We start from the raw sequence: 124,104 nt of genomic DNA, 5'->3' as shown, positions 1-124,104 counted from the left end.
GCATGTTCCTCCTTCACTGCCAAAGTGCAAATACACAGGAAGTTCACTTCACACTTCACTGACTTCAGTTAGAGGGCCTAAAGAACGACATTAAAGCTCTTTATCAGCATCTTGATCTTAACACTGTATTTGAACACCGCAGCAGCTGTACAGCAAAGTTTGTACCTTGGTTGCTGTTGTGCAGATAAACATAATTTCAGTAAGCTCTCTTCCTAAAAACGAATTAGATGCGTACCAACTGCTATTCATACCACATAGCTGCTGACGACATATAAACCTCAGAGATGTTTTGTTTGAGGTATTCAAACCATTCAAATTAGGGGAACTGAAATTGCAGGAGGATCAAATGTTTTCGATCAAACGAAGTGATTATAACGAGAGGAGAACCTTTTAAGATCTTTGCCACAGGAGTCAGGTCATTTCCGCTAAGCAAGTAAATGCCTGCCAACTCATGTTTTTCTCATACGTAAATTTCCCCACCTAAACTCTTATCATCCTTAAAGATCAGAGATGTGCTGTCGAGTGCTTGTGGGTTATGTGAGTTGAAAGATTCTGCGGGTTACTCTTACAGCTTTGATGGGGATCCGTCAGTGTTTTTATGCTTTGTTTTAAGGTTGAATTAATGCAAACAAGTGTTCATCACTTTTTCCTCTGTGTTTACTAAAAAAATGCAGTAAATTTGTATTAACCTGGAAAAGTTGTTCAAAGCATTTGTGAAAGATTTAATAAAATGTATATGAGGAATTAAGATTTTTTTTAAAGTTCAATTAAACTACCACGTTCACCTCTTTTATATGAGGTTTTTGTTGAATGCTTTATAGATTTTTTTTGGTTGGATGTTGTGAAACAAGTCAGCCACACAAATTATTATGACTTACATCAATTTTTTTTGACACATGGTGTAATCAAAAATGAAATTGTAATCTCAAATGTTCCTGTTTTTGGAGCAGAACTAGTAGTCCTCACTGAACCTTTACAAATTGAAAGCATGTCATTTAAAAGCACAAAACCTTCTGATTATATGACTATTTTCACATCCCAGTATCGCCGTGGCAACAGTAGTAGGACACAAAACAAAACAGTAAAACTGAAAAAAAAGAAATGAAAATGGTAAAGAAATGTTTTTTAAAAAAAAGAATTTTTACCATGTTTGTGCCTCTGTTTATTTGTTTTTGTATCATTTTTTCATGGTAAACTTTCCCATTCATGACAGATCAGGATCAGTAATCAGAAGAATATAAAAGAATATTTTGGGGATGTCAATTTTGGGCTAAAAATGGGGCGCTTGTTTTTATCAAAATTATAACATCATTAGCTGATGAGAGTATGGAGGAAACATTATGAGTAGCTCACGAGGTCATTTGCTGCAAACAGCGCCCTCCTGTGGACAGTCTGTGTGTGAACTCATTTCTGTGAATACAATGAGAAGTGAGAGAGGAGCTGTGAAGGTCAACAGTTGCAGCAAAGTTTTTTTGTATTCATATTTTAAGATTATCATTAATATGCAAAAAATAGTGTGAGACTCTTGACACCAAAGCAGCTTAAACAATCAGTCATACGTGGTGATTGTAGAACACAGTGCACAGTTCAGATCTGAAATTCACCGGTATTTCACTTTCGTACAGTGTTTCTTCTTTTTAAAAATATACCTGTGACTAATAGAGTCAGAATAAAAAATAAAAAAAGCTGTTAATTAATGCACAGTACATGAAGCAGGAAGCAGAAAACTGAAGAACAGTGTGGTGAAATAAAAGTTTGTCTGGGGATATTTTTACCAACATCACAGTCTGAGTTGAACACACTATTGAGTCACCGTTTCAACTGTCATTTGAAACCAAAAACTATTGAAATGTTTGTTTATAACGACAAACATCGGTGTAGAGAAATGGAAACAGATTCTTTACATAATTCAATGTATCAAAATCATGATTAAAAAAATACTCCATTACAAGTAAAAGACATTCAAAATGTTACTTGTGTAAAAGTATTTAAAAACAAAATTGATGGTAATTTGAGGTATCAAAAGTAAAATTGTTTGATTGATGAACAAGGCACATTTTCAGAGTATTTTATATTATATTACTGTATTATTATAATTAATACATTACTGTGTAAGCAGTTTTTACAGTTTTTAATTGTTATACTCTTTGTATTTGTTCTGTTGTTATAAGTTTGTCATCTGTAGAGCACTAACCTATGAAAGGTGCTATACAACAAATACAAGTTACATGTGATTGATGATTGATATGTTACACTAAGAGGTGTTTCTAATATTTAGTCTCATTAATATAAATGGGGATGGGTGGGGATGAAATATTAGAAACATCTCTCAGATTTATCTTCAGCAAAGATATCTGCACCAAATATCACTGTAGTTCAGTCTGGCCTGAAGCCATTAGGGCAACAACTACTGATTATTTTCATCATCATTTAGTCTAGTGATTACTTTCTCCATTGATTGATTGATTGGTCCTTTAGTTTTAAATTCCCACAGCTAAAGTAGATTAACATGTCTTGTTTTGTCCGAACAACAGAGCAAAACCAAACAAATTCAGTAGATTTTCATATATTACCAAAGAAAAAAGCAGCAAATCTGACAGCTGAGAAACTGGAGCCAGTCAATTTTTGGCTTTTACAAAAGCTAGAAAAAATAATAATTTTTATCAAAAGACTTCCAGATTGAGTGTCTGTCAGCCGTCAAATTGATTGATTACTATCCTTAGAGCCACCTTGGTGTGGTTAAAATACCTGAACAAGTTAGATTAGAGTATGGGAGATTACCATCTCAGATAATCAAGGACCTTAAAAGTCTTCTTGTAAATGTGTTCAGAAACGGAGCTGTTTGGCCATGTGTGTTGTCAAAGTTTGGAAACAGCTGCAGGATCGAGGCTGAGGAATTGAAAAGATGAGCAGTGACGAAGGCGAGCAATTTACACCGGATCCATCCGAATGTCAACACTTTCCCAAGGCGTTGACGCGTCAGATAGTCAACACTACATCCGAAACTGACTGGGTGTAATGGTGCAGCAGTCGGTTGTCCTCTTTTTTTCTCTATAGAGCTCAGTGTACCATGACATTAAGTGTTAGATGAGGATTATAGAAGGAGGATGTGGTGCATGTGGTGGTTAAGTGTAACAGTGAGGCTAGAGGACAGTTTGTGCTGGTGAAACTTCATCCGAACAAATATGGTTTGGTTTGGTTTGTTGAATCAATTTAAGCATTGTGTGTGTGTGTGTGTGTTTGTGTGTGTGTGTGTGTGTGTGTGTGTGTGTGTGTGTGTGTGTGTGTGTGTGTGTGTGTGTGTGTGTGTGTGTGTGTGTGTGTGTGTGTGTGTGTGTGTGTGTGTGTGTGTGTGTGTGTATCTGTATGTTTAAGAGCACTGCTCTATCAACTTCATGACATGATTAATGTGGCGTGAAATACTAAAGCAAACACTGGTAAAAAAAAAGATGTTAAAAGATGTTCTCAGGGTGTGGTGACTGATATCATACATTAACAAGAGATTGTTATACTGTACAAAGAGAAGTGAGTAATAGCACATTTATTTGGGTGTGATCCTCCGTGACTAAACTCCGCTTTGGTTAAAAGAGGTCATTGTAAATGGATGAAAGCTGCAGTTAATATATTTTTTCCTTTGAATGTCAGTTTAACGCCTCAGAAACCTAAAATGAATCTTTCTTGCATCTTTTACTGTGGCTACAAAGATCAATAATAAAGGAGTGGCTCGATATGGGAATCAATTTTTAAAGAAATTGGTTTCATTATTATCTATAGGCTACATTTTAAATGTGGACACTCAATTCAAATCAGCCAACACACAAAGCTAATGTGACAAATGTGACCATGTGGTTTAAAAATGATGAGAAATTGAATTCACTAGATATATAAAATGTGATGCAGTGGTTGCTTATTATTCATCACAGTGATATACTGTATATATTATATTATGTAAATGCAAATTGTTTTTCTCTCCTTTCTTTATCATTATTATTATTATTATTATTATTCTCAGTTTATTTATTTCACTGTTATCTTTTATGCATACATCATATTTTTTACTTTTTGTTGTTAGTGTTTAAGAAAATTAAACAAATTATTGTCTTAAACAAGATGAATACATTAAAAAAGGAAATTAATTAATTTTCTGTCATCTTTCTTCTATCAACTCTCCAATAAATGCCCCAAAATATTGATACAATCTGATAATTAATTAATTAATCATGAAGTTAAAAAATAATTCCCTCTGTTTTCATGGGCTATTTCTACAGCTATACGACTGTTCAGGTCCTGCAGGAGGTGTTTATGTTTGAAAACAATACTTTTAGGGATTTGCAGTAAATGACAGATATTACAGATATTTGTCTGAGTAAGTACGCCCTCTAGTGGACACTCTACAGGGTGAGCATGAACTCTGCTCCTGAACTGCTGCTGCTGCTGCTGCTGCTGCCAGATGTGGGACGGTAACGCTACCAGGTACACAGCATGCACATGGACAAATACCAAGACAAATCCTCCATGACGGATTTCTTTGAAGGTAAAAAACTGTGTAATCTGGGAAGATTCAATTGTTGCAAGTTGCAATTTTCAGGACCAGAGGAAGGAAAAACATCAAGCTGCTATCCAGTGTAGCATACTTACATGAACAGATGTTGTCCATTAAGATAAGATAAACAAATCATCCCAGACAAACAGCAGCACTCATTTTGAAGTTTGCCAAAGTTCAGAAAATGACAACATCTAAACAAAAGTTGTCATGTGTCTGATGGCAGTAAACAGGACATAGAGTGTTATGTGACCTATCGGACATTTCATCTGACAGTTTTCTGCCTTGGGTCTATATTCATTCATCCCATGAAGTTGCCCAATAAAACCACAGCATTGTATTGTAATGTAGCTTCCTACGAGCTGGAAGAGGTTTAATATCTTGCTCAAGGGAACCGTAAAAAAAAAAAAAAACAGGCCATATCTTTGTATAATTTTCTGCTAATTTGACAGTTTATTAAAAGAATAAATATTAATAGCTATCTCTTCAGTTCTTTGAAGTCGGCTTTCTGTCACGGTTATGTGGACACTGTTGTAATTTATGTCATATGTTTGTGTAAAAGCATTTCTTCCATGATGGGAACAGGATTAAAACATTTACTGCAAAGGTTAGAGATTTTACTCCTGACTCATTAGGAACAATGTTGAACGTCATTTGTGTCCACAGAGTCTGTGGGTACGTCCACCACTGTGACCCAGACTGAAATATCTAAAAAAACTGGATGCACAAACATCCGCAATACCCAGAGAATGACTAACTTTGGTGATTCATGACCGTTCCTTCAGCACCACCACCAAGTCACAATTCTCAGTTATTGTGTGAAATGAATGATTTGACATAAAACAGCCATGGTCTCCTTCAGGATGAACCACACCAACTTAGATTATCTTCAGCTGCAGTTTATCAGTTAAATATGGAGACATGTATGAAATAAAACTGTAGAATAAAATCTAAGAGGTATTTTCACAGATTGTTTTTTTTCATAGACTGTCATATCTCTGTCTCCCTCAAATGTATCATTTTTACTAGTACATGGAGTTTGGTGACCTCACATGAATGCCAGCGTAACTTTGTACGACTCCAGCCTGAGCAGGTCTTAATCGGCCCAAATAACTTGTGGATGTCTGGGTTTAAATGGGGCTTTCACATCCCGATGGGAACAAATTGAGACTGCTGAAGGTCATTTCAACATGTGGGGATCGATGCTGTCGCCCCTGTAATTAGTGGACGATGACCTGCTCTACTTGCTGAGTCACAGTGGCCACAATGTTCCTCTTTTGTTGGAAAGCATGCCTTTAATCTTGATGAATGCGTCACAAGTGGATTGAAAGTCATGCATGTGAAATCAGAAGGGCAGTGGTGGACTAAGGGTTAAAGAAGCAGGGTTGAGAGCAGAGGGGTGCTAGTTCAATTCCCCAGGAAGAAGCAAGCCTTATCCCTCCCTCAATACCTTCACTACCGAGGTTCCCTGGAGCAAGGCCCTTAACCCGAACTGCTCCAGTGGAGCTGTTCAGTGGCTGGCGGATCAGTCTGTGGTTGAACGGTGCAGCTCAGGTATGAATGTGTAAAAAAAGCGTTACTCTCAGAGAAACTCCCTTGAATAAATAAAGGTTAAAAACAGTCCTTACAAGTACAGCAATGTAAAAATACTCCATTACATGTTACTTCTTACGTAAAAAGTATTATGAGCGATGTAGTATGCAGTATTACAGTAAAAGTACTGCAGTATTATGAGTGATGTAGTATGCAGTATTACAGTAAAAGTACTGCAGTATTATGAGTGATGTAGTATGCAGTATTACAGTAAAAGTACTGCAGTATTATGAGTGATGTAGTATGCAGTATTACAGTAAAAGTACTGCAGTATTATGAGTGATGTACTATGCAGTATTACAGTAAAAGTGGTGGTTTGGTCCCTCTGACTGATATATTATTATATATGACATCATTAGATTATTAATACATCAGTGTTAGAGCAGCATGTTACTGTTGTAGCTGCTGGAGGTGGAGCTAGTTTACACTACTTTATATACAGTTAGCTAGTTTACACTACTTTATATACAGTTAGCTAGTTTACACTACTTTATATACAGTTAGCTAGTTTAGTCCAGTGGTTCCCAACCTATGGGTCTGGGCCCCTCCAAAGGGTCAGCAGATAAATGTGAGGGGTGGCGAGATAATGCACAAATGTGTTTTCAGTTTTTTGACTTTTTCTCTAATCTTTGATTTTTACTGAAATATTGGATCTTTTGAACATTTATTGGAATGAAACCATGTGAGAAGTTTAGAGGGAAAAATCACTATTTGGTGGAGCTGTTAACAACTCATAGACATCTGAAATGTGAGCCTTCAGACAAAAGGTTGGAAACCACTGGTTTCATCCTTAACAATGTGTTGTATTTTAAAAGGTTGTTATATTATTCATGTTGTCAAATCTTCATCTGAAAAGTAATTCAAGCTGTCAAATAAATGTAGTGGAGTAAAAAGTATAATATTTACCTCTGAGATGTAGTGGAGTGGAAGTATAGAGTAGTATGAAATATACATTCTCAAGTAAAGCACAAGAAGAAGAAGAAGAAGAAGAAGAAGAAGAAGAAGAAGAAGAAGAAGAAGAAGAAGAAGAAGAAGAAGAAGAAGAAGAAGAAGAAGAAGAAGAAGAAGAAGAAAATGTATATAGTGCTTTTCACAGACATGAGTCACAAAGTGCTTTACAGGAGGAAGGAGAAGATGTAGTGACCAACACAGTCCTCAAATTAGTACCTCAAATTATACTTAAGTACAGTACTTGAGTAGATGCACTTAGTTACTTTCCACTGCTGTTAAATCACACAGTAACTATTGAATGAATGTAGTGGAGTAAAAAAAAGCACAATATTTCCCTGTGGAGTGGAGGGAAAGAAGCCAAACTAATACTGTAAACAACTCAAGTAAAGTACAAGTACCTCAAATTAAACTTAAGTACAGTACTTGAGTATATGTACTTTCTACTGCTGTTAAAACACACAGAAACTATTGCTGTTAACCCTTTACATACTGTTCATATTCTGACTCAATTAGTCTCTACATCAAGTCACATTCATAAATTCCCCCATCAGTCATTAATAAAAGTTTGATTAATCCTTCTGTTTGATTAAAAATACATTCCCAATCACTGTTTTATGGTTCAGGTGAACATTTTTTATAGAATATGATAAATATAACATGTTTGAATGCTGATTTTTGAACTTTTTTAATGAACACAAGTCAAATTTGTACATTTGCATATATAAAAATGTGTATTAGATGCATTGAATTTCCATTTTTGTATACTGTGGTTCGCATTTAAGTCCAGTTTTTACCGCTGTCAAATTGTAAAAATGGGTAAAATTTGACCCCCGAACTGTATGTTAGGGTTAAATGAATATAGTGGAGTTAAAAAAAAAAGCACAATATTTCCATATGGAGTGGAGCAGAGGAAGCCACACTAACTCTGTAAACAACTCAAGTAATGTACAAGTACCTTTAAAAAGTAAAAGTAGACTTATTTGAACACCACAGTTTAATAGGGAAGACTTCAAGCATATCTAAAGATGGTTAAAAACTGTCCGTGTTTGGTTTGACAGGAGGACTGATCTGATTGGTCCACCTTCGCACGTTGTGGGAGGGGTTTTATTTTGGGGCAGCAGCAGCAGCAGCAGCAGCAGCACAGACTTAACTTGTGCAGTATGTAGACGGTGACAGCATGGACTCACACTGCCTGCAAACTAACGAGAGACAAACTCCTCACACAGGCAACTAAAACCGAGAGTGGAGAGACCTCAGCCTGACTCTAACCTCGATTTTTAAACAGGGGTCGATCAATAGTTTTAATCGATATCACCGACTTTTGGACAACGTCGTGACTTTGTTTTTACTTGGTGCTTTAATTATCCCTTTTTTTTAAAGAGGGACTCGCGCGACTCATAATGACAATTCAGTGCACAGGTGCGCGTGGGCAGGTTAATTAGCAGCTATGTTTTTGACTGCGCTTTGGTGATATTTATTAGTTGACGTAATGGAGCAAGGGCACTTTCAGGCATCTGGAAGCGGAGACAGCTTGTCGTCTTCAGGTTCACACACCTTGTCCGAAGGGGAAGAAATGAAGGCTGTCCTGGACATCAAGGTGTCTATAGATGAAGATGATGAACCCAACTCCGAGTCTGAAAGTGTGAACGCAACGGAGGATGACAAGGAGACATTGGAGGATGAAGAATGTGAGGAAGACGAAAAGGTAAACACAGATTAATGCACATGTGAAGCAGTTTTAGTCACACAGATTTAAGTTGAAATGTGTCAGTAATCCCTTTTTAAAATCTGTTAAAAAAAAAAAACCCCACTTTACTTGGACTCATTAATTGTGATATGGCTGTCAAAATATTTGTAAACAAACACCTGCATGAGCTTCTTAGCTGAGCTCCTGTTTGCAGTCATTAAGTCAGTGAGTAAGTAGCTCAGAGTCTAATTATAATTCATGCAATGTGCTGCTTTGACTTCTTCCACGCTATTTACAAGTCATATACTCACCATCTCACCGTCTGAGAGCTATTTAATGCAGTATATAAACTGATGCACTACTTTTGTTTCATTCATACACATCTGACGTTGTCGTCGTCCCCCCCCCCCCCCCCCCCCCCCCCCACGCTGCTTACTGTAGCCTAATTCTAGTGCAAGGTGACTCTGAAGTGCAAAACACATTCAGAAAAAAAACATTACATGATAAGATAATGCCAGACCAAAAGAGAAAAACACATGTCGACCACAAAAGTGAGGACAGCGTTTCACAACATTGCACATTGTGTGTTTCCTGAAATGGTGTGTTTTCTGATTTGTCAACACGTTTCCTGAAACTATGTTGTGTTTTAACCCTCCGCCACTCAATTGTTTCTCTCATGATTGAATCTATTTAGACAGTCTAATAATAGTTTAAGTCATTTTTTCAAAACCTAAAAAAGAAAAAAAAACATTTCTTGGTTCCAGCTCCACAGATTTGATGCTTTTCTTTGTCACATATAATAGTGAATTGAGCATCTTTTAATGAAAGTTGAACACATCACTGTGGCCTCTTTTCACAATTTTTAGATAGAAAAAAAACTTTCCCAAGTTGAGTGAGTCACTTTCCTAATCCAAACTAATCTAAACAAAGATGGTAGCCAGGAAATTACATATCTCCTTGCACAATTTGTACAATGTAAACCAAACATTTTAAAAGTACTCTCACTAATATTGGTATATATTGATGTTTCTTGCTGATATTTTATATTTACATGCATAAATAATAATTAAGAAAGTTGCAGTTTGAGAAATGGGTTTAAAACATGTTTTTATCGAGCAACAGATGGAATAGAAGAGTCCAGATGGATAGAAGAGTCATTACAGACTCTTGAAATACTTCACTTTACAGCATCACTAAAGGACCTTCTGGGTTTTTCAAAGATCAATTGGTATGTACGGTATGTTTTCTAAAAGAAAAACCTGGATGTTTACCTCTGTGACTTGACTGAAATGATAATACATGAGAGGCTCAAGCTGACCTAACTCTTGAGGAGGAGAGGGAGCTGTTACGCTGGTGTTTATTCAGGAAACAGATGGGGAAAATGAGGAACACAAAATCCATGTCTCAGCCTTTTAATTTTTTATAACGCTTTAGATAGGTGCTTCTGCAGACTGGTTAGACTGGCTCATATGAGTATAATGCAGCCTTGTGGTTGTGTGTATATGTGTTTGTGTATGTGTGTGTATGTGTCTGTGTGTGTGTGTGTGTGTGTGTGTGTGTGTGTGTGTGTGTGTGTGTGTGTGTGTGTGCAAGGGTGTGTTTGAGATAGCCTGACCTATAAACCTTTCCTAAAGCATAATAATCATGCAGCATGACTTCAGGGTGTAGGTGTGGCTGACTGTCATCCTTTATCATGTCCAATATAAGCAATGGGAGAAATACAGAACATTGTGTAACATTATCCATTTATTACCCCACTCTTACCGCTTTGAGCGTCCTTGGATGCAGTATCCCAAAGCAGTGCAGCATTAGGAAGACGATTGGTACGTTTTGGCATGACACATACCTCCAGTCATAAATCAAAAAATTGAATCATTGCTTCATCATAGAGGCTGGAGATGCACAGACTTGCATACAGGGCTAAAACTGTGCTTACTGTGAAGATGAAGATTTCATTAATACTCATTCCTCTATTTATGCAGGCTCCAACTGTTAAATCAGTAACCATAACAGACTTTCCGACATGCACCAACATCCTCTTGGAAAAAATACCCCCGGGTGGTGTCATGTTTGCTACCAGCGCTATTCAACTAATTTGGTTTGGCTCAATAACAGTTTGACAGTCCATTAGTCTAATAGAGCGGAGATATCACAGACTAGGATCAAATCTGGTTTCTCATTTCATTCTCTCCCAAAGCGAACTATTCTACACAGTTGAAATTTATGCTTTTAATTAAAGGGGACATATAATGGTTTATACTGTTATGATGTCGGATATTAACTATGGTGAAGTTTCAAAGTTTTAGATGAATTTATGTAGGGATGCTCTTTTTAAGTCAAAAGTCAGGGCTTTTACCTGCTCTGAATGCTTTGTTTGCTAAGTTACCACACAACTTCCTCCTCACGATGATGTCAGCTTATCTCACATGCCCACAAATGGCGGCCAGTTCTGTACCATTTGTTGCTATGGTTAGTAAGGCTGTTTTTAATAGGTTGTTCGTTTGCGTATTTCAGATTAGAATATGGGCTTGAACATGTTCGGACGTGTTTGAAAAGTTTCCATTTCGAGTTAACAACAAGTTTAAGAAGCTGAATTTGAGATGAACATATGTAAAAAATACTTCTTGAAAATCAAAAGCCAGAGCTTCAGCCTGCTCTGAACTGTTTGCAATGTTAACTTTACTTCCTGATTGTAAAAACATCAGATTAACACATCGTAAAAGAAGTGAAATCTGACCACTAATGTTAGTTTACATAGTAGTAAGAAGTTGGCCGAGACACAGCTTCTCGAAACTAGCTAATCAGAAGAGAGTGGGCTCATCTGGAAATGGGCCCTTAAAGAGACAGGTGCTAAAATGGCCCGTTTTAGACAGAGGCTAAACTGAGCGGCTGCATAAAGGGCCAGTATGAGATAAATAAATTAAATCGATATATTTTTAAAATTGTAAATCATGCAAAAATAGTCTAGTAGAGCCCCAGAATAAAAACATAGACCTAGAAATCTGCATGATATGTCTCCTCTTTTAAAAAGAACAGTAGTTTAACTTACTACAACTAGCATGCCCCAAGTTTGAACTAGAGCATGTGTTGTATGAACCCTGCGCCCTTTTTCCGCTGAGCTCCCTCGTTCATTTAAAACCAGTGACCTCCCTTGTACTGGCTGCAGAATAGCAGGTGTAATTTGACCTGCTATACTGAACTAAATAAGACACCTCACGGGTCCAAACAGCCACAACAGGTCAGATGATCTGCCGGTGTAGCGCAGCCTTTGCAGTGGCATTACTGTAGGGTTAATTAGGAAACTCTGACCTTTTGACTTTTGTCTTGCTGCTGTTGAGTTATAGATGGAAAGTCTTCTGAGAACTCAGCACCGACCGACTCAGTTACCACTCCGTTTCCAGACTTAGCACCAGTGTTTAGAGGGTTTTTCCCCCTGCAATGTTTACATGGTTGCATATCTTCACAAAATCTCAGGGTTGTCACATCTTAGTTCATCCCAGACATCTAAATCAGTCCAGTGTTGTGGGCAGTGACAGAGAACATTATCTACAGTCAGGATGAGATTATCCCACACATAATCCTTTCTTTCATGCACAAGATAAGATAACAGAAAAAAGATTAAACTAGGGAGCATACAGTTCAGATTCATAAACAGGTTTTGGCTCACGTACATTTGATAGGAGCTTTCACTGTAGTTTATTGGTGCATTACAAGTTTGAGATCAGAAGTTTTCAGCTGTTGTTGCACCTGCTTTTCACCGTGCCAATACATAAATAATGACATATTATATTTAAGTGTCATTGAATGTGTTATAAAATAGCTCCAGTATACAGCAAAGTGTTATATTTCTATCTGTATATATATAGAATGTTATTGTAAAAATGATCCTTTCAAATTTCCCATCAGCCTGATAACTTTTCTAAACTTAATCTAAGACAATAGGATTGTATCTAAGTGCATATATCTGCATATCTATGCTTTAACTGCTCGAAGGGTTGACACACTGCTTGCCAAAATACACAATCTGTCTGTGTGTTAATCATTATATATATATTTATACTTGTCTTTCTTTGTCTGCTTTTATATCCCCCCTCATAATCATAAATCCTTTGTCTGTACTTTCTCACTACCTCTCATGTTGTGGTGGCAACATGGCTGGAATTGCCAGTTGTGTTACACTTAATCCCACCATTTCCTATTTCATTTTCCTGCATATCTTTTTGATGCTACAGCTGCATTTCTGTTTGCATTTCAGTGTGTCGTATCCCAATGGATTTAAGCCTTAAATGTCACACTTTCTGCAATGTAAGATATTTGAAATGGATGTTACCACTATGGTATGATAAATGATTATAAAAACTTGAAGAAGGCAGGTTGTTGTGGCATAGGTCTAGGGCTGCACAGGATTATTTTCGTTATCAGTTAATGTGTCAGTTATTGTCTGCATAGTTTTGTTTATAAAATGTCAGAAAATAGTAAAAATGTCTGTTATGTGTCAATGGTTACATTTTTAGATTATTTTGTCCAAACAGCAGTCCAAAACTCAGAGATATTCCATTTACCATATATATTTCATTGTTTCGGCATATTAACTTCAAAATTACAATTATTCAACTATCAAAATAGTTGCAGATTCATCTATTTATTGACTAATTATTGCAGCTCCATATAGATCAGGGAATATGTTTCAGCAAAAATGGCAGATTATTCTCAAGAGAAGACCTTTCTCTATTCTTCTAGGTTTAATCTTTCCGTTTTTGTAATGACTACAGATGTTTGTACAGTAGCCAGTTGACAATCAGGTGGATGAGCCTGAGTACACAGAGTGAGCACCAACATAAACCGGGTGGCTTCCTCAGTGGTGGACTAAGGTGCAAAAAACATTGTTTCATGCCCTGCTGATGCCAGCCTCCGTTAAAACAAAACTAAGTCATAGTTTGTGGTCAAGAAAAGCAATCTAAAAAAACGATAAACGAGGTATTGTATTATTTATTTAGCTTAAAAGAAGGTTTATGTGCTTCTAACCCTTTTTTCCTTCTGCTTTATTTCCTTTTATTTCATTTCCTTTCCGTGAGATTTAATTTATTACACAGACTTTATATCCATTCATCTTTATCCGTCCCCCAGCTGGCAGCAGCTGTCAACTGATAGATTCGGCGCCATGTTTGCCCATGTTTGTATTACACTTTGAATGATGCATTGTATGGAACATTTAAATCATTTAACGACATGATTGCTCTGACCAAATAACAAATGACTTCCCTAAAGGCAAATCAATAATGTTAGAGTGCTACAACAACCCACATACAGATCCAGTGAAAAAGGAAATAAAATTGGCTCTATACTAAAATGAAATATCTTTATCACCATTTCCCAGTGGAGCAGTATGGTTTGAACAAGCCTGCGCGCTCCTCTGCTATGAGTAATGAGTTTGTTCAAATGGGGACTAACCATGTGTGACACTTGGCTCGTAGCAAACTGCATTAACTTGTGGATTAAAACAACTAGAAAGCTTTGTTGAATTGACTCTGTTTAGTTTAGCAGGACACTCATTTATCTCTTGGTGTAGATATGTTTAGCATACAAGCACTTGCTTCTGGAGAGAGATTTGTTCATTAAAAAAAAAAAAATGTCACCAGTATAATGAAGCAAAATTGATTGAATTCAGGAAATAAATGGAGCAGACATGGAAGTTATTTTATAGTCACATGTTCCACATATTTTACAACCATGTGGTAAAGTGTGGCATGTAAACACACATGGTAATCACTGTTTCTGCATGAAATATGGGGCTGCAGCTAAGGACTATCTTCATTATCAGAGCTCATTATTTTGTCGATTAATGACTTTGTTTATGAACTGTTAGAAATTAGTGACAAGTGTTGTTGAATGAATGAATGAATTGTAAGTAAGTGCTAAAATGACAAATCAATTGCCAGAAAATGAACGGCCAACTATTAATTTGACTCTTATCAACTTTTAACAAAAAAAGCAAAACATTTTCTGATTTTAGCTTCTAAAATGTGAGAATGTGATGCTTTTCAGCTGTTTGTATAATTGTAAATTAAACATCTTTGAATTTTGAGCTGTTGGTTGTATGAAACGAGCAATTTGAACATGTCACCTCGTTCTCTGTGAATTTATGATGGTCATCCACAATGTTTGGACATTGTAGAGACTTAACAATTAATCCATTCATCAGAGTAATAATTCACACTGTAGACAATAATAAAAATAAGTGTTATTTTACATCCCAAACACCTTTTGTCTACACATTAAACTACAGTACATCCACCTTTCCAGTCTCCCCCCTGCATGAGCATTATAGGCTGATGTGAGGTCAACACAGATATGTTTCGGGGTAGGAGTCGGAGCCAAACCGCCAAACTCTAATATGTGTTATTGTTGGAATGAACAAGGCAGCTATAAGGGAAGTGATTCTGTGTAGAGCTGGTTTCAATGTGGCAGCGGGCCAACAGCTCAATGGTTATTATTGAAATATCAAACTCCCAACTTTGTAGGACTCAGGGTATTTGTGGTTGAATGATATAAGAGGCTGAAAGCTGCTGCGATTTGAACTCTTCTTTAATAAAAATCTGTTTGTCAAAAGCTACTCAACCACATGGAAGTGCAATACTAAATCACTTGAGTACCCCTTTAAGATGTGGCCACTTGTCTACTGTCCCACAGCGCCTCACTGAACACTGTAAACAGTTTTGGGGTCAACTGTGGCCACTGATCTTGGTTGTGTTTATTCATTATACGGCTGTGTTTACTTATTATCTGCAATGGATTGACTAATAAAACTGTTTTGTTTTTTCAGTATGTCGATAGAGCATTTTTCCAACTATGCAGTTATTGAAATGAATGGAAACAAATGGAGTTTGCCTTGGAAACGTGTGAGATGCGTGTTTAGGATGCTTTGGGTGAATTGAAACGTGATTTTTTTTTGAGAATTGTATTGGGCTTTTTGGATTAAGGATACATCGTAGGCTGTATATAAAGATGGACGTAGCAAGGTGTGAAGTGACCCACCTATTGGTTTACATTGGAGTCAGTTAGAAGCCCAGAATTGCTGCTTATAGTCTTTTTCCATTTAGAGCCAAGAGCGTCCCGCTACCTCAGACTTAAGCAAAGTGCTCAGCTTACCAGGACACCTAATGCTGCACACTTGTGATAACTTTAGCTACTTAGTCAAAGTATTGTTAACAGGGCAGCTGTCATAGTCAGGTAACATTACATTTTCCAAAATATTGTGACAGTGATCCACCTCAGTGCAAGTCCCAGAGTCAGGTTGAGCAACAGGTGAGCCAGCTGTCAATAAACACCCACACAGCACACATCAAAGCTAGTATAAACAATGATAAGGAACAGTAATTTCCAAAATAACCACCAGCACACTTGTTTGAGGGCCAGAATTTAGCTGTTGACTTGTTGACTAGTACTATACTTAGTATTTCTAGAGGGAAGTTTTATGAATGGGAGTCAATTAGAAGCTGTAGGTGGCATTGTACTTTAAGGTACTTCTGCTTCAGCCTCAATGTGTGGTAGGTGAAGCTTGGAAATAGATGAATAAAATGTAATAGCCTGAAGCCGACTACTTATGAATTGTGCTTGCTGCTGGGTGGGTGGTACTTTGTTCTCTATCATAGAATAATAACACAGCTGGCATATAGTGATGCTTGTTCAGTGTTTGTCATCTCAAGCTTTTATCTCGCATTGTTTTGTTGATAGTAATGTAGAGGCAACGGAAAAAAACAAACAGGAACGAGATGATTTAACAAATAGATTGATTATTCAACTGGAAATGATCACATTTTGATAGGTATTCTTAATTTAATTCCTAATCTTAAATCAAATCGATGTTGCTCTCTGTCTCCTTCTAACCATTAGTATTAATTGGGTATAGTACTTGATTGGCTTATTGGTTTAGTCCATAAAGCCTGCTATTTGAAGTCAGAGGGCAGCTGCCAAACATTGCATCAGTGCTTGCTTGCTTGTGTATCAGTGTTTGCTTCTGTTTGATAATGTTTAACTCACCTTCCCGCTGTGCCCTGCAGTGCACCCCTAAATAAGCAGCCATTTATTTAAGCAGGCAGCCAGTCAGGGTGATTATAGGGACATCCAGTGTCAGTGCATGCTTTGTGGCTAAGAGGATTAACACAATCTGGTTAAGACTCTTTTTCACTCAGGACCGAGTCTTTCCAGGTTCCATCTTTGATTTTTGACTCCGCTGTCTCGCTGTGCTTTGCATGTCTGCACGGCTGTTCAACACGGATGATAGAGCACTTTGAAACGATATGGGTGGTTAAGTTTGTTGGTACTCAAACAGTATGTCTTTAGGTCGGAATTTAAACGTGGGTCATTGTACATCATCGCAGGGAAACAAGGTAAGAGACTCCAACAGAAATTGTTTATAAGATTAGAAAATTAGGCTGAATTTGAAGTTCTTTTGATGTATTCTGTAATGTATTTTTTGAAGTCAAAGTCCTTCTGAATGAACATACGTACCAATAATTTTATTAGGAACACCTGTGCAATGCAATGCGTATACTAAACCTTCTAAAGTGTTCCTAATATTTTGTCCACACCATTACAAAAAACATGGGAGCACTTTTCAATGTAATGCACTCCAGTACACCACCACCCACTACAACCTCCATAATAAACATACAGTAGTCTGACAGTGTCAACAAGAACTGAAAACATATAAGCTTCATAACAGTAGAGTTTATGGCAGAGCTGTTGTGTTGGATTGCATTAGTTTGAACAGGTGTTCCTAATAAAGTGTTTGGTGCACTTAGTGGCAATCTTCTCTCTATCTTGTCATCCAAATTACCACCACTGTGTACAGGCTTCATGCTAAATGAATCTTAAAGAGGCAGCAACTCCATTTAAAAGGTTTATTTAGAACAAATAAAACCTTCTTCTTCTGCTCAACTTGGCTCAGCAGTCAAACCCTAGTGTCTGTTTGTGTGTGTGTGTGTGTGTGTGTGTGCATATACACAAAGGTTTGACCTAGTCTTGCTTTAAATATGGTTGTGCTGTGAGAAGAAGCGTATGTTTTATGCACCCATTGGGAGTTTGTAAAGGATCCTGTTTGAGAAATCCTTGTTTCTAAAAAAAAAAATCTGAAAACAACTTATTGAAATAAAATAACTTTTTCTGTTTGCACTATCACTCGACCTCTTGTATTTTCATGGCAGAAAAATCCCAGATGCCCATCATGACCAAAATGTAATCAGCAGTTCCTTGGCCTTGGGCCTAACAGTCCACCAGATTGTATGTAATACATACAGTAAGTCTCTAAGGCAATGTGCTTAAACACAGGAAAACATGACATGCGTGGTGGAAAAAATAATGCATGGTGTAATTCTTTACATGCTGAAGATAATGAATCTTTATATGGATAGTCTTGAAACCGCCAAAAGAAAGAACCCCTCTATTTTCCAACTTTAGATCATGTCAACACAGGAAACTGAATTCCCATGTGAGACCACACAAAGTTCAGAAACACAAATCCTTAAGATTTTTCTTTAGCTAATGAAGGGAAAGTGTCAGTGTGAGGCGAGTGACAAAGTGTTTTGGTGACGGGGTGATTGCAATGTGGTGTGCCCTGTGAAGTTATTTGGATTTGAACCACAAGACTTTCAAGTGTGCTGTTTTCCTCATGGGTAAACACAGAGATCCTCAGTGCAGAGAGCGAGGGAAGAGAGATTCAGGCCAGCTTGGAATTTGGGGAGTTTGAACAAGACAGATGTTGGGTGACAAGGTCGGCCAGAACATAGTTTGCTCTGCTGCAGTTGACCCTGAGAAAAAGAGTGATGAACATGCTCTCAATCTCAAGAGTTCACTCACTACAGTTTACAAGATTCGAGCACTGCATGAAATGATAGTTGAATTATATAATCACACTGTGTGGTTGTTTCAGGAGTTATGTAGACTAATAGAGAGGAGAGAGGGAAAAATGCTGTGGTTTTTCACTGTTTAGAGAGACAGAAACAACAATCCTTCTCTTATATATCTCTTCTCCCAAACAGCTATTGGCCAACCATAGCTTAGCAACTGTAACTAGGCACAGCAGGCCTGTCAAGCTTCTCTCCACATGCTGAAGCATGTGCGTGGCGCTGTAGTAAGAGTGATACTCTGGATCTGGAGTTTTACCTTATTATACCTTTTACTATTTATTCTAGTTCTTGACTACCATACAAGAATAATGTTGTTTCTTTAATCTCATGGGTTAGGACATGCAGAAGAAATATTTAAGCGTTGACGTTTCTCTGAAGAATCACAGACGACGAAGTGATCAATCTTTGTCTTTACTCTTTACATGCCAGCATGGAGAATGACACACAGTTGTTCTCCCGAACAACAAACAGTTTCAGCTTTCATACTGTAATCATAGTGGAAGTTTGAAGAAGGGAAGTCATATAAATAAAGTAATAAAGCACATAAACCAAGCATTGAACACTGCTGACTTCCTAACAGATTAGACACAGTCAATTCTACTACCATGTGTCTTTCCTGAGTTAACAGAAATCATTGTACAGATGTCCATGGGCATTTCACAGACGTTAAGGCACACACATGAGACCATAAATCCCTCACAACCCTTTCTACAAGATTCTCGTTTTTAAAACAAGTCGGTTGGAAACATTAAAAAGTTTACATTATATCAAAAAATCTGTTAGTGACAAGTTTCATTTCAGCCTGGTTTTGTCTACCTCTGTCTGAAATTAAGGGTCTATGTTTTTTCAACAATGTAAAGAACTTTGAGCAGTAATTCAGTTACATTTATCACCTACAGCGAGAGAACAGACGGCTCGACAGGCATAGCAACAGCATTTATTGGGTGAGGCTTAGCAAACAGTCAACTGGCATTGGTGTGCGTTGTTATTAACTCTGTCCAAACTGATTTTGACAATCTTAAATCCTTCATTCTGTGAGATAGAGCTCAGATTGTTTCTCATATTCAGTGCTCAGACAGGCTTATTAGAGAAAGATGAGGAGTCTCTCTCTTGAATTGTGAAGCATCAATAACAACAGGCCATTTTTAATCTTGTGCAAACTTAAAATGATTGCGGCATATACATTTGAACCAGTATGTTTGCACGACTATGCATGAATCACTGCTTAATAACTAAGTAAACAAGACTTCTTCTGATGAAGACTTTGCTCCATCATAAAATATTTATTGCAGACATTAATTTATATTCATTGTTTGACTCATTGCTCAGATGGAGAATTACTTGGAACACATTAGAGTGAAATCAAAACAGTGAAGTTGAATTACCGGTTTGAAATGTCTCACTCTGTTTGATGGCAAAATACCAAGCGTGATTAAGTAAGATGATGGTACAAGCATCACTCTGTTGTTGTTTCCGGTGTAGTTCAAATACAACATGTGAAGCTAAAGATTTGGGTTTTAAAGCTGCATTTTGTACACCAGAGAGTGTCTCTAGACTTCTGTTTGTTTTTATTTTGCAAAAAACAAACTTAAATGAAAGAGTACAGAATTCTTGTTGGTCCTCTTAGTTGAGTTTATGATGGTGTGTGTGTGTTTGTGTGTGTGTCTGTCTGTCTGTCTGTGTGTCTCTGTGTGTGTGTGTGTGTGTGTGTGTCTCTGTGTATGTGTGTGTGTCTCTGTGTATGTGTGTGTGTCTCTGTGTATGTGTGTGTGTCTCTGTGTATGTGTGTGTGTCTCTGTGTATGTGTGTGTGTCTCTGTGTATGTATGTCTCCAGCATGTAAGTGAAGAGTATGATTTGACCGTTACTGATCCATGTTGTTTTCAGTTGTCGGTTACAAAAGGATGTGATGAAGAAACAATGGCAGGGAGGGAGATGAGTGAAACAAAGCACAGCGATGACTGGAAAGCGGTACGATGTAATGCCTCTTGATGTATGGGGTCTCTTTTCCTGTTTTACCACAAATGTGTACTCATTGTGTCTTAGCAACCAATGAAAAGACACTAATAACAATTTGCTCTCACTTGTAAAAGGTCCCTTTCATCCATCTCAGTGAAATGATTAACAACACTTCCCCACAAATCCCTCAAAGGGAATTAATATCCTGGGGTGTGAATACATTTGCTAATTCTCCCTTTGTACAACTGCTCTAGATTTGTGTTTTTTTAAAAAGTGGAAATCATGCGTCAGTCCTCTTTACCTTTTATAATGCAGAACCTTGCTTGCAAATGAAGTATACCATACAATGTTTAATATGTTCTTTCTACAAGTTCCAGGAAAAACATTGAAATGAGTGTTTTACAGGCTTTTATCTTCAGGAGATAAGAGTCGTTAACAGCCTGCAGGACACAGAAGCTGGTAGCCAGTAATCCACTTTGCTTTCAGTTCTATTTATCCAGGTCTGTTTACAATAAGTCAGTTTTTTAAAAGTACTGTTTCCATTTATACTTGTTTATAGTGTATACTGTATGTGTGTCACTGTGTGTGACAGCGTAACTGTTGATTGGAAAGCAGCCACGTCATATGTTTTGGCATTTTAATATGACCATAAACTCCTTGAATGTGAACTTATGTGCTTGCACTTAAATGCCAAGGCTCATGCGCTAGTTGGCCACATAAATGTGTGTGAAAACCACAAAGTTTTCCTTGGCTTACAAAGTTAGGGTATTTATTACTTGACCTTGGTGACAATGTCCCAGTGTGCAGCCTAGATTTTTTTTTTTTTTTTTAAAAACTCTTTTATCATTGCATTTGCCTGTGTAGGATACACAACTCTTCCTGCTGCTCTGTCCTTTTGTTTGTCAGTTTATTTGGGTAGCTGTGCATGCTTTTGTGTATGTACGTGTATAAAAAGTTTCTCTCCTCTCGTCTGTGTGGCTCGAGTGTGTCTCCCCCCCCCCTCCAGTGCACGTGGTCTTTGTAGTCTCGGCTGGTAAAGGTCAACAGCAACAGTAAAAGGTCCAGTGAGTGTTTGCTCTGCCTTCTGCATCATCGGCCTTATCCAATGTTTTGGAACCATTCCCACTCCTCTGTGGACGAAGTTCAACACTGATGCTCTGTTGATTCTGAAAGCACATAAAACAACACGTATAAATTCACCTTTTTTTGTGGTTCTTGCTCTTGTCTGGCTTTATCCCCTTTTTTCCTCACCTTTTTAGACCTTTTCCAATATCCACTGATCCTTGGATACCAGCTTTTTCCTGCAGAGGTCTTGCAGACAAAATTTGGTGGGTGATTGTCCGCCTAAGGTTATCTAAATCAGCAGTTAATAGAATATGTCAGTCATGTCATTATTCAAGCATCAAGCATTATTGTTGTGGATTTGAAGTGACAGGAAATATTAATTGAAGGGGGTTATTTACTCACAAAAAGGTTCCTGTTCATTTGAACGGATATTGAGGTTAACACGGTAAACCACACAAGCTTCAGAGCCAGAGTGCCTAATCTGATGTACAATCAAAGTAAAAGAGTTGTTATCTAATTATTAGACTCAATATTCATAACCGAAAGTATGCAGGTGTAACAGCATAACAAAATGAAAGCATACTGTACTAATATAGATTTCTTTTTGTCACGCATTTCATACTAGTTAAGGTGGCCAGTTGGGTAAACACGACTGACTTTGCTTGTTGTGCAGCTCACCTTTGTTTTATTTGTTTGCTGTCTGTTTTCTGCTTTGACAACAAAAGGATTGTTGGTACTGTCCACTGTGTGTGTGAAGCTGAGGGTGGAAAAGAAGATGAAGGAAGGAGGGGCAGGTCAGGTTTGATCTTGCTTTCAGGAGCTCTTCTGGGCGGCTCTCAGCTGCAGGAGAGAGAGCGAGAGGAATGGTAGGTGAAAGGGCACCGGCAGCTGCCAAAACTGCAACGTGTGTGCTTCATGCTGTGTACACAGAAAGGGAACTGCTATTGGCTTACTGCAGTGTTTTCTATGTAATCAAATAGGCATTTAAAGGGCTGACACCCACCCTTTAAAATCAATGCAGATGTTTTTTGACCAGCAGACATACATACTTACAATATCCTTTAATAATAGAGATGTATTATGAGTCAGTGAAATGTATGGGTTTACTGATCAAACTATCCATCATTCATAATTGGCTGATGTTAATGGCCAAGCTCTGTTGAGAGAAAAATCTGATGAAACTCTGGCCAGCTTGGCAGGCCTCTATAGTTTTCACAAATTTCTGTTGTGGTGCACCGAGTCAGGAATCAAGAAGGTAAAAGGTTGCAAGGATTACAAGGCTAATACATTTGAGTTTGTTTGTTGTGTTTTGGGTTTAAAATGGTCAGATTGTATTGTTTGCTGCCCAATAAGTAACGATAAGTAGTCAATAAGAATTTGTCTAATGGTTTCTGTCAGTATCCTGTGTAAAAATGACTTTTCCTTAATCCTCCTCTCCTTGCATCCTCAAGTGGCTCCAATTTTAGTTTTTTGTTAGAAATATCAATTGATTAATAATTCATGTTTGCTCAGCCAAAGCAGGCATCAGACCAAAAGATATAGCACACCTCTAAACTTCAGACTTTGACCTAGCGTACAAGCAATCGAGATAAAATAGCTGATTATCTTCCTTTTTATGAGTTGAAAGTCATAATCCATTGATGATTCATATGGTCTGATTTGCCTGTAGAAATAACAACAACAAAACAACTGCTGTAACACAACCAACCTCAGCAGAATATTTCTCTTTTTAAAGGAAAGATGATGGTGAAAGGCAACGGAAGCTGAACTATATTGAGTAATACAATAATATGAAACATATAATATGAAATGAGTAACTTCCTTTTGTGATGTAGAAACCTTAAACATGTTCTGACAGTGACTTCGTAGAGTTTTGACCTCCACATGGTTATATGCACAATGTATCATAGTCCACGGTGCTGGAGTGTTGAGGTCATAATAACCTATCCTGACAAAGTTTATTTGGGGTTATATGAGAGTTCACCACTGATTGTGTCACAGCATAACTGTAAGCTACTTATAGAGGCATTTCTTATATATTATGTGTGTTTTTAAATGACATAATTGCCCCATCCGTCCCTTATTTTATCGTGAATAAGCTGAATATATTTACGTTTAAACACCTGGAAACGGTTACATCACATGTTTTGTAAGTTCAGACTGTGTTTGGTTATGATGTGGGTGAACTGCCAGGTGTAAGCTAACTGAACCAACTGTCAAAACTAGTGTCCGTTTGCTTATATACGGCCTGTTTGCACTGAAGAGTAAGAGAAGTAATGGCACCTGGCACTCGATCAAATTACTGTTAAATATGGGGTAAGTAGGGGTTTTATTTCACTGTCCAAACTGCAGCAGCTATGCAAAAGCAATAAAGGATATACAACGATACATCAAGAGTAGATATATTTACAGTATAGTACAGTTATATTTAATATGATAACAGTTCAGGTAGGGACTGGACAATGTAACACAGTTAATGGGCCTGTGGGTCTAAAACTACAATACAGCTTTAAAGGGGACACGTGCTTGTTGTGACTTTGTTTAAAAAAAAAAAAAAGATTTTAGATGTCTTAAGATGGGTGTATGTAAAAATGCTCCTTGAAAATCAAAATCCAGGGCCTTCATTTGCTCTGAACTCATCATTTGCAATGTTAACTCTACTTCCTGATCCTGATATCAGCAGATTGTTCACACATGTCTACAAATGGCCGTCCATTAAGTAGTCTTTGCTGTTAAGGTTATTCTACGGGTTGTTTACATCATCCACTCGCATATTTCCATTTTCAAAGTAAAAGAAGTGAACGCCAAAAGTCAGTTGAGATGCAGCTTCCTGAAGCTAACTGCTCAAAAAAACAGCAGGCTCATCGCTAACCCTAACCCTTAAAGAGACAGGAACTCAAACAACCTAATTCAGGCAGAGGCTGAACTGAGGGTCTGCACAAAGTCAGTCATTATAAGATGAATCAGGAAATAAATAAGAAGGAAAATGCTAATAAATTGATTAAAAAAAAAAAAAAAAAAGTAAATCATGCAAAGATAATCCAATAGAGTCACAGAATATAAATATAGACCCTGAACATGGAAATGTGCATGATACATCCCCTTTAACAAACTCACCTGCAAGAGAATCTCTCAATATTGCCTACATTTACATAATATTAAAAAATACTAGTGCCCAGGAAACTACTCATTTTTAAAGGCTCCAGGTCATTCTTCATTATTGTTTAATATTTTTCCAGTTTATAAATAAACACGGATAGATGTCAAGATTTTCTTCAGTTTCCTTTTTCTTCCCCCCCCCCCCCCCCCCTTTTTTTTTTGGTGCACTCTCACCACGACAAAATGTCCTCTGTTATAACACAGTAGAGTTCATCCATCCGTTCAACACTTAATGTGACCATGTACTATAAATACAGTTGGTGCCTGTGTTTAGATGTAGCTGAGAGATAATGCATGTTCCATCCTGCTAATGGCTCTGTTTCTTATCCCTTCTTCTTCTTTTTCATGCATGTGTCTGAGTAACACTACTACAGTTTAGAAAGAGGAACACTCATGGTCGTCATGCACAGTAATATCTATCTCAAAGCAAAGACAAGGGTCATGAGATCTTGGTGTTACCATATGTGTTTTTGCTTAAGGCAGAGCTGCAAATTATCAATTGCCTCTTAACTAGTTATTGCTTGTAGTACTGATGAATAAAGAGGAACTTTGTTGTATAAAATCCTGTATTCTCATGGTTAGAACCACGATATTGATTTAAGGGGAAATCTTTACAAACAGCATTACTTTCATTTGTTTGTACTTAAATGTTCTGAGTCTTAATTGAATGTGTTTTTTCTTGTATTTTCCAGTAATCACATCACTCTTGCGCTGGATATCTACATCCATTTAGAGGCAAAAGCACCTTAAAAAGCATTGTCCTTAATAGTATTTGGGATCATGAATCATCCCTTTGAGAGCAGGGGGTATTTCCTTCCACACAATGCTGTTGAGCCATGTATATCTTTGTATTCTCAGGGAGGGCCTCTTCCTCACCGCTTGGCATTGTTATGTGGTGTGAGCATTATGCAAGGTCATTATCTCCTGAGAATACAACAGGCTGGCGTAATGCGACACGCCGTGTTATTTAGTATATTTGTTATGGATTTATAATGTGTCGTATTGTTAATGTAGGTTTCTGCTATTTAGACAACATGTTTCTCTGTGATTAAAATCAGCAGAGACATGGGTGTGGAAGCCTTACAAATCTTTGACTGAGCAACTGATCCATAAACTACATGTTGTGCCAAACTATGAGCTGCACTTTTATTACTTTGAGAACAGCTCGGGAATCCCCCCTCTTATTTGAGAAGTTGAGTCTTGCCTTTAGGGCTGCCTGAGGTTTATAGATTTGCAGCTTTTTTGAAGTTGTAATCTGTACATCGTGTCCCCTTCTAGGGAATTTACTCCAATTTTAATAATTTATGATAACTAAATAGGCTAAATGCTCTGTTATAGTGATGAATGATGAAGGCCAAAAATATATGAACAAGATGATTACATTAACATTAAAGGTGCAATATGTAAGTAATCAGAAATTCCCTCTCATTTATGACACTGGTGGCCATTAAATGAGCATTGAGCCAGCTAAAACCACAATATCACAATATATTTCACATGCTTTGCAGTAATGTTAAAGCCCCAAATCTGGGTTGTGGTGGGTCACTGTTGTTAGCAGAATCCATTTCTCTTAAATGTCTTTCTCTTATAATGCAGCTTACCATTGGAACAATCTGCAAAAGGTCTTAAAATGAGATTTTTTTTTTTTTTTACCATCAATACAGCTGTTCAAAAGCCTTTACAAAGACCTTGTTTAATTTGATTGTCAGTGTTTTTAACTTCATTGTATCTTAACTGTGTAACTGTATTTATTCATGTTTTATTTAATAATATTAAATTTTTCCTACTTTTTTTCTCCTTTACTTATCTTCTTTTACCTAATATTGTTTTGTGTGTTGTGTTGCTGTTAATGTTTCTTGACACCATTGTAATACCTCAATAGTCTTTCAAGGTAAAATAAAGGTTAATAATTATATCTCAACTAACGTTAGCTAGTAATGCTAGTATAGCACATATAAACATCACAACCTTTGGACTTTGTGGAAAATTTGTCCAGAGTCCCTTACATAGAAATAAGTCCACAGGCTGCCGAGTAGTTGAAATTAATGATATTTGCATACCTCAGATTCTCAATAATGCAGTGGATGTGATTTTTATCTAGGTAATCTAAGCTTTTTTGCTAAAAAACAAAAACAAAACCAAAAACAACACAAAACAAATAATTATTCAAAGAACGGTATTTTTATTCCTTAGGAAAAAAGGATCTCACAAGTCTATAAACTTAGCAAACGTAGGTAAATTGGTTAGCGACAGACAAAATCTCCCACAGTTTGTAAGACACATAAGTTCCTTACAAGCTGAAAATGCTGCTTTGAGTGTCTTTTTTTTTTCTTTTAACAAAACAAAGAAATAACAAAAACTATTTATATTTAGGTTTCATTTTCATATTGTATGGCTCTAACCACAAAAATAACCTTAAACTTATTTCTCTAATGATACCTCTTTTTTCTCTCCCTCTCTCTCTCTCTTTTATGTATCCAGTTGGACAACATCCTCTATCCTCCCTCCACATGCCTCAGGAAGTCCAGTAACCCAGAGGTGACCTACGTATTAAGTCCTGCTCTCAAATTCAAGCGACATCTCAGCGAAGATGGAAAACACGTCAGAAGACGGAGCCTAGGGGGAGGTCTCACAGGTAATAGTTTATTATAGTTCTTTATATATAAGAGTCGCGTATGCATTTGAGCTGCTTTAGACTACTAGATAGGCGTTAGTTAAAAGAACTGATGCCTCACCACATCACTGTGCTGTTTTGAAGGTTTCTGCCCTGACAGCTGCCTGTTTCATTGATACATGTTTTTTTTATTACCCATGCAGGGATAAATAATAGTTTTAAAACATGCTTATAATATTACCATTGGCCACAATTCATCATTTTTCTGCCTTTTAATAACTTATTACTCTAATTACTTTATTTGATTAAACTTTTATTATGACCCATGTGTTCGTCTACTAATTAAAGGGGGAGGGTCCATAAGGCTAATTTGTCTTTATTGTTACTCATCTTACTATATGTAATCAATATTCAACCCCCCCCTCCCCCCTCAAACTCTCTCTCACCTTCACACATTGTCCTCCAGGGTTTCCCACACACAGGTAGAAGATTTATTTATAGCGGCAGCCTAGAGGGAGAAAAACGATTTATGTTAATCCTTTTAAAGGCGAGCTATCACATTAATCGCCATAAACCAATGACCATCTATCATGGATGCTCTTTAATGTGCTATTAACATCCCTTAATGTGTCTGAAGGGTAAGGGCCTCTTACTTTAGTGATATTCAGGCGTGGAGATACTTTTGCTTTACTTTCCCCTAGTTTTAAGATCTTGCAGATACTTTTGCCACCTTTCAAGTACAAGTGAGGTGAGTTCAAAGCGTTCAAAAATGACTTGGAAAAATGTATTTTCAGAAGCTTGGGATAATCCATAGAGCCTGCTGTGAGCATTTTTTAGTATTTCTTACCTTTTGTGGGGGAAATAATTACAAGGATATACTTTGAAGTAAAAACCCATGTCAAATGACTGCAGCAAGTAGTGATAAACAGTGACCGTCTTTCCACTTAAAACCTGTTTCTGAAAAGAGGACTGCTCAAGGACTGCTGCAATGACAGTGTCACACTTGGTAGGACACCGTTCAAAATTGCATCAGGGACCAATTTAATGAATCCAAAAGGATTATATCATCATCTGCTAACAGCAGATATGTGACCCAGTATCTTCAAACTCGGTGCCCTCTAGACCTGCAATGCATCAAAGTATCATTTCAAGATTATAGATGTCCTTTTTTCCTTTTCAGTCATTGTTTGCAATCTATTTTAAGGCCCTGAAAACATATTGCAAACATGAAACAGTTTTGATTATTTCACATGAGAGCTTTCTCATTGTTTCATACAGTTTTATCTTTGCTCCTCTCACTGGTTTCAAGGGGGCAGGACACAGTTGGATAAAGGCGAATGAGATATCAGAATGTATGTGTGTATTTCAATGAGAATTGGGGAGAATGAGCACAGACGTTGCAGTGTTGTTTGCTTATATACCAGGTCTCTTGGTGCCAAATCACAACAGAAATGATCTCAGGGTACTTTTCACATACAGCAGGTCTGGACTCTCCCAACATCCCCCCATGAGAAAGCATTTGGCGACAGCAGCCAGGAAAAACCTCCCTTTTTAACAGGAAGAAACCTCAAGTAGAACTGGGCTCTAGGTGGGCGCCCATCTGCCTCGACTGGCTGGGTTGAGAGAGGAAGAAGGAGGAAAGGGGGAGACAGGAGACAGAGAAGCAGAATAACAACGATATTAATAATAGAAATATGACTAATAATAGTAAATATTGATCTTTCAGTCAACCTTGATCAAACCACAACGCCACGCCGAAAAAAGTAGTTTAATACCAAGTTTACTGGGGCTTTAGGCAAAAATTGCAAAATCTGTTGCGGGTAATTCCCTCAGCAACTCTTGGCATTGTTGACCTATATCTGTGTTGGCCCTTGCCCCATTTATGCTCATTTATAGTCTCCTCAGTTATTCACTGTGGGCCATACACAAATGGCTTAAGTGTAAAGTATGGCTGAAATGTGGTTGAAAATGCTCATTAGGGTTTGACTTTCTACAGCCGTACTTAGTCTCTGGAACACAGGAGGAATGCATGAGCTAACACGCTAATTACTGACTTGGTTTACTGTCAGTAAGGCTGCATTTTGTTTGCACTTTCCCACTTAAAAAAAAATACTTTATTCATGTTATGGAGAATGTGTAAAGCCTGCAGAGCGTTACTGTATCTCCTTGAAATTGTCAACATCACTGTGCAAGGATTTTTGTAATTTAAGTTTTTAGGTGGGTAGAAAAATCCTTCAGCCTAGACTGAGGGAATAGAAACCACCCGAGCAGATTTAGCATCTCGAGTTTACATTACTTTGTGTTTTCCAAAGGACTCAAAAACACACTGGGCATCCAATTTATATGCAGTTTCCACTAACAAGGGATCTCTAACAGTTGGATAAATTGGGGGAAGCGAAGAGCCGTGTTGACATGAAAATATATATATTTTTTAAATGGTTAAGCTATACAGCAGTTTCAATTTGCCTCTGGATAGAGGAGTGGGGCTCTGGCTCATATGAGCATATACACAACACATTCCTCCCCTGCACAATTACGGCTCTTCTACTGTGACTGCGGATTTGTTTGCTTCCATTGAGAAGATTGTAAGACCTCAGGCTGATTTGTCTGTCAGTTTTTAGGGCTTAGAACTGTTTATTTTTTCTTGTGAGGTGGATACACAGTGTACGGAGAGAGGGAGGACTTACACCTGACTGATTTAAAATGTTGACCTTTTCACATACAATGAAAGTTGCAGCTTTGAATGAATGCATTACCCTTTAATAATTGGCCTACATGAAAATAAGAGGAATAAATAAACATTAACCTAAAGCAGGTTGACTTCCATAGACTCCATTGTGCTATTAAAGTAAGTAATTTGAGGTTGGATGTGATAAAAAGTACTGATTTTAACATAGCTTTATATGTTGTCATAGTGCTGGTTTGTTCTCACAGCTCACTATACCCGAGGGCACACAATATTTTTTTAAAGGCCATTCAGGAGATCAAACATAAAAGTTAAACAGTCAGCTATTTCTTATTAATTGTGGCAAACGAAAATTATAGGGGTAATAAAATCCAATCTTTGTGTTAGAATGAAAAGTAGGATGAAAGACAGTTTCTTTCCTCAGGCGGTCGGAATCATGAACAAACTGTGACAAACACATCCAGTCAACCGATTCCCCTCCAACGCCCAAAACACTGATCACTTTAATACTGAACTCTGCTGGGCAATTTAGGAGGGACAATTAAAAATGCAGCTTTGGCACTTTATTCAATTACTTATTTATACATTTTTATTACTTCCTTTATTACTTCATTTTATTATTACTGTGAGACAGGACTATTTGACACTGGATATTTTTATTAGATATTATTATAGTTTAATTGCAGCTGACTGTTCTTTCCACTGTGTACCTTTCTAGTCTGTTTTTTGTCTTTTGTGAGGGACAAAATGTCATTTTTATGTATGCAAGTACACAAAAATGGCAAATACAGAAATCTTGAAAACTGTTAATGATATTAAAACATGAACTGTGTGTTTTAAGTCACCCTTAGTAATGAAGCGTTTCTCTCTATGAAGCAAAGAATAGAGCCTAGTTCACCCTTTCCCCCGCATTAACATAACGTAGATGACATTGGCCTGGATACAATTATGTAAAATATCCAAGTGTATGAAACCCAATAGAGCAATAACAGTATGTGTAGAGATTTTTGATTCGTTCGTTCATTATTTCACATCGTAATTCCCGAAACAGCACTGCAGCTTGAAACAGGGGCAACAGGACAAGGTTGGGAACGGAGCGGCCTGACCTTGCAAATACCTGTGCTGAATATAAAAAAACCAAAAAAAAAACATTATTACCTCTTGACTCTCTTCATCTGAAAGTGTTGACTTGTGCCTGATGAGAGATTTCCTTTATGCTGGGATGTGATGGGCTCTAGTGATGAAAACATTTGCCAGTAAGGAAGGAAGGAGCACAGTTTTCCCTCCTCATCCTGTTTGGTCTCCCTCAAATTCTCTTGGTCTTACTGCATTGATCACAGTGGAAAAAATGAGGACTACTGTAACTCAGCTGGCAGGAATGTGCATACAGGTTATTTTTAATCAATTACTGCATGTGTACTGCCTGCACTGTACTTTTTATGTACAGGTGTTCTTGCCTGAGGTCCCAAATTGAGCCTTTATAATCTTGTCTGCACTTGTGATAAAGAAAACTGCAAGAAAAGACAGTGTCTGTGTTTTGGTGTTTAGATTTAATTTAGTCAGATTTCATTGCATTTTTTTGTATTGTCTAGTAAATGGACTAAAATTGCAGATTTTACTTAATAAATGAATATTTATTATGGATAATAGAAACACTTGTAATGCAAGTCACAGCTCATACTTCACAAACATGTTTTCAGCCACATTAACAACAGATTAGAGCCAAAATAATTAGAGGTAATGTCTGTTGCTAGATTCAGGTTGCAGACCTTTGTTACATGTCATTGCCCTCTCTTAAAATAAAGCCCCAAAAAATGCCCAAAACAACATTTAAAAAAGAACATATTTGCAGTGTGAGACTACAAAACAGTGTATTAGAGATTATGGTTTAATTTAGGAGAAACATAAAGCATCTAACATCTGTCTTCCTTCAGGATGTTTTTCAAATACTAAGGCTTAAAGGATTTCAGCTACTGCAGTTTCAAACAATAATTTATGGAAACCGAGAGAGACAGGGAATCACATCCAATAAGGGTCCCATGTTGGACTCAACCCTGGGATGGTGCTGTTCACAGTCAGCACTTTAAACCTCTACACCAGCAGGGTGCTCATTAACTAGTGTCTAGTTTCTACTAAATCTTCATGCTATACAGTATGAACTGAACATATTCTCTTTGTGTTATGAGCATAGTCTACTTACGTTTCTTTCCTCTCTGTGCCAAGATTGTTAATCCTCCTCTCTGTCTCAAGTGTTTACTTGAACAGGAAATGGAAATATACACATGTGGATAAAGGATAGCAACACTTCTATGAAAGATTTCAAGTCGTGGAGTTTCAGTAATACAATAAGATCTGCTAATTCAGATGCTTATGTTATGTTTTAATCTTTATCTGGTCTTTGTCTACAGAGGTTTTAGGATAAAAGAGGGATGATTAAACTAGATAGATGATAGAGGGAGCATTTGGTGCCATCTAGCTGACAGAGGAGGGAGCTGAATGTGGACTTTTTTTCAGTTTTGCAAAGAATATTGTGTGTACTAAAACTTGGTGCAATGATACTGTACGCTCACTTTTGTAAGAGTTGGAAGTGTGCTGGTGCTGTGGTTATGTAATGTTGGGATTGCCAGTGATCTCTTAATGGGATCTTCCCCTTCTGGCCCCAATTTAACCCTTTGACATCATGCCTGCCTGCATTGGATCATGGACTTAAGCTTTACACAGCTAACATGAGAACACAGCTAGGATTCTCATGTTACTGCTTACTGTCATGTGGTCTGTACTGCTCCCTGTCATTGTGGGTTAGGGGTGTTGGCTTGTGACATACAGCAGTCCAAATTTACTTGTTTTTGCTCTGCAGGAAAGTACCTTCTACTACCCACACATCCCCAGCAGACACAGACAGCATGCCAGCCGTCATCTGAGATTTCTAACCTGCTTCGTATGTGCTCCCGGAACCTTGGAAAGTCGGACCCCTCCCTCACCTCCAGCCTGGTGAGTACTTCCTGAATCATGACCCCGGCGCAGTGTCCTGCATCCTGATCCAGCGAGAATGATCCCATTACCTCATGTTTTGCACCTGCAGATTAAAGGGTGGGACAGCGTTTGTTCAAAACAAAAGCTGCTCTGCGTGTGAATTTTACTGAACCACTTATGTTAAGTAGTAGGGGCTTTCATTAAAAGAACATTTGTATACAATAACACTCAAAGATTTGGACACACCCTTATATTAAATTGAATGAGAATGTGAGTCCAAACTTTTATTGACTTAACAATCACAAAACAATTATATAAAACTAGGCCAAACAGTGCTCCATATATAGGCTGATACAACATAGATAAAATAAGGAGACGATATGGTAATGTTCCAACATTTTCAGGCTAAGACTCTTTTTTTGTGCCTGTAAACAGTGAGCTAAGATCAAACACATATCAGATTTGTGTACTCTGACTGAATCCTATTGTATTTATATTAGGCAATTTGCAGCATTGATTTTTATATTTTTTTATTTTTTTTTATTTCTGTGGATGCAAAACATGAAAAGCTGCACAATATCAGTGTTTGTTAAAGGTAATATCTTTAGAAAAGGATCATGTTTGAGTCAAAGGAATGCTTGCACTAAATGCTTATGACACAAAAGCCCATGACTGAGATTAAATTAAAGTCTAAACATGGCACACACACACAAAAACAAACCCAAACACATTTAAAAAATACCTAAATGAATTGCTAACGGAATGATGTCATGAAGACAGAGGTGACCTTCAGCGTGCTCCCGCTCTGCTCTTTCAGATGACACTGATAGAAACTCTGATGGGCTATATCGTCATCTCGTCTCTGTGTGAGATGCAATCAAAAGCAGAGGCTAATCCAATACCGATGGGCTATGACTCATTCCCAGCGTGTGCTCGCTATCTGTTAGAGAAAAGGTTAATCTAATATAAAGCATGTGGCGCTTGTTTGTATGTGCACGTCAAAGTGTTTGTGTGAGTATATTTCCGTAACTGACACTTACACTATTAGCGATCTGAGCGGGTTGACCCAGAAAAAGGTGCTGTAAGCTGAACTGGAAGGGTCTTAACTATTTCTCAGATGGCTCATGACATCATGCTGACCCTGTTTTACACAATAACATAATGCTGCTATTACAGTAAGTGATCCTGATGGCTGGTTTTTGAGACGCTGATGCCATCATTTACTCATGAACTTGGATAACACAACTTTTAATGACATGAGTTATAATTGGAGGCGCCCCAGATGATTGCAGTGCTTCTCTGCCGCTGTGTGGATGTAATGAAGTTAAGTCGAGGTGTAATGTTGTGCAAAATAGCTCAATTAATTCCCTACACTGGAGGGCGCTAGTGCATTGTCAGTACGTGCAACTAAAACACATGTATCCTTGTAAAAGCCACAAATTAATCCCTTTGGTTATTGCATAGTGAATGAATACATGATCCTCTGTAAAAATGGATGTCCTCCAGTGTGTTGATTCAATTTTAAAAAAGGGTTTAAATTGAATCAACTTAGGATAACAATTTAGAATATTTATGTGTTTATTTTATCTGATCCTAATAGACATTTTACTTAACAACCGTCACAGGAAGGGTTAGAGCATGAGATCAGCTTCACAGCAGCTCTCAATTCACTGCGAGAGATCCTCAAGGACGCTTTCAGCAGGGGAGTTTGCTTGCGGGTATGGAAAGTCTCTAGCTGCATGCAATTCCTCCACCCACCCAGGGATGAGTAAACTGTGAGAGGAGAGAGAAACAACTCGGCTCTATCCGTCTAGACAGATTTGTATGGATCGATAACACATGTATTGGGTCACATTGAGCACAAGGGGTGTTTGATATGAAAGTGCACCTGTGGCTCTCTGATCCTTCAGTCAATTAAAAGTTAGAGAGAGAGAGAGAGAGAGAGAGAGAGAGAGAGAGAGAGAGAGAGAGAGAGAGAGAGAGAGAGAGAGAGAGAGAGAGAGAGAGAGAGAGAGAGAGAGAGAGAGAGAGAGAGAGAGAGAGAGAGAGAGAGAGAGAGAGAGAGAGAGAGAGAGAGAGAGAGAGAGAGAGAGAGAGAGAGAGAGAGAGAGAGCTCATTTTCACTTTCCAGGTGAGACTGTGAGGTTCTTGGCTCTGACATTGCCACTGGTATATTTTAAGGGGATTTTAAGCCTTCACTATAGCAACAGTAGAGACAGGAAACAATGGGGGACATGATGAGAGAGAGATGAGGAACAATATGCAATAAAAGGTCTGCTGCTGGAAACTAACCATGGTTATTTGGCACAAATCTTCACCAGTAAGCTACCAGAGCACGCCTTCACTTCATTTTTAACAGACTGCACATAGGAGAATAGAAAGATGATTAAAATCAGGGCTATCGCTGAGGCTCTTTGCTTACTTCCAACAAGCCACACACGTGTCACCTGCCCACCTTTCACTGATGTTTGATGCAACATGCACATAAGGCACAGCTGGTCCTGAGGAGATGTTGCCTTAACCTCTTCTTAAAGAGCGAGTCCAGAGTCCAGTGGTTTATCTGCTACAGGTTTTCACACAAAGCTTTTGTGATGGTATTGTGGAAATCTTTTGTGCAAAACTGTAACCAAGACTTACTGTGATGCTGTTTTTACTGAAAAAAATTATGAATGCACTGCATGCATAGATTGGTTTAGCGAGAAAATTACATTAAAAGAATATTGATGCAACAGGTGCAGCAGCCCTCGCATAATTTAAATGAAATAATTAATCAGTTTCTGCCTGAATTCTGGCCAAGAATGATATTAAAATAGACATTTTCTTTTTAATGATTAATGAATGCTTTGAAATAATTAAAATGACCAACTATAAATGTTACATTTTTAGATTTTAACTGAATATGTTCATTCTACAAGTCTTTTAACATCTTCCCACACTTTGAATAATTTTAATGTTTGTGTAGTCTGCAGCTCAAATGTTATCATATGCCTATTCTTATTCCTAACACTGTGTCCATGCCCCTGGTGACTCTGTGGTTAGCAGCATGAGAAAATTAAATGCTGGTGACGGGCTGAATGGTTGATGTGTTGCTACATCTTAACAGTATCATTTGGAGTCGGCTGCACTGACACCTCAGGGGTGCATCTACAGCTACTGTATTATCCTGCCTTCAGTACAGGCTTAGAAAATATGGTGAATTGGTTGACCTTGAGAGAGGATTGAAAGAGACAAACACTTCAGCCTGTAACCGCTGAATGCAATGCACTGTTTCACTCTTTTCGATTTTTTATTCTCAATTTGAAAAGTGTGTTAAATTTTGAATTCCCAGTTTTCTCTGTTTTTTGGGAGATTCTTTTATAAAGCAAAGATGATGCCAGTCAGATTAGCATTTGTCAGAATGATGGTAATATATTGCTTGGTTGAAGCACACCGGTCCCTGGCCTTTTCTGACATTGAGTGAATGGAGATCTGCCAGCACGCTGAGTGTGTTGCGAGATTGTTGTCAGTTTTAACCACAGTCAAGTTTGCCAGATATCTGCATGTCTGAGGAGATTTAATTGGCTGTTGGATTTGGTTAGGGTTCATTTAGTTTGAAATGAAGCTGGTTTAAAATTCAGGCAATATTACTGTTTTCCAACTAGAAACACTAGAAAAGTGCCAGTATTTGTCAAAGACTGATTACAAGGGCTTCCAGGAAAATACAGAGCATAATCAGTATTCATTCTGACTTCAGTTCTGTTTCTCAGAGCTGTTTGCAGTCAAATATTTTTTTTATCGCAACTGAGCGTTAGACAATAGCTGTAGTAGCTTCAGTGACCATAAGTGTATGTGTAGGTGTCCGCACAGCTGCTTTGTGAGGTGATTAAATGCTGTTTTCCCCCATCTGGACTCTCGCTTCTCTACAGTAAGCCACTGATGTGACAGTTAATGATGGTTTTGTGTTGAAGAAAATCCTCTCTGGTAGTCCGCACCACTTTGTTAGTCATCTTAAATCTTTTTGTTGGCTGAAAACACCAAAGTCAGTCAACACTCCTGCACAAAATAATGACTCCCTGTTTATTTTACTTACTGTTGTTGATGATAAAATAATAAAGAAAAATGCTCAGTTTACAGTTTAACAGCTGCAATGAACATTATTTTATATTATAGATTAATCTGAAGATTATTTTCTCACTTATTTAGCACAAAAAAAATCTCAGAAAGTAGTAGAATATGCCCCTCACAACTTCCCAGAGGCTTAGCCCGATGACTTCAAAGTGCTTTCTTTTTTTTTCAAAGCAATAGTCCAAGATCCAAAAATGTGTAATTATAAATGCAAATTTGAAAAAGCATGAAACACTGAAAGTTTGACATTTTTGCTTGGTTTCCCATTAACCATCTGCTGATTTTTTAATAATGAGTGTTTCAGTAAACAGTTTAAAACCTTCACAAATGCTCAACAATGTAAAACACAGACAATAAGAATGTGACCCCTCAGTCTCCTTCATGTGTGCACCTTCATCAAGACTCCATTGGTTCTGGCAGCCATGCTTTGCTCCCTTTCCTTCGCCTCACAGGAATCCTGTTATTGCTTTTTGCCCCCCCCCCCCCACCCCCCCCTCCTTCCTCTATGCTCTTCCATCATGCCCCTGGGTGTGCATGGCTCTTTGACTAACGTGGCATATCTCTCTTGACTGTGATGCTCTTTGACAGAAAATCAATACTCCACTTCTGGTGTGATATGGAGATAAGACTGTCATAATCCTGATGTTGTGCCTTTGTGGACTCTCATTCTCCCTGATAATTGTAGTCAGCGATGTCCTTCACTGATATCATTGTCGTCGAAGCAGTCAGTTGTTGTGTAGGAAGGAACCGTAGTATAGAAAGGTGTAGTGATGCGGTCAGAAAAACCATAAAGTTTGGAGCAAATGCTATGGATTTTTCAGTCAACTGTGAGCAACATGTGTTATTCTTTGTATTAGCTGAACTCTAATGTAAAAATTACATTATCCAGCCTGAGTAGCCACCTGCCCACAAAAACAAGAGAGTGGAAAATAAGTAATCCAGATGCACCTTATTGATCTGTTTGTCTGTGGCCTCTGACTTTGTTCTGCAGTTCCTGGATACATGATTTCACCTCCAGTTTGATTGTGTTTTGTAATGTTATTTAAATAGGTAATTTATTTATATAATATATTGTTGTGTGTATTAATACAATATATTTTATACTGTGGTGGTGTGTGTGTGCCTTTTTTGCACATAACAATTAATCTTACCTGCCTTCGTTCGTGTGTGTGTGTGTGTGTGTGTGTGTGTGTGTGTGTGTGTGTGTGTGTGTGTGTGTGTGTGTGTGTGTGTGTGTGTGTGTGTGTGTGTGTGTGTGTGTGTGTGTGTGTGTGTGTGTGTGTGTGTGTGTGTGTGTGTGTGTGTGTGTGTGTGTGTGTGTGTGTGTGTGTTGCTATGACTTTAAACCAAATAAACACACACACTGAGACAATGCACAAATCTACATATTATGAAGATGAAAAATTAAAGATGAAGCAGCCCACCAAATGAATTTATAACCTACCTGCATGCACTGAGGAAACCACTGAGGAAAAGAAATACCATATTGGACCAAATATAAAACGATTGTAACATTTTCCAGCAAACTCCAAAAAACCAACACATACTTCCACATTAGTATCATTGGGGAAGTTTCTCTGAAATACTATTAATCCTTAAAGCTTTTTGTCTTGTGAAACAGAAATGGTACGATTGAAGCAAATGTTAATCCCACATTCATATACCTTGTCTACATACTCACACAATATCCTGTCAGACACTTGTTTTAGGACAGTTTTTGTTTTTTTTCCTTTTGATCTCCTCATCATCTGTGAGAGCAGTAATTCTCAGCTGCTTGACAGATGGTTCAATCCAAGATCTGTTTCTGCAGTGAAAACGTCTGTAGACACTTGTGACTTGTTTTCATTTGTTGTTAATTTATTTCCTCTGCAGCAGAAAAAGACATTACATAAGGCATCAGAAACCTCTGTCGGGCTAATAAATACTTTTCGGGGTGACTGACTCTAAAATACACTCTATAAACTGACTTGCAGACACTCGCTAGCCTAGCAACAGTAATGCTACAAACAACTCATGATGTAACGCTCTCTGTAAGAGCTGAGTATATTTTTGTGTTATGCTTTTATCTCCATTTATGTGTCCATCTAAACCGTTATGTTCCACAGAGTAGCTCTGAGTGGGCGCAGGGTTTTGGAGGTGATACAGACTGAGCACGGTTATTTCTTCACCTCAGAGTTGGTTAACGTTTTTAAAGGTTACCTCGGAAGATCACAGCTTCATGAAATCACTCAAGCATCCACCTTGTCAAGCCTCAAGTCATGCTCTTTAGTTAGAATTACCGGTGATTCGGATCAATCGGCATCACGAATCCAGCAACCTCGCAAGCTAAAATGGTTCATAATGTTGCAATCTCCAACCTCACCACTAGATGCCACTAAATCTTACATACTGGTCCTTTTAATGCTAAAATGTGTGTTGGTCAACCGGTCTTACTGGTTACTGCCTGCTATGAAGATGACTGCTGCCCCGCTCCGCTAACATTACACTCTGAGTGACGGCATAGAAAGTTCACTGTATACTTCACATTTGTATTGCAAAATTAATTATTTAGTCATTAATTGAAAACATTCTTGCAACCGCCGCCTTTTTTGAAGATTAATTAGAAGATAACACTAGCGCGTGTCGACTGTCCAATATAGAAAATCAATTTTTGACATTTGTAAATCAATGCTGAATTATCCATGTCTGCATTGCGATGCATCTGAGAATCGACTTTCTTCTCCCCCTCCTACCCCTACCGAGAAGCTTGTTTCTCTACACATATGGATGTCATATAAGTGAAACTGTCACTCAAAATAAAGTTGTTGCAATTTAGACGTTCAACCCCTGTCATCCGCTCCGCTTTAGATACAAATTTCTCAGTTTTTACATTCAAATGCAGTGGTGTTATCTACAGTGTGACTTAGTGTCTTTTTAGAAGTGAAAAAAATGAATTGAGAAGAAAGCCTGTAGGCTTCTCATAGAGGACTCAAGCTGACACCATTTTCATCTTATGAATACATACATTTACATGATTGTTCCAATTTTATTTAAGACTGGAAAAACCAGAGAGGAATTGAGAGTGATGCATTGCAGCTATCTGCTCTACTTGGTTACTATCTTTGCTCTTGTTGTAAAGGTTAAAGACTGGCCTCATCCATTGGGAGACTGCCTCTACACTGTTTAACCATGACCAGATATTCTCTCTATTTCTCACTCCTTTGGCTTTGTACAGATTGATTCTCTGCACTGCTTTGTATGGATGGAATTGACAGAGCTGAGAAAAACCTCACTCTTTCTTTCCTCAGTGCTCTCTTCACAGGGCATGTCTCTTCTCTGCCTGCCTTACATCTGCAGGTTGCCTCTTGGTCTGATAAGCTCAGGCAGAGCAAAGGCTGTAGGTCACTCAATCAGTGCTCTCTGCATGCTTTCAGTGCTAGCTCTCCCTTTTTTCTCCAAAGGCAGAGGAAACAACCTCGGCTGCCCACCTGCTAGGAGGAAATGAGTCACAGACAACCCCTGGACTTTTCCCAGAGGCTATTCTGTGGCTCTGCCCCAAGGCCACTGACACACAGGCTCTGCCTTCATGGCTGCCCCTGAAACCCACCTCAAAGCAGTTTACTTAGTGTGAATTCTTTCTCTGAAAACAGGAAATAGTGAAAACAGTTGTCACAATTTCTCATAGCCCAAGATATTTTTGTCACATTGATTGTTTTTGTGCAACCACTGATCCAAAAACCCAAAGATATAAGCAGCTATTATTTGCTATATTTCCCTTGATAAATTACTTATAGTACATTAATATTAACGCCTGATTCTCTGTCGATCAGCTAAATTGGTTAATTGTTTTAGCACTACTAAACTAGTGTCTGCAGTGCTTGTTACAGCCACTGTATAGAGAAATGTCCCCTCCCGTCTTACTACTACTTCTCATCTTCATTCCTCGTCCAATTTTGCATTTTTCTTAATTGTTCCTCTAAGCAGCCACAGACTGAGCAGTGACTCGAGACTAGTCAGTTGAACATAACAGGATTCTTTAATTCCCTCAGGTAATCGGGAGGGCATTGTTCAAGCTGAAAAAGTTGACTACTGTAATCCTCGTCCTCTGAGGTTTAAAGGGTTTATACAAAAAAAAAAAAAAAAAATCCTAGCCTGATTACCCGAGTGCAGACCTGGTCTTTCTACTCTTGGCTTTCTTATCAGCACAGCAGCACAAATGTCTGTCGCCCTAGTCCGTGTTACAGTCCATCAGCTTCCTGTTAAACAGGTTTTCAAAAATGGGAGAAGTTGATGTTGTAGTTACCTGTCTGACAATCCCGTGAACCTCCTCCATCAGCCGTACTGGGTAGCTGTCATTCGAGGCCATACTCTCTAAGAGAAATCATTTGAGCTTGGCTGGAGATGAGGAGAATGGAACAGGCCCACTTAATATTCACAGAGCAGTACCACAGTGAATGGAAATGAGTGAGTGAGAGAGAGAGAGAGAGAGAGAGAGAGAGAGAGAGAGAGAGAGAGAGAGAGAGGGTGAAAGAAGAGAAGAGGAGGGAGGAGTAGGAGGAGGGGGGCAAAGAAAAACAGACTGAAACAGAATGCAAAATTGTAGAATAGAATTGGCAGCATGGCATTGGAAACAACTTATTCTCCAAATGCTAATAATTCAGGAGGGCTCGGGACTGCGAGTTAGTGAGTGTGAAGATCTGTGGCCACTCGCTGACTGCCTCAAAACTCATCTCATGTGTGGAGCTTGCAAAATTCAGAAGTGGCGCGTGAAATCATTGGAAACTGTCACAGGATATGCAGCTGCCTACATAACATGTTGAGCGGGGATGTGCAGTTGATTTCAGCGTGGTAATGATTCCATATTGGGTTGTTTTTGAACTGAAGGAAGCTGTCCTGTGTGCAAATTGGCCCGCAGCAGTTTGTATGATATTCTCGCAGCAGGTTTGAAAGGTCTTGGGCAGCAAATTTACTAACTTAAGCAGCCTGAGTGGCTATTATATATATTCCCTCCACACTTCTCTGGAGTCTCCTCTCACCAGTCTAACCTTCAAGTACACACTTTGTAGTCTTCACGCGACTCATTGACTGCAATAAGACCGGTGACATCGGTTAGGCTGCTTGCTGCAGACAGGATGCCAGATGCATTGTTGAGGTTGAGGCAGAACAATGCTGGGAAGGATATCCTCTCATTTTCATGGTCACCTAGGGTGCCCAAAAAGCGTGGCCGCTCAGAGAAATGAGTCTTGGGGCTCCCACTTGTTCCCGGCACACACACACCACCACCCCCCTTCCCTCCATAACCCCACCCGTTGCTACGCTAAATTAGAACTGCCTATCTTCTCCCCTCTCCCTGGTTCTCCCTCCCTTTCGCTCCCTCTCTCTCTCTCCCTCCCTCTCTCTCTCTCTTTCTCTCTCTCTCGCTCCATCTCTCTCCTTCACTCCTGAAGTTACAGAGGAGAGAGGAACAAGAGGAGGTATCAGCTGACTGCCCCCCTCCAATCAGATAAGTTCTGATGGAAGTGTTTAGCAGCTGCTAAGATCAGATTTAGCCTGAGGGAGGGAGGGAGGGAGCAGGAGGCTGGAGCTAGGCAGTGCAGCATGGCAGTGCACCGGTGAGGAGGCATGATAAGTGAGGCTCTGTACCATGGACGAGTCCAGCATTCTGAGGAGACGAGGGTTACAGGTAGGCAAGCAAATGTAGCAGTGCCTGCCTGTGCAGCTGTATCTGTTTGTGTGTGTGTGTGTGTTTGTGTGTGTTTGAGCTGCAGGGTGACTTTGTACTGTATGTATGCGCGGTTTGTGAGGCTCCTGCATCGGTTGCTCTCCTTAGAAGAACACAGTTAGGACTTTGAGACATTTTTGTGTTAACACTTGGCAGCACAGAGTAAGCGTGTGTGCAGAAGTGTGTAGACAGGTTTCAGTGAATACTGAAGGGAATGATTTGGATATCTACAAACGAACAGTTGACTGGAAACAGGCTCCAAATGTTTTCATCTTCACTACTTTGCTTCTCTGTGCTGTTATGGAAATGATAGTTAAGGTGGTTATGAATTTGCATCTGAACAGTGTTACTTTTAAACAGGCTTGAATATTTTTTTGTCACCTTTCATTAGTGCTACGAGCTGGAAGAGGGAATGAAAGCTGTGTATTCATGAAGCTGAATTGATTATGTTGTGTGAAAGGCTTTCTTATACTTTATTGACTTTTTATGATAATGGAGCGCACGGTGTGTTTCCATCAAAAACAGATTGAAGTGTAAGCTGAGTTCAAGACAACGGTCGAAACAAATGATGTACTTATTTAAATGATTACTTCTACCACTGAAGTGGGAAGGTAGGAGAGAGTGTTCTGAAACATGAAATTGGATGTATTCTACACCTCACGTCATTTTTAATTCAAGACCTTTCAGCCATTAATCATTTCCTCCAACCGAGCCGACAAACTCTGCAGTAGGTGTAACAGTCAGCGTAAATTGGACTTGATTCATAATTTCGCTTGCTACAAATTTGGCCACTTTACACAGTGACTGATAAACATGTTGGAGAGAAAATCTTTTTACTATTCAGCTCAAACTGCTGCATGTGTTTTGAATAACAAAGCTCCTGTGATCCATTTTATGTGTCATTTGTTTTAATAAGGCTGCTTTTTGCTGAATGAATTAAACCAATGAAACGGCATCTAGGTGCTCACATTCATTTCATGATTAACAAATGCATGTTTGAGAAATTATTTTCCCTTTTTTTTCAACATTTTAATATAGCTGTTGAACCAACATTTGACTTTCTTGCTCACAAATACAGTGTCAATGTGTTCCTCTGTGATTATAAATCTTGAATTGAAAATGAATGAAAATTAGCAGAAATCCTCTTTGAATATATTTGATGTTCTTAATGGGTTTCTCTACAGAAAGCAATGCCTTTTTTTTGTAATTGCATTTATCAAAAGCTTCCAAAAGAGTAATTTTGTGCACAGTTGCCCTAATCTCTCTGTTCCTTTTGTTGGACACCAATACCTCCTCTCCTTGCTCTTTCTTTCCACACAAGACATTGTAACAGACTTCTTTATGTGCCCTAAACCAAACATAACGGCCGCTCCTGTGGTCGGGCTGCCGTAGCGCTCCAGCTTTCACATTCAAAAGGAAACACGGAAGTTAGTTTGTCAGGCAAATGAATGTAGCTGTTTCAGCTCCACAATTTCCCATTCATTCTGAGGCCAGGAAAGGGATGACATCATTCGAGTCTGACATTGTTTATGTTGAGTGGAGGGTTAGAAATGGACTTCTTACACAGGGCGTGGGTGGGTTGGCCTCAAGGGAAATGTTGACGGATTTTGACATTACATTAGTCTGATGGTTCTTTGCTGTTTTTGTTATCATGATAAACAACAAAACTTAATTTAATTTGGGCAGGAGGAGATCCTGACAGTTATGTAACAACTTATTCTCAGTCATTTACATGTACGTGGTGCAACTTCCTATTCACCGAGTGCTATTTCTGCCTCTCATCTAAAATGCCAAAATTACACCAGAAGCAAGTTTGGTATTCAAATCCCAATGTTGGTGACACCTTACTGCTTTTTAAAAATAATACCACATTTCAACAACATCCTGAATCTTTTTCTGCATTCTTGATGAATGAGAATCAGCACAGAAAAGCAGACAAAGATACTGAGAATAATTCACACTGTAGGATTTGATAATTGATATGTGCCACTGGAAAAAATAAAGTTAAGTGTGGCATTCAATGACGTTAAAGAATTTGAAAACAATGTCAGATTTTTGACTTGATCTTTAATCATGAAGAACAAGAAGAGAAAGCTTTCAAGTGCATTTTGATGCCTAATGAACGTGACAGCGTGCAGAATTTATTTTTAGACTAGTCGAAAACAACCGCAGACTAACAAACAATACGCGGGGGAGAATTATTGTTTCCTGGTATCAGACCCATTAATGAGTTCTCTAAATCATTGTTGTCTGTATCTTCTGTTTGCTCGTCTAGCAGACAAATAATGAAAGGTAATGACTCAGACTGAGGACAATGAGGTAAGGTTATCTGTATGTGAAGTGTTGTGTTGAGTGACCTTTCTGAATTTGTTTATTTTTTTATATGTATTTCGGCCTACTAAAACACCCACACATGGTCTTCATTTGCTTAATACAGATACTTTAATATATAAAACATTTCTGTCAAAGAGCTTTTTCAGGTATATGCTGACAAATGGAAATACACATCTTATATATACAAAGGGCAGGGAGCACAGCGACCACTTATCACAGACATTTCATTAGAAGCAATAATGGCTCAGAGTGAACTCCTACAATTGGTCGCTCCAACAGGGCCTCAATCAGATACAAATCAATATGCTACAACTTGAAAATAACATAATTAACTAATAGTAACATTAAAATCAAATGTATCAGCTCGTTATTCATCTAAGTAAGTTAATCATATTAACATACATATAAGGATAAAAATAGAAAAGAGTGTATGTGTGTGTATGTACATGTATTTCTGCTAAATACGAATGAGTGGAGCATTAGCAGGGTGATGCACTACTGTAATTGCTTTACCTATAAAAGCAATTAATTTCATTCCTACAAGAGAAAGCTTGCAGTTTTAATTTTGCAAAATGTCAATAGACTTCTTTCAGACATATTGCCAGTCGCTTAGTTGTATATCTTATTCTTTGCATGTGTGGTTAACCTCAATGTTACGTCAGTGTTCAATAATTCATATATGCTTGTTGGTGATTTTGAAGACAACTCAGATCCTTAGTATATATATTGGTGTGTGTAATGATATGGAAGTGTCTGAAGATACTTGTTTTTCAAGTGTTATAAGCACTTTGATACACCACACATCGTCTCTCCGCATTTGCAGTCTGGTTTTGATGGCACATAGCCACTATTTTCCCTCATTATATAGAATTTGTTGGATTTGTATAGATTTTAATGGTCCCTATAGCAGTTATACATCTCCTTCATCTTAATTAGGAGCAGCCTGTCACAAGCTGCTGCATTGCATTTTGAGCTTTACTGTACTTCTGACATCTGAGACACTGCCTCATAATAAAAGGTAGCTATCCAGACAAGTGCAGTGACACTCTGTGTCTCCAAAGAGCTGTTTGTGTGAAGTGTTGTGAGCCAGCTGGTGAGATACAGCCTGGCTGACAAAACATGATGGTGTAGCACCAGAAAAGCCATCTAGTTGCACAGTTTAAAGCACTTTATTCGGCCTGACCCATGAATCATGTTTATATTCATGTAACAGAAAGTAAGAAATCATATTCCTGTGAGAGAATCATCAAAATATTGTTTTTTTGGTGCTAATTTGACAGCAATGACTGCTGCTTTAATGAAGCACCAACTGAAAGCTCTCATCTGGGAGGGACAAGTGAATAATACAACCTTTCTTTAGCTAGAAGAGGCGAGTAGCCTCTCTGCTGAAGTGTCCTTCTGCAAGAGGGTGAGTTTCTCTCAGCTCCAGCAGTCCTTTATTGTTGCTATGAATGAGGTCAGATCTAAAGATGAAGTTCTCCTTGAGGATTGATAATGACAAAGGATAACATGTGTCATCACCGGGAAATCAAATTGGAAAGAGTGTAAATGTCAGATGCTTGCAGGAGCCAAAGGAAAGGACTTTGTGTTTTTGAGGGTGTTTGAAGAACAGTTGCCAAAGAACATTGCTGAGAAGTTTAAATTTGATGTTTTGCAGTAATAACAGCTACAGAATACAGTTCTGCAATATGAAAATATATCTCATATCATGTCATAGGTCATTTATTGTCTTTTATAACAATACATATCACAATATAGCACACTTTCTGTAAATTCAATGAATAAATATTTTCTGGTCTGTGCAGCATAAAACCTCACACTGAGCTGTAATGAAATGAGTGCACATAAATTAGGTAAATAACATAAATATTGTATTGTGTGTTGCTGTCAATTAGAGTCTACAGTGCTAGTTTCTCTCCTCTGCTCTTAGCCCTCCGTGTGTCTGTGTGTGCTGCTCAAAGCAGAGCAGAGGAGAGACAGTGAATCAGGTGAAGTACTCGAGTTGATGAGAACTGCTCTCCTTATGTTACTGTAAATGCAATAAAAGCTTTGAGTAAAAAGCCAAGAAGAGAAATGTATTAATGTAATCCGAGCAAAGATGGACAGACTCCAAATGACCAAAAATACTGCCGTAAATAGTGAGACTTGCAGCACAAATAAATGATAGTTTATAGAGTATAGAGTATAAAATGAAACGATAAACGTTTTTTATTGTAACACCATATATATCAAATAGCCTTACTACAGAAGAGATGTCAATGTGACCAAAATTGTTTATATACTCCTGTTGATAGTGTGCAAAATGTTGTACAACCACAGCCAAAAACCTGTTGGTCATGTGATTGGCGGTAGTTTCCATATAATTTATTCTCACATCTCGGCATCAGGAGGAATACTGTAATCTACCACAGAACATTTTCTTCCTGGTAAATGACTGAAATAAATCATCTTTCTACTAATGGACCAATACAACTAATACGTTATACTTTAGTGACATTTTTTTTAGGCAAAAGTTGTGCAAAAAAAGTATAATATTTTTGCATGTGTGACAACAGAGACACCCAACTGAAGTATTGGGTGTAAAATAATGTTGCTCTGTGCTGTTTATGTTCATTTTTTCTTCCACATTCCTCACCATTATTTGTCTTGTGGCACCAGTTGGTAAAGACTACACTTCATTAGTGACTATCACTCGGAGTCTGCATCTTTCTGATGTCCTTACAGCACCCGCTGTTTAAAACTGGACTGACGTCGTCTGTCGTTTCCGTTTGCCAGTCCTCTGTCATGTCCAGCTGTTCGTCCCCTCTGTTGTTCTAGTTTGTACATCACTTCTGTCATTTGCATTTGCTCCTGTGAAACATCACCAGACACCAGTCCACATTTAACAGCCAGTGAAGACATCAGTTAGATGCAAATGCTTGTGACTAACATGTTGTAACAATACCAGTATTCATTTTGACAAACGCAGCCTCATCAAACAAAAAGATGATGAGCAATAGCAATGAGATGTGTAAATACAGTACACCAAACAGTAATTTATAGTATCATATTCAGCATTATTAAACACATTTTGGCAAGAATAGAGCCTTATAAAGTTGGGTAAGATCCATGTCAGTTAGTTAGTTAATGATGAAATCTTTTAAATGCTGCAGACTTTTTAAAAATTGGCTATAGGCCATTGAGCACCAATTTGCCATTTTGTAGTTTTTTGGTTTTTAAGCATCAATTACTAAATTATTATTTTTTTTAAAACATAGGAAGATTAAATTGATAATGATAATAGCTTGTTAATACATTGATAATAAAACACAGCAGATTTAGTAGCACCCTAATTAATGTTCACAAAACTAATAGGTGTTGCCTGTTGACTGCCTACACACTACTGTATGTTTCCAAAATACCAACAGGATTTGCATTGGTTTGCATCATGACTCTGTCGGTCTTGTTGAACTACTTTTCCTCACGGACACCGACTGCACAGAGCAATTTCAACCAGACAGCAGTTTCATTTTAGCCTTTACTGAGTTAATTTTAATTAGCTACAGGTGATATAATCTACCAGTGGTGACATTTGTCATGTTAAGCGTTGAAAGCGACAATCGGGGACGACTTAAAAAGAAGAGCCTGCTACAGTTCGTCTTGATTTTTACCAATCGTAAAATGACGTGCTAGCTAATGTATGATGTGATCCCTAATTCAGTGTCATCTGCTAAGCTAAATAAGACTGACGCATCTCATCTCGTAATCATACATGATGGTCTCAACAGTCAGCTCATTCATTAAATGCATGGCATGTTCTGTGTGAGTTAATGCCTCTGCTTGCTTTCCCTGAAGCTAATGTATTTCATAAAAGTGTAATAATTTCTCCTGACGTTACCGGAGGCACTCTTCATTTCAGGCGGGCGCCTCCACTATAATACACTGCGGAAAACGGAAAAGCAATTCATAGCTTCTGTGTTATAATGTTCTTCTTCAGATCAATATGGAGCCATATAAAGGTAAAAATGTCAGGCAATAATTGTACAAGTGTGAATATCTTTATTCATGTTTGCTTTATAATTTGAATTGTCATGACATTAAAAGGAGTTTAAAAAAAAGAGGCATTATTAAATTAAAAGTGTATTTTGCACAGTGCCAGTGATGAAATGATTTGTTTCCCTGTTACAACACTTGGTGAGTCAGTGGATTAAGCATTTATGACACCTAACATCCTGCTACAAGGAGAAGTGTGAGGATGCCAACAGATTTAATCAGGAAAGCTTTCTAACCGTGTGCTGTCGAATCTCCCTCTGCTGGAGCTGGAATCAATATGTTTCAGATGGTGCTGGGCATAATAGTGGAAAATATTACTTCAGACAGTAGGTTTGGATTTACTGATGTACTTGTCATGGTTAATATGAATCATATGCTTACTCTATAGAAACTGCATTTCCATATAATCAAGGTTATTGACTATTTATGAATATCCAGGCTGTTTGTCTCCCACTTTAGGTGAGTGGAGGTCAATGTATGCATGATATTCAGTCCATGCTTTAATGTATACTCTGTCTACTTCCTGTACTACATGTGTTGGGAGCAGATAACCGGTTTTATTCATCTATTTGACCTCTCCTATTCTCCAGATGCACTTGAGGTCTCTGACTTTAAAGCAGATTGAATTTCCAGTGAAGTCTTGAATTACCTTTTGTAATTCTCACGGTCATTCTAAAGACCATTTGGCTTCTTTCTCCACTTAAAGCATAAAGCCAATGAACAGCCTTCACCCAATGAATTTATAAATGAACAGTCCCATACGCACACAGGTAATGGCAACAGACTTAGGCCTCGCTTCGTGGTAATTATTGATCTTTAAAGTTAAGAGCATCTTCTGAGAGCGTTTCCACAAGCTTTCTTAAAAATCTCCATGTTTTCCCAAAGCAATAGTGAAGAGCCAGTGCATACACATGCCTTTAAGTAGAGGATGTTGAATACACTTTAAAGTAACACAGCGTACTATTACTAACAATAAAATTGCTTATAATGCTTTAAGTATTAAATGGACGCTTAATGTTCCGGCAACAGTCAATATGTTCCTATAAGTTTTTTGAATATGCACGTCATCTATCTTGAATGTCATTCTGTCATCATTTCTTTATTAGACCTTAACATGTGGCACACAGCATATGCACTTAGAAAAAAAAGAAAGGGAAACTGAAAACAGAACATCAGGAAAGTGGCATCTCAGCCAGAAGAGATTTATGATAGGCGATAAGAGGACGATAAAGATAGCAACAGATGGATGAATTGTGCAAATCTATAGTTAAATACATTTTGCATGACTGTGTGATAATTTAGCTTTATGTTCTTATTATGTAATTTAAAGAGACAGGAGCTAAAACAGCCTGTTTCAGACAGAGGCTGAACTGAGGGGCTGCATAAAAAGCCAGTATAAGATAATAAAGGAGTTTTTTTGGACTGTAAGTCATACAAGGACATTGCAGTAGAGCCCTAGAATAAATATATAGACTTGTAATGTGCACAATACATCGTCTTTCAAGTACTTTATGAAAAAAAGGCGTTGATCAAGTCTAGTTTTGTGTCATATATAGTTGTATACTTTTACCTGTGTAGTAAGTTCACAATCATTTGAGGTTATCATGTCTGTATTTTGCCTTTTAATTTGCCTTTTTGTGTTCATAAATAAGGAAAGTGCATCTTGCATCCCAACCAGCCTTCAGACTAGTCATTAAAAACATGACTGTTTAATGGTCCATGAGAAGTTATTAGGGGTCTCCTAATAGCATTCTTATTACGATTATAGAGACAAAACACTAAACATTTTCCTCTTTTTTTGTCTCCATTTGTTTAATCTACAATCTTTCTCCCCATCAAAAGTACGTGTTGCTCAAAAGTGCGATTTGCTGAGTGACCCCAATGATGATTGCCGATACCGAATCAGTGTTGCGTCTGAATACAAGGTGCTCCAGTTGATCCAAAGTGATCACTCTTAATAATTAGAGGCAAATTGAACTAGTATCCAGATGCAGCAGGAAGGATTTGGCTGATTTAAGCAGTTTGATGTTACTCAAGGTGTTGATTTGATAACATTACGGCTAAATATGAGAATAGGGATTTTCCTGCCAGTACACCACAGTAAAAGCCAAGTACACTTTTGATGTTGAGAAGGAAAATCCAAAATAAATCAAGGGGAATTATTAATGAAGCATTACACATAGGCTTTTTAAGGAGAGCACCACCAAAGCTTTGATGTGATGTCTTGGAGATTAAAAGTTGTTGCTTGAAGTCATTCACTGACATTTTGCCCGGTGGAACAATAAACTATCTCAGGTTCATCGTGTCAGAATTGTTCTCTTTCAAGCTCTGAAGAGATTCCTGGATAAACAAATGCTCAAGTGCTCAAGTTTTTCTTTCGTTATTGGTCAAGACTATTTCAAGGATGAACAGCTCTCATGTAATTACTCTCAGCTTGTATTGCCTAATTGTCCGCTCTTCAACCTATGAGAAGTTATAACATTTAATGGAAATATTCAAGGATCAACAGCTCTCATGTAATTACTTTCAGCTTGTATTTCCTAATTGAAAGCTCTTTAACCTATGAGAAGTTATAACATTTAATGGAAATACTTGTATTTATGGTATACATTATGCTGAATTTGAAATATAAATACATGGGTTCACTAATTCAGATCTTGAATGTTAAAAGTTTCAAATTACTCCAGTCAAACGATACCTACATTGGATCCTTTTTGTACCCAGATTTAGGAAAAAAAGCTTAATTTTATAGTTTTGCTTGCAGCAAACCACCACAAGCATTTAATTTTATTGTGGAGCATGATTGGTCCACTACCGAAAACAGCTACAACTCATACAGTCTGTGGTGATAAATACATTGTGTTTCCTGTGACTTCTTCTTAATACAAGCCACCCTTTGTTTTGCCAGTTGATTCCTTTTAATGTGAACTAGCAGCAGTAGGAAATGTATGGTTTGCATTAAGGCTGGTCTCAGTGACATAAAATTACAAACTGTTAGGCTAGATTACATGACGCTTCATTTCCTGTGAATCCCTTGTGCATAGGTAGGCAATTTGAATCCCACATGGGAATGGTAGACCCCCCCACTACAATACAAATGTCTATGAGGATGTTAACACTTGCTTTTAAAATTAGTTTCGTGATCCAAACACAAGTGGACAGCTTTTCACACTTGTGTCTATCATGTGTCTCCAAGGTGTCCAGCTGATCACTTGTGTACAGATTTCTTTACTGCCTTTACTGTCACTTCCACTAGAAGGTCAAAGAGCCCCACGCACAGTTATTACTTCAATCTGTTGCAAGACAAGCACCAGATTTGTTTCATAAGGGCTGGCTAAGAAAACATAATGATTTAAGAACTATTCCAACTGTTGGGATTAGGAGGATAAAGTCATTTAGTGTTGCTGCACTGTTGCCAAAACAACCACCATGTCCTACAGTAATGACATATTATCCTGTTACCAGTGTACCTGTACGGCAAGTGGTTTAAGTGATCGGATTACAATGTGTCTTTTGGTCATTAACACTCCTTATGTGGTGAGCTAATTGCAGAGTGTTAATATATTGACGTATGTTGAGTTTGAGGGGCTATAATGTTTTATAACTGGATTCATCATCTCTGTATTTAAATTCTTTTTACCTTTCGGTAACTTTTGAATATTTGTGTGGTGTCATGTTCCTGGTGTCATGTTTTTGCATAAACTTTTGAAAGAGACCTCTGTGTCGTTGTTGTTTTGCTGGGATAAGTGGATTCATTTTGTTTCCCAAAGGACACAGAGGACACCTAATTTTGTGACAAACACAAAACCAAACATCCTTGAGGGAGAGCTCGAGTTTGGATGTGTCTCACCACTCCGTTCATTAAAACCATGTCACGCAGTGCACTTTGAATATGCAGTGTGGGATGCTTGCTGTCAGTAATAGGCTGCTTTCTCTGCACAAGCTTTATTGCACTTTATATAAATATTTTCCTGAGGCATGAATTGATTCCTTATGAATACACGTTTTTCATTAAATTGATATTTTTACTATTATCGTGTTTTTGCTCTTGATTTGTCTTTGCATTATTACAGTAGACATCATACTGTGATTTGATGTGCTGTGATTGGTGGATATGCCATCAGTGTAAGTCATTCCCTGCTGGTAATTAGTGTTGTGTGAGCTGCGGTCATGTCTCCCAAGGAAACTCTCTGCCCTTGGTCTTCTGTAGGCAGCAGGGGAAGCTAGACATTAAGCCCTAATTGATAGCTAAGGGAGAGTGGGGCTTAGCACTTTTATTGCTGACTGGAGCAACCAATACACATCAACTCAATGTCCTACACCGTTTCAGACAAAGGACCTCACCCTTATCAGGTTCTTATTAGACAATGAAATGTTCAATGATCACATCAGTAGGATTTGTAGTCACAAAACAAAACAGATCAAAAGCCTGGATATTTTATCCTTTTACAGCAGATGGACAAATCAGAAGGGAGGGATTTTGAATAATCGGAGCCGGAGAGCTTTGTATGTGTTTTACACTGCTAATATAAAAGAGCACAGGGAAATACTGTGAGGGTAAAACAACCTGCTTCTTCACAAGAAGCTACTGTAATTAAATAAACTGAGGGGAATACAGTGATCTGTACACGGTGTGCTTGTCTGTCACTGTGGCTGCTGTTGGTCCTTGGTTCGCATGGCTGTTCATGTGGCACTGACACATCAACAGATGCTGCAACAGCAGCATCATTTGAGGAAGGTTGGGTTTCATTCAATTCAGTCCTACTGCCGCAGCTTTCAAAGAAATATGTTCTTTGGAGTGTTTTTACTGAAAAATGTCATTATTTTTTGTGAAGGAGTTGAAGAACAAATGTCCAGGTGTTCTCTAAATCCAGAATCACGGTGAATGAAGGGTGTGTTTGGGGACAAAAAAGAAAACATTGCACTGTAAGGTACTTTTGATGTGGCTTCAGCCTCAGGCTATGGTAATTACTGCAGGAACGACAAAAATCCCTTAAGGTCCTGTAGGATAGTTTCAGATGTGGGAAAAAAGTCCCTGCTTAGAAAGCACTACTCACAGAGCAGACTCTGTGGGTCAAGAACTCTGTTGTGGGTTGAAGTTTTCAAGGCAGACCATTGCTTGGTCAAACACAATCACTGTTCCAAAGATTATGAGTTTAATATCACAGAAGACTAAGACAACTTGCAAATATTCAAATTTGAGAAGCTGAAACATATACATTTATGTTATTTTTGTGTAGAAGGTGATTGAACAGTTAATAGACTAGGAAATGTGTTGAAATAAATAGTTTTTTAGATTGTAGTCTTTATATATTGTGTTAACATATTGATTCACAAGGTATTTAATGGTTTGCAAGGACTTTGCATATTGCACATGTTTACCAGCAGTATTATCCTTCAAATAGCGACTGTGTGAGAATGCGTAATCCTCAAAAAATCAATGAGAGCATTGTTGGTGCTTTTGCTTGACTGTTTCAGTATACACAGTAAACTCTGACCTCTGTATAACTCTGCTGGCTACTGTTGGCCTCAGCAACAGATGCACAGTATTGGGTTTAATGAAAGAAATTAAAAGACGGTAAACAAACCAAGGCTACCCACTAAATGCTGAGGATTTGAATCATTAGTAAAAAAGCCGCCCAGCGGAATCGCTTTGATTCTAGTCGGAGATCTTTGTTGCTCCGTCTCTGTATTTCCTGTCTGTATCTATACTGTATGTTGGCTGTTATCTGGCAGAGATACTGTCAGTATAGATAATTTGGAGTTTGATAAGCAATTCAGCTGACAGTGCTGTCAGGGGCGCTTTGTGTTACGCAAAGATTCACACTTTTGATGTCATTCACAGTGTGGACTGTACTATAACTGGTCAGCAGGCGTAAATAATTGTATTTCACATAATTGTAGGTAAGTTGTATTAAAAAAGCAACATCTGAAATAATGTAATAAAGTATCAAATATCATAATATATGTAGATAAGTATCAAAAGTACTTCACATGGCCTCAGAGTTGACCGGGGTATTAATCAGATTTTAGTGTCTAGAGTTAGTTCTCACATGTAAACTTAATTTGTAAGCAATGAGGAATGCACAGACTTGTATATCAGGGAGATTAAACAACCATTAAACAAACACATGGCTCAACCCAGGAGAGCCAACTCATAAGCCGCAGGTCAAGACTCAGCAGTCTTTACCTGAGGCCTGAAAGATAAGGGACGACACTCTTTCCAGGACAACAATGTACGTATTTTGCATAGGGAGGACAGATGGTTTGAAAGAAGTGCGAAGGAGCCTATCTAAGTCAGAGTAGAGACACCATCTGTCAACAGAGGAGACGGTCTAAGACACCACTTATCTTCTCTGTATCGATTCCAATTTTTCATATGTGCTGCCTTAGCAAGCGCCACTTATCCCCCACCTCCACTGCTGTCCTTTCATCCCTTCCCCCGGAGACTTAACCATTCACATTTGGCCTCATCTGACAACTCCACCTGTCATTTACACTTGGCCTCAGGTGACTTTAACAGACGTTACAACAGCCAGGACACTTAACGAACCGACTGGTATCAATGATCTTGATGATGACCCCAAGTAGGTTAAATACCTGGGACTCCTTGCCAGTTAGTTAGAGCTGAAAAAGCCTCTTGGATGAGAGGTGAAACGTCTTCTAGGATCTACAGCCAAAGTCCTGTTGCCCTCATTTCAACCCTTCTTGGTTAAAAATGATCTGAACAACTGAGAATCATCATAGACTTTTAATTTACACTTGATTTAGAGCAGGTGTAGAGTAATTTTTTTAGAGAATAAACCTTCACACTTAAATTTATTAGATTTCTTTGGGGAGGGGAGCATTTTACGGCTTTATTAGAGAGTCACCAGAAGAGTGGTGACAGGAAATGAGGGGAGAGAGAGATTGCAACAGAGGTCCCTTGTTGGACTCAAGCCAGGAATGTTGAGATTCATGATCATAATCGTAAACCTCTAGGCCACCAGGCCACCCTATAAAGTAAACATTAATTGATTGAGCTGAACTTTGAATAGGCTGTTTAAGGAAAGCAGTATTTTAAAGAGACTGTAGCATAAACTAATTGTCCCAACTGATCAGAGGAAAGTGCCAGCAGAGAAACATATTCCCAGTGTTTCAGTATTGTGATTTGGTGGTGACAGATGCTGTTGATGGCAAAATGCTCACGCTCTTGTTCACTTGGTTCAGACGTTATGTGACTTTAAGTAAACACTTTTAAATCCAGATGCTTTCTATGAAACTTACCATATCTTAAATCTGGGGTGGGATATAACAGCTTTCACCTGCTCTGTGATATTCTTCCATATGGTGGCTGTTTGTGAAGCTGCAAAACCACTGCAACTGCAGCAGAATCACAGGTTCAGTGTCTCTCTTAAAGCGACTATGATCAATGCCTTTTGTCATAATAATGTGTCAGATAACAGCGTGAAATCTCAGAGGTGTTGCTCATAGTGATGAACCTACAGAGAATTATCAGAGACTCTGCAGCTCTCCTCGGCTTTACAGAGCTTTATATTGAGTTCCAGCTCATTGTTTAGCTGTCCGGCTGCAACTTCACTGTTTTGGTTCACTCTCATCAATCTCATAGTGTTGCTTTTGGCTGCAGCAGGCAGCTGTTTTCAGAGAATACTCTAAAATCTCACTAGACACAACCTGTTCAGCACTAAACAGCAAACAGACACAGTTGGCAGCTTGCTGGTGAACGTAAAGGAACATTTAGCTGCTAAAGAGCCAGATATTTCCCTCAGGAGCTCAACAGAGCAAAAACAGAGTGAATATTGAACTTACATTCACCAGGTGGACAGAAACACGACTCATGAACACGACACATGAATTATAATGTTGCTCTGCAACTGTGGGATGTGGAAATAAGCAACTGTTTGCTGTCATGTTCACTGTAACAGCATAAAATATTATGTTAGTGGTGCGGTCACAACATGTTTCCACTGAAAACAAGTGGCCAAAAAATCAGTTAATGCAGGTTTAATGTCCACTTTTTAATTTTGATGTGATTTTGTTGTTCTTCATGGACTGTGATGTTATGTTTTCTTTCATTCGTGAGAAATAAACATCATCACATCTGGTATACTGACGAAGATGATTTACCAGCTTTGCATAAATAACCTTTTCAATACAACATACCTGTGACTGATTTTAAGTTGTGAATTTATGTGCTTATAACTCTTCTCTCTTCTCTTTTCATTTACAGAAGGAGCTGAGTCTTCCTAGAAGAGGCAGTTTGTAAGTACCCATATCTGTGTTACGTAGACATACAGCATACTGTTTAGAGAAGGGATGTTTTCCATCTGATTGCATCTCAAAGCCTGTTTACAGCTGGCATTAAGACGCTTCTTAGATGATCCAATCACAAGTGGACAGCTTTAAGTACATCTGTTCACACCTGGCATTATAACGTGTCTCCAAATACGACTCGAGTGACTACTTGTGATTGATCTCACTTCCTTGCTGTGTATGCAAATAAATCTGTGCGTCATTTCCATTTGCAAAGAACAAATGCATTGTTGTTTTTAACCAGCAGGAGGATCGTGGGTCCGTGTACCCTCTGTCCAAAGCTGTGTTCAACTTGTTTGATAAACAGGATGAACAAATATACTATGCATTGTGTGCTCCTTCACAAAAATCAAATGCCCGTCTTTTTGATTTGCTCTAGCGCTGGGTCTGAACAAACACATATATATATATATAACAAATAAAGAGTTATATGCAGCTATCTCCCTGCAGCTGTGTCTCCCCATTAAGACAGAGATGTTGTGCGCATTTATGCACAAGTCACAGCAGCGTAACTTCATTGATTATGTAAATCTCCAAACTCAGCAACAGTATCGGTCAGGATCTAATGGTAATTAATGTTCTGGGTGCTTCTACACATCCAAAAGGTCAGTTGTTACACACAGCATCCATCCTCTTAAAAAATCCTGAGCTCCATAATGTCAGCACAGCAAAATAAAAATAAAAACTATATTTTAACTTAACTTAACAGGACAGAGGAAACATTATTTTTAGACCGACAAGTCGATTATTTTTAAGATATCGGTCAAGATATGTTAAATATATACAACTTCATAATATAAAATACTCAAATTAATGTTCAAAGGTAAATATACTACAACACTAATCATGTAAGGAAATTATTTTATTGTAGATTGAATGTTTTACTTGAGTTTTCCCGGCCTGAATGAACACAAATATTGTGGCTCCTGCTGTATAGTTTGTTTTTTGTATCAAATTAAAAGTGGTAACACTTGAATATTTAGGCACAGAATCTATGAATGTTATGATTTATGGCCAATGCATGAGCAGCATTTGATACCAGTGCTGGTACCAGTACCCAGTGGTACCTTATTTTTCTGTATGTTACACTCTCTGTAATAGAAAGTAATATATACTTTGTGATTGATATGACAGATGAGACACAGCTTTTAAATCATGTGAAGGCATAACAGACTTTGTGGACTGATTGATTTTGGTTCAGTTTGTCATATATTATCATGTAGAAAGATTTACCCATGACACCTTGCTGCTCTGGCTGCCACCTGAGCAGAGGGGACACCTTCTGTAATAGAGGTGAGCCATTACTAACAGCCTGCTGTGAGATCACCAGCTGCACTGGTTTATATTTATAGCAGCGGAGCCTCCAGTGCCCTTGGTAACCATACGACTGATTTATCACCTTGAAAAGTAGAAAAGTCAGCATCAAGTAACACATTAAGAAATATAAATATGTATGTATATTGTAGGATATATTTACTTCTCTTGATAATTATCACTGCCATCTCTAAGTGCCGGGTCCCACTTTTATGCTTCGTTTTTTAAACACCGTAAAGCAGGGTGATGGTGTAAATTGTTGACGTTGGAGCTGAGTAGGGAATAAGCTGACATGTGAGCATGTAAAAAGATAATGTTAGTGATAATGATGTGCAACCCGGAGCTGACAGACTCTACATCTACTTATGCTCCAATAACAACGAGCAAAAAGTTAATGGAAAAGAAAACTTGACTCTTGAGGAACTGTATCTGTTTTGGCTCAGTATTTGTCAAATGCACAGCAGCAGTGGTTTTGTTGTGACAGAGAGCCATCTGCTGAACATTTGATGTCATTAATAAGCTGGTGTCAGCTTGCAAGTTAATTGTCAAGGCCCACAAACTCTGTACATCCTTGGAGGGATTTACAGTATTAACCTAGTTCCTTTTCCAACAGGAGTAATGGATCTTACCTTTTTAGGATATGTCATGTGTGGAGTTTGTTTCCAGCACGTGTCACTCTAGTTGAGCGATTACAAGAGCCTATTTATAGGCTGACCTTAATAACTGGAAGTCTTTTGCAGGGTCCAATTAAATAACTCAAAACGAATCATTTGTACGTGTTAGCATCACTCATTTGAATTTGCTGACCATTATGTTAGATCGTATTCTCATTGTTCTTCATCAGCACAGAAACACAACCTGTTGCACTTTCAGCTCAAAGCAACCAGAGATGTTGTGCTGCCCGACTACATCAACGGCTTTTCCATGCAACCAGATATTGAAGAGGAACTGTTGACTGTAGATTCTGTTACGCAGGTTTTTTATGGTGATATTTTTACTCAGAGTTTTCTAGTAGTAGTTTTACGGCTACTGTCATCCCTACAGGCACATTCACACACATCTTTCAGCATCTAGTGATACTAATTTGATCAGCTAATTTGATCAGCCAATACACAACAACTAGTCCTCACATCACTGTAAGTTAAATCTCAATCCAAACTCGACTGCCCTGTGCTCCATTGAAAGTAGAAAGAGTTATTTGACTGACAGTTCAGTCTGCAGAATCCTTCTCCGCCTACGTCTTCTGAGAGTAAATATTCACCTAACATGCTCTCTCTCGCTCTCTCTTTAAAAGAAATGAAAGTCTAGTTTGCTATGCTCTTATGTTTTACTTCATGCACTTGCAGTCATCTCCTTGATCTGCTGTGACTTGGATAAAACCTCAGTTTTACAGCGCTTTGGACAAAATGATCGAGAAGTGTAAATTAACAATTCATTTGGCATAAGCTTTTGTCCAGTATGACTTCCAAATACACAACATTAAGTGTAAACCTCAATTTGTCATAGTAATGCAGAACAGATGGAAAGGACAACTTGTGCTAGAATCCTATTATTTTGATTTTAGTTTTTACCCTCACAAAGTATTTGAACGTCTTTCAAAAAAACAGGTCATTCATAATATTTTATGCATGGAAATCAAACAAATGTCCCAACTGTTGTAGATACTGTGCAGCTGCTCCAACTGAAAAGATAATGTCCATCATACTCCAGATTACTTATGCAGCATTATCTCGAGTATTCCTCGGAAAAAAGTGTTTCCGTTTTTGATCTGCAATCCCAATTACATAACTGATCATTATTTCCAAGAGTGTGCAAACATTATCGGAACGCTTTGTTCTAAGATATGCTAGCAAATGTATTTTGAATGTTTTGTGAGTACCCTCACTTATACAGTGTGTATGGTCACAAGAAAGTTACATGAAACTATTTCTGTAGACAGATTTACACAAGAGCTGTGTCATTAATTAGAAGGTGTAAATAAGCTGTTATAATACTGATTCATATCCAAAGGACAAGTGAGAGCGTTGTGTGTAATTGGATGGCTGTGCAGCTGTGAATAGGATGCATGATAAATGATGGTGAGAACATTGGAGTTAAGATGCCCAAAAAATATGTCATCTCATTGAGTAAGACAAATGGCGATGTGCTCATGCTCCATGATTAAGCAAAATGATGTAAGTAATGAAAGTCACCCCATCATCTCATTACGTACAGTATTACTGCTTTCTGTAGACCTGAAAACACAGTCAGCATACTGGAGCAGAGACTAACGTTGGTCTGATTCACCTGCATAGAGGTAGAACCGATTTCAAAAAGGAAATAACAGAAGCTGTGCAAACTCTGCACAGCAGCAGTCAGTGAAAGGTTGTTTTTTTTTTTGTTCCTCACCCCAGATACAGCAGCAGTCATAAATTATTATGAAAACCTTGGTGAGTCACGCACCTTCTTCAGTAAAAGCCACAGATTAACAGCACAAAGAAAATCACTCCGAGAGATGTTTTTCAAAAGTTAAATCAGAGTTAAACTAAACTCTTCTAAGAAGTGATTTCTATCCTGTTTCTTTTAAAATATTGTGACATATAGTAAATAGATTTCATATAATTTTGTTTTTTGTAGTTGCCTTTATAGTTCTGATACATTAACTAGTTTCTATGTAGGTAGACAATGATAAAACATCTCAATATATATTCATCTATAACTGGTGGCCCACTTGAGAGTGTCTACATATTGATTTGTAAGGTGTCAATTAAACACCTTTCTTTCATATTTCCTCTGAAGATTAACAGCTGGCATAGCTATATTTGATATTAAGTTTCATTTAAATACATATTCAGGTAGCACAGGTACTGTTTTTCTGTCACATCTCCTGGTTCAACAGAGAGAAGCTTGACAGTCTGAACCTGCTGACTGAAAAGGTTAGACTGACAGTGGAGTGTGAATTTATTCAGAAGTACAGAAAATATATTGAGACAGTGCGAAAATTTGAGGCAATATTAACATAAAACCTCCAAAGATAACTTTGTTAAATATCTGCCTTTTAGTCACAAATATTGAGCTTCTTACTTATTTGATTTAGATTCAGAAAGACTTTGTCTGTCATAAAGCAATGGAAATGTGTGTCTAATGGCGTTAATGATATAGAAGAAAACATATACAGCATTCACACAGTCGAGTGCAAAGTTAGTCACTTCTTGTTTATAGTGTTAGGTTGACTGCAGAAACAGGTGTGATAGTTGGGAACGGGTGTGGTGGCTGTTCTTTTTACTTGCATGGTTGATGATCCAAGAAGGTTTTATTGGCAAGCCACACATTTGTTTAGAGTGTAAAACCTATATAAACTATTTTTGTCTCTTTTTGGATCCTCTTATCTCCATTTTTATATTCCAGGACACATTTTAGGGTGGTGAGCATTGCCTAGCACCCTGAAAATGTTTGGTGTTGTGTAAAAAGAGGATTGTGTACCATTTACAGACAGAAAGTCAAAGCTTTCACTGTAACTGTGACACCAGTTGGCTCGCTGTCCCTGGCTATTCTCATTGTGACATTTACGAGAAGGACGGGCTGAAAATGACTCTGAACACTGACCTGTGCCCTCTGTTTGTGTTTGTTTACAAGGTATCGTCTCTGGTTATGAGGATTGAATAGCTGAGAGTCGACTGAACAGTTTCCAGACTGTACATTGTTCAGCCTGCCTGCCGGATAGCTAATGCTACCAAGCAGCAGTCTGCAGACAGCAGCAGATCAATTATAGAGTGGACCTTTCTGCTCTGTCTGTGATTATCAACTGATTATTAAACTGGATGCCCTCTACTCAGTTGACACATCTGTTACTGACAGTCAATAGCTGTGTTAGATAACCTGTATTTTATTCATAATGATGACAGCCTAGTAGGTCTTTTATTGTGCTTCTTCAACTGTCTTTATAAATATGTTTTAAAGCTGAAATTTGCAGGCCAAAAAAAGAAAGAATCTAAATTGTGAATTGACCCGAAGCTTGCAAAAAAATCCACTTATATAAGCTGGAAAATTAATCAATCAAAAAGAATAGTACATCAGACAATCTTGTTGACTCCTAGTTCGTAGCCTTTTCCTGACCTGCCCTATACCAGATACAACACCTTCAAATCTTCTTATGCTCCAATTCCTGCTCGCCTCAACTCCTGGGTATGTGGTTAGTGCCGTGTTTGGTGGCTCTTTGCTCTTCAAACATACTCATGGCAATAAAGAATTCATTAGTGTACCAGATGAGAGAGTGAGGCAGCAGCTAAGTGTTTGTGTCTGGCTGCTTTCTATTCGTCTCCCATTATCACCAGTTTGATTTTTTTTAAAAGCACCATCATTCGCTCGACTGACTGTACGGAGCTTTAGTCGCAGTTTTCTGTTGCAGTTACGGTTGCTGAAATGACTCATTACACCACATTATCAGGTTTGCAACTAACAGTTATTTTCATTATGACATGATGCCTTCAATCTTCTTGTTGCTTGATAAATGACACAATTATGAATAGATTATCAACATAGTTAATAGACTCATCACTGCGGCTCTACATATTTTAGCAGTGCAATTTTTTACATTGTGTTGACACATTGTTTGAATAAGTTCCCTCCTTCGTCATGCAGTAGTTCATCCTCAAAAGATTTCCTGTTGGTGAGTCATTGATTCATTTTAACTTATTGGGATCTTGATGGTTTGGCAATAGAGTGTCTGCAGCAATATGTGAGGATGAAATACATCATAGGTATAATTTTACTAATGACAAGCAGTAATCTCTGGGGTGTTAAATCCCTGCCTATCTACTATACGTCCTTTTGCCTGCAGGGTTAGATGTTTTTAACCCAGTCCTTTGCAAATTGCATTTTTTAACTCCTCTTTTTTATTTTTATTTGTGTGATTTATTGTGTAGAAAGGATTTTACTCCAGGTGTACACACTCCATCTTGTCGTACATTGACTGATGTGGACTGACAGGTAGTGGTGCATTATGTTTCTCTTTCGAGGATGACATCATCCCTGTGGTTGTGGTGACATTGCATCATATGGTGCGTGCCTCGTTTTAGCGTCTGTCAAGGTGACTGCGTACAGAGGAGCAGATCAAATATACATTTAATATATTGCATTAATTTCTGCTACGTAGCAAGTCACCAGCTGGTGGAAGTGGGTGTGGTGGTGGTGGGGGGGACCACAAATGTGCATGCGTCTGTGAAGGAGCAGGGGGCGTGTATTAGGGGAGGGGAGAGCGGGTTATTGTACTGCCTCCATGCCCTCCGCAAGCAACTGAGGATCTCATTTGACAGCTTCAAGGTGGAACGTGGAAAGACCAAAACAAGAACGGTTGCCCCCCTTTTTTCACCCCCTCCCTTTTTGTGGGGGGAGAGAGAAAACCAATCCGTCTCATCGCACTGTGGTGGCTGGGTTTGGCTCTTTGTCAGTGCAGGGGGGGCAGCAGGCAGGCAGGCAGTGTGAATGCATATCATGACCACAATAGAGCAAACGAGCACAGTTCAGCCATGAAAGCCCAGCGGGAGAGGCTGAGAATTCCAGGGCTGACGCTAGAGTGAGTATTTTCCTCCGTTATCCTTCCCGGCTTTGGAGGCAGCTTCTCTGCAGTGTGTAGCTTCATCCGTCTCTGTGCCATATTTGTTGCTGTCTTTCAGTGTTGCTTTAAGCTCTGTGCAGCGTTAGCATTAGCAGCAGCATCTGCAGCAGGAAGTCTGATGTCAAAATCATTCACATCTAGCCAAGTGGCTTGTGTGTGTGTGTGTGTGTGTGTGTGTGTGTGCGTGTGCGTGTGTGTGCTCATGCATTCATGTTTTCTTGCACTTGTGTGTGATAGACAGAAAGATAACATATCACACTGAGGAGTGCCGCAACAGCACAACATGCTTTTTTTTTTTTTTTTTTGCTGGCATGGCACACGCACACACACACACAGTGCACATGTAGGAAACACACACACGCTCATAACACACAAGTCATGTGTCTTGTGGCAGCATTTGTTGGGTGTGATCAATAAGATGAAAAATCACTGAAGTCTGTGTGTTTACATGGCAGGTTTCCCCCTTTTTATCACAGCCAGTCATTTTGACTTGGTTCATTTTTTATTCAGGTCAACAAGGCATTTGTTATGGTTCCCTCCAATTGAGGCTTTAAAAAATCTGCAACTGAGAGAGGCAAATAAGACACATGAGTGACTACTGTGTGTTAGATTTTCTTTATTTATTTTTTCATTATTTCTGTGCAGATTTCAAAACAAAGTGCTCCAAAAAATGTACGTGTGTGATTCCTTTATGAACTAGAGATCATTGTAATTAACCTTTGTTCTATTTTTATGGATAATGATTAGTGCTGTGTTTTATCTACCAGAATTTTTAAATTACCTTTCTTGAGTGAATTGTATCCACTAATCATAGTTTATACAATCATACAGTGAGATCTGGATACATCATATTGCACTTCTTATTTGTGCTCCTTAAAGGATGAGGCCGCCAATATTCCTTTATTTTTTCATTGTCAACAAATCCCATGAAAAGACCGTCTTATCTGTTGCCCGAAACCCATTTTTTCCCACTGAAGATGTAAATCTTTAGTCACAAATGCATACAAATACAAAAATACAAAAATTCTACTGTAGTTTTTTGCAATTCTTACTAAATATTAAGATTTGGTGCAGTGTACATCAGTATATCTGGGATTGATTCATAACAACAGTAATGGAGCAGTAATGGAGCTCTATTGGTAATGGAGCATTGTATCTCTAATTTATCAGGGTCTGGATATTCAGTAAATACTTGTTAGTAAAATCAATTTATTGTGTTGTTTTGGTATATTATGGTCTTTGTTGACAGTAAGAAAAACAGAAAAATCCCCTTTAAAACAGTATATTCACATACAGTAGTTTAACATATGGCTTATTGCCTCTGTTATTTTAAGGATGTGTTTTATTCAGAATATTCTGGAATGCCACTGCAGTAAAACTTATTCACCTCTATATGACCTAATGCTCTGCAGTGCCACTGCTGAAAGTCTGAATAGGCCTCAATCCTTGACATGAAAGTCAAACTCTTTCTGTATGATTTGAATAAGAGGAGACTCACTATTTCTAATGTTATAACAAGTATTCAGTCAGAAATGTGATTTAGGTTGACTCTCCTCTATAACTCTCTTTTAGATCTGTAGCATGTCTAAGAAAGGCTGCTTGTTTGTCTTCTTTGATTCTTAGTCTGAAATGAAACAGGCCTCAAACAATCCCCGGTGTCAAACACACATTTTTTAAGAACCAGACAAATGCTTTAGGAACCTGCTCTTCAAACACGATTCTGGTTTATCTGACAGGGATGATTTACTTTACATCAATGGTTCTCAACCTGGGTAACAGGGACCCCCAGGGGTCCTTGAGGCGGTTCCAGGGGATCTCCAGAAAATGGGGAATGTTTTAATTTCACTATTGTTTCATTGACAATGACTATTCTGTGAATAGGTTTGACACCCTTCATTGTTAATCTGCCAAATTATAGAATAGACAGTTATCAAATATGGGTCCGCAGCCTTATGTGTTTCATTTTGGGGGGGTTCCTTGCCACCAAAAAGGTTGAGAACCACTGCTCTACATGATGCTGCTGTCTTGATCTTTGGATATGTCGGAGCTATGGGAGGTAGAAAAGGGGGGGTTCTCTCTCTGTGTGAGTGTGTGTTTGTGTGTGTGTGTGTGTGTGTGTGTGATAAAAGACAACTATTCACTACACTTCATTTAACTTACAGCCTCACTCCCCGAAGCTTGAGCCCTACTCCCACTAGCCCTTGCAGTCCGTGCAGCCCTCTGCACGCATTTCATTTTTGGAGGTAAGCAAAAGCTCTTCAAACATGGCTATTTGGTTTAAAAAAAGCCTTTCAGTGCATGTTTGAGTCAGTCTTGTGTTCATTTGTCACAAGGCTAGAACCGGGTATTCAGTTTGCCCTCCTAAAAATCATCCGCCATTGAAATGACATTGTAAGAGGAGTGCTTATATAATGTTGATGGTGTCACCCCTTCCCCCATCTTGGCCGTCTCTTTTCTGAGGTCGGGTTTATGCTCCTCTTTCATGTGCTAAGTAGGATTTGTGGCATTTGCAATACATCAAAGTGAAGAATGGTCTCAGTAACTGCGTTTACATGGACTTGAGAAGCGCAGCTCTGAGGCTTTTTGATCATATTCGAGATATAGTGTTCACATGAAACACCGAAAAATGAGTTTATTCATATCCATGTATACATTATGAATACTAGTATCCTGGTTGCTGATTACTGCATGCTCTTATTGCTATACTGTGGACATTGAAAATGAGACCACTTTGGATTATAGCGGTCTTAGCACTGTTGGGTGCCAACATCACATTGCAGATTTGACTTATCCGCCTAATTGACAGCAATGGGAGAAGAGAGCGAAAGGAAATATTAAACATGCCCTCCACTTTGACCCGTGTCAAGGTGTCACTGCCACCGCACAGGACAAGAAAGCAGTGGATATATTTAACTCTTTCATCACTGAAAGACAAAACCCCTATGTCTTTATCACTCCAGATGCGAGACGCTCTCATTGCTGTCTTTGTTTGTCTTTCTGTTACGTCACATGGTTGAAGTTAGGTGCAACTTACTGTAGGCGCAGGTCGTCAGCAGCAGTCAGAAACCGGGATGAGATGTACACAATACAACAGTATCCCAGTTTCTCTCAGAGTCCTCAGCTTAACATAATTGGGTTTCTCAAAACCGGGATAAGGGCTTATCCAGGTTTCTGAAATCGGCATATGATGTTTACATGTGCAAACACAAACTCATACTCATGTAGTCATGTAAACGCACTGTCTGTCTGAATCCTGGCTGCATTGATGTGTGGATGTTGGTTGACAGCTGTGGTTGACAGTTGGCTCTTCTGCTGATCTCTCCGACTCCAGGATGAGTTGACTGTCGTTGAAATATTTCGTCCGCTTAATGTTGCTCGATTATAATACATGCTCAGTTAGCACAATTTAGCTAAAGTAGCTAACATTAGCCAAGGTGTGCAGTGCTCAGTGTTCCTAGTAAGCTAGCATTATCTTTGGTTTGAGGTAGCAGGGCTTCAAACGTCTCCATTGTAAACCAGCAGGTGACGTCACACCTCGCTACATCTGTCTTTATATACAGTCTATGGTCTGAAGTCATCTTGTGGTTAAACATTGGTTTACAAGAGTTTATATTATTCCTGGTTTGCCACCCAGGCTCTCGAGGTTCATGGTGTCCAGACAAAATGTAAAAAAGCTTTACTGGTTATCTAGTGCCTTTTAATGTCATGACGGATGTTAATTATAATCTACTCTATGAGATCAAAGGAAGTATCAGTAGTTATATTTAAAGGTGAATTTTATGCCCTAATAGGTTTACTGTTTATTTAGTGCAACCCTCTGCAGCAGCTTATCTTAACTACTGTTCAGCTGCTGTGTCCAAAGTGCTTTAATCTTATAGACAAAACAGGACATCTAGAAAATGGAAAGCTCACAGCACCAGAACACACATCTGTATGTTCTACTGAAGAAAAGTACACAACATATGTTTTCTATCAGGTTTGCTCAGCTTCTGACAAAATAGTTGGACTGAAACTCTGAATGATGTTTTTTTTTATGTATCAATGAATACCACAAAACACCCACCCATGTCACCTCCGACCTCCTCCTTGTTCTGCTCGTCTTTCATAGAGACTCAAGTGGAGTAGGCATTTAAGTGAGTCAGCTCCATACGAGAATGTGATGATGTTTTTTTTTTCCTGACTGTTTTTGTTTGTTTTTGGGGGGGTTTTTTTTATCGAAGCTGTTAGTTTTTTATTCCATCATGTACTTGACAGGTTTGGTGTTGCAGTGCTTTGCGTCATGATCCATGATTAGAAACCAAAATTCCTTTTTGTGGCCAGTGTGTTCAAATAATGATGCAGTAACCTACAACTTGTATTTATATTGACTTAACGTTATCCTGCGCCTTTAATATCCTGCAGTAGAGGGCCATCTGCATCTATAGACCATCAAACAGCAGCACTTTGGACCAAACTGATCTAAATAGTACATGGATCAGGGATGCATTACTAGTGAATGATTGAGGATTCGTGAAGTAGTTACAAAGTTAGTGCAGCATTGTTTTTGCATCAAGTTTATCCAAGCAGGCATTTTACATCAATTATAATCACTCAATTAAAAAAAACCTCAACAAACCTCATGTTCAGAGCCAAACCAACAAGAATTCGATCTACTTACAAGTGTTGAGTGTATCAAAAGTCTGATATGGTTACTCAGTAATTTGTTTGGAAATGGCTCCACTGCAACATTGTGAATCATTGACCTGTTTTTTGTTGTTGTTTTTGAACAACAGGTCTAGTAGATCAATCCATTGTTAGTTTTGCTCTCAGCGTGAGATTTGTTGATGATAAGAAAAATATAGAAAATCGCCAGCCATATCCTTTAATATCTCTCTCCTCTATTTTTCTTCCTTCTTCCTCTAGCTCTCTTAATATTTCCTGGCAAGTACTCTCAGACTGCCTCATATTGGATAACACTTCTTGCCCTTCTTGATTTTTCAGCAGCTAATCAATATAACAAATGACAAAGTTTGACTGTGACACTATTGTTGTAACAAATACTGATCATAAATAGTATGGTTTGAGTCCATGAAAACTTTAAGGATTATAACTTTAATGAGTAAACTGCTCATATAGCAATAAAATGTCAAAACACATCTATTCACTGTAAAAGTGTTTATTTGCAGCCTCTGTCCTTCATAAGCCATCAGAGCAGACAATGATTCATGAAATATGCTGACATTTACCAAAATGTATGAAAGATAACAGATTGGTCCATGTGTTAATTACTTTGCTGCAAAAAACTCTAATTATATGATAATACTCATAGCTCAGCTAGATTGCCAATACATCAAAACCAACATATATAATACAGTATATTTATATTTATATTTTCATTTCTCACTGAACCAAAACTAACGTCATTGTTAAAATATCTGTCTTTGTGTATTTTCTAGAGCTACCAGAGACAAGTCATAAGTCAGTAAGAGGACAGTAACCCACATTTTTTTGCTTGTGATGTCAGTGCTACTGGTGAACTCTCTGTTCATGCTGCTTTATGCAAGTTTTGACTTTGAACCGTCTGAACCATCACTTCCTATGTGGAGCACAGAAACAGAGCAGAGCCATAATTAGAGTGAAGGCTGTCACGCTGGCCTGTAGGGAGACGGACTAAGCCACTCTGAGGGAATGCACACACACACACACACACACACACACACACACACACACACACACACACACACACACACACACAGGAAAAATGTCTTCTGATAACACTTTATTATAAAAAAGGTACATGTAAGTAGAACTAGCGGTTATGTGCCAGTCATGGTGTTGTTCCTCCTTTTTTTGATTTTGCTCTCCGGCTCTCTTCCTGAGCTTTTGAATCCCTTCCAGGCAGTGCACTTGGCAAGTGATTAGACTCATCTGCAGCATCCTGATGGTCCTCAGGTCTGACTGTGCACTTCCTTTGTGAAGCTTTCAGCCTGTCTTTGAAACACTTCTTTTGCTCAGTGTTCACTGTGAGTGTAATAACCGGCCAAACAGACTCTGACAAGACAGTCGAATCTTTCCGTCCTAATGGTCTCATGAGAGTGATGTCTTGTGGTCTGTTTGGCTTTATTCCTGTCATAAAAAGAAACATGTTATAAAAAGACATCTTTATTTTGTTTCTTTATTTTGGTTTTCATACATTACAACTCAAAATAACACACATTTTTCAAGAAATTGGCTCGTTTCAGTGTTTGTTGTCTTATGTCATGCCAGATATGCTAAGAAGGCAACTAATGAGTATTTTCATTACAATTCATCTGAAAACAGGTTATTTGATTAACTGATTAATCATTTGGTCCTTAAAATGTCATAAAATAGTGAGTTTAAATCACAAATTGACAGATTGATACAGCTTGTTTTGTTCAACTATCATTGAAGACAAGGAGCATCAGCCAATATTGATACTTGAGCAGCTGGAACCAGAGAAGTTTTGGTATTTTATTATTATAAAAAATACTTAAACACTCTTTGTTTAGTTGTTGATTGGACAAATGTCATATCTGTTGGTTCTGTGGTAGAAAAAAAGAGGTTTTATTTTTATTTTTAATCTGAGCTATGTGACTGTTTCTGTTTCTTGAAGTTGGATAAGAAAGGTCGAATGTTTTGAACCTGGATTGTGAAAGTAACATATATACATTACTTCATCGCTCTTGTGATTACAGCAACCTCCAACTCTGCACACACACTCTAACAGAGGTGCTCTTATCACAGCTCTGGACCTATTATTGCAGCATGGCCAAGTGTCTGTCTGCAGGGCTAAACTTTGCTCTCTCCCACGGGGACTAATCATTGGATATAAGTGATCAATGCCTTGGACCTAAGGTTGGATTGTAATGCATTGGTTCATCTGGGTGGATTATTGTTTTGTTCTTGGCTCTGACAGCTACTTCAGAAAATTTGTCTGCATACCACAAGCTGGTATCATGAGCTGACCCTAAAAAGTCTCACATAGACGCAGGACTCGAAAGTCAAATTCATCACAGAACTGACAAAACACCAGATTTTATGTGTGCCTGTACATGCTCAAGTACAGCTTTACTCTAGTTTTCCTTCTCTCATATTTTTCTAAAAGGTCTGTCTTATAATAGTAAGTATTGCTATTACGATTATTCCACACTTGAAACTTCAAATCTGCATGTTTTCAGTAGTCATTGTAAATTTGGCAGCTTATCTGACTTTACAGCTGACCAAATAGCACCAGTCAAGGATCAAAGGTGGATCAAGTTGAGGTGAGGGAGGCATGAATGAAGCGGGACTGTCTATGCAGGGCACAGTAGAGGGAAGAATGTATGCAGTAGCAGAAGAATTCCATGCAAAAGCACATAATTTCCATTTCAAATAGGTCCTGCCTAATACACTGACCCACCGGACTTTTGGAGGGGTGCCAGTTTGTGAAAGCTGCGAGTGCACAGCAGCATCTGCTGATGATGCAGCACCCCTCTGTCTCACAACCCCCCCTTCACAGGATGTGAAGTGGTAGATGCCTGTTACATGATATGAAGCATGTTGAGCAGGGGAGCAGGGTGAGTGTTTGGGATACAGAACACAGTCGCAGTGAGATGGGAAAACAGAAAGTCAGCTGGTATTAGGTTTCATATTCCTGCCACAGTGAAGGCTGTCAACGCCTGACCTGGATCACACATTCTGTGTGCCTCTCAGGATCCTCCCTGGATTACTTTTATTTGAGGACAGAGGAGGACAACGTGTCCTCTCTGCTAGTGTGTTTATGCCGCAGCTGGCTGCAGATGTGCCTGTGCAGAGGAAATTTGGACCTAAGGAGAGCTGCTGTAGGAGTACTTGTCAGGACTGCTCAGGAGGTCGCATCCTCCTGAACCCTGAAATCCATCGCTTCTCCTCACAAGGTCTTCACAAGCCCCCTTTACATCTCCCTCTTTGGCATGACTTGGATACAATGTCTGACTCTAGTCTGTGGACAGTGCTGTCCAACTTTAACATGCCACATTTCTTAAGTGGAGCTCGCCTGCGCCGGTCCAAAAGGTAATAGTTAAAATAGTTTGAAGTATTGCTCTATTTTCTTTACTGCAGTGTGATGTTTTGCCTTACAGGCAGGTTTCTGTGAAGCACTTGGATAAAGAAATTAGACTGTCCAGTGTAAAATGTAATTTTCCTACCAAACAGGTAACTTGACATGGACATGCTTTATGGACCAGTGAGTGGCAGGAGGGATGTTTTGTATTTACAGTAGGTCAGCTCAAGTGTTTTATGAAGGCGACATGAATAAGAAGCTGGGTGTTCCCCTGCCTGCCTATTGTGTATTGTTTGCTTTGCTAGCCAAATTGTAATTGAGTGTTTGTCGTCGAGGCAGTTTCATGTTCCTTACACAGGATGTGCACTTTCCATCATGTCATCCAATTATTTAGTCGTTTGAAGGTGGAAGTGAAAGCAGATTTTTATTTCTGTCAAATCATTGTCATTTCTGTTACTGAACTGATACTTTGGGATACTCTGAGAATGAATAATCTGTCGTTGATGTATGTGATTTAGAATGTGTAGAAACTGGTTTATAGCTAAGCCACTTTATCCCACTTCTTTGTATATGATGGGGCAACAGTATTGGTGAAGCCCATATAACTGATATTTATTTTTAATCCCTGTACTGACCTATTTTATAGTGCTGAAAAGCTTAAAATGAAATACTGGCTGGTTTTGGACATCTTGCCTCAGTGCATAGATATTTCTTTCATTTGTAAACCACTGTCAGATTTTGCAGGATATTGACAATGAAACGTCTCAGAGGTCACTGCCAGGTTTCGCTGCAATGACTGTAAGGATGATGTCATAATTAATTTAATATGTACAAATATTGAGAACAGATGGGAAGTTTCGTTACGTATGACCATTGATTCCCTAAACTACAAGGAAAACAGCTTGAGTGGCCCTCACCCTTCAAAAAAGCACTAAACATTACATTAACATCCTTTCTTCCACTCGTGCATGAAGTCATGATCTCAATATTATCATATAAGTTTATAAGTTTACTATATTTGATGGTTAACCTATGTAAGACACTGTACATTTAGTAATACATGCAGCTGACAAGTCAAAATAGAAAATGAAAGATGTAAGAACCATGATGAATGTACCAAGTAAAATATGTGATTTGAGAGGAAATATAAGCTCCCCTCCAGCTTAAAAAAAAACACAACAGACATGTCAAGGCTGAGTCCGTTTAAAGCTATGTAATACTGTTCTGTACATCTTCAGATGTGGAGAATGACAGTGGCTTAAAGGAAACAGCTTTCTTCAGCAGCTACAAACACAAGCTGCAGTGTTTTTTACCTGAGTGGTCCACTTTTTAAAAAATGCTATTAATAGAGCAGTGTGTCATATGTCTGACTTTGAATTTGGGTTTGTCAAGAGAGGAGCAGCAATTTATGTGGCATTGCACTTCGTCAGCTCACCTGACAGCTCTGACAAGGCATCGAAACTGGCAGAAGTGAAAAAGATTAATCATGGCTTTTAGTTGACATGGGTCAGGATCAGACACTTAAAAAAAAAAAAAAAAAAAAAATGTATCTGGAGTGTTGAAAATCAAAGGGTTTCATCTATTTTTGCCTCTTCCCCTTACCCAAAATAAGCAAGCAAGTGTAAATCTGAGATATTGTCTTTGACAGATTGAGATTACTTTGTAATAAATAAAAGATACTGTAGAGTTATGTAGATTAATGTAAAATATAAGGTAAATATAAACATTTTAACCATTTTGCTCTGATTAGTAGGTATCTCCATCTAAACACATTTTTTTATAGAGTATTATAGTCAAAAGAGATCTATAGCTATGCTTGTGTTTAGTTCATGTGAATAACAACAGTGGTTTGATGAGATTGAGGGTTTTGTATTTAACCTCATATGGAGCCGTTCCAGGAATCTCACACAACTGCAGTACAGCATACAACACTGTCCTACTTTCTCCCTATCATCTTCGCCTAGAGCTCCTTTATCCCCCTGTAAAGCTTCACTACACCAACATGATTCCTCCCCTCCCGCCCGCCTCCCCCCCTCCGTGCACTCAGCCTTTCCGGCCACAGAGGTGCTTCCACCAAAGCTTAGCATCAGATGTGACGAAGTTGGCCTGCTTGCAATGATTACTTATGGCTTTTTTTTTCTTTTTTTTTTTTGGTAAAGTAATCCCACAGCGGTCTCTTAATGTCTCTGTGAGTGGCACTCAGCTCTCTAACAGGGGATACACTGGGATGGGTAGTCAGAGGGTGAAGCAACAAGAGGGTTGATTGGGCAGCAGTGTGGCATTCTCTTGGCCTGATCCACAGTGAGAGGGTATAAATAGATCTCGTTAAAACTGATCCTCTTTGACTGAGCACCTGTGTACCAGATATTATTCACGCCCTCCCCATTGTGATAAATGATTCATGGCGTGTGTCCACACTCCTGATTGCAGGGGATGGCCCTAGAAACCACTCGAGTAAGCAAGGATTGAATGGGCTTTCAGTCAAAACAGGGTTTCCCTTTTGATTTAGGGAGATTAATTTGTTTTTTGTCACTGCAACACAACTGCAGGGGGACTACAAGCCACTTGGGATACTTCACTGGTACATTGTCACTATCTAAGCAGGTATATCCTCGCTGCTTAAACAGGTGACAGTGAGACTGACCTCAGAATTTGTCTATAAATTGTACTTAAGTTTGTTTTTTCCTCTAGTTAAGTCATTTACAGTTTTGGTAAAAAGGCTTTAAGTCTTCTCCACACATGACTCAAACTGAGAGAAACTAACTGAACTTTTCAAAAACACATCCTGTCCACTGTTGCATGACTTCTGCAGTATGCAACATTACATAATGCACAATTTCTGATACTATTAAATTCAGAAATCTCAATATAGTGTTGATAAAATCACCTTACACCTTTGTGCACATCACATCACATTGAATTTGCAAGTCAGAAATTACTTAACTCTTAGTATGGCTGCAACTACTGATTATTATCATTATCAGGTAATCTGAGGATCATTTTCTTGATTAATCAATTAATTAGAAACAGTGAAACACGCCTATATAGTTTTATAGAGCCTAAGGTGATATTGTGCTGTGATATCTGCATGATGGATGAATTTTCTGTCAATCAATCAACCTTTGCTAATGTAACTTGATGCAACTACTCTAAACGTCTTGGCTCTGCGTTGTGTTGTTGTTGGATGGAAGAATTAATGAGGAGAGTCCTGTGTGCTGCCATTTATTGTCTGGATAAAAACAGAATATATAATGTTCAGTCTTACAGTCGGCTCACTGTTGTCTGCTCAAATCCTGCAAACTATGAAAGATCATCAACTTATTAGCACAGTGGTTTACTCGCTAGTGTCATGAGCAATATTTCATGTTATATGACTAATTTAGCAGGGTAAGAAATGCATTACAACTCCTTGTTAGACTTGAAAGTAGCAATTCAATAAGTGGCAACATTAACTTGTTTATACAGGAGACATATTGGCATATCTCATGAAATGGCAACGTTACATAACTGTTAGCAATATTTATCTACTGAGAGACAGCGTGCTTGAACTAAAAAACGTATACTACTGGATAAATGGTAAGACGTTACTAACACTGACACTATGTTGAGTGAGCATTTGTTAACAGCATTGTCTTCAGTGCTCTAAAGCCCCTGACAGTCCAGGAGTTAACAGTGTCAGTTCGACCGAGTCCAGCCAGGGACCTTTGTTGCGTGTCAACATCTCGCTATAATCCCGACTTCCTGTCATCTCTCTACTGCCAACACTGTAATAACGGCACAAAAGTGCTCCAAAAATGTACTAAAAAAATCAAATAATGTCTTGCCAGGTCGGATTTGTGTATTTGCCCAGTAAATATTGGGCACTCACTGCACAAACAACACAAAAAACACCAAATGCTAACCTGGCTAAATCAGCTTTATTGAGGCAGATTCACTGGCATTTTTTATATTTAATGAATAAATTACTTGCAGATTTTAATTATGAGGAGCGAAATCTCATTAATTTGATATTGCAGTTTAATGCAGTATCATTAACTTTTGCATAGAACATTAATGTGTTGTTTGCTAAAGAAGAATAAATAATCTGCTGGAGGCACATTGACGGTTTTGGCTTTTTAAGCAGTTTCAGAAACACTTCGGTCTTGATTTTCCCGGGCTAAAACCTTTTTAAATGCAGCTTAAATTATGTGAAAAACAAACTAGATAACACTTGATTGTTCTACCTGATATCTTACAACTATTAGAAGTCTCAATGCTGACTTTAGGTATTGTAATAGTTTGTTTTTTTTATCCACCTTTAATCATAGTAATGTAGAGAAGGATGGAGTGTCAAGAGCTTTTTAGACAACGTTATCAACGCTAATTTAAAAAAAAGCCAAACTCCTCACTATTGTCGACGTGACATTGAAGCTCTCAGGGCTGCTGTGTGTTGACAAAGAGATGAAGACTGCCTGCTCATGCATTTCTGCATCATTGCAGAAGCCCATGTGCATTTGATTGTTCTGTACGATCCATGCTGCAACACACAGCCAGGCGAGCTGCACCTGTGACTGCCTGACATTCTCTCTCTCTCTCTTTCTCTCTCTCTCCCTTTCTCTTTTATCTCTGTCCCACATTGATGCTTTCTCTATATCTGTATCACTGTAGTACAGAGAGATCTTTTCGGCTATTAGCTTCACTGTTCAAACAATGCGGAGAAAACTGGAGCATTTGTTTTTGTGGCGTTTTGTGCTATGCACAGGACTGGAATTAACATCTTAAAAATTCAGCTGGAAACGGTTCAGCTCTCAGAAGAGGTTATGTAACGGGAAGTCATTGAGTCTCTGACCTTGAAGTGGATTCGTGTTCTTCAGGCGTTATGTGTTTCCACTGAGAGCCTCTAATTTGAAAGTATAAACCCATGTCTAATCAGGACATTGAACGTCGAGACTGAACTTTTCCTTCGAAATACTTCATTTTTCTCTCAAGGTTAAAAGCGAGGCTACAATTATGAGTCACATGTTGTTGATTACAGCGGCTCCTTGTGAGGCACAGGTCTGTATTAATATGACCAACAAACATTAAAAGCATCCTGGAGTCTGTACACTGAACCAAGATGCTCTGTCGTCTTTTTATGATGCTGTGTGTGCAAATATTTACTGTAGGCGTAATGACTGCTATGGTGATGTGTCTGGGCCAGTATATCATCTTGAGGGCATATTTTAACAGTATAATATAGTGTTTGGTTGGAAATATATTCCATAAACATAATTACATGTTTAAAGTGGTTGCGGGGGTTGTTTTTTATGCACTATTGAGATGGTATAGACAAGTCAAAGCTGTCAGTAGATAAATGGCATTGAGTGTTTTTGTTTATGAATAAAGATTAGTCAAGATTAACTATCTCTAATATGTTTTAAACAGTTTGAAGAATATATTTAAGGAAGCAAAAAAAAGGCCATAATATACATAAACAGGGTTAGTATACAGTATATGTTTATGTATCCACACATACAGTACCAAACCTGCAGTTTGGAAGTTTTGCATATAAGTGAAAGTACATTACATTTTAGCTCTCGCCTAACAAGTTCACATAATGCTGATAAAGCTCATCACCATCAGATAAATCTGAATTTCACAATATGCTTAAGATTTTAATCCAGTGTTGGGTTTAACATTCATGTGCTGATGAATGCATACTGGCTACGCTCTATGGGCAGAGCATGTGCACCAGACTTCTAACTTCCAGTTAGCTCTATGATAACTTGAATGGGGATAAGTCTTCTAGACTTTCCAAATGTTATCAGACCCTCATTTCGTGGCTGTTGTGTGGTGCGTAAGACAAATTGATCTACTCTTTTACAACCACAACAGTAGCAACAGAGTAGGCTTTGGTGGAGCCTATGATGGAAGCACCTGTCGACTCACTCACTGCTACAAGGGGAACACTAAAGTACTCTACTACTATAAACTTAGATTTAAACATTAAAGTAAAGCAATGCTGATCTTCTCTTTGTTGGATCACATGACTGAGAGAACGTCACCTGACATAAGTCTGATTAAGTCCATTCAGACTCCATTAATTATCATTCAAGTTTGAAACTCTCATCTTGAATATTTGTGTTTTGGTTAATTTATTAAATCAAATCTGAGCAAGTTTATGTTTCTTCTTCTTGACTTATATTTTTAGATCTGAGGTCGGCTAAATGAAATTAAGAAACGTAAAGAATTTATGTATATTGGACCCTTATATATTTTGTATCTGAATTCATGGACCCTAAAAAAACATTATTGATTTTTGATAATCTACTACTTGAAACTATCTTCTGTAAGAGGGGGATTCAAACCACATGAATTTAAATAAGATGATTTTAAAGTAAAATATGTCAGTGCTATCATTTCAGTGATATTCAACAAGTATTCAGTGTTGGTTGAATTTCATATTTAGTTTATCGAGTTGCAGCCTTTCTTTGCTTACAGATATCCCTCTTCTGCTGGTTCCCATTAGTCCACTGTGTTAAAAAGGCTTCTTTAACTTGAATCTCTGTTTGCTGTAAATTTGTTTTTTAGTCATTTTGTGCAATATGAGTTCAGATTTAAATAAATAAATGTTCTCATAAGCTGTTTCTTTGTCCAGTTTTCCTGATCTAATATTTGCCTCTGTGGTTTCCCAGCTGCAGAACGAGCAACAGAAAAAGCCTGATAGGAAGCGGACAGTCGTCAGGTTTACAGCGACCTCATTCGCCCCTCTCATCTCTTACAGGTAAGTGTATGTGCGTGTTTGTGTTTGTGTTTGTGTGTGTGTGATGTGCCCCAGAGCTAGAAACACATGCTGGTACACAAGGGGTGGGGAGCCATTAATTCACAATGTTCTCTAACAGGAATGCAGTCCATTGTGTGATGCAAAGAGGGAAAAAAATAGTAGTTTAGAAAACAACACAGTAGATGTCTGTAAAGTCCTCCTGTTTCTTTCACCATAGCTTTTTATCAAATTAAAGCCCTTATTTGGCACTCTTATACAATATTGATTTAATCAAATGCATAATAATGCAGTTTGTGCACAAATTAAATATTATTTGTAGGCCATAACAGCATAAGAAGTAGTGGCTTGTGTTAAGGCATAGCATAGAAAAGCTCTAAAAAGTAGTAATTTCATTTAATAGTAATGTTTATCAGGATAATTCTGTCGTTTTTGGTGAGAGCGAACTGTGCGGTGTCAAGTAGAGGTTCTGTGATTGTCCTGGGTGAGGAAGTGGTGGCCTGCAGAGAGGAAATGCACAGGAGCAGAGGGAGGGGAGGCCTCATTTACCACAGGGCGTTTTATTTCCTGGCATTGGTCAGCAAAAGCAAAGCCGCAACTCTCAGCTTTCAGTCTGTATTCCTAACATAGCGAAAGGGGGGACCCAGTCTTCAAGATGGACTCAGACTCAGAAAGCCACAATGTTGTTGGTAATGAGTGTGTTGTACTCTGGGAGGACCTAACACTGTGGCTCAGACGTAATATTGGTGCCAAAGGTAAGAAAAACATCCTTTTACAGCAGTTGCATACCTGGGAACATTCATGTAAACAATGGTGTTGTACAACAATTATGAGTGTTTCTACGTGGATTTTAAGGTTTTGCTCTGAACTCTGATTTTCTTCAGCATGTCAGGTGTATATTTTATAAATTGCATTATCTTGAAACTTAATTTATGTCATCCCTGTCAGAAGATGTTCTTTACAGCCAAAGTATGTATTTTATTTATTTACAGAGCTGCAACAATAAGCATATTAATCGATTAGCCGATCGACAGGAAATTAAACTGTGTATTCATTTTGTGTCGGTTTTTTTGGTTTATTTAATCTGCTGTGATTGTAAACTGAATATATTTGGGTTTTGGGGCCTTGAGCACAACATAAGACATTTTAGGTTGCATCTTGGTGAAGTGCTTGGTGCCCAGTGACAACAACAACATTGTTCACCATCTTCTGACATTTTATAGACCAAACTTATAAACAACATATTGATTGATAATAAAGAATAATCAGTAGTTGCAGCTCTGTTATTTATTTGAATCCCGATTAGCTGTTATCAGCACCAAAAGCAATGAAAATCAAAAGTAAGCAAAAAATAATGTTACAGACATATTCACATACATATGCACATACATACATACATACATACATACATACATACATACATACATACATACATACATACATACATACATACATAAATACAAGCATGTGTAATAACACATATCAAACAAGCATTAAAATGAAGTGAAACAAGGTGTAATACTAATTTGTAATATAATCAGTAGCACCACACTCGAATGCCAGCGACTACCGAGTCTAAAAATCCAATATTGAACAACAAACTTCAGCTTAATATTCTTATCATAAACTAGGTCATCTGTATTGTCTGTTCAGGTGCAGACTCAGCTCCCAAAGGAAGTTGTTATCATCTTTAATTGGTCATGATTAAGATTAAAATGCAATTAAAGAGGTGACATTCATCAGTAAGAAGAACAACTCTAACGTTCTTCCGCAGCATGGAAAAGTCCCGTCTTTATCATCACTGGAGGTGGTAGCGTTGTACATTGGCTTCTGGTTAATTAACCGTTGTGTCGCTCCCTTAGTGACGGATGTAATTATGTCTGATTAATGCTGGACCATAGGCTCGTTTTAGCATTACGGGTTTTGGAAACACAACAGCTAATTGGTGCCTTTCAGGAAGTCCCAACAGTTTAATGTGTTCAGTGGCCCAAAGCTTCTATAACCAACAAGGAAATAGTGTGTGGATATTACTAGTGTAGGTAAAGGCAAGGCAAGGCAAGGCAAATGTGTATATATATATTGCATATATCAACAACAAGACAATTCAAAGTGCTTTACATAAAACATGACATGCATCAAGACAGAATATAAAAGCAACACATGGCAAAATAAAATGACATGTAAATACAATTAAAAGTCCTGCAGGCATATTTGAAAAATGGTGTAGATACTTAACTTTACTTTACTTCTTTAGGTGCAAATCATCTTCTTTAAACCATAAAGTGCTACAGTATATAGCCATTAAAAATAATACATCTTATAAGTTTCTCTATAGATTATCATCTGTTTGCTCTTCTTTTTTCCATTTTCCTCATTGACCTTGACCTCAGCTGCCATTATGTGCATTCATAGATCACAGTTTAATCTGCATTTTAGTAAAAATCCACATAAAAGTTGCACCACTTTCTCGGGCACTTGCATGTCTATGGTAACATCAAGGCAGTTTTGATGAGTTGTGTGCCTGTCAGATGCGTAGTAGGTTTACAACTATCACATTTGCAAAGCAAATCACTTGTCTCTCAGAAGTTCAACCATTTGAGATCAGTGAGAAGGGAGTATTAAACTACCGTACGCTGCTAACAGGGGTTATATGTCTGATATTTAGAGTCAAGACACACGTTGGCATGCTGAGTGAAAACCGAGAGGCTTTTAAAAACACATTAGTCAAAGCATACCGTTTTACTATTACTGGCGAGTGGAGGGCAGGGTGAGAGATTCTGCTCGGCTGCCCACAAAACTCTGCGTTCAGTGAATATGCGGCTGGTGAAAGCAATACGCTGGAATGAGCTGTGGGTGTGTGCAGTTTACCGGGCTACTGACCTTCTTACTTTCATGAATCCAGTGTACTGTAGAGATGTACTGTGAGATATCGAAAACAAAACTATGCACTCAACTTACTTTATTAGACTGATGATTAGCACCAAAGTGTTCTCAGACAGTTTTAAACCCACAGTAGATGCACTGATCCTTTAAAGCTAGGTGTTATCAAACTATATAAGATAAATGTCCTTTTATGGTAAAAAAAAAAGAAAAAAAAAGAAGAAGATTTAACTGTCACCAGGAACTGTTAGTGTAGAGTTGACACATTTAGTTGATGAATCGCTCAATCAACACAAAAATGATTAGTATTGATTAGGAAAATCGATAATTACTTATTACTCAAGCAAATATGGCTTAGTTTCAGTTTCTAAATTGTGAGTTTTCTTGTGTGACAGTAAACTTAATGACATCTTCTAGACTGCACAAGTCATATTTACATTAATAAATAGGTAAAATAATCTTACATTTTCATTAAACTTTCTGTTAATACAACTCATTTCACTCAAGCTCGAATTGGCTAAACTATAGCTCCATCTCACCTGAATAAGTGTGAATAAATACTAATTTCCATAGATTTCACTCACAAATTGTACATTCAGTTTTCATCATTTAGGGAATATTTCAAGGAATGTTTCAAATATGTTAATAAATAAATAAATAAATAATGTTGCGTTTATATAGGAAAATGACTTAAAATTAGGTCTTTGGAACATCTTTGCAATGTTGATTGTGATTTGTAGTAATGCAGTCGTCAGTAGTTTGACATTCTTTGCTTTGGCTGCAAACTGAAGTTGTAATCAACTCTGATTGAAGTTTTCTGCTTTCTGGTTGTTTCACTCTGTTAGATTCATCTTCTCTAAATCTCTCTCTCTCTTTTCTGTGTTTTTTTTCTTACAGGAACAAGTCCTCAAGACAGCCCTAGAAATTTCTCTCCTAGTGCCTCTGCTCATTTCTCCTTTGCACGAAGGTAACACAAGCATGCATATTTACGTGATTTACAGCTGAACAAATCAGCCAGAATAGAACAATCCTGTTGAATCCAGTTCCTGTGCCTGTTGCCATCTGAAAAAGACCAGATGGAGACAGAAACAGATATATTTTTTAAATATTTAAAGCTGCCGTGCTCTGTGTCGTAGGCAGTAAAGACATGCATTTGAAATAGCCTCTGTGCCTTTACCAAAATAGTAACCAAAATCCTCTGCATCTCAAAAGCCTTTCTTTGTTTTCAAAATTAGCAACACAAATGTGTTTCTTTTGTACCATTTGCCAACATGATATTATCTAATTGTGTATTTTTATTATAATCCACAGTCATTGCCACAGAGCAGACAGGTAACTTCACATTAGGCTTCCATTTATTTACCCCTGAATGTTCATAACCCTACATTTGTCAAGTACACTCTAGAGTCTATAGCCCCCTTCATTAGTTTGTCTTGCCTTAACTCTTAAAACCCTCTTTTGAAAGTTTCCTTTCACATCATTCTGGCATCTAGTTTCAGTTCCACATTCAGTTACCTTATCATTTCTCCAATTTCTGCCTCTGTGTATAATGTAACTTCATTTGGAACCAGAAAAAGGTCACCATTCATCTACAACCATGCAATCACTGAGATTGTTGGAGATATTTCACATCTTGTCAGTACAAACATGGAAATTGGGAGCATATTTCATGTTTCTACCGACCTATTTGTATTAAGAATGTGTCTGATAGATTATTCTCTCTTACTGGCATTGTTAAAAAACAACCTAAAAATGTATTTTTTTGTCTTTGCTGTTGTGTGACAGGACTGATGGTCGCCGCTGGTCGTTGGCCTCCCTTCCCTCATCTGGTTATGGAACCAACACACCCAGCTCCACCGTCTCTGTAAGCATCACATACTCACCCAGTCCAATCTTACTCTTCTGGCATCAGGAAATGCAACTAATCCATTGCAGCTAAGCAGAACTAAAGAACCGTTTGTGTTCTACATAATAGCTGTTACTTAATGCTGATGTCCTACCAGAGTACCACAGATGTATTAGTTGTTTGATGTATTTAACATTACTCTGTAAAATTCAAGTATAATTATGACTGAATCAATAGACTGGAAGGACAAGCAGCTTCCCTAAAACCCTAACCCTGAATCATGGACGTCTGAATTTACTTTAGCTTAAGGTGATATGCTTAAAACATTGACTCAGTTATTTATACTCCACAACAGCTAAGCTACTGGCTTCTTTGAAATTGGCATGAGGTCGTCACCTAGATCATTTATATAGAAAGAAACGTACAACGCTATTGGTTTATACAATCTGAACAAAAAAATAAGGACATAGTCCAATCCTTATTTTTTTCAAACATAAAAAATGATGGAAGAGTAATGTTCCTACTTCCACAAAACCAAAGTAATTAAACAGACGTTGGTGTGCATAAAGCCGGGTGTACACTGTGTAATTTTGGGCTGTCCAAGATGAAAGATGACCAAAGTGAAAGAAACATGGCAATATCTTTCGTCATGGCTGCATAACTATGGTCTTACTACGCACTGTGAGAGAGGTTCAAACATGGCCTTTTTATAAATGTAAGGAAAACCATCTGCTACAGCTCACATCTTCTTAACAACCTATAGGAATGTAAAGCTGTTACATTCAATGGTGGAGGTAAAACAAGCAAAGTGAAATGTTTGGTATTCAAACAAAGATGAAAATCTTGTTGAGTTGTGGCGGCCGAAGCCTTTGTTTGTATGATGTGTCCTTCAGCTGTTACCATGACCGCACCAAGAGGGACATTTTGCTCGGGTGCAGCTCTTGCTTAGCTTCATTGTAATGCGGCGGATGGATGACGCACAGTTGATGGTGTTTTCTTGTATGTTGACTTGCATCGTAGCCTACGATTCAGTAGGTGTGATCATCATAGAGTCTGCATACATAAAACTTGATATTGCACCCAAGTTTATGAGATCCATGTCACACAGTGTGGCTTGCAATAAACTTATAGGATTAAGCTTAAATCTCTTAAATCTGTAGGCATCGTAAGAGTAAACATATTTAGCAGGCTGTTTGTTGTTTCACCAACTCACTGACAGCTAAAACTTTAACTTGCTACAGATGTAAAGACATGGTTGATTATGTAATCACAGCTTGTGTGATTTGAAAATTGACCTCTTTCAAATTTGGAAAAAACTATTCATCGTTCTGCCCCCTGTTAAACCCAAATTCACTGAGAGTTGGTCAAATAAACATCTCTTTAAGTCACCGTGAAGAACAAATTTTAAAAATGACTTTCACATGGAGTTTAGTATTCGTCATGTCGGCTGTGTTCACATGTGTGACTCGCCCACAGCAGCAACTACAATTCTCAGAGGCTGCGTGTGAAGAGTGAACAAGCAACTCTGTATGAGATGCAAAGATTCGTACTGCAGTAAACACGACACACCAACAAAATACACACACACACACACACACACACACACACACACATTCCTCTTTCTTATTGTACCTACTTCCTCTGTCTACAGCTCTAATTCATATAAGCTTTAATGGCATGAATGTTTAAAGTTTAATTATTTTATATTACATATGTTTGAATAATCACATTTTACACAAGAAAACTAAATGGATATAAACACAAAATGAACATCTCTCTCTGTCTCTATGACTTTCACTCTGACAGAAAACTGTTAAGTGTAAATATCAGCATCCTCGTTTATTGGAAGCAAACAGAGCTACAGAGCGTTTACATACAATAAATGTACACCCACACACAACACTAATACATTTACAGGAATTGCAAAGTGGCATGGTGATTAAGAATTGCCTGTATTCATGTTGTGTGTGTGTTTGTTTTGGAGGGGGGGGGTTGTTCAGTATTTAGTCATTTCCTGCAATTTACACCATCTATTGGCGGAAGCATGTTCTTGTTTTGTCGATTTTAAACATCAGTCATGAGTCAATAGAAACAATCACTATTGTTTGCCATGTGGTAATAGTGAGGCTCACAGTTGAATTATTCAGTGCAGATTTCTTTAATAAATTGTAAATGTAACGCAAACATTAGCCCATCATCAGGATTTTTCTCCCCTTTTTTTCTGGGGCTTCTGTAATTTGCATAGACAAGGCAGCTTTATTTATACAGCACATTTCATTACATGGAAACTCAGTGTGCCTTACATTTTAATAGAATGGTGACGTAAAACCCCATTGATGCAGTGGTGAAATGGGAAAAAGAAAAGCTTAAAAGATTATAAAAAATGATAAAGAAGCATATAACCTATACATAACCACATTACCTACATACACAGGTCACTGAATTAAAACACTAGCTGAAAAAACAGCTATAAACACAGAGCAGCAGTCACACATTCATATAGGTTAAACATGAACCTATGAGTGTAGTGAAATTATTTTATATCATTTTTTCTGAGTTATTTGTTTTATAAATCACTGTTTCATGTGTTACTGGGAGTTCACAGTACACATGGTTATTTAAAGTACTTTAAAGGAATAGTTTTGGGAAATCTGTTCCTTTGCTTTCTTGCTCCGTCTGTTTATTGTAATTTTGGTCACTGTGAATTAAACGAATTATATATTAATTGTTAGTTACTCAGCTGTAAACTTGATAGTAATAATAGTAGTATAGTAATAGTAGTAACCTTTAGACGGAGCCAAGCTAGCTGCTTTATTATGGATCTCGCTGCTTTTCTAGGCTTTTTCCTCCCTGGTTATAGTCAGGGTAAGAATATCACGGTAAGCCAATGAGAGGCAGAGTAAGGCAGGACTCGCTAAGAAAAGTAGTGGGATCCATAAAAATTGAGTCTAGCTGTTTCCTCCTACTTCCAGTCTTTATGCTAAGCTAAGCTAACAGGGTATCAGTCTCTTCATTCTACTCTCAGCAAGAAAGCGAAAAAGCACATTTCCTTTAAATCTTATGAAACTATTCCTTTTAAATGCAGCTGTTACCTGTGGATTACATAAGGTCAAACTACCAAATCACAGGATTGTCTGCTGCTGGCATGTTTTTTTTTGTTTTCTTTTGTTTTTTTTATCCATATCTAAATTTGCCATCTCTTTTTTTTTTCTTTTCATGTTGAATATATATTTGTTTCATTTCCAGTCATCCTGTTCATCACAGGAGAAGCTGCACCAGCTGCCCTTCCAGCCTACGCCCGATGAACTGCACTTCCTCTCCAAGCACTTCTGCACTGAGAGCATCTCCGGGGACGAATGCCGCAGAGCGACGGCCATGCGACCCCGCTCTCGCAGTCTCAGGTATTGTTTTTACCTCCACAAATGGAACATTATCTTCATATGGTAATGCATACCCCTTCAAACCACTCAGCAGCTGATTTCAATCCAATTTGTTTTTTCAGCCCTGGGCGATCTCCATCATGTTATGACCATGAGATTATTATGATGAATCACGTCTACAAGGAGCGGTTTCCAAAGGTAAGGGGCTCACCATAATTTAGCCACAGTCATGTGTGGTCAGTCATTATTTTTCTGCATTATCAAAACTTGCACCTCCCTATTTGTTCACTGCAGGCCACGGCTCAGATGGAGGAAAGGATTCAGGAGATCATCCGCAGTAACTCTCCAGAGAACGTCCTCCCTTTGGCAGATGGTGTGCTCGGCTTCGCCCACCACCAGATAATTGAACTGGCCCGTGACTGTCTGGAGAAGAGCCGACTAGGACTCATCACCTCCAGCTACTTCTGCGAGCTCACTGACAAGCTCGAGAGGCTCGTTCAGGAGGTGAGCGCGTCTTGAGAAATCAGTGATGTTTTCGAAATCAGTTCATCAAAACACTGATGAGTGTTGGCTTTCTGAAAAATAGATTGTGTGGAAATGTGGAAACTGTGTTAATGACGTGTCCCAGTTTGTGCTTCTCATGTATTACTAATGTATTCAAATCACGCTGCAAAGCATTTTTCAAAAAATACCTACCCAGCAATGTTTGAAAAACCCAGAAGGTAATAAGTCACACTCACTGCTGGTAGACTGTTTTAAAACACCTGGAGGAAATAATGATTTTTAACATGTTTCTCAGGATGCCAGAAAGTAGGGCTGGACAATATATCGATAACAAAGTTTACAACGTGCTTTGACAGACACAAAGCAAAAGCAGTACAATACAAAGCAAGACACACAAAACAGAGAGCAGTAACAAGACTGAAATTGACAAGATGAAGGTAGAGGACAATGAAAAACAGTAAAGAGATGAAAAATATAGGATACATATAATATAAATTAAATAAAATGAGATAAAGTAAAATAAAATGGAATAAAAGACAGTACCAATAAACAAACATCACATAAAAGCTAGTCTGTAGAAACAAGTTTTGAGAAGTGATTTAAATAAAGTGATTCAGATATAATCTTGAAAAGTGACTTTTAAAAGCTGCATTACAGTAAATTTATTATTATTTATTTTATTTATTATTTGCCTTTGCACATTTAGTCATTATGTCCACATTACTGATGATTTTTGAGCAATAATCTCATTGTTTAAATATTTTGTGAAAGCATATATAATCATCCTTACAATTCTGTCACAATATTGATATCAAGGTATTTGGTCAGTGATATCGTGTAGTTTGATTTCCAGTACTTCCGGAAATTAGACACATGCACTGACTCCTTTTGTAATGTTTTTATTGTATGAAAAAATATAAAAAATATATATATAAATAATACTGATGTACTGAACCAGTACACAACAACATGTGAAATACTGAGGTCTTGTCTCTTCTCTGGTTGTTTGCCGTGTAGTCCACAGAGAGGTCAGAAAGCGAGGAGGTGAACTTCATCAGAGAGGTGGTGAAGAAGCTCCTCATCGTCATAGCTCGACCCGCTCGACTCCTGGAATGTCTGGTACGTTTTAAATCACTAAACTCGACTCTAATATAGGTCACACCCTGCTAAAGTCTGAGTCAGGGTGCTTAGCATAATACATTTTTAAATAATTTAACTATTTATCTGCTTACCCAGATGGTAAGAACTACTACAAAGCTCTTGCACTCTAGAAAGTCTTTTAGAGACTTGCATCAGAACTCTGAGTGACTGTGAAAGAACAAAAAAAAATCACCTGCACTCACGGCCACACCTTTATCATGCAAAATGCACATCTATCATCATAAGAATTTGCCTGGTGATGATCTGAGGACAGTAACAATGTGAATAGAGTGGAGATGTGTGCAGGATTATTAGATAATTTCAATTTACTCAAACTCAAACCTTGGATCATTACAGACCTTTTTCTAACTTAAAACGTCACAATTCACATCATATTTGAACAGGTAGTGTACATTTTAGATTATCCAGCTCTTTCTTAGCAACTATATGCATTCATAAATGATATAAAGTTAAACAAACTACTAAACTGTTTTTCACTATCTTGATCAGAGCTGCTACACGATCCCATAGATCATATAATGCACATAAAATAGACTAAACTATCACTAAGATGTTAGAAAATGAGGCTACCATGCTGCTACAGGCTTAATAATACTTTTATTTTAGACATCGTTCATACCAGAATATACTAAAGTGTGCTATGTCTCCAGGAGTTCGACCCTGAAGAATTTTACCACCTTTTGGAGGCCGCTGAGGGACACGCGAAAGAGGGCCAGGGCATCAAAACTGACATCCCACGTTATATCATCAGCCAGCTGGGACTCACACGAGATCCTCTGGAAGGTACAAATTTTTTTTTTTTTTTTATCATTGACAAATAAAAGACACAAATCTTTTGCAAGGAAGTGTCTTTATCCACGTAGCTAGAAAAGCTGCAACGTTATGAAATGGCGTTATTATAAAATACGGGGAAAATGTTTGGCTTTTCCTCCTGGTAATGCCTTTAATATATAAAAAGCTATTTTTCAGCATCACTGGAGCAGAGAGTCACAGTTTCATCTTCTGTAGGGTTTGTAAAAAGTGATCAAATACATCTCTACAAGTATTTCTCATCTTATATGATTCCTCTGAAGTGCTGAGTATAACTGTTACTATTACTTGAGTAATATCAGGCAGTGATGCAGTAAATATGACTAAACTGAATAGAAGGTGAGTGTTGTGGTGAGGCAGTAAAGGAATGAAAGCATTAAGCTGTGGAGGGAACTAAAAGACAAAGATACTATTGACTAATGTCCTGCACTGAACAGACTGTCTTTCTAATGACCCTCCGCCTCTCCAGATTCACTAACCAACAACATTCATTATGACTAATTAGAAAGGAATGGCCTCCCCGCAGACCTTATACAGATCCACACAGGCTGGCTCATCAGCCCATCTCTCCCTTCATTTCCCCTGAGTGTCTGCTATGTTTCGTTTTTGCCCAGTGCCTGAAGCAAACCTACAAGGAAGGACAGATGTTAAATAGCAGCAGAAATGTGGTTACAGGCTCTCCGGGGATAAGACAAACACCCCCTTGTGAAATTACACACATGGACTTTGGCATATATGCAAAAAAAAAAAGATGCAAGGTGGTTTATAATGAGCACTTGTTCTGCAGCAGTGATTTTCAAAATGGGTGTTGGACATGTGTTAGTGTTAACACGTCTCATTGCCGCACCATTTATTCTCAATTCAGATTGTTTTCGAGTCAGCAACTCAAACCTAATAGGTGAATAAAGGCTAAAGCCTGCTGTTTTTCCATTTAGCTCATAGTACATTAAGTCTCTTTGTTTCCAAAAACTGGACTGCAGAACATGCTCAGAGGTTTCACATGTAGTCATGAGTTTATAACACACTCACAACAATTTATTTTATTCATTACAGTATATCTTTTTTTAAATGTATTTTCTTTTTGTTCCCGCTGTAGAAATTGCTCAGTTGACCAGCTGCGACAGCGGGATTGCAGAAACTCCAGAAACAGATGACTCCGTAAGCACTCAGAAATTGATTATTCTATCGATCTTCTCCATCTTTACCGCAGGGCTCACCAGCAAAATACAGATTTTATCTTTTTGATTTGTTCTTAGTGTTTGTCTCTCTTCTTGCCCTTAAGTCACAGAGCCTCAGCGCAGCCTTGAGGTCCCGACGTAAACCCTGCGAATTGGACTTTGAGATGACAAAACTCATCAGCAATGGCGCCTACGGGTAAGAACATCTTATTTCATACAAGATTATCTAATCTAAGGTTAGATGGTGTGTTACTGCCCAGAGCTGAAGAGTGGACTACTGGCTTTTTTCTGTTTCTACTAGACCTTAAAAACATCGAACAATAAAACAGATTTGATGAAAACCCCACATTTGAGAACTTACAAGCAGTTTTAGGGTGTTTTTCCCTAGCTGACTGTTACACTGTATTTTTTCCACAGTGCTGTTTATTTGGTTCGACACAAGGAAACTAAGCAGCGGTTTGCCATGAAAAAGATCAACAAGCAGAACCTGATCTTGAGGAACCAGATACAACAGGCCTTTGTGGAGAGAGACATCCTCACCTTCGCAGAGAACCCTTTTGTGGTGTCCATGTACTGCTCCTTTGAGACCCGGCGGCACCTGTGCATGGTCATGGAGTACGTCGAAGGTCAGCAGCTGGTGGTTTTAAAGCGTAACGCTACGGCGGATAGCAGTACAAAGTAAAAAGTAAAAAGTGTGTCTCCTGTGTGTCATCAGAGGCACATCTGTAACATCGCTCCGTTGATCTTTACAGGAGGAGACTGTGCCACCCTTTTGAAGAACATGGGTCCCCTGCCTGTGGATATGGCCAGGATGTACTTTGCAGAGACGGTCCTTGCTCTGGAGTATCTTCATAATTACGGCATCGTCCACAGAGATCTCAAACCAGACAAGTGAGACCTTTTATGAAATTTTAACTCTAGTGCAACTGGTTTTCAGTATATCTATATCTATATAATGGGAAGCTTCCATATTAACACAGGAGCTGCCGCAATCAACATCCAATAATTAGCAGTTGAATTTTCATTTTTGACAACATAACATCACTTGGGAAATGAATTTTGAGTATGATTACAGAAATAAATAAATAAATAAAACATTTTAAATGGTGACATTCACTATGCAGCTTTCACTCCAGGAGGGAAGATGCAGTGTCAGGCTTGAAATTCAGTGTCAAGGTTTTGGGCAAAATAGTAACAACTGAACTGAAACAATCCCAGCAATTATATTTGGCAAAACACATTTAATTTCTCTTTTATCCCAAAGGTGAAAAAATGGCACTAATCCTTATTTCTCACATTCAGTTTTTCATTTTTGACATTTTTGCAATTTCAAGTAAAACATTTTTTTCTTTTTTTTTCTCACAAAGTTATTCTCATCTCCAAAAACTTTTACTTCTATGACTAGACTTGTTACTTTATGGTTTTGCACAGATTTTGATGTAGTGCAAAAATAAAACAAATATAGTCACCATGATGATGCAAGTAGCAGCTGGCAGGAAATCTTGTTAGTGGACATTATCTTGCAATCAATTGTCAGTATTCGCTCAAAGAGTTACTAAGTACAATTTTTAAATATTTTACTTGAATATTTAATGGTGCTACTTAATACATCTACACCACTACTTTTAATTGAGAGCTATAGTTACTCATGTCTTTACAAACGAAGATCTAACACACAAAACATAGGAGTAGTTAAAAATATGATGCACTGTTATAGATTAAACTACACATTGACCAGCATTAGCATTTAAATGTTATGTCTATGTGGATTTATCAATAATAATCATCATCAAAATGAAGGTACTTCAAAATTTCAGCTCTTTTATTTGTAATAGAGTATTTTTACAATGCTGAATAATGCAAATAAATACAAATAATCTGTGCAGGCTTTTAATAATAATCACTGTCAGGAAGCTTAGCTGCCTATTCTAGCAGACTAAAGGCTCACTGGCTGTTATAAAGTGTCTGGGTTAACTATTGAGTCCTCATCTTCTTTTCTCCTCCTCACAGTTTGCTGGTCACCTCAATGGGTCACATCAAACTGACAGATTTTGGGCTGTCCAAAGTTGGGCTGATGAACATGACCACGAACCTGTATGAGGGACACATAGAGAAAGATGCCAGAGAGTTTCTCTGATAAGCAGGTAAATCTTATTTAACTATTGAAATGTATCTGAAATTTTTACCTCAAACCTCAACATGTTTAGACCATTTCTTATGTTTATTTTTCTATCTTTGTAGGTATGTGGGACACCAGAGTATATTGCTCCAGAGGTGATCCTGAGACAAGGCTATGGGAAGCCCGTGGACTGGTGGGCTATGGGCATCATCCTCTACGAGTTCCTTGTGGGCTGTGTGCCTTTTTTTGGAGACACACCAGAAGAGCTGTTTGGACAGGTCATCAGTGGTTAGTATTAACTCCATTTCCTCTCAGATGATAATTAGAAAGGACATTATATTATGATGTTTCTGCCCAACAATGACCGCTGCTAAAACCTCACTAATAGGCAGATATGTGATTCTCAATCCAGCTCCATCAGCTAGCCTTGGATATTAACGCAAATTGCTAGTTTAAGCCAGTGAAATTAGCTTTTCATCACATAACCACATATAAGATATTTTAATTACACTCCACACAAAATACATTTCACGTAGAAATCGATACACAACCTTATTTTTTCCCTTGTTTCCTCTCCCATGTTTGGATTTAAGTAAAGTAAATAGACACATTTCCATCGCAAATTCAGCGCAGCATCTGGTGCGTAGATTCTGTCGAGCACATCAGGAGAAATTCCCAAACCTCATTCAGAGATAAACATTTGCATAGTGACCACATGGATTTAGTTGGTATGCATATTTCTCAATTTACTGAAGACTGACATTTCCCTGAAGGCCAGTAGCAAAACAGATGGCCGTTAAGTGGATTTAGCTTGACTTTAGACCACAAGTGAAGTCTTAATGTTATGATGATATTGCTTCATCCTCTTTGGTCTCATGGTGACAGCGCAGAGAAAATCTTAATCTTGAAGAGAGGAGCTTTTATCTTGTCGTCGGTGTGGCTCCGATGAATTGTTGAGTTGTTGGATAACAGCCTCTATCTGTGTCATAGCAAATGAATGGCGTGCCACAACTGATTTGGTATGCTCTCAATCAAACTGTACCAAGCCTCTGAGAGTGACTGTTAATTAAAGGGGTCTGTACAGACTGAATGCATGCCACCGTGGCCTCAGGCCACGCATACATATTCATAGCTCCCTCCCAAATTTGATTAAAATGGGGGACAAACGGTGCACAGAGCAGACAATCAGCATGGCACAGACAGGCTTTGCTCCCCTTTTTCATTGCCTATCCACAAGGCTTTTCATGAAAACCCACAGCACATGTAAATTGTCTCGTCCAGCAGTGTTATGCTTACGTCTTCTTAGAGATAACTTTTTCTCTCTTTGCCGGTATACAGACACATCAGAGTGGAGCAAAAAGAGTCAACCTTACTGGGTTCAAATTCAGAATGAGATTTTAAACAAAAACAACAAAACATTTATTTATTTTTTTTGGTTATTTTTTTTATTCTTCATGCTTTAAATGGTAGTATTATTCTTAAAGACAAGTTTCCTGTTTTCAAACCATCAAGGAGGCGCACACAGCAGGGGGGTAAAAACATGTTGCCAAAGTGTCACGAAAGTTTATATATTAACATTTTCAGCATTTAGAAATAAACAACTTGGTGGCAACTAGTGAAATTACAGTTTAAAGGATAAATCTGTTGTAGAGCTCATCTTTGCATCTCCAATTATTTTTAAAACACGACACATTTTGATTTTGGGTCTGGCTAGCTGACACACTGATAGCAGTGACAATATACACTATACCAAGCAACGAGCAGCACAGGTGAAAACGACCCATTATACATGTAATGTCAGCATTTTTAAGACCATAATTAATGTAATATCATTCATTTGCTTATCCAGCACTTAGATAACCCTGATGAAGGCCACAAGCTGCAACGCATTAGCCTAACAAAAAAGTTGTTCTGTGCTACAAGTGTTGCTGAAGTTTTGCCTTTTTTATACTTTTTTTCCCCATTCTCTATGCACCTTGGCAGTAGGTGAAGTTGGGCCAGAAATCTCTACTCTACAGGGTTTTTTCCTGCTTTGGATATTGATCATTAATTTTGAGATAATTGCAGTTTAAGGCACAAAAACTCTACATGAGCTTTCAGCCATTCTGCATTGTTTTTTACCTCTGTGTGTGCATCTAGAGTTGTTGTCTAATTAGGGTTAGGGTTAAACCACGTCTTACAAATATATTAGCAGCTGAGACACATTCGCTGCTTTTATTTTGAGTATTTTAAGATTCAGACTGATCTCATGCGTTGTGTGTTTCCAGACGAGATCAACTGGCCCGACGGAGAAGATGCCGCACCTCTGGACTCTCAGGAGCTCATCACCATGCTGCTCAGACAGAATCCTCTGGATAGGATGGGTGCAGGTACAAAGCTACACAATGAGCAAAGAAAATGTTGCACAGTCAGTAACTTGCTTAGGACCAGACAGGCACGGCAGGCCATCATAAATTCTCATGTGACCGTTAGTGCCACCTCAGCACCCCTCATTATTCCAAGTCACCGGGGGAGAAATTGAGGTCACCCAGCAGCACAGCAGTTTATCCTGTGGCCTGCTCACCCTTTCCCTTTGATCAATTGCAATTATTTCCTTGCTAGTCCATGAATCTAGTTCCATGCATGATCAGGCACCAAGAGTGAGTAGATCTGTGGACTGTAAAAGTGGCCACGACCAGGGACAAAAGCTTTTAATCAGAGGGGCGCAACGTTGCCAGTTCAGTCTGGGGGCAGCCGGACCCTCAGTGTGCATCTAGACCCCCCCCCCCCCAATCCCCCCTCACCAGGCTGCCATTCAGAAAGGCTCCCACTAGTCCACGAAAGGTCACAGGCAGGAAATTGTACTGCATAATTTATGGTCATGATATCAGTTTGGCCTGCAGCCACTAGGGAAAAGGAAAACAGAGTGTAAGCGTTTCTTCACCTCCTGTGTCTAACTTCACCATTCAATGTCAATGCCCAGTGTTTTGTGTCTGTTGTTTTCACGAACAGTTTTTTTTTTCTCTCTCTCTCTCCTGAAAATATTATTCATACTGATTACTCATCAGTTTTTATATCATCTGCAGGCGGGGCGGCTGAAGTGAAGCAGCATCAGTTTTTTCACAACCTGGACTGGAACAGCCTGCTGAGGCAGAAGGCTGAGTTTATTCCTCAGCTGGAGTCCGAAGATGACACCAGCTACTTTGACAGTGAGTTAAATTCACAGGAAACAAAGAGCAGCAACAGTTTACCTCAAACTTATTTCAGTTTTCACAATGTATCGAGCTACATATTTATAGATAGATTTGCTGAGAGTTTACATAAACTCTCATACATTGAAAAGCAGACTGCTAGGGGACAAAACGTGCATTATTTTGCAAGTGTCCCACATGGAAAAAAGGGTTCAGGGTCATGTTTTATGGTGAGTGCCATACGAGTGATGACTCCGTTATTGGGAGCTCAGAAGCGAGGGGTTGGCAGATCGATGATTTTGGAAACAGCTTTTTGTTCTTGATGCAATTTAATGTCCAGTCAATATTGTCCATTGGGGATAAACCTCCATAAATCGACTTACTAAATCATAGCAAAAAAGACAGCCTTTATAACTTAAGATCTTGCCTCTTAATCGTTGTATAGTTAGTTTTTTTTCAATATTAAAAGAATTCCAGTGATAGTTTGAACTGTACATCCATGATTACAGTAGAAATAGGAGCTGCCAACACCTAATTTAATGAGACTTTTTATGGTGCAAATTTGCCAGATAATAAACAAACATAGACAAAAACTATCAGGGTTCAAGGTGAAGCACATGGCTAAACGTGCTTAATCCATAGCAACATTGACCCAGTGCTTTCTTATGAAACATTATGGGAGCTGTTGTTCCAAAACTTACACTATGATTGTCCCAAATAGAGGTAAGAAAAAGTCAATAGGCAAAATCTATTCATGTTAGCTTGATGGACTCATTTGACATTATTAAGGCTCAGAAATTCCTGTCAGCATTGTTATTATATTCCCAGAACACTGACGCTGTCCTCTATCCATTCACACAGATATTCACTTTGTGCTGAAAATGAAAAACTCAAACTATTTTATATTGCATGAGCGCTACAATATTTTTCATTAAAAGTGTCCTACAACATTTCTGTTACAACACATTTGCAAATGAATGGCTTTTCTAAGTAGCTCATTTTTGAAAATAACAACGACATTCAGTGACTCTTATGTGGTCATCATCCATGTTCTTATATTTAAGACACCTTGTGGTACTTACAGTAACCAGTAATAATTGAATGCAATGAAAAAAAAGTCAGAAATCGAAACCTCTCATCTGTTCCCAGCTCGCTCTGAGAGATACCATCACCTGGAGACTGAGGAGGAGGATACGAATGATGAAGACTTCAACGTGGAGCTGCGGCAGTTCTCCTCTTGTTCACACAGATTCTCTAAGGTGCGCCCCTTAATCTTCACTCTCAGATTTCTCTAGTGTCAGACTAACACTTTCACATTATCATTACCGCCAAAGATGTTAGTCATGTAAATGAGTCAATGCCCTCATCTGTCCTGATCCGTCTCTCATGGGAAACAAACGCAGGAGCAATAAGTATTTCATATGGAAATTTGTGTCTAGAAAATATAACCCCCTCCACCCCCCGCCCCCCCCCCAACCAGTCTCCTTTTAGCCCTACAGTATTAAACATAGATTTCAGCTTTGCATATATTTTCCGCTTGCAAATCAGATCGGTGTGTGTGTGTGTGTGCGTGCGCGCTAATGTGGAGCACAACACACAATACAGTCATACAAGCTGAGAGTCATTGTTGTGCTGCATTGCAGTATGCTTCCCTCTCACATCAAAACAAAGCATTACAGCGTGTCTCAAAAAGCAGCGGGGCGTCTCAGAGGAAGTGTTGAAGTGCTACACAGAACCTTTCCTCAGCTGCACCAAAACTCTACGCTTGTAAGACATGATGAAGTCCGCATTAACATAGACATCACAGTGTTTCTGGTCTCGAATCCAAGTGTAAAGAATGTAAAGGCACAGTGACTTTTGTCCAGAATACTGTATGTGTATGAATCTGTCTTTCTATCTTATTCTAAATATTTCCAAACATCTGCATAAAGAGCAGAGTTTTACATTCATAGCGTGCATTTACTAACATGAATCACTGTCTCTGTGTGATTGTCAGGTTTACAGCAGCCTGGATCTGTCACGTGGGCACCTGGAGGAGAAAGGAGAGACGGAGGAGAAGAAGAGTGAGAGCCCGCTGACTGTGGACTCTCTCAGCTGGACGCCAGACTTTGCTGAATTGTACGCTCGCCTCCATTTTTTTATAATCAAGATTATAGCTCGAGTTCATTACGCCTCTGTACATAAAGATGATTGAGTATGCTGCAGAGATTGAAGACACAGTTCAGTGCATAATGCCTGAACTTAGATATTGTATTAAACTCAAGATGAAATGAAACAATCTCAGTACTTGCAGACAGAAACAGAAATGTCATTCTTTTTGGTATGTAGCCAGCCAGCAGTAAACAAAAAATCACTACTGGAATACATATTCAGATTTTTTTTCTAAAGTGAAAGTCTCAGTACATGAATATAGATATAGTGTTTCCTCACTGAGCTTCAATAGATGGACATTAAACCTGCAGTGTGGAACTTTCACATATAAATTAACGTCCATTATATTCAAGGCTTTGCCAAATGAGTTCACACAATGCTGATTAAGCCTATCAGAGCCAGATTAATCTCTCTGTATTTCACACTAGACAGAGTTTTGAAATCTAATGGCGGGCACAACATTCCCACGCTGGTTGTTTGGATGTTAAGCATGCAGCGTTTCTAGACTTTCCAAATGTTATTTGACCGAAATGATCAAATTCTGACAGTGAAATGAGTCATTTCATGAAGGTTTTGTGACACTCAAAACAGTTTATCCACTGCTCTACTGTTTCAACAATACGTTACAGCCAGTGGTGTACTGGCACAAATCCTGGTGTGTTGCTGGAGCGTGAAAAAATACATATTTGGGCCCTCTCTATGAGCCTGTCATTCAAGGTGTGCCTACACTGACCCATCAGAGCCGAGCACCACCCTTTAGTCTCACTGCCAGCAGGGGGAGACAAAAGTCCTGCACTCCAGCTTTAACACAACAGAATGAGGCTTTGGGACTTGTGATTCGACTAACTCAGACTACTGAAGCTTCATATTAACTTCAGTTTAACTTCAGAATCCAATTTTTGACAGAAATAGGACTTTAGATTCTGTCCCTGATCATTTACATTGGATTCATGTTCAAAAGGGATCGATTTCTAAGCCAGTATGAAGAGAAGAAAAAATTAGTGATCAATAACTCTTTCAATATACTGTATGTATTGGAAATTGAACTAACCCTTTTTTTAAATGGATTTGACTAGACTAGATGTGAGAAAATGTGAACTGATCCTTTAAGGTGCTACAGCTACAGTATGAATCAAAATGTGTTATTTTCTAGGGGATTTATATGTATTTATATTACAGTCTTTTTTAGGTCGATGATGTTGATTGTTTGCAATTTAAAAATCCAAACTATTTAAAAGAAGGAAAACACATGTAGTTCTACATCATTATAGAGCTTCTGTGTGTCTCTAATTGACTATTTTAGTCTTTGCATTTTTACTATAAATTACTCTTTTACGTTAAGCATGGGTGTTATAAGAGTCTGTTTTCTCCTTCATCCAGGCCCTCCCTGTCCCACTCGACAGACACAGAGAGCATAAATCAGGGCGCTCGCCCCAACCTGCTACCAAAGTTCGCCATCTCAGCTGAGAGCGAAGGAGACGAGACCTCCGGCCTCGGTGACCCCAGCAAGGCTTCCTTCTCCATCGGAGAGCTCCCGCAAGATGAGCCCGACGCAACCACACCTGGCAGCACCCACAGTGGAGCAACGCTCTCTGGTACCAAAATTACACTTTCTACATTACATCGAACACAACTTCATGATGCGTGTGTTTGATTTTCAATTGAGAAAAATGTGTAAGTTATGAGATTCCTGGAAAACTGAAACATCAACAAAATGCTCCACAGCTGGAAGTTTATTTTTACTTTTATCTTTTCTCTGAGTCAACATTCTGCAACAAACAAACAAAATTCGGGGGATAATTTGATGTTTTCTCTTGTTTGGAGCTTATTATTTCACAACTTGAGGTCTAGTATAGATAATTGTTAATTATTGTAAACAGATAAAAGTGTTTATTAATGTACTCCTCCTGTAGGTACCTGTAAGTGGAGGCTGGTATATAAACAGATAATAGATGACAATATAGGTAAATAGAGTTGTAATTATATAAAATATGTCTTCATAGGAGAAATTATAATACTGTTTCCAGTCTATATGTTAAGGGAAGCTAACCAGCTATTGGTTTTGGCTTTATATTTAATGGAAAGACATGAGAGTGGTATAGATCATCTCATCTGACTCTCAGCAAGACAGCAAATAAGTTTATCTCCCAAATTATCTGACTAAATTTAAAACATCAAATTCAGATGTGTTCAAATGTGCTAAATGATGATGACAAACAAGTAAAACTCCTGATCACTTCAGTATAGTTATGTTCCTGACTACATACACATCTTTTCTGATAATTAGGAAGTTTCTCTGAACATTTGGATCAACTGACGCCCAGAGGTGAGGGAGTGGAGAGCCCCGACAGTAGCAGTCATATCTCCGGAGACCAGGGGGTGCAGACCAACTCTTTGCGACCTGAGAGTGCCGCTGAGAAGACGGGAGCTGTGGCTAAAGTCCCAAAGTCCGTCTCAACTGGCGCCCTCTCCCTTATGATCCCTGGAGGTAAGTGGGAGATACACACCTACACAAAGTTAAGTTGACTCAGATGTATGATCTCAAACAGTTCGTGAAGGTTGACATAGGTCAGAGCGATTACGTTTCAAGAATAACAAAAAGGGCAACAGAGTTTGAGCATGTACTGTGAAAGAGATGAAAGTACACTATGGATCTGTGTGAAATTGGCCCAGCATGACACCTGCTGCGAGTTCAATTTTACAGAGTGGCTGCAAGCATGTAGCCAAGTACCAGCTGCTAACAAGGAGAGTAAGCAGGCAGTGCAGGAGCAAAAAGTCCTCACTGCTGGGAGAGAGAAAATCCCATTAGCCTCACCCACAGCGGGAGCAGGATGAACCTCGCTCATGAGTTTTATAGCAACACCTCGGCCGCTGGCTCGGAAAGTCAAAGTCTCATTGATTAAATAAAAGAATCTATGCAGGTGGTGATCATCTCCTGTTTTTCCAGATATCTTCGGGGTGTCTCCGCTGGCCAGCCCTCTATCTCCCTACTCCCTCTCCTCAGATCCTTCTTCGAGAGACTCCTCACCGAGCCGAGACTCCTCCCTCTGCACGACCAACCCACGGCAGCCTGTCGTCATCCACAGCACTGGGAAGAAGTTTGGCTTCACGCTGAGGGCAATCAGGGTGTACGCTTGTGAGGGTGACATCTACACTGTCTACCACATGGTCTGGGTAAGGACTGTATGCCTCTAGTAAACAAATGATCAGTTGTAAGTCAGTGAACTGTGAGAGTGCTTAAACACCATATCTGTTTGGTGCCGTTTAAACATTTGGTGCATTTTCCTGTTAAGTTATTTGGCCTTGTGTGAAAGCTACCAACCGAACTCTGAAAGCACCTCAAAGGGTGGGTCTCTGTCTGCTTCTAGCATTTTATTTATGGTGTCAAAGCAAAGCAGACCATCAACAGGACTGTGTGAGAGAAGATGTGTGATTTTCAACATATAAACTACGATTAAATCCACCTGTTGACTGCGAACAGTCAAAAATACAATCTCTTGATCTGTATGAGTGATAAATGAACCTATATTTATGCAAGTTCCGTCTGTAACCATGGCAACAGATATACACATCACCTCATAATTGTTTTTCTCCTGCTTCTCCGCTTGTGTCCTAATCTGTGTATTTTAGCAGTTTACAAGTGTAATCTAAAAATGCACATTTTTTGTCTGTTTGTCTCTATTTATGATGGACAATGCTCAGTGATAGTAATGCTCATAATCTATCTGTCAAACAGAACGTAGAGGACGGCGGGCCCGCACATAAAGCCGGACTCAAAGCCGGAAACCTCATCACTCATGTGAACGGAGAGCCGGTTCACGGTCTGGTCCACACTGAAGTGGTGGAGCTCCTGCTGAAGGTAAATGAATATGTGTCCATCTTTAAACAGCATATCTTCACTTTTTTTATTATTTATTTCATTGTCAAATATAATGTGGTTCAGTCTTTTTTTGCTGCTAATATGCTCAAAGCTTCAAAGGACATGTGTGCTCTATTGCTGTAGACATATTGACAAACTTTAGGTAAAAAACAAGAATAATAACTGTACTCAGTTTTTATTTATATATCCCAATATCACAAATCACACATTTGCCTGAGGGGGCTTTACAATTTTGAACAGTATAGAGCCTCTTCTGTCCTTAGACTCTCAATTTGAATAAGGAAAAGCTCGCCCAAAAAACCCAATAAAAAATAATAAATGAATACATTTCACTTGATGAATAACTTTAGAAAGACAGTTATGCAGCACAGACATTTTTTCATAGTGATTACTGCTGCAGTTCAGGTTCATATTAATATTCTTCATGGTGTTTGGAAAATGTAATTTTCTATAAATTAATTGCATTGCCCAACTTAAATTAACTGGAGGACAAAGAGCTCGTATGCATTCACAATACTGACCAAGCAGGCTGTAAAATAACAGTTACTAAAATTCATTCATGTGAGGTAAACCTGCTGAGTGGAGATTTCCATCTCAAATGCTGCAGACTGAGCTGACCAGCAGCTCTTTAGAAAGGGGAGAAAGTAAAAACCTCAGATGTGGTGCAGTTATTCTATACTACTGTTTAAATTCAGAATTAATTTAAAAAGTCTTCTTTAATCTTCTTAATACTATTAATATTAAAGGTGGGACATTTGATACTACTCTGACGGTCACAGATTAATTTAGAAAATCTCTAAATTGATGAGTTATGTAGTTTGACTTTGGTTTTAATCTTTCAATGATAGTAACCACAGGACTGTAGACACAACATTATTATGAATAAAAATTGCGCTCTTAATCACGGTTAAGGTCACTTTCATCATCTCCGCCAGGGGGAGAAAAATTATCTTGGGGAGATGTCGTGATGTGAATGTTGTACGTTTTTGTGCCAATGCCAAACTTTTGTCCTTTCCTTTTCAGAGTGGTAGCAAAGTGGCCATTTCAACAACCCCCTTCGAAAATACATCAATAAAAACCGGTCCTGCCAGGAGGAATAGCTACAGGAGCAAGATGGTTAGATGTGCCAAGAAGCCCAAGAAAGAGAAAACACCAGAAAGGTACAAATCTTAAACAGGCACCCTACAAATTGTATTCTCTACAGACTTTCAATCACAAGGTGTGCCTCTTAAATAATCTAAACATAAGAGACAAGAGAGTATCATATAGTTATTTTTTCAGGCAGTAAGACAATCAGTCAGACTCATGTCCGCAGGCTCGAGTCAGGCTTCATACTAGAGTAGCTGCCATCTAAAAGTTAATGAAGACCATAAATAAGAATTTCTTTGCTCGTACCTACTTCTGTAAGCACCACCAGTACATTGCTGGAAGATACTGTGAATATTTTTAGTTTTAAATGTAGCTGTGCATATTTAAAAAGGGAAAACAGTGTCATTGGTGTAAAGCTGAGCACTGTTTACAGTTCAGTGGTACTGCAGAAACGTCAGTAATAGTCGATAAGTTGATTTCAGGTGAGTAGACATTTCTATGCTGCCTGTTGGCCACTAGGGGGCTGATAGAAAGCACTGAGGGAATGTGTGTGTCATGATCAGCAGATTATGACACACACATTATCACCACTTATGTTACATGAAATGCTGATTGAGTGAACATCATGTATGTTGTCCTGGTTGTACACACGTTATGATGTGACTATTGTGCTTACATTGTTCTGATGGTAGAACAAGGTATGTATTGTATATAATCTGACAATTTCCTCTGCTCTGGGCTCACTTGTGCCATCTCAACGCTTGAGACAGCAAGGAGTCCGTCTGCAAACTATCAGAAATACAACGAATGAGTTTGTGCTCCTTGATATAAAATACTGCCGGAACAATGTTAAGATGGGAGTGAGACTCTTGGATCATTTTACTTCTGAAAACAGTTAAAAGAGCAAAGTGTGTTTACCATAAGAATAGAAAATGTGTGACGTAGAAATGTAAGAAACCTGCATATAAGATAAATAAATGCACATAAGACATCAAGTAATAGCAGATTTGACATCATGTTTTTCTAGTTTTTAATAATTGAAGCTGGTTTTATATCAACTCAGCATCACTGCTTAATGTCCTTTATTTTTAATTTGCTGTGGTGTTCTTTAATAAATGCATTACAAAATAGTGATTTTTAAATTTCCAAAAGTGGGCTGATTTCTGTTTTCTTTGTCTCCCTTTGTGTTGTTTTTTTCAGGCGACGCTCCCTTTTCAGGCGTTTTGCGATGCAGCCCTCCCCTCTCCTGCACACAAGCCGAAGTTTCTCCTCTCTCAACCACTCTCTTTCATCTGGCGAGAGTCTCCCCGGCTCCCCCACCCACAGTCTCTCCCCTCGCTCCCCTACTGCCGCCTTTCGCCCTGCACCTGATTTCACCCAGTCAGGTACAGTCATTTATTTTGATGATAGCCTTAATGTTCATTTACTGTTTCATACCCTTTCATATATTACTGATACCCTGTTTTTTTGTCTTTTGTTACTTTCAGGTGGCAACTCATCCCAGAGTAGCTCTCCCAGCTCCAGCGCTCCAAACTCCCCTGCAGGCTCAGGCCACATTCGCCCCAGTACTCTTCATGGCCTCGGCCCCAAACTGCCGGGTCAAAGGCTTCGTCAGGGGCGCCGCAAGTCCGCCGGTAGCATCCCTCTCTCTCCTTTGGCTCGCACACCTTCACCTACCCCTCAGCCAACATCTCCTCAGCGTTCACCCTCTCCTCTTCTTAGTGGACATTCAGTCACCATTTCAAAGACAACCCAAGCTTTCCCGACCAAGATACATTCCCCACCTACAATCGTACGCCACATTGTGCGCCCCAAAAGCGCTGAGCCACCCCGTTCACCCCTCCTGAAACGAGTCCAGTCTGAGGAGAAGCTGTCCCCCTCTTACACAGGAGACAAGAAGCACCTTTGTCCTAGAAAACACAGCCTGGAAGTGACCCAAGAGGAGGTGCAGGATGAGGAACTGAGAGCTGGGGACCGCGATTACACCGTTTTGCAGAGTGTGGACGAAACAGCCTGCGAGCCAGTGGCAATCAACCGTGTACGACCTGTTGAGCAAGGCTGCTTAAAGAGGCCCAACAGTCGTAAAATGGGTCGACAGGAATCTGTTGAAGAACTGGACAAGGAAAAGCTGAAGTCCAAGATGGTTGCGAAGAGACAAGACTGGTCGGAGAGGAGGGAGTCGCTGCAGAAACAAGATGCGCTGCGTGAATCTGACTCATCCACGATGTGTGGTGATGACAGGGAGGAAAGTTTTCTGGTCCGAGGTCAAAGCAAAACTCAGAATAGCCCAGATTGTGGTCCTCAAGAGGCCAAACCTGCCAGTGCAACCCTTAAAGATGTGCTGTATAAAAAACTTAACACACGTGCGTCCGAGGGCATCAGTGAATCGTCTGGTAGCAGCAGTGAGAGTGACGGAGGACTCCGATCGAGCTTCTGTTCTATTCACCCAGAGTGGCAGTACTCCAGACAGGCTAAAGACAACATGAAGCCGGACAGACTGGACTTCAAAGCTCCCAACATTGAGTTCACCAGGAAGAGGCTGTCATTCGAAGAGCGAGAGGACTGCATGTGCCGGTTGTCTTCCGGCCTCCATGAGAACCTCCACTTTGGCTCCACCAGGTCTAAGAGCCTCCAGCTGGACACAACCATGCCTCATGACCACATGAAGGCAGGACTGGGGGGTATTCACTCCAGCCCTGAAGGTCTGGCTTCCAAGATTTTCTCCGGTAGAGGAGAGAGTGCTGTGGAAAAACTCCAGCTCATCTCCTCAGCGGATTCTCCACTTCGAAAGACTTCATCTGAATATAAACTGGAGGGACGCCATGTCTCCTCTCTCAAACCTCTGGAGGGCACCCTGGACATTGGCCTGCTCTCAGGGCCCAGAGTATCCAAAACAGAGACCTGTTTATCCAAAATGGTGGAAAACACAAGCAACACTGTCTCTGTGAGTCCTCCAATTTGGCTCCAGAGTCCTACTGAGAGACAAATAACCATCCCCCAACTGAAAACTACAGACAAGCTGAAGAGCCCCCTCGCTTGTTCCCCAAGCCCTGAAGCTGTTTCCTCTCTAAATAGCATAGTTGTCTCCAAAGAGCAGTCAAATCATTTAGCCACAGAGGTAAAAAGCAGTGCAAGTGGTGAGAAAACACAGGACAGACATAATGAATCATTAAAGCCCCCAACCAGCAAAGGGGAAAGCTCAACATTTACTGTTAAACAAGAAAGCAGGACCAGTATGAAGGCCAGCTCAGCTCTGGCTCATGAACATAGAGCCCCTCGACATAGCTCCCACTTTTCCTCTTGTGGAAAAACACCCTCCATACGGGAAGTCAGCAATGAAGACCAGGAGGATGAAGTGGAACAGCAGGAAATAACACCATGCACTACATCACAAAATGTTGACAGCTGCAAGACAGTAGTGTCTTTGACTTCTGCAAAGCTGGAGTCGGACATAAAAACTTCCCCTGCACCGGCACAAATGGAGACTGCAGCTACAGCTGTTAATGCACCATTACCTGTGTCAGTGAAGCAGAGTATAAACTCTGGCTTGGATAAAGGTCAGCCTCAGAGCTGTGAGAAAGCAGCTACTGCACAGAACTCAACCATGACCTCTGCTTCTAAGGTGAATGTACAGAGTAAGTCTGCATCTGTACACGTTCCAGAGAATGTGCTGTCAAAACAGCAACTGCCGAACATCTGCTCTTCAAATATCATCACAACATCAGCATCTGGTTCTGTGCACGAAAATAAAACCTGCAGTGCAAACTCAAAAGGCCGGTTCTGCTCTGACAGACCTACCAGTAGGGACGTGGTTCAGTCTATCAAGTCAGCTGTGAAGGTGGTGGGTGATACAGGTAGCCCAGGCCCTAAGAAGGAAATGAACACATGTGCCACAGTTGAAAAAGCGGAGAAGAAAAAGGAGGTTTCTACTATAAACATGGGCCCATCATTAAACAATGTCACAGAAATCGCACCAAGTGTAAACAAGAAGAAGGATAACACTGTGTCAGCTGGTGCAATAGAGAGTAGTAGCATACTGGGGCAGAAGAAAGAGGACCCCATATCACCAAAGACAAAGAATAAAGGCAACGTGAAAGACTCAGACCAGCTATCCACCAACCACCATCCAGCTGAAAAAGCCCAGCACAAATTACCCGATTCAGCACATTGCACCTCTAAAAAACAAGAAACTGTTCTCAGTGTAAAAGAAAACACTGTGGTAGCTACAGCCAAGCAGAAATGTTCAGCTCCAGCAAGTACAAATGAAAATGTTTCGAGTCTCAAAAGTAAATCAAGGCCTGACCCACAACCTGTGCCACAGACCGCCATGAAGACAGAGAAGGAAACAAAAACACCTCCCCCTGTCCAAGCGGTCAAGGGAAGTCCAAATTCAAAACAGAAAGATGTGTCTAAAGAATCTGCGCCCTCATCTTCAACTGTTCAAATAACCCATGACTCTAAACGGAAAGAAGCCACGTCGCTTTCCTCTAGAGTTGATGTAAAACGGGAAGAATCAGCCCAGCTGACACACCCTTCTCCCACTTCTGCAGAGGTGAAACAAAGAGAAACACAGCCCAAAAGTTCTGTAGCAGCCTCATCTCATGTAGTAAAAGAAGTGAAAGAAAACATGGACTTGAAGCCAAAATCTCTCCCTCCTAAATCTGTCTTCTCATCGGCAACATTAAAGCCCTCTGTAGCTCCATCTCCAGGTATTAAACAAAGTCTTGATGCCAAACATAAAGATCCCTCACCCAAAAACCAAGCCCCAGCTGTTAAAGACCATCATGACTCGAAACCAAAAGTCGCCGCTTCACCACTTACTGCACGTCAACATCAGCCACAGCAGCTCAGGAAGGAGCCAGACGTTTCCCCACAGCCTGATCTGCCACCTGTGCTGCCAAAACCTGCAGCGAAAAAGGAAACGCAGTCACCAAGCAGTGGAGCCGCCTCAAGCAGGGCCTCCACCTGTTCACCCCAGGAAGCTGTAGTTAAGGTATCTAAGGAAAGCCCCAAGTATGAGGCATTTAAACCGGACGCTTGCAAAAGCCTGGATACCAGAATCACCACCCCGGACAAACAGGTGCCCTCCATCCGGAAAGAGCAGGCTGAGAGGAAGAAAAAAGAAACAGTTCAAGATGTCACATCTGCACAGAAAAACACAAAGAGAGACACATCCAGAGCTGCTCCATCTGCAGTAAAAGAAAGTTCAGATAAAGACACTGGCAGGTGCAAGCAGCAGAAAGAGTCACCACGCAGCTCCACTTACAAAAAGTGAGAAAAAAAGAGAGAAGGGAAAAATATTATCGCTCCAGAGAACCAGATTTAATAAGAAAAAAAGTTAGAAATGGTTTGTGCAAGCATCATCATGCCTCCTTCTTTTCTTTTTTTTTTGGTTTGAGGACCGGGCAATCTGTTACATGCTGATAGAGAGGTAGGATGTGTAGGTGGGTGTGTGGGTGTGTGCGTGCGTGCGTGCGTGCGTGCGTGCGTGCGTGCGTGCGTGCGTGCGTGCGTGCATTTAATAAGATTACTTTGGACAACACATGTAAATGTTTTGGGGTGTGAATGTAGGTAATCACTTGCTGATCATTTCTGGTATGTTGTTGTTTTACTTTTTGCATCAAGTTGAATGTTTGGAAGTTTTTTTTCTGTTTATTGCAGAATGCTTTGTGCAATCAGTATGTCAGGGGCAATAGGGAGAGAGGAGCCTTACAAAAAGGTTGTTATGTACTGTAGAGTCAGTGCCATAAATGATTTTGAATTGCACTCTTACTTCTAAGACTCGGAGGACCTGATGTCGAAGGCGATAGTCTTTTTAATGCAGTAGACCATGCAATGTTGCTTAGCGATATGGCAATGTTGTATCACAATTGTTTCTTTTCATTATAATCAGATTGTTCATTATTTTTTTACGTTGGGGGTATTTTTTGTGCATTGGTACACAGAGGGAATGCACTTTGTCCTGTGCTTTTCACCTAAAACTTTGAAAAATATGGAATCATCTTTTTTTCGGTTCTAGAAATCACATATATATGAAATTAGTGACGGGGCCTTAGATTAATGGGAAATAACACTTGCTGTTCTTAGCAAGATGTGGTGTTCATTCACATTCCTCTGACATCTGTACATATATATTTTTTTTTTAATGCAATATTGTGTAAATATGATAACACTGTAAAACTGGGATACATGGGGCTTACATGATTGTCATTTGTATTATATGTATAGATTTTGCAGTGTCATGTTTGTATGCTCGATATTAGAGAATTATGTTCCGCTTGACGACTCTGTGGTCAAAAAAGTAAGCTAACGTGATGTATCTCGTCAACAAGGCATCCTATCGTTTTGTGACTTTTAAACATGTTTTCACATGTTCCAAAATTAACTTGAAGAGAGATAGAGAGATGAAAAGGCATAAGGGGGGTTGGGAGTAGGAGGGGTCTAAAAATGTAGCATTATATAACAAAACTGTGAGGGCTGTCAGCGTTTCCCAAGAATGTCTTTACTGTTGATAATGTATTTGCAGGCTGATTATGGTTTGAAGAATGATGATTGTCTAAAAAAAATGAAGTATTGTGTTTGATTGTTGAGATTAACCAGCATATGTTTGACAATAATTACTGCAGTAGATTTCTTTAAAAAAAAAAAAAAAAAAATGTGGGCATCAATCATCTCCGGTTGTGTCCATGTGTTCCCAGAATGATATGAGATCAATCATGTGAGTTAAAAAAAAAAAAAAGATGAGCTCTGAAAGGGTTTCAAGTTCAAGACCGCAGACACTGTCAGGGTTTCAAAGGATGTCAGGCTTTCAGTCTCAGTGTTGTATAAGTCATGTGTTAGTGTTTCGATCTCAACGCACAGCCTGGGTTTAAGGTTTTATGTGAGGAATCTTGATTATTTGCATAGTTCATGTCAAAAATCATACATTTGATGTTAATGTGCAAATATGTGGTACTATACATGTAGGCTGCCATATATCAAGCTTTCATTTTCTGCTACTTACACATACACACACATACACATACACATACACACAGTGTCTCTTAACTGTAGATGCCTTTAAATTGCAAACCCTAAATGACAACCAGAAAGTAGCCTAGGACACTACGTATGTAATGCAGTATTCGCTCTGTTGTGCTGGCTATATAAAAAAACAATAATCTTGAATACTACTTATACTCTATATTGTCAAATAAATAAGTCAAATAGGAAAATCCTTCATTTAAACTAGACACAGAATATAGCTTATCTAAATGGCACACTTTATCCCAGAATGAAACTGAAACACGTGAGATTGACTGCAGAGATTTTAATGTTTAAAAGAATCTAATGTTTAGTGGCATTAGATGTTGTAAATGTATCGCTATAATGTATTGTGAGAGAACAAACGCACCTTAATGTTTGCCATCTATTCAGTTCAATGGCTGAGCAAAAGAGGAGAATTGGAGCTGAAAAGGATGTTTATGAATTCCCCCCCATGTGTCCTGACTTGAAACTGAAATGAATCACCAACATTTTATTTGAACAAATAAACATGAATTTTTCCCCTTACACACACTTTTTTTTCCCTTTTCTTTTTTTTGTTTGTTCCTGTGGCGACTGACATATAAATCCTCAAAGCACATTCAATGTTTGTTTACAAAGCTTCATGGATGTATATTTTGTATATTGTTGATTTGCCAAATCTATGTTCTGTGTCACAGGTAATGTTGTTTATAGTAGTGTGAGATTTTGCTCCCCTGCCACCAGGATGTAAGAACATTTGTTTGTGCAGTAATCAACGTCTTTTCACGTCAGGTTCTTCTTTGTCTGCTTGTCTTTTCAGTTTTTTTCCTCCTCTGTGCAAAACTAGTATTAGATGAACTTGCTTACGATGGTTTGTCTTTTAGAATATGTGCAATAAAAGTGTTTTGAGTTTTGTATTTTGCCCAAGGAAAAGCTCTATGGATGTCATAGATGTTGTAAATTAAAACAGATATTTATACTTCTAATGTTGCGTAATACTGAACAATAAAATGGAATTATAAATTATTCTTTCTTTAGTCTTCATTTGTTTCATGGCATATATTTTTAGCAGTAAAAAATATAAACAGAGCTTAAAAATAGAAATGCCAGAAAACATGTGACAACAAGTAGCCTGCTGTGAGTCTGTCAGTTTGCATTGGCCACATTTGGCTATTAAAGGATTACAGTAAATACTAAACCTTAATCTTAAAACATAACAGCAGCACAGATAGAGATGAGTCATTAAGTCTGTAAACGGAGTTAGTAATGCCAGTTATACAACAATACTGTACATCTAAGTAAAGTTTGCTGACAATAGCCACTATAAGCTGTTGCACATAACAAACCAAGTAAAGCTCTTATCGCAATATCCTTTGACCCCTAAACTGAACATCCGCTTTACATTTGCAAAAATTACAGTCTCACTTTAAAGCCACTATGTACAATCGGAAGTGTAATTTTAAAGTTGGCATCTCCGGTAGTATCAAAAAAGACACTACATGATGGATATACAGTGTACTTTATGTATGTAATAAATACTGATTGCACTGACTGGGCTTTAATGAGTGAAGATTGCTTTTTCTCACATTTCCCCCATTGACAGAATATTGGTCTTGTGCCCACTAAGATAAAATGCTAGAAATACTTTGAGGACGAGTTAAACAGTTTTTTCAAGTCTGTCCTAAAACAACAGTCAGATGCCTGTATGAGCACTGAAACTGGTTTTGCTTGATATAGTCATTCCTCCTGTTCATTCTGGCCATTAGGGGATCCTTCCTAATGTGCTTTCAATGTAAGTGATGAGAGACAAAATCCACAGTTCTCTTTCTGAGTGAAAAGGTATTTAAAAGTTTATCTGAGGATAATAGGAGGCTTCAGCCATCTGAGTTAGTCAAAGGAAGTGAATATATCCCATTTAGCATGCTTGGTTTAAATAAACCCTCTTTGTGTCTCGATGGACAGTGTTTTCCTGTTCAGCTGCAGTGGAAGGAACATAACAAAAAAGAGTGAATTTGGCTCTAAACAGACTAACTTTGAAAAATATTGACAAATTTGGAACGACTGAAGCTTCATATTAGCTTCAAATGAACTTAAATGCACTTTTGTACAGAATGAAGCTTGTGGGATTTGTCTCTCATCACTTACTTAGAAGGTGCATTATGAAGGGATCTTGTAATGATCTATGTGAACAGGAGGAATGATTACAGCACAAAAAACATGTTAGTATTCATTTGGGCACCTGACTATTGTTTTAGGACCAACCTGCTCACTCAGATAAAATCCTACAAATATCTTTGTTCTGATTCCTCTGATTAATAGAAAGTTAATGTTTAGGCCACCTATATGTTTGTATCTCAGCAGCTGATATGGTCTGTATGAATCAGGTATGGCAAAACTATTCCATAAAGGGTTGTGTGCCTGCAGGTTTTTGTTTCAACCAATCAAGAGCCCACGATTCGACCAATCAACTGTCTGAAGACTGAGATCAGTTGATTAAATTAATCAAATCTGGTGTGTCTGGTTTTTGTGCTCCTGCTTGGTTGGAATGAAAACCTGCAGCCACATGGCCCTTTGTGGAATAGTTTGGACATCCCTGGTATAAATCATCAGCTCTAATTTTTGTCAAATTTAATTGTTAGCAAATTATTTATAGTCATTTCATTCACCCAAAACTCCAGAACAGCATATCCAGACATTACATTGTTGTAGTGTGAATTTGTCATCATTCATTAGAGTTTAACATGCCTTCAAAGAATAGAGACTTTCCAAGTAATTATGTTTCTTGAAGACATGTTCACATATTCAGTTAATGCTCTAAACCACTGTATTCAAAGTTACACCCAACAGGGGGCAGTGTCCTTCCATCTGTGTTTTTTGACTATACTGCTGAAATAGAAGTGTCCTCTGTTACGCAACATCTTATTCAGTAGAGATACAGCGGACTGATGTAGTGTTGCATAGTGTACGGAAATCCTCTCAAGATTAGATAAAGCTGCATATTTAATCTGCTTGTTCTAGTCCAAACAGTGACAGAAAGAAAATTGCTCTAAATAAGATTTAAATAAGATCCTTAACATGATATTATCCATAGGAAGACTATTTGTTCCTGTGATGGTACATTTATGATTAAATTGCTTTTTTGTTGAGAAAAACAGTATTTTCAGAGAGCCTCACAGAACACATTAGGCTCCTCTGAATAACACACAAATATAAGTCCCTGTTCCTTGTCAGTAACTGCCTTTTCATGTGTGATTACAGTGTTAATGGTACAGATGGATCAGTGTCGACAAAGAGTGATTACTAAGCAGAAATATTAAATAGAGGAATCAAAGGAAAAAATCCTCTTAGGGTTTAGGAATGGGGGTTGAACATTGGGCCAGATCAGGGTGTTGCAGCAGCCAGCAGCTCATGTAGGGCGACGAAAGGATACATTGTGGTAACTTTATTGACATTAATTGGCAGTGTGCTTCATGTTTAAGTTGTTTTCCAACAGGGAACAATTTCCTCCCTGCAAGAAATTTCTTTCTGATTCTTATTTTCCTCATAGCTGTATATCTTCATGGCTGCAGTAAGTAATAAGCTGTTGTCAACATGCAGCACTTCAAAATAGAAACTGTATTTTTTTTAAACGCTCTTCATGGCCTACTTTATACATCAACATGTTGTCTCAAGTGATGAGATTAACATATTTTGTGATGAGAGAGAAACAGTATCACTTTTCCATATGCCGTTAAAGAAAGTCTGTATTTGTTTTGTGTTGCGAGGAAGTAAAACAACATCCTCTCACAACTAACCATCCCCCCCATCCTTGTTCCCCTTTTTAGTAACCCTTTCATTAGTGTGAATCTGCAAACACTACCACTGTGGATCATGGTCTAATATGGAAGATTTGGCACTCAGCTTGTCCATCACTCCTCCTCCTCCTCAGCATTCACCTCCTGTTGTTGTCACACATAATACAAATAGTGTGATAATCTGTAGATTGTGAGGTAAATAAAATGTACATTCATTGTCCATCTGGCTGGTTTGTAATCCATTTTATGAAGGCTGAACAATAATAATGATGTAATCAACCGTTTGCATTGTTATCAATATGGTGTGGTGTTACAAGGGGGCAAAGTGCATATGTGTGCATATAGAAACACATGCTCATTGTAAAGACAAACAGCAAGTGAGCAATAAGACTCAGCTAGCCTACGCTAGCAGTTCTGTGTGGCTGTATTTAAGCTCGGGGCTTTTATTCTGCTTACATCAGCAAGTCACACTTATATGCTCACTGATAACGCTAACATGCTGATATTCAGATGTAATGTTGTTCTGTGTTCACCATAGTGTGTTGGTTTATGTGTGCATGCTTATATTTGTAAAAAAAACAAACAAAGTATAGCTGAGGCTGATGGGAATGTCAGTGATGGATTGCATGAGCTCTAATATTTATTGCAAATAGTAAGATAAAAACTATAAAAGTTTCCTTATAGTTTCCTTGGTTTTAAAAGTAAAACCAACGCAGAATGGCTAAAACCTGTATTCTTTCTAATGGCCAGCAGGGGGCGACTCCCATGCCTCCCTAGAAGAGTCCGATTGTATAGAAGTCGATGGAAAATATTACACTACTTCTTACTTGATTTTTTACCTCAGTAAATATGAGTTTATTGTCTCAATCGCTAGTTTCAAGACTTCTTCAACACAGCATGATGTTCATTTAGTAAATTAGGGTCTCTTAATTTAAATTTGACGTTAAACAAGTCACTACCAAAGCCACAATGCCCCAGATTTAAAAGTTCTGCTCAACATTTGGTTGTATTTAAAGACCCTCTAAGGAGTCGGATGTTCAGTTGTTCCGGTAGGCTAAGTATATTTTGTTTTAATGGTCTTAAGACAGTTTTTCACTAGCGAAAATTAGCATTAGCAACCGTAAATGCACCATGCTAACCAAGCTATCTCTTGTCTACCTCTCATCACTTATGGCTCCAAAAATGATGATGACAGTCAAAATGCCAAACTCGAGGCCCACCCATTGTTTAGTGGACATGAGTCTACTAAGCAATGGGTGACCTCACGGTTGCTACATCCATTATTTTTTTTATGCAGTATAGTTACAACCACCTTATTTATGTAAGTTCACTCAACAGATGTTTGTGAACAGCTACATTCTTTCTTCCCATGACTCACATTTATTAATGGTTCCCAAACTTCACAATGAATTAGGTAAAAGTGCTTTTATATGCTGTTCATTCTGCCTGGAGCCTTCTGCAACTTGATCTTAAACGATTAACTCGTGATCATACTGTATTTGTTTTTTGCTTTTCAGGGATCCAGACAGCTATTTGGTTGCTTTGAGGACTCTTGAGTTGTCTCCAGTGACGCTAGATGTAAAGTCAGGGGACCAACAAAGTCATAAAGGTACATCATCTGGAAACCACTCAAATAGATGTCGAAATATTTCATTAGATAAGAGAACATTTTGACCAGCTTGTGGGATTCAATGTAAAGTCAAGGGATCACCAAAGTCATCAAGATTCATTATTTGTTTCACATGCATGTCTGTAGTAAATGTCATGGCAATCCATCCAGTGGATAATAATATAGAAAGGTATAAAAAGTTTGCATAAAAGTTACTTAAAGTGTCTCAAACTAATTTGCATACTGTACAAATTGAGGACGTTATGTACTATAACTGTGGTACAATCACTTAAAATATATGGTTTTCATTTTTATATGTGCCTTTAAAGAGTTTGTAATCGTTCAGAAAACCAGAGAGAAAGATGAATCTTATAAATAAAGAAATAGAGATGTTACAAACAGTGGTGGGAAGATAGCTTGTTCCTGTGGACGCATGCAATCTGAGACACATAGATAAATCCACTCTGGCCCGTATTAACTTTTGCCGCTGGAAATTGTTCAAGTAGTACATTCTGTTACTTGGGGGAAAGCCAAGCTCCAGCCCGGCTCTCATATCTCATGTTGCAACTAATGGCTGCTGGCCGAGCTTTAGTCCTCAGCCACTGGGCCATCACGCACACATGGGAGGAGCGAGCTTAGTGTGCAGGAGAGGGTTCACTCGCATGTTAGAAGAAAGGGCGTAGGTTTGAATTTAACTTTGATGGGGGCATATTTTGTCACACGGCCAAAATAATTGCATATGTATACTTGCTCTCTATCACTCTTTTCCCTTTTATAGGCTCATGTGCACACACACATGCACACATTAAGCGCCTGACTCTGCAAAATGTTTACTTAACTGAATATGCATTTGCTGACTTGCCTGAAACCGGACTTGTGTTGTGACTTTTTCTATGTTTTTTGCATTTTATTTTATGGATAGAGGACACTTCCTCTGTATTCTTTTGTCCTCGGGGAATATCAATTTTGGTCTCAGATTTAGTTAAGTAGTCTAAGTTGCCCACAGTATGATAAAATGACCTCCAAAGTGCCCTGTAAGTTTCCCACAGTATGATAAAGTGCTCTCTGAGGTGCCAGCACAAAGGAGAAAACATACCCAAGTTCTGTAAACACTGTCTTAGTATAATAAAGATAAAGATAATAAAGATAAATCAGGATGGAGTACCCTATAGAGAGCCTCTATATGTGATAAACTGGAATGAAGTGCCCTCATGAGTGACCTGTCAGTGGAAGAAAATAATGCCCTATAAAGAATCCCTAAAAAAGAAAATGTGCCCTTTGAATGAAGATGGTGTAATGTAGGCTACTGCCCTATGAGTAGCTGCAGGTTCTGTATGGATGCCCTTCTAGTGAACAAAAGGGTTTTTTTCCAGGTTACCTTGAGTCCAACATAATGAAAAGAAGAATAGGGTCCACTTTCAATGAAAACAGTGCCATATAGAGTGCAGTGAATGGAGGAAATGTATCCTGTTATGAAACTGTTACGAAAGCTGGAAGAGAACCTTTTGAGTGACAAACGTAGAGGAGTGAAAACAACTTCCTTGGTAGGGGTAAAAACATATTTCAGAGGGCTTTGTGCAGTTCTAGTGTTGTTTGCCAATGTATTACTGTCCCAAGGGACTGGAAAGGTATGACAAACAACAGAGCTGCCCTTGTCAGTCTTGACACATATGCAATAATAACACTGCTCTTGATAAATGAACATCTGGTACATTTAAGCCCTTGCCAAACAAGTTCACACTATGCTGATTAAGCCTATCACAACCAGATAAAGCTCTTTGTGTTGAGTTCTTAATTCTGGTTGGATGGATGTATGCATACTGTGCATGCTCTGCTGAGTAATTTCCTGCTAACTTGAATTGGGATAAAATTATTTAATCATGCGGCTCTTTTACACTTTCCAAATGTTAACGGACCGAATAGATCAAATTCTGACAGTAAAGTGAGTCATTTCGCAGCGGTTGTTAAAAAATGTATCCACTGTTTTACGACCGCAACAGTAGCAAAGAAGTAGGCTATGGCGGGGCCTATGATGAAAACAAGTGTTTTTGTAATTACTCTTATTGCCAGAAGGGGGAGACTTACTGACACCTTGGCTCTTATTTAACAGATATCTTAATTTTTTATCAACAGTAATAAAGTTGTTTAATTGAACAGCATGTCTGAGCAACAGTCACATATTAGCTGACAACACGTAATGCTTGAAATTAAAAATGATATCAAATTTTCCCAGTTTTGTCCAGTGAGGTTGTTTTCAATTCTGTGACGTCCGGGACCTTGAAACTATAAATACTAACCACTTATGCATTACTACTACTGCTGCCAGGCTGCTACTAGCCAACAATGTGTACAGCTTGAAGTTGAGTGTTGCCAGATCGTCAGGTTGAGTATCCCCCATATACGGTGACCAGACGCAAGCGGGACGCAAGAAGCAGTAAATCCCGAATCCTCTGCTGTTTGTCCCAAATATTATTTTCAGTTCAATTTAAGTTATAATACAACATCAAACACTGATCATAGTGAAACATTTTTTTAGTGTTGCCTACAGACAGACACTTATGTCTGTAGCCTACATGAATTATGGCTGTTGTGGTTGGTTTTTTATCAGCATACCGTATCGTGTTGACAGGAAGAGACAGATCATTACGCACGACCCTGATGGAATGAATAAAATGGAATTCATTTCATGTAATGGATAATGATTTACACACTGTTACAAGTCATTGTGTTTCTTAATACATTTTAGCATTGACTTTGCTATGGCGCTGTTCCCAGTCTGACTCTGTATCCCCAGCTGCTGTTCTCCACTTGTCCTCCAGAGGCCCTCAGACTTTTCCTCCTTTTTGTTTGAACTGGACTGAGTGGGAGAAAGCTCATGTTCATGTGTGGCTTTAAAAGACTATCTTGCATGATGATTATTTGGGTTGCCTATATCGGTTGGTGTGTCTTTGTTTTCACTCCAGTCTGAACTCACACTGCATTTATACTGTCTCATTGATAAAGAGGATTGTGTGTTTTTGGATGTGCTCTTGGTAACTGATATTGATAACTGAATTTATGTTTCTCTGTGCAGTGTTTGACCTTCCTTTCTTAAGTTTTATCTCTGCCTTGCTTTGGTTTTTGGTTTTATTCCTGTCACTTGGTAACCTCTTGTGTTCTCTAATGTGCTCCCGTAGCCTTGCTTTCCCCTGCTTACCTGTTCTGCATTAACCTCATCAGTCTTGCCCTGTGTTTGACCTGACACACCTTTCTAATAACATTGTTACCCAATCACCCTCATCCTGGTCCCTGCTCACCCCAGCTGTGCCTTGTTTCGTGATTAGTCTACTGTGCATATATAACTTTGTGTATGCTGTCTAGATCTTTGTTTAATGCCAGCCTGTTACCTGACTTCTGAACTTTAAGTACTCAGAGTTTTGACTGTCACATGTTTTACCGTTTGTTGACACGAAATGTTATATACTTGAGGTCATGTGACCACACCCATCTCCAACTCCCCTGTCCCAAATTTCACCCACTGTCATGTGTTCACTTTATATATCTCTACATTAACATAATAGCACACATTTTTTGCAGTAAAGAAACACACAAAACCTCACAACTCTGCAGAGATCTTACCATTAACAATACATGGAGTTAAAGCAGTTTGATTGCTTTATCAGTAAAACATATTGGTAGAGACATCTAGCAACCCCACCCAAGTCTACACCCATAGTTAGAAGTACTGAAAACTGCTGCTCCTGTGTTAGAAAATACAACATTCCTCATGGTTTCTTTTGTGCTAAATGGGCTCCTGTTGCATCATTGAGTTATTTTTTTCACTTTCTGCATTGTTACTCCTTCTTTTCTGAAAATGTGCCCATGTTATCCTGACATGAATCCCCCCTTGACTAGCTTTGATCCTTAAAACTCCCTTCCCACACATGTAATCCAGCAGATATAGCCGACTTAAAAGTACTTCTGCTGCTTTTGATCGCTATAAGTAGCAGAAATGAACCAGCAGTAAAAAAAAAAATAAAGAACATCCTCAATGATTGTGCAACAGTTTAAACTGTCACACTGTGTATGCCCTGTGGCCAACCGGTCTATCATGTGACATATTTACTGTTGTAACATATTTTACTGTGTTGATAAAGTCTGCAAAGTCATACGAGTGATGCAATGTAGACACAGGGAAAAGTGTGTTTGTGTTTTGTGTGTGTGTGTGTGGGGGTGGGTGGCGGCTGGTTGAGTGTGGGTGAGCGAATGCTTAAGTACACAAAATGAAGGTTGAGAACAGTCAGGAATGCAAACAAAAGAATATTATTTTGAGAGTTCATGGAAATGCTTATTTTGCAAGAATAAAATACATAGAAACGCATTTAACTCAATCTCATGCTCAATTTGAAATAGAACCTGGGACTTGGAGGGAGGGGGGAAGAAAAAAGCTCCTTTACAACACAAATGAGCAGACGCCTTGTGTGGCAAAAAACAAAGAGCATGTTAATTAAAACCCTCGTCAAGGCCTGTGTAGTTACAGTGAAATGATAGGATGATGTATGACTGGATGATATTGTGGTTTCTGTGTAAGGCTGCTAAATGTTGGGTGTACTAACAAACCGTGTATACTGTGAGCTCAAATGCAAAAAAAGGTGCTGGGTCATCACATGCTCATTTTCAAACGTAAGAATTATACAACGTTTATGTTGTTTTATATGCTTGTGTCACTATATTATTATGCTATATTATATTTATGTTATTATATCGTGATTTCAGGTTAGTCTATAAACAGACTGTTTGCTTTGTGAGGTGTGGACTCGAGGTGCAGCATAAAAATAAGCAAACACATAAATCCAACCTGCATAGTTGCGGTTTAAATGGATGATTGGCATCACCAGTCACAGTATCAGACCTGTCAAAACCAATCACATTTTGCTTTGCTCTACTTGTTATTGTTGATCCAGTCAATCCCAACAACTTTCTTTATTTTACAACTGAATGTCTGAACTCAATGTCCACCTGCTAGCTTTTTTGAAAGCATTCAACCACATCACACAATCTTCACAACCTTCACAATCATTCATCATGAAATTGGCTCAGTCCCCAATCAACTTCGACTTAACTGATAAGGACCAACTACGTTAGATTTTAAACCTGTATTAGCTGGTTTTCTGGTCACTTTGGGTATTGCGGAGTAAGTTGTGAACACATCATTTACATATCATCACATTTTAAGTTGATATATTGAATTTGTTAGCAAACAGTTGCTTATTTCTACATCCAGTAGTTACTGAACAACATTATCATTCATTTGGAGTCATGCTTCTGTCCACCTGGTGAATCTAAGTTCAATATTCACTCTCTTTTAGCTCTATTTTTGGCCTCCACCAACTTTGGAGGGAAATATCTGGCTCTTTAGCTGCTAAATGCCCCACTTTGTTTACCATCTAGTCTGCAGCTAACTGTCTGTTTGCCATTCATTTAGCGCCAGTGTTGTCAGATGGTAAACGTTACAGTATCATACTTTAAAATGATCGTATTTTTGAGGAAAATTATCGTACGCCGTATAAGTTATAACCAAGAAAAAGAGGCATAAATGTGTAATTTTCAGAAAGCACATATATTAATTGAGACAAATTAAGTTTTTTTAAAACTGCATTGTCTAATGAATAAAAATTGCTGATACAGTTAAATGATGTGTGGAAGGGAGTAGTCTGATTGGCTGGAGTGACATCATGTGGGAGGACGTGTGTAAACACAGACATATGATTCATATTTTACTGTCAAGCTCTAAAGCAATGATACTATTTTCAGTCTTGAGAGAAAACTTCCATGTAAGGCAAACAGCAGTGCACATGCTGCTGAATTACGTATCACAATCTTTTGACTTTGTACTACATTGTAAATTTCTCAAAGAACAAAGTACAAAGTTGAGAGGTTGTGATATATAGACCAAGAAGCTGACATAACACATAGTGATTTAATCTACTGTCAATATTTAAAAAAAGACTGGTGCAACTTTAAAATAAACCTTTGGTCAAGAATGATGTCAGGTTTGGCAGCCCTGATATGTCTGAACATGACATCAGGCCTTCATGATACTTGACGCATGGACTTTTTAAGGTAATTCCACTCATAAATGGCAATTTGTCACTCAAAAACTGACCTGTACTGTCGTTTTCTTGAACTAAGCGCATAAGCAAATCAGTAATACAGAAATATAATAAGACTAGGTCAACCTTATGGCTCTCAGATGATCTACAGCTCAAGTGGTGGTTGGACTCCGCCAATCATCGCTTGCTGCTAAATTTAAGTTAGTCGTTCATTGTAAGAAGTGAACTTTGCCTGCAGTGTGAGATTGTCGTTATTTGAAATGTCCCAATGTGACAGTTTGAAGAAAAGACGAGTAGAGAGGCACATACTCAGCTATCATTTTAAACAATCTTATGTTTTGCTTTGCAGATTTGTTACCCCTCAAAACAAGTTTTAAAAAGTACTAAAATTAGTTTACGGAATATCTGCAGCATATGAGTTTTCAGTCAACTGTGACCAAATAATAAATCTTCTCATCACTCAGGTGTAAGGGTGGTCTTTCTGTATCATAACTAATAGTATAATATAATAAATAGTATTTTGTTATGAATATTTATCATGTAGGTTGTCTCTCTCTCTGTCATGAGTGTATGAATAGCTGAAGATCCCTCTAACAGGCTTAGTGGACAGTGCAGCTATCTGTGGTCTTGGAGACTGAGGTTTGAGACCTGGCCTCTTTGCACATCCCTAATTTATATCATTTCATAGTGTTTGTAATCAGATTGAATATCAAGGCAATAACTGTGTGGATCTGAAAATGCATTCACATATTTGCAGTGGAAATCGTTCGAATATATCAAGAACTGTATCAATTCAGTACAACATGAATCACAAATACAGAAGCAAGGCTACAAACTAATATAAATGCATATGTTCTTCTTTCTGGAGCTTTGTCAATTCAAAGTAGAATTGAGAGAAATGTACAAGGTGAACATCAAACTGTGAGTGAAGAAGACCACTCTATTTCCAGCTGAATGATTATCCCTCTCCTCTTGATTCTTTTCCTATTGTCATCATGTTTGGAGGCGCCTGTGGACGGGGATGAGGACTATGACAGGTTAAGCAGTGTCAAAGGCTGAGAGACAGTGGTTAAATGAAAGAGGATGAAGAGCAGGTGGAGGATTGGGATGGAGAAGATCCCTCAGTCAGACACAGAGTAGTGGTCTGGACTGGAGAGTGACACATGACCCCAGTGTGGTCCCACACCGAGCGCATTAATGAGCGTCTGAGAGGGATTTGAAGTCCAGGGCTTAACACAGATCAGGCGCTGATTCTCTGCCTCGGGGAATAAAACGGGACGGGGGAGTCTGAGCCACCATTATGCAGGCAGTGGCACATGCTGGGAGAGACGCATTAAGGTCGTCTCAGATGAAAGCTGCACCTGAAACCATGAGAGACTGATAGCGGGACAAATTTTAATATAATCAACCACATTAAGGAGATTGAGCCTTGGTGGGCTAATGCTCTCTATTTATTCATATGCCATTCCCTTTTGTATATAGATGTAAAATTATGCTTTCCTGTTGCTGTCAGTTACACTTTACATCATAATTGATGAAACTGGGTGCATAATATAAGCACATGATTCAGCTGCATGTGCACTGACAGAAACTAGGAAAAAGACATCATATTTTTTGCATTTTAGCTTCTTCTCACCTACAAAGCCATTAATGGTGAGCCACCATCTTATCTTAAAGAGCTCATAGTGCTCTATTACCCTGCTAGAACACTGAGCTCCCTGAATTCAGGCTTACTTGTGGTTCCTAGAGTCTCTAAAAGTAGAACTGGAGGCAGACCCTTCAGTTATCAGGCTCCTTTTCCTGTGCAACCATCTTCCTGTTTCAGTCAAGGAGGCAGACACTCGCTCTATGTTTAAGAGTAGGCTTAAAACTTTCCTTTTTGATATAGCTAATAGTTAGAGCTGCCCCAGGTTTGCTTTGGTACAGCCCCTAGTCATGCTGCTATTCACCAACCTAGAGCCTGGTTCTGGTGGAGGTTTCTTCCCGTTAAAGGAGAGTTTTTCCTTGCTGCTGTCGCTAAGTGCTTCTTCATGGGGGGGATGTTGGGTCCATGTAAATTAAAGAGTACAGTCAAGACCTGCTCTATGTGAAAAGGCAAAAGGTTATATATTTTTACTCAGTTTATACATTTATATGACATCTGTAG

General features: G+C 38.6%; 1 protein-coding gene across 1 annotated transcript; it reads left to right on the top strand.

Annotated features, from left to right (window-relative positions):
* The first annotated feature begins 8,269 nt into the window (after nucleotides 1-8,269).
* mast4 (microtubule associated serine/threonine kinase family member 4) lies at nucleotides 8,270-111,481 on the top strand. The gene is given in 31 exon segments (XM_062434925.1): nucleotides 8,270-8,792; nucleotides 27,346-27,499; nucleotides 33,022-33,155; nucleotides 57,539-57,570; nucleotides 66,694-66,774; nucleotides 79,205-79,293; nucleotides 83,068-83,137; nucleotides 83,956-84,034; nucleotides 87,281-87,417; nucleotides 87,519-87,594; nucleotides 87,691-87,900; nucleotides 88,918-89,019; nucleotides 89,712-89,844; nucleotides 90,968-91,029; nucleotides 91,154-91,245; nucleotides 91,467-91,675; nucleotides 91,802-91,940; nucleotides 93,060-93,183; nucleotides 93,185-93,193; nucleotides 93,291-93,456; nucleotides 95,436-95,537; nucleotides 96,234-96,356; nucleotides 97,488-97,597; nucleotides 98,335-98,456; nucleotides 99,870-100,084; nucleotides 100,777-100,977; nucleotides 101,437-101,663; nucleotides 102,226-102,348; nucleotides 103,393-103,529; nucleotides 104,659-104,843; nucleotides 104,946-111,481. Coding segments are annotated over 31 exon segments (7,647 nt in total). The 5' UTR covers nucleotides 8,270-8,576; the 3' UTR covers nucleotides 108,734-111,481.
* The last annotated feature ends 12,623 nt before the right edge of the window (nucleotides 111,482-124,104 follow it).

Source organism: Scomber scombrus, chromosome 15, assembly GCF_963691925.1.
Source record: "Scomber scombrus chromosome 15, fScoSco1.1, whole genome shotgun sequence".
Taxonomy (NCBI): domain Eukaryota; kingdom Metazoa; phylum Chordata; class Actinopteri; order Scombriformes; family Scombridae; genus Scomber; species Scomber scombrus.
The sequence above is the reverse complement of the archived record's forward strand: the minus strand, read 5'-3'. Positions and strand labels throughout refer to the sequence as shown.